Source organism: Xiphophorus maculatus, chromosome 10 (genome assembly GCF_002775205.1).
Source record: "Xiphophorus maculatus strain JP 163 A chromosome 10, X_maculatus-5.0-male, whole genome shotgun sequence".
Lineage (NCBI taxonomy): Eukaryota > Metazoa > Chordata > Actinopteri > Cyprinodontiformes > Poeciliidae > Xiphophorus > Xiphophorus maculatus.
Genome location: NC_036452.1, coordinates 25,101,980 through 25,246,158, shown reverse-complemented (window position 1 = coordinate 25,246,158; position 144,179 = coordinate 25,101,980). Strand labels below are relative to the sequence as shown.

The following is a 144,179-nucleotide window of genomic DNA, read 5'->3' as shown; positions in this document are numbered from 1 at the left end:
CCACAAGGGGGGCCCAGACGAAAATCTTTGGGAACCACTGTTCTAAGGTAACATATGCAGTGACTGGAATGGATGAACCTCTCAGGGTTTTTCAGAGGAAACATGATCATGATCAGAGGAAAACATTCAAACCTCTCTTCTTGGCTGCTCCTCCTCCCTGTCCCTCTGCATCATCACGTTGGCGCTTACAGCTCTCCTTGTTCTCCTCCCCTGCTCTCTGATTCTCTCTGGTCCTCCTCCCACAGGTACAGGTGGCCGGTCTCTGAAAGACAGCAACATTGTCTCAGACGTTAGGAAACAGGAGCATCAGAGGCATCAAGTCTGACAGAAAATAGTCAGAGGAGGTTGTAGCACAGTGTTTATGTCTTGTGTGGCATTCCTCAGGTCTTCCTGGAGTTTACTGATGATGTCCTCTCTCTGCTCACAGATTTCTGACAGTTCTAAGAACCTTTGCTGCTGCTGCTCCAGACTCTGGTGAAAGCCAACACAGTTCTACCACTTAAATAAGAACAGAGACCACTGTTATCTTGTTAAAACTAACAGAGGGAGTAGAATCTCCTGCATGGGGTCAAACTGTAAGCAGAGTAACAACGTGCAGTTTAACTCTTCTCTGCACCTGGTGAACTCACCTGAAGCTTAACCCATACTTCTATGTGTGTGAGTGTGTGTCTGAGGGACAGGGGGATAAAATCAAAGCAGAAAGAGGAAACTGACAGAATGGTTGGAATGGTACCACATGTGCATAGGTGAATCCTGGATGAATGGAGGGATGGTGAGTCCTGATCAGCAGCACAACTGATATGGAAAAATGGAGGTGAAAAAGGGACACTCGTATTTCTAGAGCTGTTTTAACCCTCTGATGCATAAGTGAGTCATTTTTGACCCAGTGAGGTCATCTTTTTGCAATATCTTTGTAATGAAAAGTTTTCTTCACTTCATATTCCAGGTATTCCTCAAAAAATATGTTATACTGATATGCAATTCAAATTTTTAACTTACCTTTTATACATTTTAAGAAATAGCATGTTTTATATTACTACCCCTTTCTTCCGTGAGTGAGTCAAAAATGACCCGCATTCATTTCCTGTGGAATTAAATGGGAATCTTTGTTTCTTACCAACTGTGACTATCAGGAAAACATTTTTTGTGAACCATACACACCAAGTCCAAAGTGTCACTCCTGAGTAATAATATTTTACACAGCAAGAACTCTTACATATAAGTATTATCTTTATTTTTTACCTCACAAATGTGTGTGTGCATGTCAATCATGAGTACTGTGATAGTGTTATTGTCACAAATTAACATATTAGCCTACTTCAAAGTTAGCCAACACTAGTTATCTAACCCAGTGGTCCCCAACCACTGGGCCGCGGACCAGTAACGATCCGCGGACCAATTGGTACCAGGCCGCGCAAGAAATAATGAACTACTTCCGGATCTTTTATTTTAAAAATCCTAAACCGGATTTTACCGGTTACGTCTTGCATGTCAAAATTGAGCCAACTTGCAGCAGAATGAGTAACAAAACAACATCGGTGTACTGCGCGCCCCCCTCCCGAACAACAGCATCAGACTTGATACCCCTCACCCCGTCCGCAGCAAAATTGCGAAGGGCTGACTGGTCCGCACGACTAAAAAGGTTGAGGACCGCTGATCTAACCCACTAGCTAACATTACCGCCTATACTTTATTGTGCATGTGTATTATTTGTGTGTGTGAGTGTCTCTGGGTGTGTCTCTGTATGTGTCTGACACCCTGGATAGGAAAACCGAGAGAGAGAATGTGTTGAATGACATGTAAAACTTGTTTATCAATGTGTTCAAGGTTCTTTCTTTTATCATCTCAATAAATAAAATAAAAATTCATAGCTATATAAATAAATGCATAAATGTAAATGAGCCGGAAAAGAATAGAGTGCCTTCTCCGGGGCGGGGAGAATGTCTTGCCACCAGTGGAGGAGTTCTAAGTATCTCAGGATCTTGTTCACGAATGAGGGAAAAATGGAGAGGGGAAATTGACAGACGGATTGGTGCAGCGTCTGCAGTGAAGCGGGTGCTGTACTGGTCTGTCGTGGTGAAGAGAGAGCTGAGTCAAAAAGCAAAGCTCTTGATTTACCGGTCGATCTACATTCCCACCCTCATCTATGATCATGAGCTATGGGTCATGACCGAAAGAACGAAGTCACATATACAAGTGGCCAAAATTAGTTTTCTCCGTAGGGTGTCTGGACTCTCCCTTAGAGATAGGGTAAGAAGCTCAGATATACAGGAGGGACTCAGCAGAGCCGCTTCTCCTTCACGTCGAGAGGAGCCAGTTGAGGTGGCTTGGGCATCTGGTTAGGATGCCACCTGGACGCCTCCGTGGTGAGGTGTTCCAGGCACGTCCCACCAGGGGAAGACCCAGACATGCTGGAGGGACTATGTTTCCCAGGTGGCCTGGAAACGCCTTGAGATTCCCCCGGAGGACCAGGAACAAGTGGCTGGGGAGAGCGAAGTCTGGGTCTCCTTACTTAGGCTGCTGACCCCGATGATTTTAGATTTTCTTACTGACAGCCCCAGTATGTCCTGGCCTAGCGTATTGACAGTTGCAGGAAGTAGAAAAAGTAATGAGCACTTTAGGAGTTATTTTGCAATCAGCTGCAGAAGTTCTACAGAGAACACTTATTTTTTTAAAAAACTCAGAGACGACACTGCTGTCAATACGCATTTCATTCCACATGATCTCTACACCAGAGTTCACAAAGTCAATCTCTGTCTCAACACTTACCTTCATGGCTTCCTGCAACTGCTCATGAGACTGCAGTTTCTCTAACCGCAGCGCCTCCAACTCTGCAGGCATAAAGCAGCACAAAAAATAAAATCATGAGGAATTTATCCAAGACAGTCTGTCGTGTAAATGTAAAACAGTCCAGTTCTAAATTAATGGTTCAGTTCTCATGTCTTTTTGTTTCCTTCCAGTATGTTAACGCGGTATAGATCAACAGTTTTCCAGTTCTGGTAGCTAGCCTTTTTCAGAAAAATGCAATAAAATGCTCCCCACAGAGGAGCTGGAATTTCTTTTAGATGCGTTTAAATCTGATGTGCACATTTGCATGGATCTGTATTGTCTGCGGAGTATGTGTGTACCTGCAGCGTGTGTCTGTTCAGACAGACAATGTTGGACGCTCTGAGCATCGTCTCTGATCTTCTTCAGGTCTTCAGTCATGGAGCTTATGATTACCCCCAAATCCGCTGCCTCCTGACAACCAATCAGAAGAAAAACTGGTCAACACCGAGGCTCCATGTTACCTGCTCCACATCAGACTAAACTCTGCTACCCCCCGACACAAACTGTAATGATACATAAGTTTAGGAATTAAAATCCCTAAGGAAGGTTAAAGCTGCAGTATGTAATTTTATAAGAATGTTTTTTACATATTTGTTAAGACTGTCACCATGTAGTTTGTGAGAGAATGTTATGAGACAAATAATCCGTCAAAAAATAATAAATAAAAACCTAGCTTTTCCACCTTCTTTTAGCACTCCCATTAATAACTGTAGAAATACAGAGTCAATCAGAAACAACCAATCAGATTAGGGCTGTCAATCATGCTTAAGTACGCACTGGACACAGCCTCCACATCGCTCTCTGCTACCCTACAAAGTCAGCTTTCTATCACCTGAAGAACATTTCCAGAATTAAAGGAATAACATGCCAGCAAAATGTAGAAAAACTCATCCATGTGCTTATCTTTATTCTGTTGCATTTATTACTGCAACAGTGGAGGTCTGCCTAAAACAAATTGTAATAATAATTCAATCGGAAAGCTGCAGCTGATCCAGAACACTGCTGTTGGCTACCTCACTAAAACCAGGAAGACTGGCTCAGTTCTAAAGTCCTTACATTGAGAGAATAGACTTTACTGTTAGTTTATAAATCACTGAAAGGCTTAAAACCACAATACATTACAGATCTGCTGTTGTTGTATCAACCTTCCAGACCTCTCAAGTCTTCTGGTTCAGGTTCTACTCTGCATCCCCGAACCAGAACCAAAAATGGAGAAGCAGCATTCAGCTTATATGCACCACAAATCTGGAACAAACTTCCAGAAAACTGCAAAACAGCTAAAACACTGAGTTCCTTTAAAACTAGACCAGTGTTTCTCAAACGTTTTCAGGCTGAGGACCACTCAACCATTTAACAAAACCTCACAGACCACCTAACCTGAAATTGCCCCCACGATAAAACATCTTAATTATATGATGCAACCTGAAATGAAAATATTAGTCTCTTAACTCACGTATTGTTGTTTTCTTTGTTCATCCTAATAAGAGTAGTGCTGTTTGGCAAATGTGACTGGCCACGGCAAAGCCATGAACTACTTGATCTACTTGGACATTTTGAGTTATTTACACATTGTGAAAGTGTGGAGTAAGCTTTCCAATGATGTCAAACACATAGAAATAAAAAAATAATTTGTTCTTTACTAGCAAGTGTTATGTGCATTAATAACATTTAGGACTATTTGTGACTTAGAAGCACAATTAAAGAACAATAAACTTGAGTTGCTTTTACAGAAACAAAAAAGCGGCAGATATCTGTCTAATCATCAGTAATAGAATTGCGCTACATAAATCCTGAGTAATCCAATGGCAACAGCTAATTCAGCAGCGCTTCGCTTTCACAGACGGTGGGACTATGTCTAACTTTTTTTGTCACTTAGAAAAGAAGCTCAAAGAAAGATAAGCTCTGGGGATGTGATGTTAGGGTTAGCTAGATGTACAGAGACACATATGTTGCATTTGTGATGAAAAAAGCTGTCACTCACTACGCTGAATTATTGTGCAGAGGTGTTGACTGACGTGTTGCATGTATGGGACAACGCTGTGGCCAATGTCTGCAATTATAGTGATGTGAGATTCATGAACGATCCGAATTTTCTGGACGGCATTTTACTAAGAAGTTAGGACTGGAGCCTCACTGAGAGCCGTTCTTTGTTCCTGTAATGCTCTCCGTACACTGCACTAGCTATTATTATTTAATTTAATTATATACGTTGATATTTATTTAATTAGGGAATAAATAAAACACAAGAACAGAAAAGCAAGCAGAGAACGCTCATTGGTCTTAGATGGTTTTTGTCACCTGTCATGTGGCAGACATTACAGCACTGTATGCTGCCTGGCTTCACGCAGCGGGACAGAGGGTGAGAACAGTCACGGTGCGCGCCTTGTGCTTGGTTAATTCTTGCTTGCTCCTTGGTCAGTGTTCATAGTTGGGCGTTGTTTACAGGGCATTGCGTTACTTGCTATGTATGTAGACAGTGGTAGTTTCAGACATGAGCGATATGGGCAACCGCCCAGGGGGTTATCTTTTTAGGGATGGCACGAGACCTCCGTGGATTGTAACACAGAGATGGAAGCAAAGCAGAACAAAGAGTTTGAATTGATAATAATATTGGTTACATTTATTTCAGCTCTAAGTATTTAATATCTAGATGTTTTTATGAGAATGTGAATCTTTCAGATCAATTTGAGAAGCAATTTTGACCATATTTCACATTTTATCGTGTCATGTAGCCTGGTCTTTGTCTTGACTCTGTCTCAACTTCCCTCGGTCTTGGTCTCGGACCCTAAAGGTCTTGGTCTTGTCTCGGACTCGATACACTCTGGTCTTTGTCTCGGGTTAGGTTGTCTTGACTACAACACAAGGTTTAAGTATTGTCTGCAATGTCTTCCACTAACACAATTACCAAGCAATAGTTTACATTTCCTGTCAACTTAACATCTTTTAATATAAAACCCAGGCACCCTGCCTTGGTGAGCCTGGGAAACCCAGAACTTTAGTTTTGTTTTCTGTTCAGCTGGAGAAAGTTATTGTATAATCCAGTGGTCCCCAACCTTTTTATTACCACAGACCGGTCAAGACTTGGCAATTTTGCTGCAGCCCGAATGGGTGGGTGGGGGCAGGAGGAACCGTCATCTAATGCTTCTGCAAGTTGGTGTTCCCGCTAAAGCCTTTTTTTTTGGCCCCGATTTTCCCTTTACGACAATCTTACAACATCCTGCAGTGTGTGGTGTGTTATTGGTGGTATGCTGAATTTGCCCAGTCTAAAATCGGGCATATTCAACGTCGTCTTGGCCCGATTATCGCAGCCTGTGGGGTTTTCCCTGACTGGGAGCGAGAAAGACAGCCAGTTGAATGCGACAAGCAGCCAATCAGAAAGCGCCGTGAGGTAAGCACCGAGGGGAATCCCAAACATGGCGCAACTGAGAGTCCGGTGGACATCCGAGGTGATATGTGGAAATGTGTACTATATGTAAAGGTAATTTTTATATATATTTATTATATGTGGTTATGTTTATTCAGTTAAAAATGTTAACTACGGGGCGTGTAGCGGTTAGCGCGACCCGTATTTGGAGGCCTTGAGTCCTCGACGAGGCCGTCGCGGGTTCGACTCCCGGACCCGACGACATTTGCCGCATGTCTTCCCCTCTCTCCTTCCCCGTTTCCTGTCAGCCTACTATCACATAAGGGACACTAGAGCCCACAAAAGACCCCCTGGAGGGGTAAAAAAAAAAAGTTAACTACGAAAAAACATAACTCACCTCCAAATCATAGTGCAGCAAATAGAGCGGCTGATCCCGCTGTCTTTTATCAAACGCCTTTTCTTTCTGTTACGTCTTTTATCATTTAAAATGAGTCCACAAACTATCACTACTGCTTCTATATGGTCATCCGTGTTTGTTTATTCTAAATTCACGTATGTTGGTGGTTTTACGGAATTTTCTTCTGGAACCGGGATGTTCCTGAGTGGAATCGGTTCTTGTGTGGTGTGTTGCTCCTGCCGTGTGGCTGGACACACGAACCGATCGAACCTGTTGTACTTTTATCTGCTCGTGTCGTGTGTGGTCACAGAAGTTTGGAAAAATCGGCCGACAATTCTTAAATCGTGCCGTGAGAACCAGACTTAAGACTCACAAGCTCCACTCCTATTATCTCGTCTCGACCACTGCCCTAACGCTCTGACTCTGGTTGCTATGGTAACGTTTACATATCCCTTCAAAATAATATATACATGCGCCACAAAAACGAACATTTTACTTTCGTGAAAATTTTAACTCACGATAACGACTAATAAGTGTGATGAGAGACAATGACACCCGAAGTGTTGCTTATGCACAGGGTGCCTGGTAAGCAGTTTGAAGCTTAATTCCCTCAATAGCGAGCCGGTCACCTTAACATGCAAACAGGGCTTGGAATGTGGGAATAACCTACCGGGATAAATCCATTCTCCTCTCTTCTCTGGGCCAAAGACATCCAATCTGTTTCTTACTCATTTTGTTGCTTGTGGGCTCAATGTTGGCACGCAACACGTAACCGATAGAATCCGGTTAAAAGATTTTCAAAATAAAATATCCTCCAGACTCATATAATACATAAAATGGAAATATTTCATTATCTCTTGTGCGGCGGTAAAAATTGGTCCAAGAACGGTACCGGTCCACGGCCCGGGGTTTAGGGACCACTGGTATATTCACACTTAGCAAGATTTCTGGGAGAAACCCTGTCAGATACAAGTTAAAAGCTATGATCCATCAGTAGGATGATCACAGAGTTTCTTTATTTCCTGTGAGATTTTTAATTGTGTCTTATCGTTTCACTTGTAACAGGTTTTTCCTTTCATGGTCAGAGTTTCTTACTGAATATAAACATAGCTTCTACAAACGACTCTTGTTGTGCTTTAGTCCTCAGGGAGAAAAATCTGAATCTGTAGGCGAGTCCTCAAAGGAAACTGGCAGTCTGTCAGTAAAAGCCTGATCAGAGGATCTTGGCTATTAATTCTAAGAGGAATTCATCAGAGCACAACATTTAAACACTCCTGACAGACACGCTAGTGTAATTAACCTCCAGCTGATTGAACCTGCAGAGGCTAAAGGTGTTTTTAATCATAACTTCAAATATGCTCTTCTTCTGCAGTCATTTGTTCTCTGATAAAATTTTCACCTGCTGAAAGTAAACCTCAACCCAATGAAATCCTGCAGAATGCAATGCAGTTCGTCAGTTTTCTCACCATGCAGCCATCATTGCTGGATGTGGTCAGGTCGACTGTTTTACTGACGAGATTTTTTAGGATCTCCACCCTCTTCTCAGCACGCTCCTCCAAGATCTCCCTCTCCTTCTCCAGACGCTCGCTGCCAAAGAGAAGAGCTACATTATAACAGGACCTCACCAGCAGCAGCAGGCGATCAGAGGTAGCCTCACCTGTAGTCTTTCTCCATCTTGTTGAACAGCTCCATGAACTCAGAGCTGACTTCTTCTCTGATTTGAGCCTCCAGAACCAAACGAAGTGCAGCCTCCTGATCAAACAGAGACACACAAACACAAGTTTGTATTTCTAACAATATTTAGTCCATCCTTTTGTGCCAAACCATAAAATGCAGCCCAAACCTCAACCATTACCCAAAACTGAACAAGCAGCAGCTGAAGGAAACTCACCTTCACCACTTCCTTCTCCATAGTCTGGTCCCCATCCTCCTCCCCTCCAGCCTCCAGCACTGTTCCCTCCGTCACACTCTCTTCCTCCCACTCCTCACTGTCTTCAGCCTCCAGGACATCTTCCAGGCTTGTCTCCCAGGCAACAAGCGAGCTCCTCCTGCCCTGGTTCAGCATGTTTCTGCGCTGGTCGGCTTCATCGATGATGAGAGACAACTCCATCGCTGACTTGTGGCAGGCACTGTTGTCCAGGGCAAGGGGCTGGGAGGTAACCATCACCACCTGGACAAGTGAGGGGAAGTGCTGCTCAGACAATGCACGTGTCTTAAACGTGTGGAGATTGTGGGATTACCACTTAAAGAAATTCAAGTTATGTCAAAAACATGGCAGGATATAGTCGATCTAAACCACATAAAAAGATATAAAAATATATAAAGCTAATTATTCTGATGAAGAGTCATTCCTCGAAACATTACCTTAGTGCCACAACATGGTATTGTTATGCTATGTCTTGCATTTTTATTATTACTAGCTGTAGTATTATTATAAAGAATCCTAATAAGGTCATATGACAAGTTGCAGATGACGGCAACTTGTTTATATTGTATGAAGAGGGTGTGCAGTAGTGGGAGTGGCACCTTCTGAGCCAGGGCGGAGAACTTGAGGACGTTGAGCGTCTCGTCAAAACAGGAGGAGTTCTGGTTTATGTTGACCACCATGGACACGCGGCCAGAAACACAGAAAAAGAACTGCAGGAAGTGGGTGAGTTTAGACTCCCTGAAGGGAATGTGATGCTGGAACCTGCATGGAAACATCAGACTGAAGCTGCTGTGCTGCAGTGCAGTGACATCAGAACAGCATAAAATACTGGGATCGTACTTGGCGTTCTGGTTGAGCTTCATGGCGTTGATGCACTTCCCCAGCGTCAGCAGGGAGCTGTTGATGTTTCCCGCCTCTTTTAGGCGTGCTCCGGTGTTGTGGGTGCGAGAACAGCGTTCCGAGCCAGCCAGGTCGCAAAGAGCCAGCCTGAACAGAGAACACAAGTCAAACCGGGAACAATACCTCTGGAACGGAGCGAAGGGAGGACGACTCACTCGCTGATGCCGAGGACTCTAGGAACTCCAACATCATCAATCCGGAGGATCCTGATGGAGAAGATGCTGTGGCTGCAGAAACAATAAACGCTCCAGGTTAGCATTCACATCTATGCATGCTGCAGTAAACACTGGAGTCACGCTGACCTTCTGCTAGACAGATGGTTCAGTCTGGTAGAAGATAGACTCTGGTTCCTCTTCCCGATCTTCATTACTTTGTTCGCCTCTTCTGAGTTGTTCACCTGGATCCAACGCAGGTCTGTACAGAAAGCAGCGGTCAGCACTAGGAACACTGACCAAACGACAGCTTCAAAAACAAAAGGATGATGTGCAGGGGTGTGAGAGGTGATCAATAAAAGCTTGTCTGTAATCTTTATTCCTGACTGAAAGCAGGAGTAAAGAGAAAAACTGAAAGATTTAACCAGAATTGTGAGGTTTGAAGCTCCCTAGAAAGTCAGCATGTTTGCCTGCAACCAACTTCCAACTCAGAACTCCTGCAGTCAAACTATTCAGCATGCTGAGGGGATTATAAGGATTCTTCTCCCCTTTCACGATTTGTATTAAACATTTAAACAGATCATAGCTAAGGTTCCAAAGCATATATTCACTAGTTAAATAGTCCATCAGATTAATCCATCTGTGTTGATAAATTATAGATTAAAAACATCAGCAGCTGGATCATCAGATTCTAGGTTTATCTGGAATCATTAATACCTTTTATGAAGGCGTTCCCTTTAATGTCCTGGGACAGACGTAGCACCGTTCTCTTGTGTTGTCCACTGGGAACCTGAACGTCACACACAATGACATCGTCAATTATGTTCTAACCACAAAAAAAAGAAAAGAAAAAAGACTGGAGGAGACTGGTGACCCAAACTGGTTGAGCAGACATGAATTACAATAAATTAGAGCACAATAACAAACATAATTAGCAGTAAATGTACATGTTTGTTTAATTTGTAAGCATTATTTTTTTTATCTCTACTAACACTTGGAATATAAAATGCTTTTTCCCCCCAATTGTATCCAGATCCTAAGCCAAACTTTGGGAGGACATCACAGTCTGGAAGTTCAAATTGCCTCAGTCTGGTCTCCACACATGTTAAAACAGCATGAAAAAATGTGAAACATTTAAACCAACTCAAGAACCCCAGACAGAAACTTATTCATTTACAGATCTAGGGCCTCACAAACTCTAGAAGATATTTAATTCCAATTATACTGTTGAAAATTGCAATGATGGTATCAATTAGAACACATTTTCCACATGTGGACATTAGGAGCAGTTGAGTCAGTCAATCTGGCCAAATAGTATGAATAGTAGTGAATTTTCTGCCATAATCCAAGAACACAAATTTCAGTTTGAAAACAGGATTTCATGTCTTTTGTTCTCAAAACTTGTAATAATTTTGCTTACATTTTCGTTTTGAAAGCAAAATGAAGTAGAAAACTTTATTTTACAAGTTTTCTTCTCAAAACTTGTAACATTTGTACTCAAAACTTCTTCTCGCGCTCACGCTTAGTCTCTGCTCGGGCTCTATGCTTGCTTACGAAACATGGAACTGCCTTTTTGGCACAGTCACCTAGAAACCTCTCTGAAAATAGAATGGAAGTGTTGTGCTGGTTGCATTCGTTTCCTTCTAGCAGGTGTGCCTGTGTGTCTACTATTGATTGCAGCAGAAGCCTCAGCACTGCCGAATATTTTTGTTCATATCAATGGACTATTGACGTGAGATCTCGGGGATAACGTTTCACAAATAAGATGAACATATTACCGTTTATATTTTGTGAACAGAATATTACTATGCTACGTCTATGTCCACTAGCAAAATGCCAGCTAATATTAGCTATAGTAGGTGTAATACCGGAGTTCAGCACCCGCTATGAAGGCTAACTGAGATTTTGTAATTCTTTCACTCTGTGTAAAGTAAGATAGCTCCCATTTTTGTTTTGAAGGTTTCATAAAGACAATGATGTGAGGAAGAAGTGAGAAATGTCTTAAAGGAGAAACGAACTCATTGCATAGCACGGATGAATCTCAGATGCTGAATCTCTCTTAAGCTACAACTCCTCAGCTGGAAAACATGAATAAAACCTATATAGACATTATGTATATGCACATGTGAATATAAATATGTGTAATTTAGTACATATTATTCAGTATTAATAATTGTTTAATCATCTTTGTTTCTCTATGATTGTATTATTTTGTATTTATATAAATATGTATTGATATTACTAAATAATATATTTAAAAAAATATGACTGGTTGTGTGCTTTGTAAAATGCTCATCATACACCAATATCAAAACATTCTATTCCAAATCTATTCTGTTTTCTCCACTAAGAATAGTTAAATATGCTGAACCATGTATTAATCCAATTCAAAAATACGTAAAAAAATTAATTTTGTTGTAAATGTAGCTATAATAGCTGTTTGAATAAGGTTTAGAGCAAAGAAATCTTGAAAATCTGTTTAGCATTGATTAAATGCGCTGATACGTCATTGCACCTGTCAAACAAAAAACATGAAATCCTGCTTTCAGACGAACTTGTGTGCTCTTGGATTATGGCTGAAAAATTCCCCCATAAAATAGAATACTATAATATGCAAGACATAAATATATCACATTTGAAACATAACATCTACTTAAATATTGCATCCAAGCCATTTCTTGAGATTACATTTCACACAGAGATAATGCAACAGATGCAAAAGTTAGGAAGGAAACTGGAAGGCAGAGCAGCAATCTAATCACACTGAAAGCCTCAACATGACTTTAATGAGATGCTGAATTTGTTGTTTTCATTTGGAAAAGTTTAGTCATTTTCTCAACTTCTTCTTTCTCAGCTTCTTTGTGTACTTTACAGTGACCTATGAGCTTAACACCAGTTTGCTACCTGTTCCAGTAGATCGTGGATGTTCTCATTGTAGATTTCACAGAATGAGACCCAAACAGAGAAGCGAACAGTTGATGGAATGTCCAGACAGAAGGAGTCTGCCTCAGCAACGCTGCTCATGCTGCCATCGTTGCTGATGGAGGAGCCTGGACACAAAAACACAAACAGGTTACACTCTGCTGGCTCTGAAACAGATGTGACTTCGCTTCCACAAGATGAGGTAATAGATACATTTAAAAAAAAACTGCAGAGTCTCTCTGGTTACTGTAGCTGTTTCATGGCACCGGAAGAAACCTTTAAGGCATTTTGGATCTTGTAGAATAATCCAAAATATGTTTCAAACACTGACCTTCAAGTGAAGATGATTTCCCAGTCGTCAGACTCTTGTTGCTCTGTAGACAAAAAGACATGAGCACATCTTGCTCAAACCTACTGCTTAGTCTGAGTCATGATAACAGAACTCATGTCCAACCTCTTTCAGCAGCCTCAGCAGGTTTTTCTTGGTGCTGATCTCTGCTGCCTGCTGTTCAGGGGTAAGTCTGCTGAAGTCTCTGCACCGCTGAGGCTTCAGATCACTGCGGCTGTACTGATGACCCTTTATGCTGTTAAAGATGACTGATAGAGACCTGGGAAGCAGCCCGGAGTTGTGGTCTGGCCCTAAGAGACAGACACATGATCAGAGGGTGAGACTAGGAGTGCACCGATTGCAGTTTTCTGTCCGATTGCATATTACCAATCTTTTAAAAAGATTAATCTGCTGATTCCGATTTTGGCCGATACCAACTTTTTTTGTCTAAAATGTTGCTCAGTATACCAAGAAAGTTGTTGAGTTGGCAACAGTGGGGTCACTATTGTTAATTGTAAACGTGCAGACATAACTTGGAGGGCTGGTCTGTAAGTCAAACCTTTCTCACCGGAAAGCAAAAGAGGGCAGTGGTTGATAGTTACACATTTGTCAAGGTAGATAAGATTAGTGGACAAGATCAGCTTCATATGTAAAAATCAGCTGATCACTGATGTCCCTAAATTAAGGAAATCGGCACCGATAAATCGGCTGGCCTATAAATTGGTGCACCCCTACGTGAGACACACACCGATGGAAAGTCTGGCCAGCTTAATCTATTGCTCACCGAGGAAGGTGAAGGTTTTTCCAGCATTGGTGACTCCATAAGTGAACACCAGACAGTTTCCTCCCTGCAGAGCATCCTGGACCAAACCACGAACTGAACCTTCAAACACAGTCCTCTGACTGGCGTCGGGGTCAAACACCTAAACAAGACAACATTAAGAATACAAAACACCTCCTGACTCCACTGCATAGGGACATCACAGGTACCTGTGTGAAGGTGAACCTCTGAGCCGTCTGAGGGAGAGACTTGTCGCCCTGCCGATTCGGCTGACAGAACCTGGGAGCCCTGATAACCACAGAGTTGGGACCCTCAATGGTGACACATGCCTAGAGCAGAAAACACAGCTGCTGAAGTCAAGCTTAGGCACAGAACTCAGGTTATCACTAGGCAAAGACACCGACTGCTTTATATCAGAGCCGGATGGGACAGTAAAATGCAGCTCATCAGCAAATTATTTCATTTATTATAAAATTTGTTATCTTGAGAAAATAGTTCAAAATCAATTCATCACTTTTAAATAAGCCTGGTGGTGCTAAATCAGACAGTGGTTTTCTGTGGTTACCTGGGACTCTCCGCTGTCGCTTTCAGCTGGAGTAAAAGGCCGAACTCTAAGGTACACTTGCAGGTTCTCCGTCTATGAATGAACGTTTTCAACCAGGACAAATGTGATTTTCATCAATCTTCATCATTATCATTAGCGTCCTCTTCATCACCACAAAAAGCCTGGTGGACATACCTGTGGTTCCACAGCCTCCAATTCACCCAGCAGGTTTCTTTTGATGTCCTCTAGCTTCACTGGTCCGACTTTCTTCGGTATCCCAGTAAAACATGACGCCATCATCTTTGCGAACAATCACTCCTCGGTCCTAAGAGGGGGGAATTCCGTTCACATAAACACTAAGAAAACAAAATCTGGAAACGAAACACGCGACAGGGTAACACCCGATAGCTGAAGATTTAAACCATCTGATGCAGATCCAGAGTTGTATCAGCTGGGAGGTCAATTGTAGACATTTAAAATCGGACGAAATTTCACCGGAGTTCTGTTCAGGTTTTAAATTATCCGTAAACAGAAGGCCAGAAAAACATCCCAGAGATTACCAGATGTTTCAACCAGCTCATAATATTAATAATAAGAAATACCAAAAGAAAAATAAACCTGAAAAAAACGTTACGGCCCGTTCTTTGTTGTTAGCAATACCCAACCTGTTATTAACAGCTGCGCGGTCAACGTTTAAACTGCAACAAACGGACCAATCCCCAAAAGAGACGTCACTCAACTCCTGAGCGCCATTAGTTTGAAATCTCGCGAGATTTTACGTCATATTTCTCTTGAAAAACGGATCTTTCATCGGATAGATTTTTTTTGACATATTTCAGAACAGAACATAATAAAATTACTGTGGTATCCTCAGTGATAGATAAATAAATAAAATAACAAGGCATATAAATATCTGTAAATTCAATTCAATTAAAAATGCCCTACTTTATTAATCTCAAAGAGAAATTAAATATTATTGTAGCTCATTAATTCAATTTTAGAGAGTTATTAAAGATGGTATGTTGGCTGTTGGTAGCGGTCTGCATTACAGTAAATCTGAAAAAGCCTCTGACTGAAGATACTCGACAACTGCACAGTCATCCGAGTATTTCTGTAAATGACAGAAATCTGGACTTGTGTTGGAAGTCTGAAGTGTACAGAATGAAAAGGAATAGTGAGAGTACAGTGCTCTGTGGTGCTCGTTTGTTGCTGACCACCTGGTTAGACATGCAGTCCTTCAGTCTCACAAACTGTGGTCCGATTGTTGAGGTTTCCACCTGTGTCTTTTGGACTTGCTGACAAAGCAAATCAGGCTGAATTGTGTTACTGCATTGAAGAAATCAAATAACATGATCCTCACACAGTGCTGCCTGTTTTGTCCAGTTGAGAATGGATTTGTTGAAGCACGTGTATGATGGCATCATCAACTCCAACTCCATGGAGTTAGTTTATCTACCCTAAACAAACTACCCTGAATAAGCACACAGCCATGAATACGCTTGTCTGCTTATTCATTGGCCAACAGGAGTCTCTCCATGACCTTCATGGTGTGAGATGTCAGGGCATCAGGTCTATAGTCGTTGATGATTGATGACAGGCGTGAGCCCTGCACTACGTATGATTGGAAAAGAGGTTAGAACTACACTTCCTATGTTGAAGAACAAGCTGCAAGCTGCTCCGGTGGACAAAGAACTGGTGCAGAAAAAGGACAATCAGACAAAGTCAGCGTATCGGTTCTTCTATGATCGCCATCATTCTGCACAATCACTTCCCACACTACAACCAGGACAGAACGTCAGGATAAAACTGGATGGTGAAAAAGGTTGGAAAACCCCGACTAAGATTATTGCCAAATGCAAGGAGCATAGTGGAAACAGAGAATGGAGCTGTGCTACGACAGAATCGGAGACACCTGCAAGCCGTCCCACAGTCCGCTGATCGACCAAATCAGCTACAGTGACCTGATTCCCCACTGGAACCGACCAGTAGCTTTCCACCTGAGGACAGTTCCGACTCCATGGCCAGGAGCCCCGTTCAGAAGCAGCTGTACCCAGAGGTGGAGTGTCCAACTTCACTTGAAGGTTCACAGATTACATCCAGGGGAAGAGTAATCAGAATTCCTCTGAGATATAGAGGAACTTAGTGACTCAAAGTCCTCTACTTCACATGTTAGGTCAAGTGTTTGGGTGTGAAACCTGTAGAGTTCAGTATTAAGTTTGTTCTACTTTAAGTTTACAAGGACAAGGCAAAACATTATTGCATATTACAATTTTGTTTTATTCATATATAAGGGTAATTTAGTATGGTAAAAAAAGGGGAGGAGAGAAAATGTAAATTGGAATTTGAAGGTGCACTGGAACTCTAAGACTAAAGATTCACATGCTATAGATGTTGGAGTTACCAGCAGTCTACTAAAAATAAATAAAACTTTTAAGTTGTTTTGTAGGATTGATAGGAACAGCAACTGTTGAGGGCAGAATAATCCCTACGTTGCTGCGGACTGAGGGCAGTCTACCCCAATGTCCTAGTGTTCAGATATGCTATTTTCTAACTCGTTAAGTATTTCTGCAAAGTACCCGTGTAAGGTTAAGCATGCGTGTTTCGCTGCTGAAAGGGGGAGATATAGTTATATGTCACAATGAGGCTTCCGTAGCCCGAGGGGCAGACTGATGAGCATGCGCTGTACATCCAGTAGTTAGTAGTAACACAGAGTAATAAAGCTGAGTTCTGCAAGCTGCATAACAGGTCTATGTGGAGTTCTTCATAAAAGATAGCCGTTCACAACTGCCATGTTTTCTCTCCTTGTTCAATGCTTACACCTTTAGTTGTTCCAAAAAATGCCCATAATAGTACACTTAGTACATAGAATAGAATAGAATAGAATAGAATAGAATAGAATAGAATAGAATAGTGTTGTTGCGCACCCCCCCACCCCTCCTTTCTCTACTCTCTCACTCTCGTACTTCCTCTTCTGAGAGGGGAGATGTGCTACCAGCTCTCCTTCTATCGGGTTAATTGAGTTTCCTAAATCTGCTGGGATTTATCCTGTCCAGAACTGAAGTAAACTCTGTTTAAGCTGGTTTCGAGAAACAATTCGCCTGGTTTCTGACGGCCTACATCCAGGTGTCCCACCCTTCTTCCCCCTGTGAATTAGCCAGACTGAGCAGCCTACAGCCAACTAGTTTCACAGAGCACACCTGTTAACAGTCGCTCGTTCTCTATTTTACAACGTGCTCTTGTTATTGAACCAGGTAGGTTTTAGTGACTCGGGCGAGTCCCAAGGATGATGTTTTACATATGGGCTACCAGCAACCTAAAAACATTTTCCACTTTTTCCTCTCCAGACTCAAACATCACAGCTATTTTACAACCATCAAAGAACTTTAAGGTGACTCATTAACTGAATGTCCACAACATCTTTTAGATTTTCTTTATGCTAAATATTTTATTAGTAAGGCAGTTTTGCAAGGGTCAGTACAGCTTAATTCAGTAGCAGAAATAATCAAATAAGTAAAATCAATCATCTAGTCTATCTTTCCCTACTGCTGACACTGAGAACTAAATAAGGGAACCTTTGAGAGAGACGGACGGAGTTTGGCGTTTCGAACCCCACACATGGCCTGATGATAAAGAAGGTGTTGCAGCAGGAGGAGGAAGTTGATCGGCGAAGGCAGGGATCTCTGTAGGTCTGATGAGCTTCTTCTCCGCATGGATGGTGAGGTCACACAGAACTTGGTGCTGGCAGGAAAAAAGGCACCAGTTCTTCTTCTTTGTCTTTGCCTTCATCTTTGTCTTTGGCGTCTGAACCCAGCCGATGAGAGAAGTGCGATTTGAAGCCACAGGTTGTGGGCCTGACGGGTTGGTCCCCATGCGCAGGACAGTCTTCGGCTCTGTGGCCCCGGCTCTTCTTCAGCTGCAGAGTTCTTTGTCCATCTCGATCTTGGCTCGAAGCTGCCTGGAGGATCCAACGAAAGGTTCCTCTTTTGCACCCACCTTTTATATCCACCCTTTCGGTGCGTTTGCATTGGCTAGCACTGTTGCTGTGCTTGTTTCATTGGCTGACGGCTTGGACAGATGATCTCATATCCATCACTGTCTTAAGAGACATCATGTCATGATGTCTGTGCTAATGTCTCAGGGTTGCTCAACCTCCTGTGTCCATTGCCTGCACGACCTTTTCTCTGAAACGTTTACGTTGTTCAATCTGTTTCTAAATAAGGCGTTGATCATCTCTGCTCTCCTGTTAGTTCCCCTTTCTCCCTTAACCTTTCACCTTTCACCTACCATCTACCTCCAACATATCAGTGATGTTTAATTGCAGTTACACCTTTTTACACCATGTCAAGTTCAATGTCAAGATCACATTTATTTTCTTTAGCTTCTCTGATTTAGCATTCATTTATGATTTTATAACCATAACTTATTAATTACTCTTACTATAATCTTAATGTGAGTTATTACAGATGTTTTTCTGAAAAGAAACCAAGAATAATCCATGATTCTAATTATTTGATACCAAAGTTACAGTTACTTGTTTTTCTTGTAAGTGTTCTCACAAATGTAACTGTAAGTATTATTACAAGTAAACCAATATTAATATAAGTATTTTACTTTGAATCTTATCAAATTACTCAAAATGTTTAGATTTCATTCTTTAAAACTTTCATGCTTTGAAATAAGGAATAGTCTCAACTATTTTTATAAATCTGCAGGCTGGAAACTTACTTCCTCTTTTTCCAGGAAACCTGCTCTTCCTGTTTCATGACTCTCTCTGACTGACTGATTTCTTATGATTAGATAGAAAAAAGTAGAATTAAAGCAAAGTTTGCATGAGACAAAAACAACACACACAACCAGATTTATTTTATTGACATTTAAGTCTACTGTTGGGCCTTGACGTCACTTGGGTGATTCATTTTAAAGATAACTTTATTTATTATTACTGTTAAACTAAAATCTCCAGCATAGGGAAGTGGTATGAGCTCGGATTTTCTTGACAATAGAAGTACTTTATTCATCCCAGCAGGGAAATTACTTCGCAGTTACAGCATAGAGACAAGACATAATAACAACTACCACTGAGTAGTAGTTGTAGATAAAATAAAATAAAAAATAAAAATACTTCAAATTGTGATTTTCTACAATTTAATTACACTTAAAATACATTCAGCACAAAATTAGTGGTTCCAAAATAAAGTTAAATAATACTTGAAGTATACGAGAAGGACCTCGCTGCAAACAGAAAGGGGCGGGGACGGACCACTGTCAGTCTCATACCTTATTTGGAAATGGGACCATTGCACTCCGGAAGTCAAGGGGGCGCTATTTCCTATATTATCCGCGGTTTTCCGTTTTTATTTTCTTTTGAAATCTGTGATACAGACTCACCACAGCTTTTACACTGATTTTAAACGTTTTTTTTTTTTCTTTTTGTTGCCTTATAAACACAAACTTCAGGGTATTTTGTTTGAATTTTAATTAACATAATTGTAAATTTTAAGCAGAAAGAATTTTTTGAACAATTTTTCATTATAAATATTTGAAAAGTGAGGCATTCTGATATTCCAAAATAAAACTCAGCCAATTGCTTTTTTTTCGTGATCTGTTAACATGTAATAAATGCACTGCGAAAACACAAACTCTGACCAAGTATTTTTGGTCTAGTTTTTTTAGAACATGAAGTAAGACAAAACTAACTTACAAGTAACTTTTCAGCAAGATATGAGCTTTTTAAAGTAAATAATTCCTTAATATTAATTTTAAAAAACTACTAGTTCCACTGACGGATCATACTTTTAACAACATATTTTTCCCATAAGTGAAATAATCTGCCAGTCGAACTAATACTTTTTAAAAATCAATGCTAAGGAATTATTAACTTAAAACAATCTTCTCTGTTGTGTGTAAAAGTTACTTGTAACAGACAAAATACACATAAAAAGTAAAAGCAAAGTGCAGTACTAACTGGTGTATCAAACCAGAAGGACATCAAAATTACTGGCAAAATAAAACACATTCAGATTTGCTCAATAAAAAAAGTTATTCAGAACTTGATTTAAATAACTGTAAATGTCCACATCTCAAATGAGTAAATCAAAAAGCTAATTTATTTCAATCATATTAAAAGTTGGTCCCCATATGGATTCCTTGCACACAATGTTATACATCTACAGCATTTATTTCTAATTATTTCACACCTGGGCTCCAACGCATGCTCCGATGAAGGAGGCTCTGCTGCAGGTGCACCCTCCACAGCTCATGGTGTCTCTGACGGCTGTCTCAAACTGTTTGGCTGTCAGGACTCCATGCAGCGCTGCCTGGAATGCATCTGGCAAACCTGCAGTGAGTATTGCACCTGTTACCTGTCTGGTCTGAGTCAAGTTGAAGTTTAGTGAAGTTGGTGGAAGTTTGTTAAACACACCTCGTGTTGGGAAACACAGCGAGGATCAACTCCTGTGGAGGCTTTGACAAATTCTCCTGCACTTCATGAATTTTAGGGTGTGGCTAGGGAGAGCTAGTTGGACAGTTGGAGTTTAGCCACACAGTTTTTTGACCTCTCTCTTTAGACCAGTGTTTTTCAACCTTTTTTGAGCCAAGGTACATTGTTTTCATTGAAAAAATCACGAGCCACACCACCAACCAAAAATGTAAACAAAGTATATAGACAATAGTCTATACCCTCCTATATTAAATATATAGTCATTCTTATCAAAGTGTCTTGAATAGGAATCAAATAAACACAAAAATGCATTATTTTAAATCATATTTTATATTGCACTTAACATGTCCACTTCAAAAGTACACCTGAACAGTGGCACAACAATGTGGTCTTAAATTTAAAGAGGTTGTAAAAAACTTTGGTTTTTTACAAACTAATTCTGTCCACAAGCATTCTGTTAGCTGGAATACAGAAAATAATTCTTATTCTTATATATGATCTCTTGTTCTGGCCTCTATTTCATAAGACATTTCCAGTGACACTTGCAGAGACTGAAGATGCATAAGTTGACTGAGTGTGGGCACAAAACACATATTCGAAAGACTATGCAGCATCAAAGGAAGAGAAGGGAAGTCTGGAGCCATGTGGTGCAGAATGATGCTACCAGATGACTTTTCAGGTGGGCACTGATAAGACATTTGTTAGAATAATTTTATTATCATTGTTACATTGGTAGTGTTACTAGGGTCATCTATTGCTTAAGTGTGAACATGTGTGTGAGACAGAGATGACTTCCTTTTAAGCCTTAAAACATGTTCTTTGAAGATGGTCTTCTGAGAGTTTCCTTAGTCGTAAACCTGTGTTTGTTTATATTCTGGGCCCCCCTACTTAGAGATTCCTTAGTCGTGAAACTGCTTTTGTTTGCATTAGTTCCTGGGGGCTCCTAATCTTATCAGCACCAGCCCCCTTTCTTTTGTTTTGTGTTAATAAAAGGCAAGTTCTACTGCAGTTTCAGAACACATGGTGAGCTGTTCAGAGGAACAGTTCGCTGTGTCTTCTCCTTTTGCAAAAGCTTGGTTGAAAACTCAAACGTTGTCTGTGGTTCTTTCTTTGTATTTTAGGTACACAAAAATACCTATCAACATTGGTGAGCCCTGTGGCACAGGCCCAAATTTGGATGGAACCAGCTCCAAATTTGAAAGACCAAGAGCCATAAGTGGTTGGGACTGCAGCTGGCGTAGTTTTTCTCCTGATGCCAGAATGTCGGGATCTGGAAGTGGTCCTACAAACATCAGTGACAGAATAATAATAATAATAATAGGTTTTGACAAAGGAAACATAGGTACAAAAAATAAACCAAAAGTTATACCTGTGTAAGCTCTGTAAAGTGTGGAGGGCAGATATCTTTTTCCCATAGTATTGGGTTTCCTCACCACCACGTCGCTGACAGGTTCAGGATGTATCCCCTTACAAGAAATACACAGAAAGATATGTCAATCTAAAGAATAATAAAGGGATGGCTGAGCAATTTGTTAGGACATAATGGGACTGATTTGGTACCGTTTAGATCAGGGGTGTCAAACTCCAGTCCTCAATGGCCGGTGTCCTGCAACTTTTAGATGTGCCTCTGCTGCACCACACCTGAACAGAATAATTAGGTCATTAGCAAGGCTCTGGAGAACTGATCTACACATGGAGGAGGTAATTAAGCCATTTCATTTCCAGCGTTTTGTACCTGTGGCACATCTAAAAACTGCAGGACAGCGGCCCTTGAGAACTGGAGTTTGACACCTGTAGTTTAGATTTTTACCCAACTTGCAAATAAAACTAATTGACAGCAGTTGAGCCTGTATTTTTTTTCCGCTGCCTACAAAAAAGACATTTTCCAAACAAATTATAAAAGAAATTATATTTGACACAATATTGAGATTACAACTAATTTTATATGGCACTTATAAAATACAAGTGGGAAAGGAACCTAAATGGCTGCACGACTCAATCAAAGGAGGAATAAATTGTGTACATAACTATATCACTATTATTTTAAGATCATATATATGACAGTATATGTAATTTAGTGTATGTGGTATATTTAGTATATGGTAGGATATCACAAACCATAGGATAATGTGTTCCACTCTTTTTTTCTTACCTGTGTTCTTAGTCTGTGCCATCTTTGTAAATCACTTGTGCAGGAGGAACAGTTGGCAGCTGGAGTTGGGAGTAGTGTGCAGGCTGGTAAAAAAGTGCAACTACATGATTGCAAAAACCTTTACCAGCTGCACAGCTACAGGAATGTAACAAGGTAGCCTTTCGCGGTTGGATTTTACAGTGAGGATGAAGCTTTGAGGCAGAGTCAGGTGGAAAACAGCAGTGGTTTACTCTTCACACAGAATCAACAACAATTCACAGGTGAAACTGCAGTCTTAACTAGTCCATCTGTGACGGACCAAACCACCTTTAATTCACAGGGGAATCTCAATTCATTAATATCCACTTATTTAATTAAAATACCTTTTACTAAATACAAACATTTCCATTTACTTTTTATAAATATTTTATGTTTTATCATTACACCATATGAAACACCACAAAACCCATAAACAATTCCCCCCCACACTTTTCAATGGCCTCTCCCGGAGACTATATATGGTGTCTGGACCCCCGGGCAGTATTTGTCCAAACACCCTGGAGAGGACACAGAAAAGACAGGTGAGTCACTCTACATTAGCATTCCACATCTAACAGATTATGCACAAACATTTGCTGAGTTTTACCTACCAGTAGCTCATTGCTCTGAGTAACAATTATCCTCCCTTCACAGGCAACCACCTCACTCGTCAATGAGGAGCAGTTGTGCAAAGCCCAGAACAAAAGGCTACATGCTAATCTCTAAAAATACTCAATAAATACAATTGAAACTTCTTGTGTGCAAATTGTTATTGATGTGCAAATCTATGCTTAAAGTGCAGTGCTAAATAAAGTGCTTGTTAATAAAGTGCAAAAAGTACTTTAAAAATGCTATACAGTGATTTCAGTAAAATAGTCCCAGTAATGAAGATATCTTCATTACAAGGAATAATCCAATAATTCAGCCTTTTCTTTTCCAACACCCAGTGATAACTAAAATAGACAAGTGTTTTAGCAACACATATATACATCAATACATATAGCATGTTTAGCTTTAAACAAGTAATAGATTCTAGTTTGAAGGTAAGTTTCAACAACAGCAGACAAAAAACAAAGACTAATGTTGCAACTGAAAGAGAAACAGAAAACAAATAGTAACTACTGAACAGGAAGATGTTAGAATGGACCTTAACAAGCTGCGCCCACAACCGACCCACGTGACCTCAAGGCTCACAAAGCCTCGCAGCGCTTTGTTTCTATGTAAACATGACTCGATTAGTGCATAATTTCTACCGGATTTTCACAATATATCAACTACTACAGTGGTTCTCAAACTTTTTTCAGTGATGTACCCCCTTAAAAATATATTTTTAGTCAAGTACCCCCTGACACGGGCAAAACATTTTTGGAATTAAAAAGAGGTACAGTGCTGTAAAATCACTGTCTGATTTATTAAAGCCAAACAACTTATATCAGTGAACCTGACAAATACATCCATATTGCAAACATTGCATGGTTAAACAAAAAAGAAAAACAGAAGACGGTGACCACCAGGAAGGTATAAAACCAGTCAAACCGTTTTATTTTAAAGGATATTGAAACTAAATACTGAATATAAAATTCAGTGCATGAACACACATTTATATTTTATCGAACTTTTTACAAAATAATTTTTCCCAAGACTTATGAGGAGCCTACTGATTTTTTAAAGATATTATGAAAAGCTTCACGTACCCCCTGCAGTACCTCCACGTACCCCCAGGGGTACGCGTACCCCCATTTGAGAACCACTGAACTACTACAATGGACAGAGGAACTAACAAGTTCATGTCATCATCTGGGAGGAGGTTACTGGTTTCTCAGTCACAAGCTGGTTGCAAACCTGAGGCCAGCAGATGTCAGTCAGTTATGGAAGATCTGAAATTTGGTTTGATGACCTCAATATGAGAAGCTACAGACTGATAGGAGGAACCAAAGAGCTCTGTAAAGGTAAAGGCAAATCTTCTGAAGTTGGGATATAATTAATTTAATTTCACATAATTACCACGGTAGAAGCAGTTAAAATTTTATGAAATATATTTGTTCTATTTGATGTTTGTGTGGCCTATGTGGATCTGGTGGCTTCTCTTAGTGTAGCAATGAATGACAAGGAGCTCAAGCTGGCATCAGTTTTCTTCAATTCTCCATCTGCATTTCACACAATGGGCATCGAGGTAAAGTCAGTCTCTGGCATAAAACAGGCTCCTCCGGTGATCTTCATGGCTCTGAGGATTACCGATAATACAGTAACCACAATAAAATAATTGAAAATTACAGTGATCGCATAGTGGATTTTGTTTACATTAAAGGAACAACCAGTGAGTGTCCTTTTCAAAAAAAGTAAAGCAATTAATTAAAATGCTCTAAAAAATAAAATGCTGACATTCTATTTATTGGGTGCCATTTTTATATTTTAGTCTATATAAACTTGCATCTTGGAACAATGCAAAAACATAAATGAACCATATTTTTATATAAAACTGTAAATATAAAACTCTGCCTTATATTAACCATCTGCTACAAGATATTTAGTAAAACATACCTGCATTTCACACAATGGGCATTGAGGTAAAGTCAGTCTCTGGCATTAAACAGGCTCCTGCAAGGAGGAGCCATAATGTTACCGTGTGGGAAATTCCCGCCACACTTTCTCATGAACTAATTGTAGCAGGATGAAGTCTGCCCCAAGATTGAGGACACCTGGCACCTAAATTAGCTCAGTGGGTTTGAGTATAAAGGCAGACTCTCACCTGTTTCTTCATGTCTGCATTTGGTCACACTTCAGTGGGAAGGTTGCTTGGTTACCTTGTAGTGGTCACAACTCAAAAGTCTGAAGTCAGTAAGTAATGTTTCTCCTTCTGTACAAGACCGTGATTTTAGTTGGTTAATTCAAATTGTTTAAATTTAGAAGCTGCCTGAAGTCTCTTGTTGATATTGGGATGCGGGTGTAATTTACCCTCCCCAGTTCATCTTGGCAACGTAAAACAGAACGTACTGGCAAGCGGATCCTCCTGCTGTTGGGCCGGAAGGACTCTGGTTGAGGTGGAGTCATCCAGCTCTGACATAGCGGCTGCAGCTCGCTGGAAGCCCTGTTGCTTTGTTTTTGCATTATCCTATTGTTCTGTGTGGCCTCCGGCTTTGCTGCATTTAACGGCTGTGGTTTTTTAGATTACTTGATTAAAACATTGATTTTAATGACTGGATACATCGGAGGTTAGAGGTAACCTCATTTTAGCACCCCATGTCTAAATTGTAGTGTCTTTCTTTCTTTTTTGTATTTGCTTTGTTTAACCCTCCCTTTTGTCTCCAGGCTGAGAGCTGAAGGCGGTGGGGGGGCTTCCAGAGGAACTGGACCTGTGTGCTGTGCGAGTGACCGGTGTTGGGATTTTTTCACGATCGAGTGTCTGTTCATAAGAGCTTGGGGTGATTTATTTTGACTTATTAATCTGTTTTAGGAACCAGTTCCCACATTTGGACTGCCCCCCCCCCTGCTGGTAGGCCCCAGTACTGTGCACTTCCCTTCCTATTGTGGTTCTTTGAATTTTACTGTTTTTTTTTTAAATGGAACAACAAAATGAATTTTGTGGTGGAATGAAGTCTCGTTCTCATTGGTTACGTACCTTACCTATTTCCTTGGGCGCAATTCCCAAGGTGGTGCTGTGACACCCTCTGGTTACCCTGCTTTGAAGGGCAGTGTAACAGCTTCATACCCTCGTGCTGCCACATAAACATTTCTAAAACACAACAAAAACGATATAATAGCAGAACTAGCGTAACCTGGATTAAACATATTTCAATAATATGCAAAAACTATAAGCATATTTTATAGAATGCATAAATATTTCTTTATCACAGAGCAGAGACAAGTTACCTCGTCGGTGATCCTCATGGCTCTGAGGATTACCCATAAGACTCCACTCTTTCTAGGGTGAATGCAATACACAGTTTTACCAGCAGACAATGCATTTTAGCAGGATTTAACCTGAACCATTTTAACTATGTTACATTTGTTGTTAATGACGTATACTCAAAAACGAACGAGGTAATTATTCCAACCTTTAGAAACAACAGCGGCTGTAATGCGCCACAGCAAAGGTAAAATAACCCGAACAGGTCAACTCAAAACCACTCGTACCTTTTTACTCTCTCTTTGTAGTTTAAGCACACCTGTTACCATGGCAACCGCCTGCGCCCCGCAAGACGAGCAAAGATTACGTTAAAAACATAACATTCAGTCCGTTACGATATGGATATCAAGTTTCCAGGCTTGATATTTATTTCTCGATTATTAATCAGCTCTTCCCTGAACACAGCGATGGTTGATTGACTAGCTGTACTTGGTGCTAGAGTGGCTAACACGAGTAACAGTTTAGTCCAAAGGCTTTTCTGCTCAAATAAAATCTTTAGTGTATGTCAGATACAGTACACATTGCATATTGATCTGTTTAGCTAATGTAAGACTGTGTAGCAGACGGGCTTCAAGGTGTAGGCTGCATCAGTACTGCCATTATGGTGTATTTGTTTGTGAGACGGCCAAGCACGTGACCATGTAGAATGGGCATCAGCCAATGAAAAGCGGCCCCTCTGGTAAGGTCCATAAGCTCTGAGTCCAGAAGTCGTATGTTAAAGTTCTTCAGCTGTCAAATATGAACAGGAACTTGAACTGACGAACAAGAGTCAACCGGCTTTCTGACTGTCTCAAACCTGCAGCTTGTGTGGTTTTTTCTTCATAGATCTGAAGCATCTAGCTCTGACAACTACAGGCATGCAGAAGTAAAGCATAGTTTCAACATCAAGCGTCATCTAGTATCTCATAACTAAGTACTAGCATGATATTTTTCACAAACTGTACTGGCAAATGCATTTCAGAATGTCAAAATATAATTGAAAAGTTTAAACTACGTCTGTCTCCAATATTCCACGTAATTTAGCAATCTAGGTTAGGCTTCATTACGATGTTTGTGTAGTTCATATCTTGTAGCTAGCGGTTAGCTCGCTAAGCTACGTCTTTTCTTACCTTGATAGCTGTGGATATATTCTTCGTGAAAGAACTTGTTTCCTTTCACACATTTGTTGGTGGGCGAATTCGCCGCTGCGTTTTAATCCGCATCAGCAAAAGAAAGTGCTGGCAAATTAAGTAAGGCTGGTGAAAAGGAGGAGGAGAGTTTTTCAGAGTACTTGAATTACAGTCACCAAAACAGGAAGTGCCGCAGCCCTTTCAGATGCAGCTTCCGGTTGTCGTGATAAAGGTCTATTCTCTTGTTTTAACGTGCAATGCTATGTACCTGCTGCCATCTAGTGATAAGGAAATTACATGATTACGCCGCTGGTGACTACTACAGCACAGACACTACACTGATGTTTCAGGACTTCACTTGAACATAAACAAATGTGAACTTCTACCGGTTAAAGATTGTGATTTAGATTCTGTTTGTAATATTCCTGTCAAAGAAAGTCACTTATTTAGGCATAATTATCTCTAGGAATAATTTGGAAAGGTGTTCATCAAATTTTGCTCCCTTAGTTGATGAAACCAAAAAACTCCTTAATTTATGGCTTCAAAGAGATCTGATCCTTAGGGGAGGAGTATTGTTATCTAAAGTGGAGGGAATATCACGGCTCACTTAGTCTGCACTCTCCTTGCATTTAGACAACCAAACTATAAAATCTATTGACCAAATGTTATTCAATTTCTTATGGAAAAATCATTACTTAAGAAAATCAGTGGTAATGAATTGTTATGAAAAGGAGGGTTGAATTTTCTAGATTTCACAACTCTAAATAATACATTCAAAATAAATAGGTTACAGTCGTACCTAAAAAATCCATCCTCCATCTGGAATACTTTCCCAAATTACATTTTCTCCAGTGTAGGGGGTCTTAAATTCCTCTTCCTCTGTAATTATAATGTAGAGAAATTACCAGTAAAACTTTCTGCATTTTACAAACAAGCACTTCTTTCATGGGCACTTATATACAAACATAATTTTTTTTCCCCATAAATTATTCATCTGGAATAATCAATACTTCTTCACAAAAATAGCTCTTTATTTTATCCTAAAAGGTTCGACATTAAAATACTTCTGGTGAGTCAGCTATTTAACAAAAATGGATGTTTGCTCAGTTACAACGAGTTCAAACCTCGTTGTAACTTCTAAAGAGTATGATAGTTTGATGCTGTAAATAATGAAATATGTGAACTCTTTAGAAATAATGTTATTGATGAATATAAGGCCTTGTTAAATATAACTGACACCACTGTTGGTAAAGCGTGTTTTTCTTCTACTTGTAAGAATAACAGAACTATTTTTGCCCTGTTTCAACAAGATACTATTTCTGTACCTTCATCTGTTTTCCATTAGAAGAATTTTGTCCCTGATTCACTATGGAAAAATCATCAGAAACTTTTCATAAACAACAAAATGAAAGATGTCTCTTTTAAACTGTTACATCGAATTTATCCTACTAATCAATACATGATGAAATATATTAAAACAATAGACCCCAACTGTAAGTTCTGCAAAGAGCATCCAGAAACAATTAGTCATTTATTCTGGAATTGTCATATCACAAGAAAATTTTGGAAAGAGTGTAGTAGCTTTATAAATTGTAATATTGATACTAAATGTTCCCTGAGGTATGAGCATATTAGTTTTTCGCTTTCATCGTAGGAATACTAATGCAGACAAAAGACTGGCAATCAATCTAATATTGCAAATATTCAAGCAAATATTTGACAAATTTCATATTCACAAATGTAAATTTTCATCATCTTCACCTTTTTTTGTAGTTTTGATTAAGGAAATCTATAGTCGTAGTAGTAATAGTATTTATCTACTATTTCCAAGAGTATGAACAAAAAAGCTGTAAACACATGTGAATGTTGTAGATCTCTGAATATTTTTAATTTGTCATGTCTGTAATATCTTCTATTATTTTTGTTTTTCATACCAATGTATTTACTATTGAAAGCTACACCCCTGGCATACTTTATAATATATTGTGTTTATTTCTTTGTAATTGTAAACAAAGATGATCATTAATAATAATAATAACGTCTGCCAGTGGTCTGTCCCCGCCACTTTCTGTTTGCTGCAGCGAGGTGTACTTGGATGGATATGTTTTATTGATTCCAAGAAAATGTGTGGTTTCTGAACCTCCTTTCGCTTTTTCTGGAAACGAAACACCGGCGGAGAAGACTGACGTCATCACCTAAGGACAGCAATTGAAGGAGGATGTAGTGGATTTTGGTGGATTAAAGCAACGACCAGCTCAGTGTTAATCCCCAGACTGGATTAAAGCAACCATCGAAACCGTCTGCAACGTTGATAATCGAAGCAGGGTCAAGAAATTTCAAGGAAACGAGAAGTACGGGCTGAAAACAGTAACCGGGCCGAGAGAAGCTGAGTGCTGTCTCCCTGGTGACCGTGAGGGGGTATGTTAATCATCAACAAGAAATCTTGATTGACTGAAACCGACATATTGACTTTGATTCTGAACGGAACCTGTTTAAAAGCAGCTGATTTGTGGATAATTGGTGGCTAGTTATTCAGAACCACAATGATGCATTATTTTAAAAACACGTATATCAAGTGTAGCGTAAAATGAACGAATGAGTAAAAAATTTGTGGCTTTCCTGGTGAACAGTAAGGAAGGAAGGGGTTGCTAATAAGATAGATTTAACACTGTTGCAACTTGTTCCGTTGCTTTCTGTGGCTGTCGTGCTATAATATATACAGTGAGTGGAAGTTGTCTTGTCAAAATATAAGCATCAAATCAAATAGAGGTCTTGTGCGAAATTCTGTTCCCCTGTGAAAATGTGTTTCCCCTGTGTCGGGAGCGCAGAGCCGACCATTTTCACGGCGCTTCTCATCGATTTCTCGGTAAAACAACTCATGTCAAGGTTGTAACGTTCAGTTTAATCGGCAGCTAACAAAATTGAAAGATAAATAAATAAACGAGGTCTTATGTGGAGGTCTTCTTACACCGTTTTGGGTTGTTTTTCGCCAAGAGAATCGGTCTTTTTCCAACTTTTGTCACTTATACCTGACAAATAAGTCAGTCACAAAACACGGGTTCCCAACACATTGGGTATTTATGATTTGTCATTGCTGATATAATAGGATAGAAGCTAGCTGATAGTTACAGGGCACAAAAAATTAAGATTTACTGAAAAGATGTCTGGAAACGCAGGTTGTAATGTAAAATATTACTGGATTAAGGAAATTTCTAGTATACTACAAGCTATCAAAGCTAACAAACTTTGAGAATTTGAAAACTGTTGCTCTTTATATCCCAAACGTTTAGGGGTGAGGCGGGTGATGGAAGGGGATGAATATTTCAGCTTCCTGAAATAATTTGTTCCCCATCCATAACATGGGAACAAATTACTTTACCAGCAAGTCTGTGTTTATTCCTCTCATCATCAACAAAATATCCTGTATATTTGGTAAAATTTGCTCTTTATTTGCCAAAGTTATGATGGGGGAACCATATATTTTTGCTGCCTGAAATAATCCGTTCGTGCTCCATAACAATGGAAATAATTAATTTACCTGCAAGTCTTTAACTGTGCGTAATCTTCTCTTCACGAACAACAAATCCTTTAAATATGGTAACATTTGCTCATTATTTGAAAAAGTTATGAGATGGGTAATCAAATATTTTAGCCATCTGAAATAAACTGTTCCCCCTCTATAAACATGGGAGCTAATTATGTTTTCACAAACTCTTAACTGTGTTTATTCCTCATTACGAACAATAAATCCTGTATATATGGTAACATTTGCTCTTTATTTGCCAAAGTTATGTGAGGAACCAATTATGTCAGCTGCCTGAAATAATCTGTTCCCCCTCCATAGAGCTTTGAACAGGGGAAAAGTTTATTTCAGACAGCTAATATTTGGTTCCCCCCCTCATAACTTTGGCAAATATTGAGCAAATGTTTTCAAACTTACAGGATTTATTGTTGATAATGGGATGAATAAACAGTTAAAGACTTGCTGGTAAATTAATTTGTTACCATGTTATATAGGGGGGACTACTGCAGAGAATTAGGGCTACTGGGGGAAAAAATATTTGACATTTTTCTCAAAAAACCTAAGAATTTTTTTCTTCAGTGGCACAGAAAAAAATGTTAGAAATCAGAGGAAAAAATCTGAATTCTGGCTGATGAGCGCCAGCAAGCAACCAGCTTCAGAACCATAGATGAGAGTTGTGGCAGACAGCTATCATTCTGGAGAAAGATGTCTGATTTAAGTGACTTTTTATGTGCCAGAGGGGTCCCTGAAGCTTCCACTAATGGAAGAATAAAAGGTGAGTAAATCAAATGAGATCGTTGTCTAAAAACGAACAGTTACAGCTAGTTGTTAGCATGTTTAATAGCTTATGCGGTTATAGGGATAAGCGTGATTCACAATGTTAAATCACACAGATGATTAGAAGATGTAATAGCTGTTGATTGCTGGAATTGTCCCATAAGGATTTGGTGTGTTTATTTTATTGTTCTTCTGTTTGAATGTTTCACAATGAAATTAAGGTTAGCTGTATATGTCAGCCACCTTCTAAATAAGATGTCTGCCGTGTTAAACTGTTGAGAAAGCGAGATATTTGCTACCTGTTGCTCGTTGTTATCTCGTCTCCCCAGATCCATTAATGTAGTGTGTAAAAGTGAAAGCACAAAGACAGCAGTCATTGTTCAACTTCACAATCAACCAGAATTTTATTCAAACTATCAAGTGCATAAAATCACATCAACATCTTATCATAATCATCAAAAACCAAAGCCACAAAGAAGAAATTAATTACCTTAGGAAAATGCAAGAATACGAAGACGCCTTCGGAGACCACTGTGTGCGGCAGTTAAGGCAGTTCCACCCCAATGATCTGACTAGCTGTTTTAGCTCAATTATTTTTATATCAAGGTGTGTTTCTATTGTCTGATGCGTTCTAACGTATCAGACAATAGAGACCATGAGTTTAGAGGTGGTCTCACACAGCCCGTAATAGCGTGAGTCTGTTTTTACAGCAGAGACCATGCAGGTGTTACCAAGGCCAAGGGATGAATTCATCGCTGTCTAAGCTATCCTCCCTGCGGACTTTCCCAGGGTACAAACAATAGATGTGTTAATTTCATACAGAAACATTTTACTCAAGAAAGCGGGACCAAAGTTTATCAGCTATCTGTGTTTTTCATCCCTTCAAACTGCCTCAAACTGGTTCCTGAAACGCAAAGAGCTTTCCTGACCTCTCCTCTGACCCAGGGCATCAAACAGCAGATTTTGATTATAAAAATTACCACACGTTTCATATAATATCTTCAAACTCTTATAAAACAGACATGAGCAGTTTCAATACCAAAACATCTGTTGCACTCTGTTGCAACTTCCTTAGTTATAATAAACTAAAACAATTTCCAGATGAATATATGACTTCTGCACTCTTACGAATGTGATCTAATATAAAAACTACTGATTAGACTAATTTTAATCAAATCGTGATCATTATATCTAAGAAAAATGTTCTACTGAGTAAGTTATGTATTGATTAAACCATGAGTCTAAAACTAACCTAAACTGAGGCCTACTCAAAACAATCATGATCCATCTAGTATTTCAACATCCGCTAAAGTTAAACATCATTAAAACTAGCATAATTAAACTAATATTTCCAACAGTAACTTTTAGTTCAGCGGAGAACAGAAACTATAAGTACGTATAAAGTGACATAAATGTTTATATACATATGTTTAAAAGGAAAATGTATGACTTGCATACAGCCACCGATCTGAACTACACTATTAGTAGTACATTTATTATTCGGGTATGGAAATGGTAGGCTTCAAACTTATTAATGTGATGTTTAACTTTTGTATTAAAAAATGCTGTTTTGTGAGCAATCCCTGCTTGAACTTTGGCCTTTGGGTGATCAAATGCTAAACCAATGGAAACGCAGAATGATGTTGCTGATGTTCCAGATGTTAATATTTCCTTGTGTGGTTTTATGCGCAATTCATTTTACCTTAAAAAGACTGTATATTTATGAATTTGTGAATTTTGAACTTACATAAACAATCCAGTCCTTCCTCTTTTTCAGTAAAATAGAGGATTGTACATTTAGCTCCCTTGTTTTATTATTGCAATTCTCCCCAAACCAGTACATTGCTTTAAGGAGTGATCTAAGGGTACAATCTTAAAGGTAACTTTAACATTGATTTGCAGTGTAAATAATTGTCCTTATTTGTTTGTGTGCAGCTTGACTGTGATGTTGTAGCAACGCTGGAAAATTATGGAGACAGAATTGCCATCTTCAACTTCTGCCAAAGCAAAAACCTGTTCAAGAAAGAAAAAAGACCTTCTGCTAAAAACTGTTCCTTTCTTAAAGTGAAAGAAGCTACAAAATTTCAAATTTGGGTGACATTATTAGGCTTTACTTCAGATTGTCTTTAAGCAACAAAGAAATCCTTCATATTTTAGCACACAGTCATCATACTATATTAAGCAGTGTTGTATAAAGTACTGAAATCTCAGAGTCAAGTAAAAGTATAAGTACCTCTCCAAAATATGACTTTGGTAAAAGTCCAAGTCACTGACTGAAATGTTACTTGAGTTAAAGTCTTAAAGTATCTGAAACTTCTTGTACTTAAGTATGGAAATTACTGTAAAAATGGATGTACTCAAGTAATGTAATGAAAAGTACAAGTAAAAAGTAAAACAAGGCAAATGCAGTTTGAATGACATTTTTTATATTTTGGTAAACTTGTCAAATACACTTAAAATAATGTACCCAACCAAGTGCAGGCAAAATTAAACCTGCTAATATCCTGCAGGCATCATTTAGTTAAGAAAATTAGGTGCTTTACCTATAGCACAAGGTTAACTTAACCTGCTTTACAACTGAACCAGCTTCTTAGTATACCCTCCAGGACAGAAAATACTAAGTTTTTGTAAGCCTTAAGTTTTCCCTTCAAGTAAGGTCAGTGCTGAAAATGAGAAAAATAAATAGTACAGAAAATGCGGCCAACATGAAGAAAAAGATCTGTTACGATTACTCTACTTCACAAATCAGTGAATCAGTCAATGCTACAGTCAGTAGGTGGTGCACACAACTGGTCATTATGCAAAAGAAAAAAAGAATTGGGAGGGAAATGCAGCTTATTGGCATCTGTAAACCTGGTTTTGAACTTGCATGCCTTTCCTATATTCGTTAAATTTAGTCTAAATTGCTATCGCTATGGCTTCTGTCCCCCTTGAACAGAGGAGTCTAGGTAGCCTGCTACAGTCAACATTAGGCCTAAGCTAAATACACCACGTGTGGAACTGAAACAATGCCAAACAAAGTTCATTTATGGTCAAGATTTCACAATACAGTAGTGCCTAGTGACCAAGCTATAGTTACTGAAACAGGAGGATTATAACCATTTCATAAGACCTTACCTCGATGTGTTTCTTCAAGTTGGACGGGGAGTTTTTGTAAGATAGAATTTCCACATCTTCGGGCAGGAATAACATAAACTGCATGCGGTACGACGAATCTTTAACACCCACGAAAGAGTGTATTGTGTTTAAATAAGGCCATGGGCTCTCATCACCAGCTGGTGGTTCCCCTGGAGCCGTGTCCGACGTAGTTGCAGTCGTTGTGGTCTCCGTCTCCTCCTCCATGTGGCTGCTGCTGATTGCGAGACTTGCTTTGTGTTTAATGGGAGAAGTGAAACAGGTGTATCCTATTGGAGGTGATGAACAAGCCCAGGCAAGTAGGCTACCGACTTTGTTCGGTAGCCTGCTTGCTACTTGCTAATCAGTAGGTGGGGTCAAAACACTTGCGTTTCTCTCTCTCGCTTTTTTGTAACGAGTAACTAAACCACACATTGAAAATGTATTGGAGTAAAAGTACGCAATTAAGTTCGGAAATATAGTGAAGTAAAAGTGAAAGTCATCAAAAATTTTTATACTCGAGGAAAGTATGAAGTATTCCAAAATATACTTAAGTAAAGTAGTGAAGTATTTTTACTTCGTTACTATACAACACTGACATTAAGTAATCGAACTCTAAAAAGAATTTGCAGAAGACTTGGACTGTTTACAATCTAAACAGTCCAAGTCTTCTGCAAAATTAGTCTGGTCCTTCAAGGTCCGACTGATAACTTCTAAAGTTTCTTTTAATCAGTCAAGGTCAGACTGATTCTTTCTTCTAAGGTTTAGAAGAAAGAAGGTTTAGTCTGACCTTGAAGGGTGTTGGTAACTCTTAAGTAAGCAAAAATAAGAAAAGTGTGTTCTAATTTAACTTCTGACAGTGACAAAACCATCTGTACATATCTTTTTATTCAGTGCATGTAAATATCAAGTTTCAACTGTATAAACTGACTAGCTCTACATTGTATGCCACCTCTTTTCTTAGCATTCATTGCTGGTAGCATTGGCTCCAGTGTTTTTAAGCCTTGCATGTCTCAGCAAACTACTTATAAATAAGCAAGTCCTGCCTTCAAGAACAACTATCCTGCAGTTTTGAGGTGTTCTTCAACACATCTAAATCAAATGAATGGCTCACCATTAGGCCTCAACAAAGCTGCATGACATGCTGATGAGGGGGTGCAGTCTTTTGAGTCAGGTGTGCTGGAGATGGGATCCATCATAAGTTGAAGGAAAGTATCTGGAGGACTGGACTTGGAAACCCTAACTTAAGCCAACATTTCAAGGTTTAAACTACAAAGCATTTCTGTAAACATCACTGTAAAGATTTTAAACTGTTGTGTATTTTGGGGAGTTTTTAGTGTTATAACAATAAAGAGAAGCTATAATTATTTATCCATGTGATGATCCATCACCTTTTGTATATCAACTTTGTAGTTGATATTCTACTTGTGTCATTACACTACAGATAATATCCTATACAAAGCCCTTACTCTGACATGACTTCTGTAACCAAAGCACATATTAAACATAATTTGACTTGTTGAATACCTGCACCTATGAGACAGAATAGTGCCCGAAATAGATGCACAGATATCATTCCATCAGTGAGAGACCATTTGCAATTCTGAAATTGTATCTTTAACTATTCTAAATGGCATGCTTAAAAGACAAGTACATGTCATTCTGCCATCTTACTGAGCTCATGTGTGCCAGTCTCTGGAATTCTGATTCCACCCTTTTCATATTTTTACAGTTAATTCTTTATTTTTTTTGTTATATGTCATGCTGTAAAGTGAAATATACTGTTTGATCAAATTACCTGATGACATTCTTGAATTTGGTTTATGAAAGCCACATGTAAATATTTCATTTATAGCAAAATGCATAAATTAATAATAATAAACAGCCTTGTGTTATACATCAGTAACTTAGTATAAAATATATCGAACACTGTTGTTATTGTGGTATCAAAAAATAACATGTCACCTCAGATCCAGATATAGAACAAGTCCTTATTGTTGATAAAATACATGTACACAAATACATAACTTGTTGATAACAAGGACATTTGTACACGTGTTTGATCAATACTTCATTTTAAACTGAAGTATTGACAATTTTTGACAATTATTGACATTTTAAACTGAAGAACATGACAATTTTGCTTGAGGTTGATCAAAATACCTCAGCTCTTGTACTGCATTGTTTAGTTTCTATTTATAACATTAGGAACAAGAAAATTTCTTCAAAAGCATACTGAAATAATTACACACTTAATTGATAGATGAACAGTACATATGCTTAGATTCAATGACATTTATGAAATTAAAGAAAATGTTGATAAATGTTTCAATTGTACTTATGTATTCAACAGCAAATACTAAAGACTAATACCTCAACCTTCCTTAACAGATGTATAGTGTAAAAAAAACATTTTCAGACATCAAAAATTCTAAATGAACTGATCCATCTTCACCATTTGCAAGTTTGTACAACATTGTACAAGATTCTCAATATACATTTTTTATGTTTTACCAACAGAAATGGCTAGCTTCCATCAATTGTTTTTTTTAAACAGGAATAATTTATCTCAGTTCAAAATCAATATCTTTGTCTCTTTGCAGTTCTGCTCTGCTTGAACATTTCAAAAGTAGTGCATTAGTAGTGCTGTCTGCTGTTAGCAGAGTACTTAAACGTGTGTCCCACTGGTCTCTTGCGAACTTTCTGTCATATCTTGAAATTCCGCAAATATACTTTTTGTTACAATAAGATCAGATCCAGTGCAAAATAACATAAATTTCTGAAGTTATCGTCATCCAGCTCTTTGTTGCCATGGAGGCACACAGAAGTGCAGCGGCTTCTCGAGCTCTCCAGATAAAGCCCTATTTTAACACGTGAGGCGGCTTTGGGAAAGAGTTCTACGACAACTTTAAGGCTGAAGTACAGCTCGGCCGAACTGATGACGACTGGAGACAGGTCGGCTGTTACTATGAGGATGAAATCCGCACTTGGGAGACAGCGGGTCCTCAGGACAAACGCTCTGGCGCAGCAGGGTGCAAGGAGCAACGGTAAAATGGACACATTGTGCCCAGAAACAAAAGAGGGGGAAGAAGGCGGGCGCGTTGGCCAAGCTGAAGACTATGAAGCCATCTATTCCAACACTGTTTCTGGCCAATGTTCGCTTTCTGGATAAAAAAGTGGATTTGTTACATCTGAGGCTGAGAGCTTCCGCAGAGATGAAGAACTGTGTCGTTCTTTGCCTAACGAAAACCTGGCCTAACAGCAACATGCCAGACTCAGCCTTCCAGATCAACGGTCTTATGCTGTTCCAATCGGACCGCGACCAACAGTCAGGAAAAACACAGGGAGGAGGACTTTGTGTATACGTGAACGAAGGTTGATGCCCCCCAATCTTGGAAAAGTACAGAATGGTTCCCCCCCTTCAAAGAAATTATGAAACAAACCTTTGTGTTTAAACAATATCAATATAAAAAGGCAATCGAAACTAAGAATGAAGTAAATCTGTCATTACTCCAAGAAAGAAATAAGGATGAATTTTTAGGTTCAGTCCAAAGTGTAGGAGGAGCAACAGCAGCGCTGAGCGGTACAGGCTCCGTCAGAGCCGCTAAAGTGAGGAGCTAACTGTTAGTTGTGGCTATGCAGCACAACTAACAACCCTCCAGTAAGTAAATACTTAAAGCAAAAGACATGTAACACCTTTTATTTATTTTCACTGCTCAATGGGAAGAAACACATTCACAATGAAAATCAGACTGCAGTTCGTTATTTTATTACTTTGGCTGAATCATGATAAAGCCAAAATTCTGACTTTTTCCTCTGAATTCTGGCTTTCTGTGCAAAAAAAGTTGCACAGAAAAAAAATCTCAGAATTCCCTGAATTCTGAGATTTTTTTCATTACTTTGGCTGAATCAAAAAAAAAAGATCCCTGAATTCTGAGATTTTTTTTTCTGTACCACTGAAAAAATAATTCTGATGTTTTCTGAGAAGAAAAGTCAGATTATTTTTTTTCAGTGACCCTAATCCTCTTCCGTAGGGAGCATATTATTTCAGGCAGCTAAAAGATTTGGTTCCCCTCTCATAACTTTGGCAAATATTGAGCAAATGTTTTCAAATTTACAGGATTTCCTGTTGATGAGGAGAGGAATAAGCATGATTGCTGGTAATTTAATTAACTCCCATGTTATAGAGGCACAGGGAAGAACAGATTATTTCAGGTGGCTAAAGTATTTGGTTCCCCCTCATAACTTTAGCAAATAAAGAGCAAATATTACCAAATATACAGGATTTATTGTTCATGATGAGAGTAATAAACACAGTTAAAGACTAGCTGGTAAATTAATTTGTTACCATGTTATGGAGGGGGAACAGATTATTTCAGGTGACTAAATATTTGGTTGCCCACTCATAACTTTGGCAAATAGAGAGCAAATGTTTTCAAAATCTCAATGATTGTTATGTGTGACAGTAAGATTGAGCCACCAAATATTAACAACTAGAAATTTCTTTTATGCATTACTCTGTCATATTATATATTAGAACAGTATTTTCCAGAAAGCCTACACTCTATTTTTTTAAGGAAGTCTTAATTTTTTGTGCCCTGCTATCAGCTAGCTTCCGTCCTCTTATATCAGCAATAAAAAATGATAAATACACACAATGTGTTGGAAACCCGTGTTTGGTGACTGACTTTTATTTGTCAGGCTTACGTGACAAAAGTTGGAAAAAGACCGATTCTCTTGGTGATTAAAAAACAACACAAAACGGTGTATGATGTCCACACAAGACCTAGTTTATTTATCTATTTTACAATTTTTTTTCAGCTGCTGATTAAACTGAAAGTTCCAACCGTGACATGGTTATATAAGTTGTTTTACAGAGAAATCGATCAGAAGCACCGTGAAAATAGTCTGCTCAACCTCCCTGGCTGCAGTGCACTGACACAGGAGAAACAGATTTTCACAGGGGAACAGAATTTCCCACAAGACCTGAAGTCAACCACATAATACAAATAAAACAAGGTAAAGGCAATACGCACCCAAAAGGTGATTCAACAAATAAGGAGCTTAATTTGGGGTTATTTACATCAAGCATCCAGTTACTTCTGCTTTTATGCCACTGATTTTTGATATGAACCACCTCATGGTTTTTGGTTACCTCTGAGATTGCTTTTCAGAAAACGTTTTCTTGAATAGTTGTGTGTGAGTCTTGAATGTTGAAGGGTTATAAACTAATTCATCTGGATATAGTTACTCTACACACTGCCACTTACTGGCTTCCTATTATTTGCTCACAAGAAAAAAATGATAAACTATCCCCGTGTGCCTCATATCCCACAAACAGTAAAGTCAATTCAACTATTAATAGTTGCCCTGTTGAGAGATTTTCCCACCTGAGCTGTGGGTTTCTGCAGCTCCATCAGGGTCTCTTGGCTTCTTCTCTTGTTAAGGCACAAACCTGTGATGCCTTCAGAAAAGAGCTGGATTTATTATAAAATTGAATGACTTTCTGGTGAATTCTGTTTGATGTTGACATCACTTGTAAAGACAACTGGCTGCACAAGATTTTATTTAGAGCGTCAGAATTAATTATAATTGCTAATTATAATTAATTAATATATTTTAACGCATTTTCGGATTTTTGTTTGGAAAAAGCTTTGAACACTATTCATTTTCCTTTCATTTCACTGTTATGTATTTAATTTTGTTGGTCTGCCACATCAAATCCTAGTAAAATACATCAAGGTTTATGATTAGAGCAGGACAAAATGGGGAAACTTGAAGGAAGGTAGATACTTCTGCAAGGCTTGGCATGTCTTGACTTGAACAACAGAGATTTAACCCACCAACAGTTTGATCCTGAAGTTTTCATCTCTCACCCTGATAAGATCTCCTCTGATCCTTATGGGACCCTTTCTGATCCTGATGGATGAAATCCATTTCCATCATGTTGGGATCCTGTGTCCTCTCTGAATTTGACTGGATCTGCTTTGATCCTGATCTGCTCCTTTCTCGTTCAGATGTGACTCTGATCTACTTTCTGTATTCCTGCAGATCTCACCTGCTCAGCTCTGCAAATTCTCTCATCTCCTGTCCTGTGGTTATGTCTTCTGTGGATTCCAGTGGGGATGGGGGGAAGTGGCTGGATGCCCACTACGACCCAGTGGCTGGTCTCTACACCTTCTCGTCCTGCATAGACCTGGCAGATCTTAGCGGGGACAGGGAGAGCCGACTCGTGGTCGGGGACCTGGGCACCGGCTCATCAGGCATGAAGCTTAAGGTCTACCGTGGCACGGCACTCATAAGTGAAAATAGCCTGCTGGACCTACCTGCTGGCCTGGTCGCCTTTTTCATGGACCTGCATGAGCCCCGTATCCCCGCCGTGGCTGTGGCCTCTGGACCATGCATCTATGTCTACAAAAACCTGCGGCCATACTTCAAGTTCACACTTCCGAGCCTGGACATCAACCCACTGGAGCAGGTGGTTGTGGCCTCTGTTACATCCACAGGGAGAGTCAGAATCACAGAGAAGCTGGGTCACAGCATACTAAGGAACATAAGAATGCAATGGTTTATTTTTAATTTCTATATAATAATTAATTTTAATTACCATTTCTGCTGAGTTTATCTTTCGAGATGGGTATTCAGTGCTTTTGACAGGGGTGCCATATACTGTAGGGGGGAAAGGTTAGGACAATTCCAAGGGCCTCTGACCGACAAGGGGCCCTCCACAAATTTTTTGATGTTCATAGAAAAAAAAATTTGGGGCCCTGTCAATTATAAAATCAATCATAGTGTGTTTTCTAAAATTGTTACAAGACCACTACCACTACACATTCATATTTTATCTGAACTCCCTGACCCATGGATCTGCTTAGCGCACTTGACGGTGACGATGTTCAGCAGCAGTCAGTAGAAGACAAGAACGACTGTGGCAGTTACTATGCTGCTAAGGAAAATTATAAAATAATACAGGTTTTCAAAAAAATTGAGAGATATAGAGAGAAAAAGATAAAAGTACCAATTTGTAACCCAGTTTTTCTCCAAGAAAGGTGAGTAGACTGTGGGATTATTATTTAGCATAGTTAGCTTAGCTACAGACTATTGATTGCCTTCATTTCACTAGCATTCAATGGATGAAGGATATAAATTGCCAACATATTCATATATTTAACTTGCCCCTGTACCTTTAACCACTCTTAACAATTTTAATGATGTAAATCACAATCTCTTGTGGCTACTCAGCCTCCCTCCCCTGGCCCTTTGCTATGCTGGACCTAGCGATAAGTTTCGCAACGATAAGTTGTTTCCCCACCACTAGCACATTTAGCAGTGAGTGAATGAGGTTGATTGACATCTCTAAAACCCTTCTCCTGGTTTTGATTGGTTGTTTTTGGCCAGAACATTGCATTACTTTAGCCAGTAATAGTAGTTCAGGGAGGAGAGGGAGGAGATTGATTTTTTTTCACACATTATCTGCCTCATAACAAACTATCACGACATGGTGCCAGCTTTAACAAATATGGAGAAAACATATTTTCTTATTAAAGTTATGTACTGCAGCTTGAATAAAATGCAACTATATAGCATTTTATGAGAAGTTTGGATTGCTTCATGTGTATTTTGCACGTTGCCTATGACTGTTGCACATGGGAAGAAACATTTCAGTTATCTAAAATTGATAGAAAAAATTTAAGCAACCTACTTGCATACTGTATGCAGACTGTTTCATGTAAAATTCACTAGCAGTGAATACTGTGCTAGTATCAGTATTGAACCAAAGAAAGCAAGGCAGTTGCAAGCCTTGAAAAATTGTGACTCTTTTGACGGGCCACATAGGGGCAATTAAATTTTTTGTCATGTGGCCCAAGATTCTTGGTGGCTCCCCTGGATAGAAAGAGAAAATACAAGAGTGTCAATTTGTAGCCCAGTTTTTCTCCAAGAGAGGTGGGTAGACTGTGTGAGATTATCAACCGTTTAGTATAGTTAGCTTAGCTACAAACTACTGTTTGCCTTCATTTCATTTAATGAATGAAGGAACAAATCTAACAACATATTCATATATTTAACTTGCCTCTTTTATCACACTTAACAACAGATGAGTCAGTCAGCAGCAGCTCTAACCCCTGATACCAGTATAATTCCTCGCCTCTCTCCCAGTGAAAAAGGTGAGCAATACTGTGTCCAATGACAAGCAAGTTAGGATCATTCCAGGGAATCTATGTGGATTTTTCCTGTCTTTCTGCTCTTTTTACAGTTAAACAACAAAAACAATGTATTTATTGCTCACAGAAATTCAAACAATCTTTATAGCAGTGTGCTAATGAGGTAGTGTATGAGGTAGATTGACAGTGCTAAGAGCCATCGTCAGAACGATGAATTTCTTTAGACAGCAGTAGCAGCTCAGGGATGAGGTTGAGGAGATTGATCTTTTCATCTGTTTCACAGCAAACTGTCATGACATGGCGACAACTTTAACAAATGTGGAAAAAACATATTTTTATTAAAGTTATATTCTGCTGCTTGAACAAACTACAACAACATAGGATTTTTGAGAAGTCTGGATTGCTTCATGTATATTTTATATGTTGCCTGTGGCTGTTGCTGGTGGGGAGAGACATTTTAATAAGCTAAAACTAATAATAAAAAACAATTAATCAACCTATTTGCATACAGTATGCAGACTTTTGCATTTAAAGTTCACTAGCAGTAAATATTGTGCTAGTATCAGTATTGGACCAAAGAAAGCAAGGCTGTTGCAAGCCTTTAAAATTGTGACGCTTTGGATCGGTTAGATAGACTCAAGAAATTGTAACAGCAGTTGCGAAGGGAGGGCCCAATTAAATTTTTTGTCATGGGGCCCAAGTTTACTAGCAGCGCCCCTGACTTTTTATGTAGCAATAAGTTTAAATGTTCACAATCATCACACTGTAAATTGACCTTATTGAGTATGTGACCAACTGCTGTGCTCTGATTGGTCAGGATGTGTGGCAGCAGGCGAGGGAGGGTCAAATCGACCCTGTGATGCTGAAGGAGATGCTGGAAAGTATCAGGAAGAAGGCAGACGTCCCGCTATCCGTGCGATCGCTCAGGTTCCTGTCTCTGGAGTCTGATGAGGTGGATGAGTTTGTTCAGCTGTACAAACAGCAGCCAATCAGGCGGCAGGTAATGTTACTGTTATCATCATAACAGTAATGATAGGCCAAATTTGTAAACATTGCTGCTCCTCTTACCAGTTTGACCAGTATCTGCTTCCTCAAAACTGGACGAGGACTACATCAGCAGTAGAACAGGTGCAGGAGAACCAGTGTCTCTGGCACTTACGCTGTGACTCATTGATTCTTATATTAAATTATTCTTGATGTATCATCTGTAATTCTCCCACTCAATGTTTCTTAGCCAGTGATGTTTTTATGTTTAAATGAAAAGCAGGAGATTCACACATTTCTGTATTTCTGTAATTCACACATGTAATTCAGTATGGGATTCCATACAGTCCTGAAAGAACTCCAATTCTTCTATTACAGTTTTAACAACCTATACGGTCCACATGTGAGTTTAACTCATATTGGTTCCTTTTAATGTGAACCCAGAACTGTTTGACCTCTGACCAGAGTGTTCACTGATTGTGTTCTTTCAGACGGTCATCACCTGCATTGGAACTCTGAAGAAGAGCACAGCCGACGAGGACGGGATTAGCTGTTTGGTGATTGGTACAGAGAACAGCGACGTCTTCATCCTTGACCCTGAAGCTTTCACCATTCTCTGCAAGGTACACTCTAGTTAGCTGGTTTAAACTGGTCTGTACTGGTTCTAAACTGGCTTGACATGACTCAAAATTAGTCTGACCTAGTTTTTAATTGGTCTGAGAACATTTAGATGCTTCTAAACTTGGTTGAGCTAATTCTAATTAGAAAAGTGTGGCGCACAAAAAAAAAAAGTTTGGACCTATGTATGTTTCTCTGCTGGCCTGGGAACGCCTTGTGATTCCCCAGAAGCAGCTGGCCCAAGTGGCTGGGGAGAGGGAAGTTTGGACCTCCTTTCCTAGGCTGCCACCGTCGAGACCTGACCCCGCATAAGGTTTTACCAGTATAAGTATTTATAATAATTATGTAATTTATTTAAAAGGTGTTTTCAGGGCGCATAAGGTCACCTCACTAAAATGAAAAATAATAAATTTTAAAGAAAAAATTCCAAATAGAAAAAGAAGAAAATAGAGATCCAAGTGAAAATGCTTGTTTGAACAACGGAACGTTCAGCCGAGATTTAAAGAAAGATAGAGTGTCAGAGAGTCCTTTGCAGTGAGTGGGGAATGTGGAAGCTTTTTTAAAATAGAGGAATCATGTGCATAAGTTGCACATTTAAAGAATGGAGATGCTTTCTGTCCAAAAAGGTGCATTCACAAAGCAGGCATGGCTCGACTGAAGGATGACTGACCTGTCAGCAGTTCCAGCTGCACCAGTGAAGCATGGCTTCTTCTTCAAGTTTTGCTCATAGCTCCAGGATGATCAGTCTGCGCAATCTAAATGCTAATAAATCATCATCAACACATCCCAGCAGATCAATATGGTTTCTGAACAAACGCTTGCTCCGAATCCTCCGAGAGCGATGTTCTCCATCAGAGCCAAAACGCTCCACAATTACACGGCACACCTTTGTGCAGCTACTTATATATGTGTGATTATCTACACACCTCAATCACCTTAAACATAATCAAACTTGCCTTGTTTTGAGCCGATGAAACCCTGCTTTCTTATTTAGTGAGAATGAAATTAGCTTACAGATAACATGCATTTCATGTGCTTCGGGGTACAGACCAATGTATTACATCTGGCAAAAACTGAGAAAATTTACTATTTACATTTGAGTGAGGTTTTCAAATCCTTTTACTTTTATTTTATTTATTTTGTGTTTGTGAGAGTGTGTGAGAGAAAAAAAAAACATTAGGTTTGATGCTTCTTGGTTAAGGAGATAGATTTCAGTGTATTTAGGTGAATTTTGGCGCTTTGTAGTTTATTGTCCACAAAGAGGATTTGCGTGGCTGCCACACATTTTCAAGGCAGGTAAAAAGTTTGCGTATTTACACCACGTTCATTTTTATACATGCCTACTTGTGCATAAAATATGGCACTGCATATTTTTCATGCATACGCACACTTCACACATAAGGTCCCTGAACTGGACTGACTTGACCTGAATTGATCTGATAATTTTTGACATTATGCTATTCCAATTTCTTTATGACTTTTAGGTAGCTCAGTCTGAGCTGTGGAGTACGAATCAATACTTCTCCCCTTTACATTTAAATAAAAACAATATGCCAATGACACATAAACCTTCTCTCACTGACCGCCTCTTGAGACAGCACTGAAACCTAACCTTTTCTCCAAACATCTCTCTGTGATTGAAGATGTCTCTTCCCACTGTTCCCACCATAATGGACGTCACAGGTCAGTTTGATGTGGAATTCCGCATCACAGTTGCATGTCGCAATGGCAGCATCTACATCCTGCGCAGGTAAGAAAAAGCTGACCAAACTCACTTGTTCTAGAACTCGTCTAACACATTGGAGCCTAAACTCATACAGTTGTTTTCCCTGCTGCTGATCAGGGAATCAGAGAAACCAAAGTACTGCATCGAGTTGTCGTCTCATCCTGTTGGGCTGGTGAGAGTTGGGAAGAACATGGTTGTAGGATGCACTGATGAGAGTCTACAGGGTTTCACACAGAAGGTAGACTTTGAACCAACTGTTATCTGATCACAGGAAATATTGTAAATGATTAAATCAGTCAGCTGCTAAGATCCTAATTTGAGTGATCCTCCTCGATTATTTGTTTCTGTTAGTGCAGAAATTCTATCACAGTAACAGTCTGGTTGTCTGCGGTTGTTTTTTCAGGGTAAGAAGTTGTGGAAGATCATCTTGCCGGCTCCTGTCACTACAATGGCTGCCATGGACCTCCCCACCAGGGGCCTTCAGGCTGTCCTGGTGGGCCTGGCAAACTGTCAGGTCCATCTGTACAGGGATAAGAACCTGCTTAGTACCATCAAGACCCCCGATACAGTCACCAGCATCTGCTTTGGTCGGTACGGTCGTGAGGATGGGACCCTTATAATGACCACAAAGGGAGGTGGCCTCATGGTTAAGATCCTGAAAAGGACGGCGGTGTTTGATGACATGGACAGCACTCCTGGCCCGCCATTGGCTCAGAGTGTCCGCCTCAATGTCCCTAAGAAAACCAAGCTGTATGTGGACCAGACACTGCGGGAACGGGAGAATGGCCTGGCAATGCACCGAGCCTTCCACATGGACCTGAGCCGCACGAGAGTGGCTGCTGCCAGAGCCTATGTCAAAGCTCTGGAGTCCAGCCTGACTCCTATGTCCTCCAGCCTCTCAAAGCCCCTGAAGATGAACGCCGTGGTTCAGGGCCTGGGCCCATCCTTTAAACTGACCCTTAATATCCAGAATACAGCGTCCTGTCGGCCCATCATGAATCTGGCCATCAACTTCCTTTACGACGACAACCTGTATCGGATCAGGAACCCATACATGAAGATCCCACTGCTGGTGCCAGGACTTATTTACCCTGTTGAGACCTTTGTGGAGTGTACCAGTGACAAGGGAATCTCTGACATCATCAAGGTGTTTGTGTTGCACGAAGAGAAGAGCTCTCCTCTGCTGACGGCTCACATCAACATGCCGGTCAGTGAGGGTCTGGTGCTCAGCTAAAGCCCAACCTTCCTGTTGGAAGGTGCAGAATGTGGAGAGGAACCCTTCAGTTCAAGAACTGGTTAACAGTGATAGCTTTGAGGAGTTAGTCCAGCCCAGAGTTAGTGAATGTCTCCGCTGGTTAGATCACTGGTTTCCAGCAGTAAGCAATGATCTATGAGCTGTAAACCAAACAATATGAATCAAACGCCTCCAGACTGGTGGTAGCATTAATATTGAAATATTATTATGCTAAGAGAAAACTCCACGTTCCAACCTGATGAAGTGTCCTTCAAAACTGTTGGAACAATATCTGCCTAGAGGGAGCAGGCCTGAATGGTTTTAACACTAACAGATGACTAACAGCACTATCATATTGTACAGGACAGTGGTTCTTCATCCATTTACTGATTCAAACACAGATCAAACCCAAAGTAAAAAGTGTCTGTAAATAAAATGATTACATGTTTTCTCCTTAGATATGCTGTACTAAATTGTAGCTGTGTCAGAATAAAAATAAAAGTAAAACTTGTGCACAGTAACATCCTTTCTGTAGCTGGTTTTCAGTTGTTCTCACCCCCTAGCTCCTGCGTAACCCTCAGCCGGTTTTCACTCCCCACACTGAATGAGGCAGATTCCTCCGTGAGTCTCCTCCAATTCTGCAGTAATAATCGGATCTTCTTAATGGACTTGATGTATTCTATTGCAGGTATCAGTTATCCTCTGATTCTGCTTCAGCAACCTCTTCATGCAAAATATATGTTGGATATTTTGCAAATCCTATGGTTTGTATTTAAATTTTGATAAAATGTTTAGTTTAGATAATTTATTTTATTCAAAACCATTAGCAAAAATCTGAGTCAGACTTTAAGAGAGCATGAATGCTACTTTGTCTCCCATCGACTAGAGTTGCCACCTTTCAGAAATTAACATAAGGGACGCTCAACATGGCGCGTGTTGCTCTACTCTCATGGGGAGGGATGGCCGCTGCAGTGATAGATAATATTTTATGGCAGTGTTTCTTGTTTTTAAAAAGTGATCCATAGAGCAACCATTCATACATAGAGTACTAGAAAATTGTACTCCCACCAGAGTAGCATACCTTAAAGACGTTTAATTAAGCAAGTGTAAAATGTATTTGGTAAACTACTCAAGTACTGAGTAACTGATCATAACACCTAATTTAATGATCAAAATGTATCCTCAGACAGGGCTCCAAAAGTATTAAAGTTATGTGAAAATTCTGGTACTGTAAAGACCATTACTAAACTATTTATACAAATAAGGAGTTGGGTTTGGAGGCTGGTCCTAGACCAAATTTACCATGGGAGCCAGTGTAGTGAGTGTTTTTTCATGGGGACACTTAAAAAAAGAATGAAACAAAAAAAAACAGAGCAATATTTCATCATTTGATATAATACGTAACCCAAAGAGCCATGCGTGTCTCCAGAGATACAGGTTGCAGATCTTCATCTAGCAGATGGAAAGTGTGATCCTATCTCAATACAGCAGCTAAAGGTGCAGCACTATAAATTTTAATTCATTGTTAAAGTAAAATTGTGAAGGTTAAAAAATTGTATATAATTGTGAAGGTTTGGGTATTAACAAAAGACATTTATTTTGCATAATTTCTTCTGTACCCTTGTTGGCCCTGTCTAGAACCGCCCCTGGTCAGCAGGTCTATGTCTGACATTAATAATACATTAAATGACCACTGAACACTGAATTAATAAAAGATGTCAACATTTCTTAATAAAAAAAAATAGAAATCCCTAACAAACCTTTTTAAAGTAGGAAATATTTATGTATTTACGGTTAATCTCTTAGTATGATTTGTTCTTTAAATGGCCACCTGTATTATTTTTTTCTGATACAACTATACATTAAATAAGCAAATCATTGATTATTTAATAATCAAACCATAACAGTCTACTAAAACCACAATAAAACACTTAATCGTGGCTAAAGGACCAAATGTATCAGGTTTGAATACACCTTAAGTTGCAAGATAATACAGTAGACATAGTATTTATTGCTCATGGACTAGTATTATACTTACATGAAGAATTAATAAAAATTTAGATGTTATACAAAGGAACTTTTAGAACTTCTAAACACTTTAAGTTGGACAGCAGATACAACACTGACAAATGTTTCAGTCTGCTTAGATTTTAGTAAATCTGTAATTTTTCATTTGCTTTAAGATACAAGACAGTGTGATTTGTTTGATACAATTTCAGTTAATTTTCAGAATAAAAAGGGAAGGATCAAGACTAAATTTTTGTGGCTGGAAGTTACTTGTCAGACAGCTTTTGTAAAAAGGAGCCACAACGAGAAATACTGAAGGCATAAAAAAATCTATTAAGTGTAATTAAGATAAATAGCAGAAACAAACAAACAAAAAAATAAACAGATGAAACAGAAGATTGAAAGGGAGAAGCTCTAAAATGCAAAGGACAGTTAAAAATCTAAGGAGGAGAAATAGATAAAGATGGAAAGATGTCATATCAAAACTGAGATCTGGACCTACAGGGTTAAATAGCTCCTTGAAGAATAAGCATGATGCTACCAGCCGGGCATGTTTTTCTGGATCTGTTACTTATCAGCATTAAGAACACATAGACCTACAAATATTTATTCTGGAGCAGGACTTTGAGTGAATTGAGGCTGAAGAATTCAGGTTTGCCTTGTTTAAATTTTTGAAGAAATGGGGATCATTATAATTTGAGGTTAAAAAGCCGTTCTGATACAAGATCAAAATGTAATATTTAATAATACACGAAACCCCATCAATGTGAATTTGGGTTACAAGGTCGTTGAACTGTAAACTGTGCTGTGGCGTCATGTGACGTGTTTCAGCCAATCGCAGCTGCAGAGCAAGGAAGTGTGGCGCAGTTCAAAGTTCGTCTTTCCAATTACTGGTGGCAGAAAGCAGATGAGTAGTCACCATTAATATTTAAGGCTCAATTTTTAGCTACTTCTTTTTATATCAATGGTTTCTAATTTCCCTGACGTGTGGACGCTGTTGTCAGATGCTCGCCGCCGGTACGGTGAGCTGTTCGCGGAAGAACCTCCCCAAGCGGCGGCATGTGCTCCGGGCAGAGTCAATCTGATCGGGGAGCACACTGACTATAACCAGGGATTTGTTCTTCCAATGGTAAAACTGCGATTGTTGTCCTTCTTTATTGGTTGGATATGTTTACGTCAATGATACAACTTCAGACCCGGTAAATGCCTTAAATCTAACTTTTTGTGTTGAAACAGGCGCTTCCCTTTGTGACCGTGGTGGTTGGAGGTCCAACCTCTGGCCAGGAAGTTACCGTGGTAACCACAGCGGTGGACACTGATGAACCCCGGAGAGTTGACTTCACCTTGACAGGCGATGGATGCTCTCTGTCGCCAGGGTTACCTCGCTGGGCAAACTATGTGAAGGGTGTCATACAGCACTACAGGGGTAAACATACGATCTGGTGAAAATGGACGTAGAATACTGTTTCACTTCCTGTATTTTATTAAATTACACGTAATATTAACATGCTGTTAAAAAAAGTTATACAGCCTGTTTAGCACTTCTTTCAACATACATTTTTTTCTGAATAAAACCGTAGGTCTGATGTTGAAGTTAGAAAATTTGTTTTTATTGGGGCCTGCCCATAGCAATGCATAGGGATGTAATCCCTATGCATTGCATGGCAGGCACCTATTGTTCTACACCTCAAAATAACTGCCGCTTCCTACTACCGTTAATGCGGCTCGTACCGCTGCATGCCCCCTCACAATATATATATCAAAACGTGAGGCTCAATCCCGTGAGGGGAGCTATTACTTTTGTTGGCATTTCGAGTAACTGTGGCGACATAATTAACAAAAAACGAGCCAAATTTAACTCAAAACAAAAGTCTAACTGACACAAAACAGTGTCAGTTAGACTCAAAATAGACATAGAATTTAGTCTGCCTCTCTGAACTGCTCTTTAGAACTACAATGACTGAAGGTTAGAACTACAACATGGCGGACACTGAGTGCCTACAAAAGAGGTCTGAGCTGAATGTCAGAACTACAACATGGTGGAACTGTCAGTTACTACAGAGGAGGACTGAGCTGGCCTTTAGAACTACTTGTGTTTTGGGCATTATATAACTGATTTTACCCAACCATTGTTACACATGATATTAGTTTAGCTCTTTGAAATGAAGCATACTGAAAATTTCAAAATAAAAGCCTTGAATATTTTTACATCAGATAATTGCTCTTTTTGGCTTTATGTGACTTTTTTTATCCAAAGCACTGTTACACATGGGATTAGTGTGGCAATTTAAAATTAAGCTTAATAAAAATTTCAAAATAAAAGCCTTGAATATTTTTACATCATTTAGTTGCTCTTTTTGGCTTTATGTGACTTTTTCATCCAAAGCACTGTTACACATGATATTAGTTTGGCCCTTTGAAATGAAGCATACTGAAAATTTCAAAATAAAAGCCTTGAATATTTTTACATCAGATAATTGCTCTTTTTGGCTTTATGTGACTTTTTTATCCAAAGCACTGTTACACATGGGATTAGTGTGGCAATTTAAAATTAAGCTTAACAAAAATTTCAAAATAAAAGCCTTGACAATTTTTACATCAGATAATTGCTCTTTTGAGCATTATATAACTGATTTAACCCAGCAATTGTTACACATGGGATTAGTTTGGCACTTTGAAATGAAGCTTAACAAAAATTTCAAAATAAAAGCCTTGAGAAGTTTTACATTAGGTAATTGCTCTTTTGAGCAATAAATAACTGATTTAACCCAATGACTATTAGACATGGGATTAGTTTGGACCTTTGAGATTAAGCTTAACAAAAATTTCAAAATAAAAGCCTCATCATGCCCCTGAGGTTAGTGCACCGCCGCAGGCGGTGCAATAATATTATTCTGCATTATCTTTTTCTCTCAGGTTAGGGAACTGCCTTGCGCAGCAAGGCAGTTCATTAGCATTAGCATTTTAGCTTAAATAAGCTATTAGCTATTTATTTGACTTATTAGCCATGTTTTTTCTACTTCTTGGAGTAAGTCCATTATAGAGAACATCCTAGTGATATCCCACATGCTAGTGACAGCAATCATGCTAACATTAGCATTTTTGCTAATTTTAGCTGATACACTTACTTTATCATACTGAATGGTGCAAGTGAATGTTAGTCAACAGTCTTGTCAATCTCCTCATACTATTGCAGCTTTCTCTAGCATTGATGCTAATTTCTAGCATCAGAACGCTGGGTCCAAACCGACGGGCACACTGTGGCAGGCCCTGGTTAAATTTCTTCAGGAATTTTCTAGTTCTTTTTGTTATTGTCCTCATAATAGCGGTATAAAACCATCCTCGCCTTAAAACAGAGATGGTTCGGCAGCAGAAAAAACTTTTGACTTTAATTTTATCAGGCTGTCCTAGTGCTGGACTAAATGCCGGGTTGGCTACAGGCAGCCTGAATCGGTCCCATCGCTGTGGGTTATAATCAGATATCATGATATAAAGAAACGGTACAGCATCTGTTACCGCAATACACCTCAAAGCTCCGGTACTGCCTGGGGTTCACACCACTGCTGACGGGATCTGGGCTGGAGGTGAGCGATTGTGAATAAAAGTTACTGCAGAACCTCAACTGCTAAAGGAAGATTTGGCCCATTGCATTTGGTGCTCACAAAAAATCATTTTCACTAATATATTAGTGAAATTACTGTACCAACAATTTGGCATGTTTCGCTTTATGCAGTGGTCCACAGTTAAATCAATCAAGATATCTCAAAACCAGGGGCGGCCTGACCTATGGAGATACCAGGGGATTCCCTTGTGGGCCGCTCCATTAGTGGGTTGGTGGCCGGTGGACTGTCCACACAGCTCCAGCGTGCAGCTCTATGCCAAAGTGCACAGCACGCAGCACCATCTTGTTTTATGTCGCCACAATGACTCAAGCCGCGTCATTTCAAATGCCTTATGTACCTAGCTTCTTTCCCTCAAAGGTCTTAGCATGGCCCTTCTCTTCAGAACTCGTCAGGGTTTTCTGTGGGTCTGGACACTGAGCCGGTGAAATCAACTTATCCCTGCTGTAAGCAATGTGGTCAAATTGTTGTGTCCCCAATATGGTAAAAGAAAAAAAAGTCGGAAAATGCAAAGTAAAAAGAGGAGTAGTCGCAACAGGCTGCATATCGGCACATATGCTCTATAAAATCTTGATCTTTTGACTGAGGAAGCTTGACCGTCATCTTGAACTTCTTCCATTTTCTTATACCCGCACCAACAGTTACTGCCTTCTCACCAAGTTGCATGCCTATTGTCCTGTAGACCATCCCAGCCTTGTGCAGGTCTACTGTTATACCCCTGATGTCCTTACACAACTTTCTGGTCTTGGCCATTGTAGAGAGGTTGGAGTTTGTTTGAGTGTGTTACCAGATGTCTTTTATATAACAAATTTAATCAGGTGCAGTTAATACAGGTAATGAGTGGAGAACAGGATGGCTTATTAAAGAATAATAGGCCTGTGAGAGCCAGAATATAGTTAGTAGTGTATCAAATACTTATGTTCAGCAATAAAATGCAAATTAATTTCTTAAAAATCATACAAAGTGATTTCCTGATCAAATGTCTTCAAATAGAATCTGCATTATGTGGGATTTTTTCATGAAGACAGTAATATTAACTCAAGCAGGGACAGATTTACATCCGATCTTTCAGGATGTCATAACTGTTATCTTGTCTAGCACCACAGCTGAAATATGCACTACCTTTGGGTTTTATTTGCTGCAGCTCCTGGTCTCCCAAATTTCAGAGCAGTGGTAGTTAGCAGTGTCCCGCTGGGTGGAGGACTGTCTAGCTCTGCCTCTCTGGAGGTGGCCTTCTACACCTTCCTGCAGCAGCTCAAACCAGGTGAGTCCAAGTATAGCTCCAGCCAATTTACAGCCCAATCTTAGATATTCAGCACAAAACTTTACTAAGACACACTTCCAATGGCTTATACGTTGGTGCAAGTGCACACTATGTTGATAATGAAACTGTAATACAAAATGCAAGCGACTGAACATCATTTGTCATTCTATGAGTAATTATGTATGTTAGATTCTGGCAGTTCTGGTGAGACTAACATACATATTTTGCTTTGGAGCATGTGGAATGGTCAAGGAACTTAAATCACAATCGTAAATTTAGCCTTAAATATGTTCATACTCTCAATACGAGTAAATGTCTTATGTGTCAATCACAATATTTTCATACCATCAACAATTCCCTGACATCCTTCTGCCTGGATAGATGTCAGAGAATTGTTGATGACTTAAGTTAGTTTGTAGAATATATTTCAATTAGTTGGTTTTCTGGCACAGACCTGGAATTTTTTTGTAGTTAAAATTTTATTGATTTTCTGGATACAATCACACAAACCTCCCCCTCTTTCATCCCCAGGGCACAAACAAACATTTCATGTTACAGTCTTCTCAGATAGCAAGCATTGACCATAATTCAATGTTGAATTATGGTCAAAAGGTTGATTTTTAGTTAAGGTAAAAATTGTCATCCAGTTCTAGCCAATTATTGAAAAGATATCACTGAATCAATGTTGTTTTGTGGTCGAATTCTAATGATTGAAATGACAACATCTGATCCAGTGTTTTTTCACCCTGGTCCTCAAGGCAAACTAACTTGCAGGTTTTAGATGTTCCTCTGCTTAAACACATCCCATTCAGATGATTGCAATTCAGTAAAACCCTGTTAATCAGTCATCAATTGAAATTATGTGTACTGAAGCAGGGGAATGCCTAAAACATGCCAGGCAGTGTGCCTTGAGGACCAGTGTTGAAAAACACTGAATCAATTTATGCTGTTTGTCACATCCCTTCCCCTCTTTCCACTCCCTTAAATAAAATGCAATATTAATGCCATGTTGTCATTTTTTAAGTTTGTGTACACACATTTTTGAAAATATGGTAATGTAAGATAACTTTGAACAACATAATACCCATCGTCTGCCAACAAAATTGTGAAGAAACTTTTAATGGTATGTTATGATGTAACATAAAAACAAAAATGATTAATGAACAAAAAATATACATGAATCAATATTGATTCATTAACTTTGATTTAATATAAAATCAACACAAATGTCCATGTAGATCAGGGTTGGGTAATCCTGGTCCTCGAGTGCCGGTGTCCTGCAACTCTTAGATATCTCCCTGGTCCAACACATTTGAATCCAACAACTGAATCACCTCCTAAGTGCAGTCAAGTTCTCCAAAGTCCTGCTAATGACCTCATTATTTGACTCAGGTGTGTTGAAGTAGAGACACATCTAAAAGTTGCAGGAGACCGGCCCTCGAGGCCTGGAGTTGCTCACCCCTGATGTAGATCCACATTCAGATGATAATTAAATCAACATTGATTCATTGTCAGTAGTGATGGGTAAATGAGGCGTCATGAAGCGTTTTGACCCATAGCAAAACTGTATTGCTATGGGTCTGGCAACATAGTTGACAGACTGATTTGATGTAGTCTATACAATAAGATTTAAGTAATTGTATTTTATTGTATATTATATATTGTATTATGTCATATCTTCAGTTAAATTAAAAATATATTTGATATTCTTTGATACAGTTAATAAATAATGTGAACATGTACCAAGTGACGAAAATTTAAGTGAATGTGTTTGGAATGAGGATGCTTGTGGACTGATTTTTTTCCCCCCACAAATTTTCATTTAAAAAAATACGTTTTTCCAACATTTTGAAATTTAGTCTGTTGCGCTTTTTTAAGTGAACGAAGTTTTGACACAACTTCTCCTGCTGTAGAAAAAAATTAAGTAAACAATACATTTATATGAAATAATTTATGAAAAGCAACTGAATAATTTGTAGAATGGCTGTATACCTGAGTTTTCCTAGGTGTATCTGGGACTTCATTCTGATGCCTGGCCCTATAATGCCTCAGCATTGAGGAGGTGGATTTATTTAAATAAGACAGCTCTGTCAAACATATGCAACACTTAACCTGCAGAACATAACACGACAGTAAACTAAGAGTCAATTTTAGCTGAATTTGGATTCAGATAGATCAAGTAGAAACTGAAAAGAACCGGATGAAACAACAACGAAGTGATAACCAATGCCTTATTTTCTGATGTAAGATCAAAATGGTCCCAAACTACGAAACCTTTCGTTTGCCTTGAAGCTGCACCACAGTTAACGCTACCTGAGTGAAGTTGGCCCCCCCACCTTCTTCAAATCAGACAAAATTGGTGTCAAACGTTTGTGCTGGTTTGTGCAGCAAAAATTTTCGTTTGTGCCGTTATCATTTTAAAGATATAAAGAAATGTTTTTAGAGGTCATCAAAGGTCAACCAGCCCCCCCACCTTCTTCAAATCAGACGAAATGGGTGTCAATTAACTCAGCTACGTTTGTGCTGGTTTGTGCAGCAAAGATTTTCGTTTGTGCTGCTTCGGTTTTGAAGATATTAAGGAAAAGGTAAAGGTCAACCAGCCCCCCCACTTTTATTAAATCAGACAAAATTGGTGTCAAACGTTTGTGCTACGTTTGTGCTGGTTTGTGCAGGAAAAATTTTTGTTTGTGCTGCTATCATTTTAAAGATATAAAGAAATGTTTTTAGAGGTCATCAAAGGTCAACCAGCCCCCCCACCTTCTTCAAATCAGACGAAATGGGTGTCAATTAACTCGGCTACGTTTGTGCTGGTTTGTGCAGCAAAGATTTTCATTTGTGCTCCTATCATTCTAAAGATATAAAGAAATATGTTCTCCAGGGGTATTTAAAATATATATATATATATTAAATATTTTATGTTTTTGTATAGCAAAAATTGTAATTTGTACTGCTATCATTTTGTAAGTTGCTAACAAATATGAATACTTTAATTTTAACCTGGAAGAAATTCAATTCAAACTTGGTCTTATTTCGAATGAACAGGTTTCTACAATGCCTCCCAAAACAATCTTGGTGACCTGTATCTTAGCTTCTGATCACTAGAGGGTGCTATTAGACAAACTGTACTTTTTAAATACAAAAAATAAGAAAATAACCAAACATGTGCTTGGCATGTACTCAGCCCTTTTGAGGTCAATGTTATGATCGACAGCAACACTTCTCTTTGCTACACAAACGTAGCCGAGTTGATTGCCCCCCATTTCGTCTCATTTGAAGACGGTCGGGGGGCTGGTTGACCTCTGATGACCCCTAGAACTCTTTTTTAAATATCTTTAAAATGATAGCTGCACAAATGAAAATCTTTGCTGCACAAACCAGCACAAACGTAGCACAAACGTTTGACACCAATTTTGTCTGATTTAATAAAAGTGGGGGGGCTGGTTGACCTTTTGACCTTTACCTTTTCCTTAATATCTTCAAAACCGAAGCAGCACAAACATAAATCTTTGCTGCACAAACCAGCACAAACGTAGCTGAGTTAATTGACACCCATTTCGTCTGATTTGAAGAAGGTGGGGGGGCTGGTTGACCTTTGATAACCTCTAAAAACATTTCTTTATATCTTTAAAATGATAACGGCACAAACGAAAATTTTTGCTGCACAAACGTAGCACAAACGTTTGACACCAATTTTGTCTGATTTGAAGAAGGTGGGGGGGCCAACTTCACTCAGGTGTTGAACCTGTACCGTAAAAGATCAAGAATTCTTTTGGCAAATGCATCTCGTTGACAGATTCGCTTCCTTATAAACACAGATTGGCGCGCCAATGTCATTTCGAAACAGTTCTTGTATCGGTCACGTGACTTACTGAAAGCGATACGCGCACCGACACAGGGTTTGTCTAAGTTCTTGACGCATGCGCCGACGCATCGGTGTTGCCGGACCCATCACTGATTGTCAGTTATGGTTTAAACCCTAACATTGATTCAACATGTAATTGACCAACCACTTTCAATATCATTTCAATATCAATGTGGATTCAATGCTTCTACCTAACGTTGTTTCAACATTAGGCAGAAACATACACTGCTCAAAAAAATAAAGGGAACACTTAAACAACACAATATAACTCCAAGTAAATCAAACTTCTGTGAAATCAAACTGTCCACTTAGGAAGCAACACTGATTGACAATCAATTTTACCTGCTGTTGTGTAAATGGAATAGACAACAGGTGGAAATTATTGGCAATTAGCAAGACACACTCAATAAAGGAGTGGTTCTGCAGTTGGGACCACAGACCACTTCTCAGTTCCTATGCTCTCTGGCTGATGTTTTGGTCAGTTTTGAATGTTGGTGGTGCTTTCACACTCGTGGTAGCATGAGACGGACTCCACAAACCACACAAGTGGCTCAGGTAGTGCAGCTCATCCAGGATGGCACATCAATGCGAGCTGTGGCAAGAAGGTTTGCTGTGTCTGTCAGCGTAGTGTCCAGAGGCTGGAGGCGCTACCAGGAGACAGGCCAGTACATCAGGAGATGTGGAGGAGGCCGTAGGAGAGCAACAACCCAGCAGCAGGACCGCTACCTCCGCCTTTGTACAAGAAGGAACAGGAGGAGCACTGCCAGAGCCCTGCAAAATGACCTCCAGCAGGCCACAAATGTGCATGTGTCTGCACAAACGGTTAGAAACCGACTCCATGAGGATGGTATGAGGGCCCGACGTCCACAGATGGGGGTTGTGCTCACAGCCCAACACCGTGCAGGACGCTTGGCATTTGCCAGAGAACACCAGGATTGGCAAATTCGCCACTGGCGCCTTGTGCTCTTCACAGATGAAAGCAGGTTCACACTGAGCACATGTGACAGACGTGACAGAGTCTGGAGACACCGTGGAGAGCGGTCTGCTGCCTGCAACATCCTTCAGCATGACCGGTTTGGCAGTGGGTCAGTAATGGTGTGGGGTGGCATTTCTTTGGAGGGCCGCACAGCCCTCCATGTGCTCACCAGAGGTAGCCTCACTGCCATTAGATACCGAGATGAGATCCTCAGACCCCTTGTGAGCTAGTGCTCACAAGGGGCACTAGCTCACAATGCTATGCTATGCTAGTGCGGTTGGCCCTGGGTTCCTCCTAATGCAGGACAATGCTAGACCTCATGTGGCTGGAGTGTGTCAGCAGTTCCTGCAAGATGAAGGCATTGAAGCTATGGACCGGCCAGCCCGTTCCCCAGACCTGAATCCGATTGAGCACATCTGGGACATCATGTCTCGCTCCATCCACCAACCACAGACTGTCCAGGAGTTGCACCACAGACTGTCCAGGAGTTGGCGGATGCTTAATCCAGGTCTGGGAGGAGATCCCTCAGGAGACCGTCCACCACCTCATCAGGAGCATGCCCAGGCGTTGTAGGGAGGTCATACAGGCACGTGGAGGCCACACACAATACTGAGCCTCATTTTGACTTGTTTTAAGGACATTACATTAAAGTTGGATCAGCGTGTAGTGTTATTTCACTTTAATTTTGTGTGTGGCTCCAAATCCAGGCTTCCATTGGTTAATAAATTTGATTTCCATTGATAATTTTTGTGTGATTTTGTTGTCAGCACATTCAACTTTGTACAGAACAAAGTATTCAATGAGAATATTTCTTTCATTCAGATCTAGGATGTGTTATTTGAGTGTTCCCTTTATTTTTTTGAGCAGTGTATTTCTGCCTAAAGAAATATGGCACAAATATGTTTCTGGTATATATTTTTTTTTTGGTATGTGTTTCCCTGTTCTTTCCTGCTCTCCCACAGATGATGGAGAGAAACTGGAAAAAGTGCTGGCATGTCAGCAGGCTGAGCACACCCATGCTGGTGTACCATGTGGTATTATGGACCAATTTGTGTCTGTTTTTGCCAGGGAGGGACAGGCTTTACTCATTGACTGCAGGTAAAGGGAAACATCCAGGTGGAGGACATCAATCATTCTTCAATTTCATTATCTCTATGAAACAGAAAACAAATCTTTGTCATAAGTCATATTTGTTTTTGTTCTGAATCAGGTCTCTAGAAGCCACCTCAGTCCCTCTGGCAGATCCAGGCTTGGTCATCCTCATTACCAACTCTAACGTAAAGCACTCACTGACTGGCAGTGAGTACCCAACAAGACGCAGACATTGTGAACAGGCTGCCTCTGTACTGGGAAAAGACAGTCTGAGAGATGTTACAATAAAAGAACTAGAAGGTATGGAGTGGTTCGGTATGTAAGTGCCTGTTAGTTTAAAAAAAAAATCTAAAACCATTTGCAGTCACATGCTTCAGATTTGTAATGTCTTACTCAATTTTTATATGCAAGAAAATATTACTTTGTATATTTTTATGGTTTGGATTTTTCCCAGTGAGGTATTTATTTCACAATAAAGGTCAACTGTGGAATTTTAATTGAAAGTTGCTAACAACTTTAGTGACACGCAAACTCAAAATTTAAGGCCGAGACAGATTACTTTTGAAGAATATAATTGTAAGGTTTTATTGATAGCTGTCCATTGCACTAAATTGCAGTTGAAATCAAACATTTAGTGTATCATAAAAACATAACTTATTTTTCCCTCATTTCCATGTTGTAAATGTCAAACTGAGATAATTTTTATCCTTTCTTGTCAAGTTTACATTCTCTAATAATTGTGGACAAACCAATGATATTTTCTTTGCATGGAGGCTGATTGGAGATGCACCTATGAATGTATTTTAAGAGTGAGAAAGCTCAGATGTTTTTTTATGACAACTTTCTACAGGTCCTCATATATTGAGGACCTATAGGCAATTATACAACAGCAGGAAGATTAAATCTCCAAAGTTTGTACAACAAATCTGCTATGACACTGCTGTCATAGCAGTGTGGCAGAATTGCTTTTTGATTACTAATACACTTCAGCTGGTGCCATAACTTTCCATGTCTGTTTTTCCTGGGTGGAATGCTTTTTCCTTGTGCCATTCCATATTAGTAAAGTTTTTGATTTACATTTGTGGACTGGATAGTAATAATTGCATGTCATTAGCAACTTTAGAAATACATGTACTTAGATAAACTGGTGATTTGTTCAATATATACAGTATTCCACCTACTGTGTAATTTTGCATAAACGGCATTTTCTCAACAAAATGTTAAGTCATATTCCAATAGATCTATATTGTGAGCATTTTCTTTCTTTGTCCTGGGAAATGGTGAAAGTCTTTAATAGTGACTGGAGCACAGCAGGTCCTAAAGCTAGTCAGTTAATGAATCATCTGGGTTAATCACTTGAATCTTCATACTGAATCAGCAATGAAGAGCTAGGGTGAAATGGAAAGTTAGATGACTTTCTCAATACATGGCAGGCTTAGATCATTCTCTTGATTTGGTCTCTTACTCAAGTCAAGGATTCACCAGAAATACTGCTGACTCACTCACTGTGAGGTGGATGATAAATCAGATACAGAAACCATGAGTCATCAGGAACAGAAGTGGAAAAAAGAATGTTTGTTTTACTACAAACAATGGGGAAAGGGGACTCATCTGATTTTTTACAACCTACAAGCACACAAACTTGTTTTCATTACCTAATTTAACCCTTCTCTTTAAAATAGTTATTTATTTTTACTCATGGTTCTCTGAAGACCAATCATTTAGTCAAATTCCTTTCATATTTCCACCACCCCCCCACATTTCAGAGGCCAAGGACAAGCTGGATGATGTAACTTATCGAAGAGCTCGTCATGTTATTGAGGAAATACAGAGGACTGTCCAAGCTGCTGAAGCCCTAAAGAAAGGGTCCTACAAGGAATTTGGCCAGCTCATGGTGGAAAGTCACAATTCCCTGAGGTAAAGGTAAATATGATTGTGAACAGAAATCACGATGCGCTCAGTAATATGATCTGCTTGTCAGGGACCTGTATGAGGTGAGCTGCAAAGAACTGGATGAACTGGTTTCTGCCGCCATGGAGGTAGAGGGGGTCTTCGGCAGTAGAATGACTGGTGGAGGGTTCGGGGGATGCACCGTGACTTTGCTACAGGCACATGCCATTGACATGGCCATACTACACATCCAGGTAAAAACAAGACCCTTTCAGATGAAGTTATTTCAGTATAAGCTGCAGGGAGTTTCACTTGTTGGTCTGTGACTGGTTCTCTTTTTATGTATAACTGTTTGCTCTTAGGTGCAAACAACAAGTAGATGTTAACTTTGAATGGATGTTAATCTTTTACAAAGTTAGATTATCTTTTTTCTAGTCTTAAATTTTTAAAGCCAAACAAACATGAAATAGTGGATTTTTTTTAAGGTCATATCTGTATCAGCCATTATGGAATAAAGAACTTCCAGGATATCTTCTTCACAAGACTGAAATCAAATGTTTTCAGTTAGGCTTTCTTCAGATCTACTGCAATACAGCTTCAAAGGAAGTTGTTGGTGGTACACCACACAGACAGTTGTTCTACCTTCACTCTGTATGTGGCCCCACTGCCATGGTATCATCACCAAACTTTATGATGGTATTGTTTGGGTAGGTTGGGTGATATTGAATGGGATGATGAAAACAATTCTTTCAGAGCGGGTCTCAAGTCCCTAACAGACTACTTGACAAAGTTCTTTGAAGAAAATATTGAACTAAGGAAACCATGTTGGACTTCCAAGCACGCAGAACTTTGATTTTCTGGAATTCCAGACTGTCCACTCAAAGATTCCCTGTAGTCGTAGCTCCTAATCATGACCAAGTTATCGATAGATCGATAGATATTGGTAGATAGATAGATATTTCTGATGTTCATATTTGTTACCCTTGTGAAAAAGGTCTTGACCTCAATGGGTTTTCAAAGGATTAATAATAATTAGAAAGAACAGCGAATAAAGGGCTAAGACAAATAGGTTGTTCCATGATTATTCCCGTAACTGTCACAACTTTTTTCAATTGACTTTTGACTCCTGTTTATGATCTTACTGTGCATTTTTTCTTACAATAGGAAAAATACAGTGGAACTCCAACTTTCTACGTTACAACTCCGTCAGAAGGATCAAGGGCTCTCAGTCTGATTTGACCTCACTTCTTATTTCTGCTGTTTGAGAATCTACATTTTCTGCACACACTAAAAGGCATCTGGAATCATCCCAGTAACATGAAAACAATCTACCATGAAAACTTTTTACCACAATGATGCATTGCTTTGTCATATGCTAGATAAAAATTGCACAGTTTTTAGTTTATGACATGTAAAGGTACCAAGTAATTGTACTTTTATACTTCAAAATAAATCATACTTTTAGATACAGTGATTTTCTTTGATTTTTTTTTTAAATAAAATGTTTATCTAAACTGTTCAAGATGTTATCAAATGTAGGTGTGTTGTTGTGTGCACCCTCATTATCTTCAATACCCCTGAATAAGATGGATGTTGCGGAAAATGCTCTCCAAAATATGGTTATATTTCACAAGAAAGACATTTCTAAACTGAAGGCCAAGCTAGCGGACAATAGGAGGCTATACAAGCCATCGATTCCCACTGTAATCATGGGGAATGTGAACTCGCTGCCGAACAAGATCGATGAGCTGTCTGCACTGAACAACCAGCGGATCTACAGAGAGAGCAGCTTGTTCATCTTTACAGAGACATGGCTAAACCACCTCGTGCTGGATGCTAACGTGGACCTGCCAGGATTCACCGCTGTGAGGGCTGATAGGGACACGAAAGCGAGTGGTAAAAGAAAAGGTGGGGGACTCATCATGTATGTGAACAACCGATGGTGTAACCCAGGACATATCACTGTAAAGACTGTTTGGTGTTGCTGGGACCTCGAGCTATTAGCCGTTAGCCTGCGGCCATACTACCTGCCGAGGGAGTTTAGTCACGTGATCTCCATCTGCATTTACATCCCACCGAGAGCGGACTCTACCACTGCATGTGAAAAAATCCACTCTGTCACAGCAAGGCTACAGACACAACATCCTGACGCTTTTATTATAATTTCTGGGGACTTCAATCATGTGACTTTGGCCACTTTCCACCAAGCTGTTGACTATCACACTAGGAATAACAGGACAATCGACCTCCTGTATGCCAATGTGAGGGATGCATACAGAGCAACACCCCTGCCCCCACTAGGGAAGTAAGATCACAACCTTGTTCACTTACAGCCACTGTACACCCCCCTGGTCCAAAAGCAGCCTATAACATCCCGCTCCATCAGGAGGTGGTCCCCTGAGATGGAGAGTGCTCTGAGAGACTGTTATAACACCACGGACTGGGATGCACTGTTCAGCCCGCATAGCAAGGACATAGAGGGGCTGACACACTGCCTGACGGACTATCTGAACTTCTGTGCAGATGTGGTATCCCCTGCCAAGACTGTCCGCTGTTACCCTAATAACAAGCCATGGGTAACGCGGGAAGTCAAAACTGTCCTCAATAAGAAGAAGGCTGCCTTCAGGAGAGGAGACAGGGAGGCCATGAAGGCAGCACAGCAGGAGGTGAAACAGTGTGTGAGGGAAGCAAAAGACAGTTACAGGAGAAAGGTGGAGCAGAAGCTGAGAGAGAACAACATGAAGGAGGTCTGGGAAGGTGTGAGGACCATCACTGGCCTCAACACAAAGACCAGAGTCGTTGGGGGAACAATGGAGAGGGCAAACGAACTGAACAACAGGTTCAACCAGTCCATGGTCCCCCAACCCCCTCTCTCACTGCAGCCACCCCTGCTCCTTACCACACACCTCCCCCCAGACAACACTACACTGACAACCCCCCCACACACCTCAGCACAACCCCCGCCCCACTTCACCACAGACCAGGTCAGAGAACAGCTGAGGAAGCTCAAGCCCAGGAAAGCAGCAGGGCCGGACCAGGTGTGTCCAAGGCTGCTGAAGACCTGCGCTACTGAACTGGGAGAGCCACTACAGCGGATCTTCAACCTCAGCCTGCAGCTAAGGGAAGTGCCCACCCTCTGGAAGACATCCTGCATCGTCCCAGTGCCCAAGAAGAACAGGCCCAGCGAGCTGAATGACTTTCGGCCCGTGGCACTTACTTCACACCTGATGAAGACGTTGGAGCGGCTTTTCCTCGGCCTCCTCAGACCCCAGGTGGAACATGCCCAGGATCTCCTGCAATTTGCCTACCAGTCAGATGTTGGTGTGGAGGATGCCATCCTCTACCTGCTGCACCGGGCCCACTCCTACCTGGATAAGGGCAGCGGCACGGTGAGGATCCTTTTTTGGACTTCTCCAGTGCCTTTAATACAATCCAGCCCCTTCTGCTCCAGGATAAACTAAACAGCATGGGAGTAGACCCGCACCTGGTCACCTGGATCCATAGTTACCTCACCAACAGGCCGCAGTATGTCAGGCTGAAGGACACCGTGTCTGACACTGTGGTCAGCAACACAGGAGCCCCCCAGGGCACTGTGCTGGCCCCTCTTATCTTCACCCTGTACTCCTCTGACTTCCACTACAACTCGGAGCTGTGTCACATACAGAAGTATGCTGATGACACAGTCATAGTCGGATGTATCAGGGACGACAGAGAGGAGGAGTATCGCTGTCTGGTGAGGGACTTTGCTCTCTGGTGCCACACAAACCACCTGGAACTCAACACCGCTAAGACGAAGGAGCTGGTTATAGACTTTGGGAGGTCCAGACCAAAGCCGAGACCAGTCGCATTAGAGGGAACTGAGGTTGAGGTCGTGGACTCCTACAAATACCTCGAGCTGTGGCTGGACAGTAAACTGGATTGGTCAAAACACACTAGCCACCTGTATGGGAAAGTGCAGAGCAGGATGTACTTCCAGAGGAGACTGCGGTCCTTTAACATCTGCAGCAAACTGCTCTGGATGTTCTACCAGTCTGTGATTGCCAGTGTCCTCTTCTACACCGTGGTGTGCTGGGGAGGCAGCATATCCAAGAAGGACACGTCCAGACTGGACAAACTGACCAGGCGTGCCGGCTCTGTGGTCGGCATGAAGCTGGACTCTCTGGTGACGGTGGCAGAGGTGAGGACACTGAACAAACTGCTGGACATCATGAACGATAGCAGCCACCCTCTACACGCCGTCATCAGCAGCCAGAGGAGCCTGTTCAGTGACAGATTGCTGCTTCCCAAGTGCCGGACCAATAGATTTAAGAACTCTTTTGTCCCCCATGCCTTCAGACTGTACAATTCCTCATTGGGGGGGGGGGGGGGGTGACACAGGACAGAGGGTGGAAGGAGTAGTGACCCCTTGTATTTTTCTCCATACTTATCAGGTCAAACCACATAGTGCAATACGATATCACTGGTCAATTTATCCGCCAAATTCTTATATTTTTTTGTGTTGTATTTATATTTACTTATATTTTTATATTCTATATTCTTATTCCTTGTTTCTTGCATAATTTAAGGTTTTTCTTGCATAATTTAAGGTTTTTCTTGCATAATTTAAGGTTTTGGTTACTCACATTTGGTGTGTACCTTAGTATTTAATTTGTATTTTGTATTCTTTTGCACTTTTGCTTACTGTGTGTTATCTTTGTTTTTTGCCTGGGAGCTGCTGGTAACTTCAATTTCCTGAGGGAGTCTTCCCAAAGGATCAATAAAGTACAAGTCTAAGTCTAAGTCTAGTCTTTTACAACCAAATAATGGTTGCACATGTTGCAACAGTTACTTGGTTGCAACAAGCTACAGTATGTGGCTTTTATATATATAAAAAACATGTTCTTTACATATTTATAAAACTATCTCTTTTTTGTGACAGTATGAGAGAGATAATGTGAAAAAAATTGAGCTTTTCTGTCTTCTGCAGAAAAGGGGGTCACAACAAAATGGCGGGTTGAGCAGCTGTGTTTAAGACAAACTACGGCTGTGCCATGGACATCTCCACTCAAAATAAAAGAGAATGGGACAACTTTGCACCCTCAGCGTCAAGCAAGAGAAAAGCGATTCAGGTTGGTTGAAGAGGAAGAAGCGGAGGAATACAGAGCTAAAACAGTCTCATAATTCACAAATGCACAGGACAAGATCCACAAATGCACAAGTCGAGATACATGCTTTTATCCAATGCCTTTTCTTTTTGCTACATCTTTTATCACTTAAAATAAGCTCACAAACTATTGCTATTGCTTCTACGTTGTCAGCCCTGTTTGTTTACTCTATATACACGTGTGATAAAGTAGGTTTTTACTGTATTTTCTGGAATCTGAAGGTTGGTCAGAGAAATCATTTTGTGTGAAGTGTGTTGCTCTTGCCGTGTGGCTCAACACCATATATCCCACGATCGAACATGAATTTTTGCCTGGTGAGTAAAAGTAAAAAACGCACTGGCTTTTAAAAATACTTAAGTAGTAAAAGTACTTGCTGAATGCATTACCTAATCGCTAATACAATATCAGTAAGTGTACCTATCGTATTTAATTTTAATACATCAGTAATGTGCCATTTTAATGAACACTGCCACAGATAAAGCATGTTGTTATTGTGTTTACTCTCTGTAACATAGTTTAGATTTAGATATGTGATTCTATGCATCATAATTTCAGGGATGGAAACATCTTGTCTCCTGTCCTAACATAGCATGAACTTCACTTTGAAAGAAATCCAACAGGAAGGGAATGGAAAGAAGGTGGGTGGGGGAGGACATGCAACAAAGGAGCCATGTAGCAGTGTTGTAGTCAAGACCACCTAACCTGAGACCAAGTCAAGACAAAAAGTATGTTTTTCAACATATTTCTTTTGCCATTTCTTGAATCAAATGATGTTAATATTTACTGTGAAAACATGTAAATATGCTCCCCGCACTACATGACACAATAAAATGAAGTGTACCTATCAAAATTGCTTCTCAAATTGATCTGAAAGATTCACATTCCCATAAAAACGCCTAGATATTAAATACTTAGAGCTGAAATTAATTTAACCAGTATCATTATCAATTCAAACTCTTCTTCATTCTGCTTTGCTTCCATCTCTGTGCCACAATCCGCAGAAGTCTCCTGCCACTCCTAATAAGATAACTCCCTGGGCAGTTGCCCTTGTCAGAAACCACCACTGTCTGCACCATTAAACATAGCAATTAAGACAATGCTATAATGGTAAACAAAGCTCAACTATGAACACAGTCCAAGGCGCAAGAAGTAACCCATGACTGTTCTCACCCTTGCTCCCGCTGCAATGTCTGCCACCATCACAGGTGACGAAAACAATCAAATAGCAATGAGCATGCTCTTGTTGGGTTCTGCAGGGGAGTGGTTTCTCTACATTTACAGGGTGGCAGGCTGACGGGATCCAGCTGGTGCTCATCATCACCAATCAGCAAAGGCCATAGGAGCGGCTTCCCTGAGGCAGACGCCAGATGGTTTTGCTTCAACAGTAGTACACTTTAGCTCTCTGTGCTGCATTTATTGTGTTTAACTTGTTTCTAATTCCTCTCCCATCTATTCCCTCCTCATAGTACCAACTCTGACCACTCTCTGGTGCTCACACTAACCTGAATTACCTGATCCTCACGGCTTCGCTATGCCTTGCCCCTGGATACCTCCATGACCACCAGCCAGCTGCTGCCTGTCCACCCTCAGTCTCCTGCTGGAACTCCTCCACCTGGAAACCTCACACTGTACCAACTGCTGGAAAACCCATGTACCCACCTCTGCTCATCCTAACCCTGAGACCATAAGCCATCACCAGGTTACACCATCATTCCCTTCAGTTGCTTCCCTGTTTAACCACTCACCTTTTCTCAGTTCCTCCTCTGGCCTGGTTCCTCCCTGCTGCTCCAGATCAACGCCCCTCCATTCTCTCTCCATTGCACTTAACTATTCAATAAATCTGTTAAACTGTGTTTGGTGTCTGTAGTTGTTGCTTGCCTTCGGGTCCTGGTAACCTCTCATCATTACAGAACCATCTGGCCAATCGGACTCTGCAGCACAACTATGGACCGCGCTGTCCAAACAGGGTGTCCTTCTGGGCAGGCATGATGCCACAATTAATGTCGTGTTGCATCAGCAGAATTCCATACTTCAGTATTTAGATCAAATGGCTAATCAAATCCAGACTTTACAGGACAGGTGTCCTCCAGCTAACCCCGCTACTGCTCCAGCTCCCGTTCCAACCCGGAGCGGGGAGTATACTCCCCCCTCCTCAACTTCAGCTGCTTCTGAGCCACCTCTGTCCCGTGACGTCATCACGCCCACTCCTGAACATTACTCAGATGAGCTAGAGAAAAGCAGGGGTTTCCCGCTTCAATGTGCGTTAGCCTTTTGCCGCTCCCCACGCTCATTTCTCGATGAGGCCAGCAAGATTTCTTTTATTGTTGGGTTACTAAGAGATCGAGCACTAAGATGGGCCGAGACCGTAGTTGGTGAAGAGAACCTCATATATTATTCCTAGGAGGAATTTATTGAGCTCTTCACACAAACATTTTGTCCCAAGCTTGGTGAAGAAGCTGCCTCAAAAAGAATCTGGAATTTAAGACAAGGGAATAGATCAGTGGCTGATTTTGCCATTGATTTTCGCACCCTTGAAACAGAATCAAGTTGGAATGAACCAGCTCTTAAAGGAGGTTTCCAACATGCCCTGAAGGACAAATTGAAAGATGAACAGGCATGCTGAGATGAACCTGACTCTCTAGATGAACTAATTAAGCTAGATAACAGAATTAGAGATGGATCCCCACCCTCAAATTCCCGGCCTTCTCTGCCTCCCATTAGGAGGGGTTCTCCCAGCCCTGACTCGCCCAGTCCCCCAATCCAGAACCCACCAGAACCCATGCAGTTAAGCTGAGCCCGGCTAAGTCCAGAGGAACGGCAGCGCCATATATCCTCAGGTTGTTGTCTTTACTGCGTCTCCCCTCAACATTTCATCTCCTCCTGTCCGGTTCGCCCAAAAGCCTGCCAGTAGGTCTGGGGGTCCTGGCGGGCAGATCTAAAGAGAATGATTACCTCCGGCTAAGTCTTCCTGCTGTTCTCACTATCCAGCATGATTCCTACCCCTTCCAAAGCCTTTGTAGACTCAGGTTCTGAGCAAAATCTCATACACCCTGATCTAGTTGCGCAATATCAAATTCAGGCATTACTTTCCCCCCTGCAGGTGGCTGCCTTGGACGGTAGACCTAAGGCCAACATAACCCACCAAACTGACCCAGTTTCTCTCCACATCTCTGTCAATCACCAAGAGCTCATTCAATGCTTCGTGTTTCCCACTAAGGGTGCCCCTCTGGTTCTTGGGTTCCCCTGGCTGTGCAAACACAACCCCCACTTTAACTGGGCCGATGCTTGCATTGACTCATGAACCCCTTTTTGTCTCAACCAATGCCTGCAATCTGCTAAGCCATCTCTGCCTTCAGAGCCGCCCCAACCCATTGGTGAACCCGATCTAACTAATGTTCCTAAAGAATACCATGACCTCCACTGGGTATTCAGTAAAGATCTCGCCCAATCTCTCCCTCCTCGTTGCCCCTATGACTGCTGTGTAGACCTTCTTCCTGGAGCCCCACTTCCTTCCAGCCGTTTGTTTAATATCTCTAAGCAAGAGAGGCAAACTATGGAACAGTATATAAATGACTCACGTAAAGCAGGTCTCATTCGTACCTCTTCTTCCCCCCTTGGTGCAGAACTCTTCTTAGTGTCTAAAAAAGATAATACTCTCCAGCCATGTATCGATTATAGAGGGAATTCTAGCGGAATTCTATTACTGACATAGACAGACATCTTCTCACGCTCAGAGAAAACCATGGACCTTACCAGAGGGGCCGCATTTCATTGGATGATGTCCATTCTACGTGGTCACCTGCGTGGCCGTCTCACAAACACACGCTTCCCGTTAGCTAAGTACAGCGTAATGGCAGAACTGATACAACTTCTACACCTTGAAGCCTTTCTGCTACACAGTCTTACGTTAGCTAAACAGATATCAATATGCAATGTGTACTGTATCTGACATACACTAAAGATTTTATTTTAGCAAAAAAGGCTTTGGACTAAACTGTTACTCGTGTTAGCCACTCTAGCATCAAGTACAGCTAGTCAATCAACCATCGCTGTGTTCAGGGAAGCGCTGATTAATAATCGAGAAATAAATATCAAGCCTGGAAACCTGTTACGGCGACGATCTGGAGTCAGGTTAAGACCCCGATGAGGATGACGAGCATGCAGTTGAGCTTCCCTGAGACGGTTTCTGACAGTTTGTGCAGAAATTCTTTGGTTATGCAAACCAATTGTTTCAGCAGCTGTCTGAGTGGCTGGTCTCAGACGATCTTGGAGGTGAACCTGCAGGATGTGGAGGTCCTGGGCTGGTGTGGTTACATGTGGTCTGCGGTTGTGAGGCCGGTTGGATGTACTGCCATATTCTCTGAAACGCCTTTGGAGACGGCTTAAGGTGGAGAAATGAACATTCAATGCACGAGCAACAGATCTGGTTGACATTCCTGCTGTCAGCATGCCAATTGCACGCTCCCTCAATGCTCGCAACATCTGTGGCATTTTGCTGTGAGACAAAACTGCGCATTTCAGAGTGGCCTTTTATTGTGGGCAGTATAAGGTACACCTGTGCACTAATCATGATGTCAGATCAGCATCTTGATGTGGCACACCTGTGAGGTGGGATGGATTATCTCAGCAAAGCAGAAATGCTCACTATCAAACATTTAGACAGATTTGTGGACAACATTTGAAAGAAATGGTAATATTGTTTATCTGGAATGAATTTTAGATCTTTGAGTCCATCTCATGAAAAATGCGAGCAAAAACAAAAGTGTTGCGTTTATATTTTTGTTGAGTGTATATTTCATAAAATTTTAACAAACAAATGGCTTCTACCGTGATAATTATGTGAAATGAAATTAATTATATCCCAATTTCAGAAGATTTGCCTTTACTTTTACAGAGCTCTTTGGTTCCTTCTATCAGTCTGTAGCTTCTCATATTGAGGTCATCAAACCAAATTTCAGATCTACCATAACTGACTGACACCTGCTGACCTCAGGTTTGCAACTAGCTTGTGACTGAGAAACCAGTAACCTCCTCCCAGATGATGATATGAACTTGTTAGTTCCTCTGTCCATTGTAGTAGTTGATATATTGTGAAAATCCGGTAGAAATGATGCACTAATCGAGTCATGTTTACATAGAAACAACGCGCTGCGAGGCTTTGTTTGTGAGACTTTCGGTCGCGTGGGTCGGTTGTGGGCGGAGCTTGGTAAGGTCCATTGCGAATGTCTTGGAGCTCTGCGTGCGAGTAAAACGGGGAGGCGATGGGTGACAACACGAACAGAAATATAGTGAAGTAGAAAGTACAGATACTTACTGTAAACTGTAGTGGAGTAAAAGTAGTAAGTATCCATGATTATTTCTTAAGTACAGATACACGAAAAATTGTACTTCAGAACAGTAATGAAGTACTTGTACTTCGTTACTTCCCACCACTGGTTTTACCTTAGTATATGTGGAAAACAATTAGTTTTATGTTCATTTATTTTGTTTTGCTATTACTGTTTAATAACAAACCAGTAATAACAAAAGCTCACACACTTTAAATTCTTTGTAAATTTATTTGTAAGACTCTGGCCAGGGAGTCTGCCAGGGTGCAGACACTGGGCGCATTCCTTTACAGTATGCCTGCGGATGACTCGGGCAGTAATGACACATAATTAGGGTGGAGGAAGTTTTTATTTTGAACGGAGGCCCAGCCGAGGGCCAGAACAGTCAAAATAAATAAAGTTTATTAAAACATTTGCTGCCAACCTCTTAATCGACCACATCGACCTGTGTGGTCGATTACTAATTTATCATTGAGGACATAAGAAATTAGCGTACAGCCTGTAATGTATCATGTAAATTAGTGCACCGCCTATAATTTATCAAGTCCTCCAGATTAATTTGCTTTATGCATCATTTCTGTCAGTGTTCGTATTTTGGCACTTGTCTTTGATGGGGGTTTATCTCTCCTCTGAAAAAGGGTGAAATTGTGTGCAAACCACACCTATAAGCCTCACTAATATCCTCGCCGGCTGAAAAATGGAGCGTACCCACTGTAATTTACGTATTTCCGCCTACCTGTGGAGCTGTTTCCGGCTGACAGCGAAGCTCCACCACTTAAACTCTTTCTGTGGAGCCAAGTACACCTCGCTGCAGCAAACAGAATGGGGCGGGTCCTTCTCTGTGGGGCTGGATCGTAAGGCGGAAACAGGATATGCCAAGTGAACGTTGGCCTGAGGTGTGTTTATGTGAGTTTTAGGGCCGATTTTGAAAAAGTTAAATTTAGCCTGGCAGGATAGAGCGGTGGAGACAAAGTATTCAACTCCTGTCTTAGTTTGACAACAGTTGGACTTCTCCCGGTGAGTATACTTTTCCTTGGGTTGTGGGGAGTCTTACGCTGCTTCCTGGCAAGATAAGGTCGTGGTGTGGCTGTAAAAGCAGAGAACTCAGGTGTGATAGGAGGAGGACATGGCTGCTGTTCGTTCAGGTGTTAAAGTTTGTGGAACTAAAGTTGGGTTCCTGCTAAGGCCGGACTTGGCTCCCTCCTCAGCGGTATGCTGGCTAAAGTTCCAGCAGCAACAACTTTCACCTGCTTAATCTATCTCCGTCACATAGAAAGAAGTAGTAAAACTAAAGTTAATGTTTTCAGACTCATAATTAGCTAGAAGTAGTGTCTTTGTGGACAGAAGATAAAATCTACTTCTCGGTTGTGGGTTATTAGACCATTTGTTTTGGTGGGGTTTAATCCATTCCAGCTGTCAAAACGGTCATTTATCGCAGGAAGACTGAGCGCTTTCTGAACAACTTTTGAATTCCAGCGGAGAAACCAACACAATGGTAAAAGTTTGTCCACTTTGACCTGCAGAGGAAAGCGGGAGCTTTTACCGGCTGAATAAGAGTTCCTACAATTGTTGCATAATGACGGAACCGTCTAACCCCTGTAAGGTGTGTCTTGGCTCATCAGCAGGTGTGTTATTACCACTGCCATGTAGTTCCATACAGGTTAGGGAGGAGCCGAGGACTAGAAAGCTTTATTGGGTCACCATTCCAGAGAACTCCACGTTAGGCTTCTCATATAGGGTTGGTAGAGGATGAGAAGCTAAGTAGCTCTTACAGGTCTTAACTCTTGTGTGCTTTTTATTTTGGTTTTATTCTATTTGCTGTCTTATTGGTAAAATTGTAAAACACTTTGGTCAATTTTTTAATGAGCTATGTAATGTGTCAATACTAAAGCAGTTTAGTATTGAGAATTTGCTGAAATGATAGCAGGATCCACTGGCCGCCTTAGGGGTTTGTCCTTCCATTTTCACCTGCTGCAGGTGAACAAAGAACCTTTGTCAGTAGACTGAGTGCTGTTTCAGCTTCATTGTAAGGGTCATCTGAAATTACCTTACAGAACAAAATAATGACAACTACCAGTAGGCCTGTCGCGATAAACGATGATAATCAATTAATCCTACGATAAATTAAAGCTATCGACGTCATTTTAATTATCGGCATTATCGTCTCTTCTGACCTTTTTCTCTTTCAGCTAATGCGACTGAATGAAAAAGGGCTCAACTCCGGTGCTCTCCACTGACTCCTCCCTTCCTCATTTCCTTAGTGTAAAGCCCAGCGCTGCGCACACTACACGATCTTAGAGCTGTCAGCCGATTGTCGGCCCATTTTCAAAACCTGACAGACCACACATTACCCGACAGAAATCGGGTAATGTTTTCTGTCGGTTCGATCGGGTTCGGTCCTGCCGTGTGGTGTCCAACAATGGGCACAAAATAATGGCTACAAGTCCAGTTAACTAATTTTAAAACCAGGCATTAATCAATGCTTTACTACAATCTACCTGCAATGCATGTGGCTAGTGTCAGCGTAAAGTCCTGACTGAATGAAAATCATTATAACCTATTTACGTCAGTTAACGAGGAACAGCTGAAAAGTTATGGGGTTTATCAACTGCGGTAGCAATTTCGCTCCGACTCCTCCCCTTGTCATTTCTATATTCTTTGCATGTTGAATAAACATTAATGTTGTTTCCACATATCATCTCCAATGTCCGCTGGACTTCGGGTTGCGCCGTGTCAGCTGTTTGGGATTCCTCTCTGTAATTTCCCCTCATAAAGAACGGAGGAGAATCCACGCTTTCTGATTGGCTACCTGTCACATTCAACAGGCTGAGTTAAGCTCCCAGTCGGGGAAAACCCCTGATTTAGATCGGAGCGGCAACGATGATCTACCATAACACACCACACAATCTTAGAAAGACCAACGTGCTAAGATTGTCATAAGGGGAAAAATAGGAACAAAAAATCGTGTAGTGTGAACTACACACTACACGGGCACATCAAGTAGTCAGATGTGCCCGTCTTTTCCATTTAAATCTAATTATTACTGAAGGGCAACATAATATACAGACTTCATAATCTGCACTCTTTTGGTTGAATGCAGTATTTATTTCCACTTTGGCTTTATGTTGTTTAGTTTTTTTTCCAGTACATTTTTTGTTAATGGAGACTGAGAATCCATTTTATTTTTGTTTTTGGTTGTTTTGTTTATTTTGTTTATCAGTTTCAGTGTTTAGTGTTCTTTTGAAAATAAAGTGTATCTATCTTTGGCAGGAAATTGCATGCATTATTACTACGTCATTTCCATTGAATCAGTGTAAACATTTCTTCAAACAATATTATCATTTATTGCAATAATTTTTGAGACAATCTTTCAGCAAAATTTGTTATCGTCTATATACTGCCTACATACTGCAGCTTTAACTTCACTTAGGAGAGGACAGGCCAGGAGGGACGTGGGTTAGAGCTGCTGCTATCTGACTCATCTGTTAAGAGTGGTAAAAGGTACAGGTGCAAGTTAAATATATGAATATGTTGGAAATGTTTTTCCTTTGTTCATTGAATGCTAGTGAAACGGAGGCAAACAATAGTCTGTCGCTAAGCTAACTACAATGCCACAGCGAATGCGGGCTGTAATCAAAGCTAAAGGCGGTCCAACAAAATATTAGAGAGTGTGACCATTTTTTGGTGGTGACTTTTTTTTTGGCCAGGCAGTGTATATTAAGATGTGTTATCGCAGTGGCAATTTCAGGTTAGGTGGTCTGTGAGTGTTTCTTAAACGGCTTAAGTGGTCCTCAGCCTGAAAAAGTTTGAGAAACACTGCTCTAAGATGCATTTCTATGTACAAGATTAATAAGTATGGCGTTCGGTGAACCCTCGCTATAACACGGTTCACCGTTCACGGCCTTGCTGCTTCGCGGAGTTTTTTGTGCAGTTTTATTTTTCTTCACAGTGCATTGTGTTCTGCGTCCTAATTGACTAAACAGTCTCCGCGCTTCTTCTCTACCTGTGTACCAATCACGTTACGGCATTTAAATATACGCAATACAGCTTGGCAAATTTTGGCAAATATTTTTGCCCAGAAGAAAAAAGCGACAACAACTACCGATAACTATGTTCTTCTCTCAAAAAAACACACCTGCACTACAGGCTTCAGGAGAAATATGCCACTAGAGAGCGGAGTGAGGCCTCAGCGTCACAGTCAGAGGAACAGTGAAATACGCAAGTCACAATTTGTCCTACTGTACTTCGTATTGATGACTAAAATTATTATTTTACTGTAGTTATTTGTAAGAACGCGTTCCATTTGTTAAAAAAAATGCTTAGGCCTGAAAACAGTTTTTGTTCTTTGGTTTCAATGTAGAGTATTTAATTATGCTGTATAATAAAGGGAACTACTTCACGGATTTCGCCTTTCACAGGTTCTTTTGGAACCTAACCCCCGTGAAAAACGAGGGTTCACTGTATATGCCTCTAAACAATCATTTAATGCCCATATTAACCATGTACTACAGAGCTGCTACATCTCTATGAAGAGACTGTAGTAGCTCTCTAAAAATTTAAATATTGTGTAAAAGAGCAATATTGTCATTTTCTAGAGATTCATTATAACAGAAAGTAGAATATTTTGAGCTAATTTTGCAATTTTAATATATGTGGCTTAGAGCTAAAGAAAACCCAAAATAATAAAAAAAACAACCCAATGTTGTGTTTTGCAGCAAGCATCAGCATTGTCTGCTGACTGAGGGCTTCCCTAACAAGCTGTTTGTATGTTAAACCTATAAGTAAACTGCGGAATCTGACAAATTAATCTACTGATATATTTAGGACATTTGTTTTATGTAGTGAGTGAGATTACTATCTGAAGTGTGGTGTTTTTGCTTGTTCTGCTGACATCTTGAATGTCCAGAGTAAAATATGACAAACCCAAGTTCAGTAACAATCGTCTTGTTTTTAGCAGTTGCCTCAGTCTGCTATCCAGTTTAAGGATGAGATCAGTATCGAGTCTGATAATGATGTCAGATCAGCCCATCTCTAGGAGGTTTGGAATGTGTTGACAGACTTAAGCAAAGAGAGGGTGGGGCCTCTATTGTACACATCCTTTTATGCATCCATCCATGAATCATAGCTAATTATACAGGTTCTGGTGCCCATCTCTAGGGGTCATTGGACGAGAGGCAGAGTGCACTTTATGTAGATTAAGCAAATCTACATACCTGTATAATCATAGCTAATTATACAGGTTCTGGTGCCCATCTCTAGGGGTCATTGGACGAGAGGCAGAGTGCACTTTATGTAGATTGCCAGTCCATCACAAGGCAACATAGAGACAATTCAAACATACAAGGATGCCATCATACCAAAGCACAGTTTACCAGGGCTCAATTATTCTAGTAGTCATGTTTGTGAACAGTGGGAGGAACCCATAGAGAACCCTTGTATCCACAGGGAGAACATGCAGGAAGAACTCAGGCTGGGACTTAAATGGGGACCTTCCTGTCTCATTTCAGCAGTTCAACCATGCTCTTATGTCTTAGTGATGAAATAGATACTGGTTTCAATGATTAGCTTTCATGGAAAAATGTAGAATTAATATTAGTGGGCATACTTTTAATTACACCGTTATTAATTTTTCACTCAATATTTCCAACAATACTTGCATTTTATATTGTAATTAAGTCATCACTATGATGGTTGCAAAAGTTTGTACATCATTAGGCAAATCCACATTTCATTTTACTGCACCCAATGATTGGAACACTTTGCAATAATAATATCAAAGGTAACACTAACTTCAACATAAGCCTTTATCAACTCAGTTAAAACTACAGTATTACTTTTAAAAACGTAATTGTAAATATATTACAGTACATTTAGTCAGTATGGATATGGTTGTTTCCTTATATTTGACTATGTGAAGTGTTGGCTGTGTGTGGAAGGGGTTAAGTCAGACTAAATGTTTAAGTATAACTTTATGATGCTGGTTTGTTTTTGGATAGAATATCTGAGCAACCCAAGTACTGAAGGCCTGCTTCACTGAAAGTGAGCTTGTTCACTCAGGTTGCAGTCTTAGCACGATATATCAGGAGGGTCTTATTTTTAAAAAACTGAAATGCATTCCATCATCTGACAAAGTCTTTTTGGTTACTGTTCCACATAAGCAGAATATACTCAAATCATCCTATCATGAATAAAGATCACAAATGCCTTTTGAACATTCAACTATTTTTAGGCGGTCATTTTATGTTATGGGTTGAGTGGGGCCAGGGATGGAAAGACAGAGATGTATGTAATGTTTATTTCAAAAAGCCTTTTGGGATTTTTCAGAACAGTTCGAAATTAGTCAGACATGAATGTAATTGCATGGATGCTGATGGGTTTATCAGAGACCTGGTTGAGAATTCTACCTTGGAATATTTTTTAAATCTGGCTAAGTTGGAATAGTGATGATGTTTCTTGTGCGTAATATGTATGAGCCTAACTAATATTCATCTGCAGGTATGTCGCATCTGGTTATGCTTTTCTAGGTTCTTTATATAAATTTCTGTCTTTGTTGCTAGCTGTTTTGCTGAATGCCTCTTTAGCATTTTTATGCTCTACTTAGGACCTGAGAGGTGCTTTCCTCCTCTTAGGACTGTGCTTATCTACCTCTGTAAACAAAGAAACTTTCTATCTTAAAAAATGTTAGTCTTTTGTAAACTGATATTCATATTTTAAATCAGACATTTGCTGGCTACTCTCAAAAAGTTAAATTCATTTTAATTGACACTTAAGATAAGGGCTTTAGAGAAACTGGACTAGCTATTACAACAGCCAGTCCAGTCTTGGAGTAGAGGAATTACTTATTTCCTGATCTGGACTTTCTTGGACTGGAATTTTCCAAGAAAGTATTTTAAATGCTTAAACACTGTTGTTAACTGCTTCTCTACTGGACCTGGTCTATACTGGAGTCGGTGTTCTGACTATCAGTGCTACCTCGTCAGATTTCCCTACCGTAACATGGATAGATGGCCAAGTCTGTCAGTGCTACGCATCCAAAACTGCTACAGCCATGTTTACACACCGAAAACTATAGCAGGTTGTGTTAATGTTAAATACATTGAATAACATTATTTGAGTGACGGGACTGCAGTGGAAGCTTAGGAACAATTTATATACACAGCCAAACCACAAGAATATCACTTCCTTCATCTGAATATCCTACCCGTTTAAAACGAAAAGCTATGGATTGTGCACTAGTCCTTTTATTAGAATATCTTACGTTTTTAAAAATATGTTAGTGTGAGGTGTTTGTAAGAATGAAACAGTGTCAGACAGGAGAAACATGTTGTTGAAATTAAATTAAACACAGACAGCTACAAATACTGATCAGGTAATTTTTTGTGTGTGCATTAATAACTTGTATGACAGATTTGATCAAATGCAGCGCAGTCACAAGGTGTCCACCGATAATATACACTAATATTACACCGCTATTACACAGCTTCAATCTCAAATAACATCGCTACCAATGTGCTCTATTTAGCACGGTTTAATAAAAAGAGTCTTATTAAACTAAAATATTTTAAAGTATAGGGACAGGGTTATAAAACCAGGTATGAATAAAATAAATTAAATAAAGCTTACCTTAATCTTCAACAAAATATAACAGATGAAACAGAACTTCCACAGGTGGAATGTATTGATAAGAAATTGCTGAGTAGGTAGTATGTGATGTAGCATCAATGTGCACATGCGCATTACCACACGGTAGGACAGATTCATGGGTAGCATAGAACACCGGTCTAAACTGGACCATGCGTTTATCTTCACTCAGATTTGCTTTTGCTGCCGATCGTCCAGCTCACGTTCAGCTCCAAATCTTCCTTCCGTGGTATTAATGAAAAACCAACAAATAAACTGAGGGAAAAAAAACTTATTTAAAATGTGCCTATTGATGTGGATTGTTTTTTTTTCAGTCACATCGATTACGCCAACAGTATCTTCACAGGTCTGTCTAACAAATCAGACAGCTGCAGCTGATCCAGACACTGCTGCTAGTTCTGACTAAAACTAGGAAGATAGAGCACATCACACCAGTTCTAAAGTCCTTCCACTGGCTCCCTGTAGCTCACAGAATAGACTTTAAAATACTGCTGTTAATTTACAAATCACTGAACAGCTTAGCGCCACAGTACGCTAAGATCTGGTAGTGTTGTATCAACTTTCCAGACCTCTCAGGTCTTCTGGTTCAGGTCTGCTCTGCATCCCCAGAAGCAGAACCAAAAGAGGAGAAGCAGCATTCAGCTTCTATGCACAACGAATCTGGAACAAACTTCCAGAAAACTGCGAAGTTGCTGAAACACAGAGTGCCTTTAAATCTACGTAGTCTAAAACCCCACCTGTTTGGAGTTGCCTTTGAAGCATAATCGATTTAAGAATTTAACGATGGCACTTGACTTAATGTAATGTTTCAGTTGTTCATTCTATGTTAAATGATTTTGTATCTTTATGATGTAAAGCACTTTGAAATGCCTTGTTGCTGAAATGTGCTATACAAACAAAATTTTATTGATTATTCTGGTCTACACTAGAGCTGGTTTATGAGCCACATTATCAGATGTGATGAGACATTAAAACGTCTAGTGCACGTCTCAAGTTTTGTCTGATCCTCCATCTGTTGTATTGAGTTTACAGAAAGATTTATGGTGGAGGAAGGCAGTTTTCCAACATGACATCATTTGTGCAAGCTAATGTCTTTAGGATCATTACAATCATGTGATATGCTGATGAAGATGTGTGGTATGCTGCAGGGTAGTAAACACAGCGTTTACAGCAGCATATCTAACACTAGTTAGTTATAAATGGAGTTTCTGGGTTCACATGGCAGCATGTCTGCGTGTGCAGCACATTGACCTTCTGAAGTTTGACTCAACAGAATATATGGCAGAAAGGGAAGCTCAAACGAGCTCATGTTCTCCAGAACAAGCTTTTGTTTTTACCGGGTTTGTCTTAAAATAAAGAAATCAAAGTGGAACTAACTCAGGAATGTTAACATTTTCTTTTTTTTTAAATTTTATCTTTATTGATTCTCAAGAAAGTATCATTTACATGAACTTAAGCCTCTACATCACAAGACTAACGTCAACATTTGAAATCAGGTGGGCAAGTCGACCATTGCATTATAACAGTCAAAACAAAAATGCAACTTCCCTTCCCTGAGAAAGATTATAAAGCAGGGAGTAAAGAGAGTGTGAAAGAAGAAACCAAAAAAAAATTAAGTTAGAAATGTAAAAAGCAAACCACAAAAAAAAACATCAATGAAAAACATAGAATAAAATGATTATGAAGTATGGCTGTCATAGGAGAGTGGATTGTCGAGGAGATTTAGTCAAGTTTAGTCTCTAAAAATGAAATCAGATCTTTTAAGTTTTACCTAGTCTACCCAAATCTACCACCACTGACAGAATTGTTCAGCCTTGTGATTGAGAGAGGCTGTTATTTTTTCCATTTTATACATGTTAAATGTTATGTCGATCCAGTCGTCTAAAGTTGGCGAGGGAACACCAAGTCCAACGTTCACATCCATCAAAGGGGTCTTCAGGCTGCGCTTTGTCTGGTCCCTCACCTAGGACCTGTCTGCCTTGGGTGACCCTACCTGGGGCATAAAGCCCCAGACAGCATAGCTCCTAGGATCATTGGGACACTCAAACCCCTTCACCACGATAAGGTGGCAGCCCAAGGAGACACTGATACGTGAACTAGAAACGTATTTGTACAGGTTTTCATGTCAAACCCAAGATGATGTCATTTATGGATGAAACGATTAATTTGGTTAATCATGATGTATCGATTATTAGAATAATCTACTAACTTAGTAATAGTATTTTGGTATACAGACTCAAAGAAAGACCATCTGCTGAAAGAGCATATTCAGAGAACTAAGCCAAAGCTTTACATAAATATAGATTGCATTTAAGATAAAAAAAAAAAAACCTTCTTTGTCTGTAAATCTATTCTACCCAGAACTCAAGTGACCGTTTTAGCTTCACATACATGTACACACGTGTAAACATCTTTATTTTTTTCCATTTCATTCCTCATAGAGTTCATCTTTGGTGCTGCGGGCTCCAGGCTGCTGCTGAGGCACCATGAAAAGGTTCAGGCGACATGGAACTGAGTCCCAGCGGGATCGCCTCAAACAGGAGCTCTTCCAGTTCACCAAGGCAAGTTCATTCTTTTCACCACTGACCTCATTATCAATGGTGGAGGTGAAGGTCATATCATCATTTTTTTCCGAGGGTTAATTTGCATGTGTTGATGAGTTGAAATGACAAGTAAATGTTCAAAGATCAGATGATTTGATAGCTTCCAGATGTGGAAAGTCTTAATTCAGTTCCTTAATGCATCAGCTCATTAAGTTTGCATGTGTGAGAATATTCCAGACATTATTAATGTCTAATCCCTTACTAACAGTAAGTGACTTTACAATGCACCGAAAGTGTAACCTTCACTTTCACTGTTTTATGAGAATATTGTTTTATAATCTCATAAAACACCATTTTCTATGAAAAAATGGTCACAAGAATCGATCTACCAAATAATTCCTGATTTTAGTCACATCTTACCTCATAGCACACAATCCTTTAGGAAGGCTAATGTAACAAAACTAAAACCCTCCAAATAACATGTGCAACCTTTCAATACAGTACCAGACATGCACTACAGGGCCATGGGGTCACTGGGCAGACAAACTAAACTCCCATTAATCTTTTTATTCTATATATTTATATTGATACATTTTATTATTACTTATTTATTTTATTATTATTGGAGCCTTGCAACAAAATTTCATTTAATATGTACACTTAAATGTACATTTGAATAACAATAAAGTCTGTCTGTCTGTTTGCTGTCCTGTGCAGACTGTGGAACATGGATTCCCCCACCAGCCCAGCGCTCTGGGATACAGTTCCTCTCTTCAGCTCATGGCCATTGGAACTCGCTCTGGAGCCATCAAGCTGTATCCCTCTCAGAAACTCTGATGCTTCTTTAATGGGAAGGACATTGTGCTAAGACTGAACCGTGTGTTGCAGCTCCGCTCACTGGCACTCATTTATCAATATGCAGTGCAAACTTGCACACTAAAAGGAATAAAGGACAAGTTACAGGAGCACAAGCTGGCTTAGTGGTAGAACGAGTTAGCCATATATAGAAGCTACAGACCGCAATGCAGTTGTTCCCGGTGTGATTTCTGGCCCAGCTGCATTTTCTGCATGTCTTCCCCTTTTCTCTCTGCCCTTCTGCTTGTTCACATACTAGTAAAGAAAGACTACTTGAGCCATAGAATCTTAAAGCAAAAGTTAGAAATGTCTGATTTATCAAATCAAGCGTACACTGGCCAGTAACTGCTTACAGACCAACAGTTGCAGTAAATATAAGGTCAGATCTGTATTTACTTATTGCCGCAGTGGCTTTGCCCACACAATCTACAACATGAATGAACAAAAAATGATAAAAATAGAGATTTCTATGAGACATCAAACTGACAGTGCGACATGATTATTGGATATTAAAATACAAATAAAAGCTAAAACCGTAACTTGCAGTAGATCTGCAACTTGTACATTTTATATCTTATTTTATACACTGCCTGGCCAAAAAAAAAGTCGCCATCAAAAAATGGTCACACTCTCTAATATTTTGTTGGACCGCCTTCAGCTTTGATTACAGCCCGCATTCGCTGTGGCATTGTTTCAATAAGCTTCTGCAGTGTCACAAGATTTATTTCCATCCAGTGTTGCATTAATCTTTCACCAAGATCTTGTATTGATGATGGGAGAGTCTGACCACTGCGCAAAGCCTTCTCCAGCACATCCCAAAGATTCTCAATGGGGTTAAGGTCTGGACTCTGTGGTGGCCAATCCATATGTGAAAAAGATGTCTCATGCTCCCTGAACCACTCTTTCACAATGTGAGACCCATGAATCCTGGCATTGTCATCTTGGAATATGCCCGTTCCATTTGGGAAGACAAAATCCATTGATGGAATAACCTGGTCATTCAGTATATTCAGGTAGTCAGCTGACCTCATTCTTTGGGCACACAATGTTGCTGAACCTAGACCTGACCAACTGCAGCAACCCCAGATCATAGCACTGCCCCCACAGGCTTGTACAGTAGGCACTAGGCATGATGGGTGCATCACTTCACCTGCCTCTCTTCTTACCCTGATGCGCCCATCACTCTGGAACAGGGTAAATCTGGACTCATCAGACCACATGACCCTCTTCCATTCCTCCAGAGTCCAATCTTTATGCTCCCTAGCAAACTGAAGCCTTTTTTTCTGGTTAGCCTTACTGATTAGAGGTTTTCTTACGGCTACACAGCTGTTCAAATCCCAACCCCTTGAGTTCCCTTCGCATTGTGCGTGTGGAAATGCTTTTTCGTTCACAATTAAACATACTCCTGAGTTCTGCTGTTGTTTTTCTTCGATTTGATTTGACCAAACGTTTAAGTAATCGCCGATCACGATCATTCAGGATTTTTTTCCGACCACATTTCTTCCTGGAAGACGATGGTTCCCCACCATCCTTCCAGTTTTTAATGATGCGTTGGACAGTTCTTAACCCAATTCTAGTAGTTTCTGCAATCTCCTTAGATGTTTTCTCTGCTTGATGCATACCAATGATTTGACCCTTCTTAAACAGACTAACGTCTTTTCCACGACCACAGGATGTGTCTTTTGCCATGGTTGTTTAAGAAATGAGGAGTTACTCATTGCATCAGCTGGGCTTAAATAACTTGTTGCCAGCTGAAAGATAATTGCCTTTGAAGTACTTATCCAATAGGAGGCTTGTACCTATTTGCTTAGTTAAATCCAGTTGGTGACTTTTTTTTTGGCCAGGCAGTGTATGTCCTACCAAGAAAAAAAAAGATTTCATTAGAAATGCAGGTAGGACCCCATCCAGCATGTGGACAGTTTGAGATCCCTCAGACAGATCAGTGCATCACATTATAGGACATCAAATAACTCCAACATTGATCCAGAACGAAGTCCAAAGAATCATTTCAGGCACTTCCTTTGACAATTTTTTCAGCTGATCCAAGATCACTCATCTGCCTGAGTAACTCCATGCAGTAACTTGTGTGCAAAATGTGCACTTCTCAGATATTCTGTCGAAAAGATATGCTGACAAAGAAACCAGCTTGAAGAGCACTTCCTTTAAGCTTCCTTGTTTACAAAAGGTAGGCTTAGTCACAGCTTCCTAAAAATATTTCCTGTATTAGATTTTCTTACCTTTTGTAATCGGTCAAAAGTAACTCCAAATTAATGCATTTCTAAGTCTTTGACTGCTCAGCGTAATCCACCTTTGGGAAGAAACTGAGAGTAGAGTTTTCTCCATTGGACCGAGCCTCTGATTGCTCAGACGATCTACTAGGGGGTAGAGTTCAGTCCCCTTCACACACAACAAAGGGGATTATTTCACCAAATGTTATTTATTAATAAAAATATTTAGACTTTTATTGTTCCATGAACCAGAACCATGAATGAAACGTATTGAGTGCACTTCCTGTAAATTCAGACTGTCCTTAACTGGAGCGCAGGTACGGCGCTCCTGGCGTGGAGTTTATGGGTCTCCATGATGAAAATGCTGCCGTCACACAGGTGTTCTTCATGCCTCATCAGGTACAGTAAGGAAAAATAACAGGCAGAGCTTATAGCAGACACACACTACCTCCAACCTTTGTTGTGTTCGTACAGGTGGAGCTGGTGACTTTGCTGGATGACAACAGTCTGCACATGTGGACTTTACGAAGCCACAAAGGACTTTCAGAGCTGCTTGAGATAGGCCGTTTCCTGCTGACCGGACCACCTGGGTACACAGACATACTGACACAAACCAGCTTTTCACTCTGACTCCATCCCATGCTGAGCTGCTCAGGTGGTTCTCACCTGGCTGGAGCAGCAAACAACGTTGCTCCCTTTCAGAGGGATGGAGCTGAAGGCTGTCCTTCTTGTAATTTTCTTGTTTGTGTATGTGCCAGGGCCCCCCCCAGTGTGACCAGAGTGACTTCAGTGCTGACTCACTCCTCAGGGGAGCTGCTATTGTTGGGAACAGAAGGTGGACATGTGTTCATTGTTGAAGTCCCAGGATTCAGAGAGTTGGAAGAGATGAACATCAGCCTTGACCAAATCACCAGCTGGTGAGGAATCTCTCATTTATGTCCTCTTGAGCAACTAAAGTCCCTTATACTCTGCAGGGCCGGACACTGGGCCAGCCATGCTTCAATCCCAACTTTAGTGTTTTTTGCATTAGCACTTCCAACCCGGTCCCACGTGGCTTGATGGAACCCTTAGAGCTGTGCTTCCAATCAGGGCTGAAGTCAGCTGTTTATTGGTGCATTGGTTGCAGGGGCGAGACTGTAAAGAGTCATTATCCAGATTTTTTAGAGGTCTGTTTAGACTTTCTCAATGTCTGCTACTTTCACAGATCGGGTCAATTACTTCCTTTCATGATCCAGTTTTACCCGTTAGTTTTTAAATAATGTTATGACATATTTAATAGCATTTATTTTAATTTGGTTAAATAATATTAAACAAGCTTAACGAAGAATCCACATTGACTCATCACATATCAAGCAGATAAATACATGCAACTTTTTCTCATCAGTTGGAAAAAATACATACACTGACTTTTGTCCCAATAACTGCTTATAAATACCATATTTTCCGGACTATAGAGCACACCTGACTATAAGCCGCACCCACAAAGTTTAAAAACAACCCCCAGAAACGTACATATATAAGCCGCACCAGGCCATTGCTGGGTTTCAGACACGTGACCCAGATGACACGTGAAATTCAGATGGAGCGCTGGAAGTGGATTTCTCCGGTTCAAAACAAAGCAAAATTGATCACAACAGTATGCTAATGCCCTAAATGGGCTGGAACAGACGAGGCATGTCGAAAAAATACAGTATATTTAGGATATGATCCGTATTATCTCGGTAAAAAAAACCTTCTCTTATAATGTTGAGGATTTACCCACATCGAGGCGATCCACATAACTACTGCAGACCTCATATTATACGAGCCAGAAGAAAGTTTTCAAAAGCCTGGAGAATATAATCACTTAGTTTCAAGTTGGGTCAAGCCTTTAAGATCAAAAGAAGCATTAAATGGCTGCCAACTTGTTTCTGCCTGGTCAGTAATGAGTTGTGCTATTTTAAGTAATTAGTCTATGATAACTATGCTATCGCTAACAACAAACTGACCCCATATTATTTCTATGAGCTTGGATCTGCCAGTAAATAATTTATTTAGCTTCTGTAAACCCAAATTCATGCTGGAGTTGTAGGTCAACGATTCGCTCCGATCTACAGAAACCCCCATGTCTGTGTCTGGACACAAATATACTTTGTGGCCAGACACGCATGTGGGGGAATAGTCACAGCTCACTGTGACTGTATGGCTGGGTAGGTTTTATTTAATTTATTTAGCTTTCTTTTTTCTTTTAAGTATGAAAGTCTCACTAAATAAGCATTATCTTTTCTGTCCGTGACTCGGCATTGAGCTAACTGCTAACAACATTAGCACTCTGAGGACAACCACGGTAGGGTGTCCATCCATCCATCCATCCATTTTCTAACACCCTTGTCCCCTAGTGGGGTCAGGAGGGTTGGTGCCTATCTCCAGCTAACGTTCCCGGCAAGAGGCGGGGTACACCCTGGACAGGTCGCCAGTCTGTCGCAACGGTAGGGCATAAAAATAACATAGCTTACCTTACATATGAATGCTTGGCTTTCTAAGTAACTGTCAAATAAAATATTTGAAAATACAATTTAAACAATGGATCATAGCCTGTTAGAAAGTGGCGCTGCAAATTCTAACGTTGCTAGTTTCCGCACCTAATGTTTTTAGCTGTAGATTGTTGATCCACTTTTCTCCTCCTTTTTTGGTAAGCATTTTAAAATTAACTCCCTTGTGACCAACTACCTTCGAAACACAAAAGTAACGTTTATCTTTCTCTCTATTAGAATGGTTGGAACAACCATATAGGACACAGACTTTAGACATTTTCATGCTGGATCAACAGAAATAAATGGGCTGCATTTACTTCCGGCCCTCCATCTGCATTGGGTGACATCTGTGCTACATCATCTGAAACCCAGCAATAGCCGCTGGTATCTCCGCCGCTCTCAGTTTTCCACAAGGAAATCCTTAATAAATCTGCTATTAACGCTGAACCATGGATTCGTTCACGCCGAGCTTACGTGTAGCGGCTTACCTGTACTGCCAGATCGATAGCCTACAACTTAAAAGCGGCATCATATGAACTTCTTCGTGTTGTTTCCATGATGAGGGGATATGAATTGAAAACATTTCTCCGTCGTGCCTGCTGCTAGCATGTGCTTGTTCTAGGACTGAAATGATTCCTCGAATGATTCGAGTACTTCAATTATTAAAATTCCTCGAGGAAAATTTACCTGCCTCAAAGCTTCGTTAATTTATGTTTTATTATTTAGCGCACTGTGTTTCGGCCGGAACATTATTTGCGTTGCGCGGAGGTCTGACTTCTGCCTCTGAGTTGTTGACAAAAACTAAGTGTTAGCGGCATAACAACCAACTTTCAAGTTTGGCCCGTGGGGATTTTATTGATTGATGATAATGCCCGGGGTTTCATCGTTTTTGGGGGACCAAAAAGCATCCTTAAAATGACTGGCGTGATGCCTGTCATTTTAAGGCAGCCTTTCTCCTGCGAGAGCTGCTGGTTGGAAACGAACGGTGGGAAGAGCGCTGAAGGAGTATTTATACAGGTGAGGAGATGGACTGAAAACGGCGGGCTGCTGAGTAGTTGATGGTTACAGTGTAAGTGTAGCTTTACGGACGAAACGCACAATAAATTTCAAATCCTCCCGGTCTCAACAAACGGGTGGCGGAAATCATATTTTCGGTACATGGCTCGTAGATGAGTTTCTGAGTGTGACAAACGAAGGTGCCGTAAATATCTCGTATTGCTCCCCCCCGCTCTTACTTTCGTCCCCTGCCCCTCCTCGCCTCCATTAGGTGTGTTCGTTCGTCTGTCCCCTGTTCTATTTCCTCCCCTCCTCCACCATCTTATGTTCGTTCGCCTGTCCCCCACCCCAACCTCAATAGATGAATAGAGAATTCATTTATTAAACTGACTGAAGATGAATACATAAACTAAAAACTGGAGCATAGACATTTTTTATAAGAGTATTTTTGAGCCTGCCTCTATATTATTTGAATAGAATTTCAGATCTTTGTATAACTTTTCTTAATGTTAACTTAGAAAGTGAGCTATTATTGTTACAGGTTAGTTTTCTAAACTACAAAAAAGTAACTGTTAGAGATGCTCAAAATGAAAAATTGGACTGATATTGATATCCGATAGTAACACCGGTGTTATTCCAAATTTATCAATATTTCATTTTATAAATTTTTTTATCTGATTAAGAATAATTGATAGATTACTCGATTACTAAAGTATTCATTTACAACAGCCCTAGCTTGTTCTAAATGAAAATCACCACTTCTTTGATTTCCAATTTTGACTTCCTATGATTCACTTTCTGCTAAAGAGCCCCGTGGTGGATGAAGATATATCCACAGAAAAGCTGCACTGTGCTATAAGCCGCATGGTTCAAAGCATGGGGAAAAAGTAGCGGCTTATAGTCCGAAAAATACAGTAATAAAATCAAATGATTCCATGTGGTTTATGAGCTCTGCATCTTTGGTGGCCTGAACATATATAACCTCACAACTTCCTGGTCTGCATTACTTATTTGTAATAAAATGTCTTGGGGTTTTGATGTTGATCTGGAGGATAATTCTGTGCTCTGTACTACACTGGACAGTTGTATTACAAGTTCCACTACAGCAAAAATTAAAATTTTTAAGATCAGAAGTTGGCAAGTCTCTGAACAAGGGGATTCCCACAAGACACAACTGTGCCAGATGCACTAAACAATTTTTTTTTTATTGTTGTAGATAAAATATAAAAATGAGTTCATTCTTTTCTTCAACTTCCTGGCTAACAAGCGCTTAGAAGGAGCTGGACAGGACAATGAAGAATGAAAGTGTTCTGCGCTCCTTGAGGAGACGGCTTCAGCAGGAATTTTATTGATATGACAGTCCCTGCCCACCTTCCAGGCGGCTCTCTGCTCAATGCAAAAACAACCAGGGCCATCTGAAGGGGATCATACCAAGCCCTGCAGTGCAAAATACCTTTAGAAGTTGATCTGAGTTATAGATCCGAGAGCCTCGAAATGGGATGATGAAAAGTATAAGCATTTAGGCTTGAAGAGTTTTTCCCTATGTTTTAAAATTCTTTCATTGAAGTCTTTTTATACATCATGTGGTTGCTCATCTCATATCTGAGTGTGAACACAACTAAAATGGTGAAGCAGAGCTTGTGTTTTTCATTCTGAATCCTGTGAGGTTAGAAAACCTACTGGAATGTGACTAAAACACAGAATCTCCATGACATCATCAAGTAAAACTCAGCTAACCTGAAGAAAACAAAGCTTGCTTCCTGCTCTCACCTGCCTCTGTCGGCTCTGTTGACTGTTGACTTGTTACTCCAGTGTACCAGATGACTACGTTGGTCGCAGGAATCTGGAACATGTTGAGGCCCTGCAGGAGAACCCCATCAACTCCAATCAGGTTGCTATCGGCTACGGACGGGGTCTGATGGTCATCTGGGATTTGAATCACCGCTGTGCCATCCGCCACATCCCGGCTACTCAGGTAAGTGGCAAGAGTGGGAGTGTAATAGCCCAGCTGCCAGCCCATCTACCAGCCCAGCTGCCCTAAGCCTCTGAATGTGATCACCTGTAGCAGCTGGAGAGCATGTGGTGGACGGAGAATGGAAGCTGCATTCTGAGCTCGCACAGCGATGGAAGCTATTGCTGCTGGACATTGAGGACTGGGGATAAAAAGGAGGAAGAGGAGAAATCCAATATTCCATATGGTGAGGAAGAAAACCTTTCCCCCCCCCCCCCCCCCCCTATTTGAACTTCCTGCCACATTTGTAATGTTTGGGGCTGATCATTTATTTTCTTGTTCCAGGACATTTTCCTTGCAAGGCCATCAATAAAATAGTTCAGCTTCCGACTGCAGGAGGGTGAGTTCATTACACTTAGCAGAGTTATTTAGTTGGACAGTGTCCTCAGTGAATTTGTGCAAATGTTGAACCTCCTCCGCTGGATATGTTACACATTAACCAGTGGGCAAACTGAGCTGAACTGGAACTTGTTTGTGTAGGCCTCCGTTCCTGCTGTTCAGTGGTGGCATGCCGCGGGCCAGCTACGGGGACAGACACTGCATCACCGTGATCTACAGTAAAACACAAGTGGCCTTCGACTTTACCTCCAGGATCATCGATTTCTTTGTCATCAGAGATGGCCCCCACCACACAGGCAGGCTTGAAAACCTCAGGACTTCCTCCTCGATTGCCTAATAAACCATTTAGCATTGTCCTGGTGTTTTAGTACAAAGCAGGAAAATAACCTTTTTGAATAATAATAATAGGTTCATGTGAAAGGAATTCAAAGAAACTATCTTTAGCGACTGCTCTAATTTAAAATGCTAGAACTCAGTCATTATGCATAGAGACAGACAGAGTGATAGTTTTAGGTAGTGTACTGTCTAGAAACTAGTGAACACAGTCACAGATTCTCCAAAGTGCCACTGGGATTACTTACTGTGCCCACATGTGTCCAGTTACTGCATTTCAAAAGCACAGCTTTTGAAATACAGAATAACAATTATTGTTCAGAAAGGGCTTAAAGTGAACATATTTAAATCCATTTAAATCCTTCCTTTTCACATGTAAATTATTTGCTTATGATCTATATAATCTTGAACTGCAATGTGGTCTGAATTCCTGATGATTGTAGCTCCATAGACGACTCGTTTTCTTTTTCTGCGGTCTTTTTAAATGTGAATGAGACATTTCATGGCCCCCTTTAGGTCACAGAGCATTCCACTTCAACCCGTTCAGCCATTTTTGTAGTTTTTGATACAATTATCTACTGGCAGCGAAATTTTTTATTCCAAAGTTTATTAAAGATGTCAACAACAGAAGACTTGTCCATCCAACCTTACATGTTGGAGCCAGTGTCTGACCCAGAGCAGGAGAATGAAGACAAGCCTGCAGAACCACACATTCAAATGAAAGCATCGCCATGGCATTATTACTGTACTTAGACCCTCTGCATCCATACCAGATACTTGCTATATAGAGTGTAGATTAACTATAGTGTCCATGCAAATTGGATACCTATTAAAATATTGATGCTACCACAATATGAATGAAGTAAACAAAGTTTCGACAAAATTAACAAGTTGGCAAACGAGACCATCAAGAATGTCACTGGTTGCATTGGGTCATGTGTTTAATGAGACAAAAATTTAAAAAACATACCCAAATAATTATATTCAAATCATGCAGTACAGTTATATCAAAAAGCCAGCTAAAAGAAGAAGATGGTACAACGCTACTGTCAATCTAATGGCCAGAACACACAAAATTCATGTCTAAAATAAGCTTTGCTGTTATTTCCGCATTATTAGCAGCGTACTTTTGCTGTGAACCTCATTTACATATAGAGAAGGATCTTACTCCTCAATCAGACAAAGTCTTTTGGAAAGTACCTCTTTACTGCCAGAGGTTGCTGAAGCACTCCTCCTCAAGTGCTCCATGCAGATTTTCCCCATTGATGTGGGAACATTCCTGAGAAAAATTTAAATGAAGCAGGCACTTTGAAGAGGCTCTGATGCCGAGGGATGATGTAAGGAATCATGTGTGTTAATACACTCTAGAACCGAATATTTTTGACTTATCTGCTTCTAACTTAGGCATTTGGACTACAAAATCAATGCAAGGAAAAAATGATTCACAAAACTGATTAGCAGAAAATCAGGACCTTGCTTACCAGTTCCACATCAAATGTGGTGGAACTACATTTGCAGAACAGGCAATTGATTCTTGTATAGATTAAATTGCCTGTTCTAGACAAGAAAAGGCAATTGAGAAAAATGAAGACTGAAAAATATAACCCAAAAAGAATACAAAGATATCTATGCAGGACCGGGACAAATTAAATACAAATTTTTGCATTCCTAGATGCTCAAAGTAAACAAAAAATGTATTTAAGGGCTAAAAAAGTGGATTTTGCATGACATGTCTCCTTTAAAATGACCCTGTACTGTAGAAGGCTAGTTTGATCAAAACTGAAGCATAGACAAACAGCAGGTAAAAACAGATCAATCTTCTTTTCTGAACCATGTGAATCATGTGGTGAAACAAAGACCAGTGGCAATGATCTGTATTCAAATGTCTTCAGTTTGATTAAAACATGATTATTTTTCTCATACTCCCTTTATCCGAGAGCCTCAGCTTGGTGTGATTCTGAGAATCTCTGCGTGTCTCTGCAGGAGAGCCCAGCGCGCTGGTGGTACTGGTGGAGGAGGAGCTGGTTGTCATCGACCTGCAGACAGAAGGCTGGCCTGTTATTCAGACACCTTACCTGGTTCCGCTCCACAGTTCAGCCATCACCTGCTCCTACCATGTGTCTGCCATTCCCCTTAAACTATGGGAAAGGATTATTGCTGCTGGAGTGGTCCAGAATACTCAGTACTCAAAAAAGGTTCCCATGTTGGCAGGAAGTTATTTTTATTCCTTCATGAATTTAAACTGTTTAACCTGTTTAATTATTGTGTCAAAGCCTGTTTCATCCAAGATTTCTTTTCAATAATCTAGACTTTCCTGTTAAGCAACAGATCTCCATTCACTGATGGAAAAACTGACATTGCATGATATACTCTACTGTCATATTTTTCCTGCTTTAACATGATGGACTTCCCTGTTTTCCTGTTAGCTTTGGCCGATAACAGGAGGTCAGAACCTGGCCCCAGATCCTCCACAGAGGGACCTGTTGCTCACTGGGTCAGTTCATTTCTTGTTTTCACATGTTCCACAAGTCCACCTTAAAATACAGCACATGTTAACAATACATTCTTTATTGGTTCACGCAGACATGAGGATGGAACTGTGCGGTTTTGGGATGCATCAGGAGTTTGCCTGTATCCTCTGTACAAGCTGTCCACAGCGGCAGTGTTCAATGCAGATGCTGACCTTAATGACAACATGAGCCAAAGTGCTGAAGGAGAGTGGCCACCCTTCCGAAAGGTTGTGTGTTCTGCAATCTACATTTAGCTTCTTTAGAATGAGAAGGAGCAGATACCCAGTGGAAGGTTTTTTTCTACTCTGCTGGCTGGGGTACTAATATGGAAATTTTCCATTGAAAGACTTGTATGTTCTGATCGAACAGTTTTTTTTACATTCTATTCACGGTGCAGCAGTTGGTAGCAGCAAGAAGGTCCTGGGTTCAAGTCCCAAACTGGGGTCTTTCTGCATGGAGCTTGCATGTTCTCTCTGTGCATGCGTAGGTTCTTTCTGGGTGCTCTGGCTCCCCCCCACCATCCAAAAGCATGACTGCTTGGTTTCTTGGTCTCTCTTAATTCTCTTTAGTTTTGTGTGTGTGCACGCATGCGCATAGTTCTGTGTTGCCTTGTGATGGATTGGCGAACTGTCCAGGGCGTACATCTCCCCCTCCCTTTTGGGTAATGGCTAAGCATCCTGGTTGTGTCATTTCTTTACAGGTTGGCTGCTTCGACCCATACAGTGATGACCCAAGGCTTGGAATCCAGAAGATCCATCTATGCAAATATAGTGGCTACCTTACTGTTGCTGGCACTGCAGGACAGGTGATGACACACATAACATTGTTAGAATTTATTAAACACCTTGGCAGACCCCCAAGTTTAAAGATACTGTTGGAACAGCAGTAGTTGAAAAATATTAATGATATTTCTCTTGACAGTGGACAAAAGTGAAAGACAGTTTGTATAAAGTCTCAAAACAAAACCTTAAAGTGGCATGAATATGGCATTTATTAAGAACATCATAGACTTGATTTCTGAGCCATTTACATATACATGCAATCTGTCATTTATAAAAGACCTTATGAAAATTGCTAAAATAATGCCACTCTTTATAAAGGTGGAAATGAAATGAAGGCTGTAATTATAGACCAATATAATGCCCCTTTTCCACCGGCTCTACTTCAGCGTCTCGGCTCTACTTCGGAGTGAACGCATTTCTACAGGCCCGGTGTTCTGACTATCAGTGCTTCCTCGTCAGATTTTCCTGCCGTAGCACGGGATAGAGAGCTATGTCTATCTGTCAGTGTTACGCATCCAAAACTGCTACCATCATGTTTGCAAATCGAAAACCATAGCGGTTTGTGTTAATGTTAAATACATTGGATAACATTATTTGAGTGATTTGAGTGACGGGACTGAAGTGGAAGCAAATGAGTTATTCTTAGCATAGCATTGGAACAATTTATATACATGACGAAACCACAAGAAAATCATTTCATCTGTATATCCTACATGCTTAAAATGAAAAGCTATAGATGTATGTAGGCCTGTCACGATAGCAAATTTTGCTGAGCGATTAATTGTCTCAAAAATTATTGCGATAAATGATAATATTGTTTGAAGACCTTTTTACACTGATTTAATGGAAATGATGTAATAATGCATGCGATTTCCTGCCAAAGATAGATAGACTTTATTTTCAAAAGAACACTTAACACTTGAGCTGATAAACAAAATAAACAAAACAACCAAAAACAAAATTAAAATGGGTTCTCAGTCTCCATTAACTAAAAACTCACTTGGGAAAAAAAAACTAAACAGCATAAAGCCAAAGTGGAAATAAATACTGCATTCAACCAAAAGAGTGCAGATTATGAAGTCTGTATACTATGTTGCCCTTCAGTAATAATTAGATTTAAATAGAGAAGATGGGCACATCCCACTACCTGATGCAATAGTTCACACTACACGATTTTTTGCTCCTATTTTTCCCCTTACAACAATCTTAAAACGTTGGTCTTTCTAAGATTGTGTGGTGTGTTATGGTAGATCGTTGCCGCCGATCTTAATCAGGGGTTTTCCCCGACTTGGATTGTTAGCAGCCTGTTGAATGTGACAGGCAGCCAATCAGAAAGCGCGGATTCTCCTCCCTGTTTTCTGATGGGAAATTACTTCAGGGAATCCCAAACAGCTGACACGGGGCAACCCAAGATGATATGTGGAAACAACATTAATGTTTATTTAACATGCAAAGAATATAGAAATGACAAGGGGGGGAGTTGGAGCGAAACTGCTACCGCAGTTGATAAACCCGATAACTTTTCAGCTGTTCTTCGTTAACGTGACATAACTAGGTTATAATGATTTTCATTCGGTCAGGACTTTACGCTGACACTAGCAACATGCATTGCAGGTAGATTGTAGTAAAGCATTGATTAATGCCTGGTTTTAAAATTAGTTAACTGAACTTGTAGCCATTATTTTGTGCCCATTGTTGGACACCACACGGCAGGAACAAACCCGATCGAACCGCTATACCTAGGATTTCTGTCGGCTAATGTGTGGTCTGTCAGGTTTTGAAAATGGGCCGACAATCGGCTGGCAGCTCTAAGATCGTGTAGTGTGCGCTGGGCATTCTGACCAGATGCCCGAGCCACCTCAACTGGCTCCTCTCGATGTGAAGGAGCAGCAGCTCTACTCTGAGTCCCTCCCGGATGACTGAGCTTCTCACCCTATCTCTAAGGGAGAGCCCAGCCACCCTACGGAGAAAACCCATTTCAGCCGCTTGTATCCGCGATCTCGTTCTTTTGGTCATGACCCGAAGCTCATAACCATAGATGAGGGTGGGAACGTAGATCGAGCGGTAAATCGAGAGCTTTGCTTTTTGGCTCAGCTCTCCCTTCACCACGACGGACCGGTACAGCGTCCGCTTGACAGCAGACGCTGCGCCAATCCGCCTGTCGATCTCCCGCTCCCTTCTTCCCCCATTCGTGAACAAGATCCCGAGATACTTGAACTCCTCCACTTGGGGCAGGACACCCCCCCTGACCCGGAGAAGGCACTTACCCACTCTACTTCTAACTATGCTCCTTAGTCGCATCTTTTCTGGCCTGCTACTGTCTCTGGTGGTGTTGGGGTGGTAACACAACTAATATAATTACATTACTAAATCAGAATACCACAACGTCTTTATTATTTACTATTAATTTTGGCATTACTGGCATCATAAAAGATAAATTATCTTATAAAACACCATATTTTTTCATTTTCTTAAGGATATAGAGCTAATTAAATGACATAATATACTTTTATACATTATGAATAATATCTATATATCTCCATCAATTATAGGAGGAACAAAAGAAATAAAGAGACATGAAAAACAACATTTGCAATGTATACACAAGAAAGAGACAGTAGCAGGTCAGAAAAGATGTGACTAAGGAGCAGATTTAGAAGTACACCAAAAGCTACAGAATTTGTTAAAAACTGTGAGTTGCACTGAAGTAAATAAAAGAAAGAAGTTCAAATATATGCTGAGAGTGAAACTCCTTCCTAAAGATGAAAATATATCACAGATTTCAAAAGAAATTAAAAATGGGAGACCACGGATAATATAAGAAATTGCGCCCCCTTCACTTCCGGAGTGCAATGGTCCCATTTCCAAATAAGGTATGAGACTGACAGTGGTCCATCCCCACCCCTTTCAGTTTGCTGCAGCAAGGTCCTGCTCCTGTTTTGCTGCAGCAAGGTGTACTTGTGTAAATTGGAGCAACGCACCTACCACTGTGGCGGGTTGATAATTTGAATAGAAAAAAAAGCTGCATTCAGTTGAACTTCTGTCCAGGGTAGGAGTGGCTGACTGGACTACAGACTGAAGCACATACTGTATATGGGATGGACGTAGGCTGTCATAATTTAACAAAAGAAAAGATATCAAAAATAATTTTTATCGACCGCAACAGCCCATTGGTTGATTTCAGTGACGGACATTGGGCTTATCCAATGAAATCCCTCAGTCTTCCTTGGCCCGCCCTTCTCCACCGAGGTTATAAATAGCACCATTTTAGCTAACTGGAGTCCGAGAAAAGTGAGCGGATACAAGACGAGGCGGGTCAGAAAAACTACGACAAAAAAAGCTAAAAAGCACGAAATCCCATTTAGAGAAATGTGTCAAACTAACCGATATGTTAATTACCACACAGTAACGTCACAGGGGTATGGACCTTACCAAGTTCCGCCCACAATCGACCCACGTGACCGCAAGTCTCACAAACAAAGCCTCGCAGCTCGTTGTTTCTATGTAAACATGACTCGATTAGTGCATCATTTCTACCGGATTTTCACAATATATCAGCTACTACAATGGACAGAGGAACTAACAAGTTCATGTCATCATCTGGGAGGAGGTTACTGGTTTCTCAGTCACAAGCTGGTTGCAAACCTGAGGTCAGCAGGTGTCAGTCAGTTATGGTAGATCTGAAATTTGGTTTGATGACCTCAATATGAGAAGCTACAGACTGATAGGAGGAACCAAAGAGCTCTGTAAAGGTAAAGGCAAATCTTCTGAAGTTGGGATATAATTAATTTCATTTCACATAATTATCGCGGTAGAAGCCATTTGTTTGTTAAAATTTTATGAAATATATTTTTTCTATTTGATGTTTGTTGTGAATGGCGTATACTCACAAACGAACGAGGTAATTAGTCCAAGTTTAGAAACTACAGCGGCTGTAATGCGCCACATTTTGTTGTTGTTGTTGTTTTTTAAACCCCTCCAGGGGGTCCCTTAGACTGACAGGAAACGTGGAAGGAGAGGGGGGAAGACATGCGACAAATGTCGTCGGGTCCTGGAGTAGAACCCGCAACGGCCGCGTCGAGGACTCAAGGCCTCCAAATGCCGGTCGCGCTAACCGCTACGCCACCACGGCACGGCCTCTCTCTCTGTAATTTAAGCACACCTGTTACCGTGGCAATCGCCTGCGCCCCACAAGACGAGCAAAGATTGCGTTAAAAACATAACATTCAGTCCGTTACGGTATCAAGTTTCCAGGCTTGATATTTATTTCTCGATTATTAATCAGCCGGTACCGGTCAGCGGACCAATTGGTACCGGGCCCGCGCAAGAAATAATTAACTACTTCCGGATCTTTTATTATGAATATCCTAAACCGGATTTTACCGGTTACGTCTTGCGTGTCAAAATTGAGCCAACCTGCAGCAGAATGAGTAACAAAACAACATCGGAGTACTGTGAACCCTCGCTGTTTCGCGGTCTCGCTGCTTCACGGATTTGCATCGGGCATTGTGTTCTGCATTCTGATTGGCTAAACAGTCTCTCCGCTTCTTCTCTACCTGTGTGTCAACAACGTTGCAGTTTATATGTACATGTACGTAAAACAGCTCGCCATACTTAACATAATCGATGGTGGCATGTCGGTTTATATGAATCTTTTTGCCCAGAAGAAAAAAGAGCGACAACAGCTACCGATAACTATGTTCTTCCCTCGAAAAAACACACCTGGCTTTAGAAGAAAAAAAAAAAACGCTACAGAGCGCAGTCAGGATGCAGCGGCTCAGTCAGAAGAGCAGTGAAATACACGCGAGTCACTATTTGTGCTACTGTACTTTGTTTTTTCATAATTTTTTATTTTCTCCCTTTCTAATCCAATAACTCAGGTCGCGGTGGGGCGGCGCTAATCTCTGCAATTATTATTTTACATTACAGTAGTTATTTGTAAAAAAAAAAAAAAAAAAAAGTTTATACAGTACTTTTTATTTGTTAAACAAATGTTTGGGCCTGTAAAGAGTTTTTGTTCTTTGGTTTCAATGTATTATGGAATATTTCATTGGATAATAATTGTAAAAAAAATAAAGGTTACTACTTCGCGGATTTCGCCTATAGCGGGTTCTTTTTGGAACGTAACACCACGAAAAACGAGGGGGTTATCCCCCCAGCGGACTTGATACTTACGACACCCCCCCCCCCCCCCCCCAGCAAAATTGTGAAGGGCTGAACAGTCCGCGCGACTAAAAAGGTTGGGGACCACTGGTTTAGACCAAAGCCTTGTCTGCTAAAATAAAATCTTTAGTTTATGTCAGATACTGTACACATTGCATATTGATCTGTTTAGCTAATGTAAGACTGTATAGCAGACAGGCTTCAAGGTGTAGAAGTTATATCAGTACTGCCATTATGCTGTACTTAGCTAACGGAAAGGGTGTGTTTGTGAGACGGCCACGCACGTGACCACGTAGAATGGGCATCAGCCAATGAAAAGCGGCCCCTCTGGTAAGGTCCATTGCTAACCATAAAGGCGGGGAGGGAGAGAAGCTAACATGAGGGGGGAAGAGGGGATATAAAATACAGAGGGTAAAATACAGTAGTTTCCTGGAAAAAACGGGAGACTTGACGGGTATGGGGATAACACAAGAATGATGATGGCCCGTGGAATTAAATTAAATTAGAAAACATGATAAGTAAGGAACAACAAATATAGTTAGAACTGTTTTCAGTAGTTAGAAAACAGCTTTGATGCCATTTAAAAATGTTTAAAAATGACAAGACACAACTTCAGGGGCAACTGTGGCTGTATGAGTAGTCGTCTTGCAATAATGTATGGAGTGAGTATAAAAAAAGAGACTTTGTTCTTTGAGAGCACAACAGCATTTGTTTATCTTTTGTTTGTGTCAACTCTTCTCCGTGGAGATCTGCCATCTCAGTGCTGGTAGCTGCTTCCTCCTGAAGGAGATCCAGTTGTTGTTCTGATGTTTCTCATCATCGTTCACCATTGTGTCAGCCATGTTCCTCTTCTTCTGTTCCCTGGGAAAAGTAATCAGATGTTTTAGCTTATAGCACATAAATGTAGATAAATAACACAGAGTTACTAGTGTGGAAGTTACATACACAGAAGGAATTATTTAAAACAAACATGTTACTCTATATACTCTATAAGTATGCAAACACTTTTTTTTTTACCGTCCAGACATACACAGTTATAAATAACTGGAATAGTTGTGTAAATTAAAGACAAAACATAATTACTAGTAAGTTTTAGACCTATGCAGACATACAGCCATGGATAAAATACCACTCTTGTTTTCTTCAGGTTTATTGTTAGTTTTAATGTCTTGTACAATTAATAGTTCATAACCTTTTAATTTGCAAACTGATATCTAGCCATTTTACAATAATAGAATATCATATAACATGTTTTATTATCTCACAACGGGACAAACTCCGGTGCAACAACAGCAAAATGAGAAACCATCGAAGCACTTAGATTGACGCAAAGATAAAACATAAAAAAACAAATGAAGGGCTACATGCTGTATAATATTGACAGTTATTTACAACTCAGGAATGTGCTGAGTAGCTTCAAAAAAATGCACCTCACTTGGCTGGATAGCAGCTGCGGCGTTAGCTGCCTCTGAGTGGGTGGGCACCGTAGGGCTGCGTCGGGTTCCAAAGCGGCTAACGAGGGTTTCCATTCCCTCTGTTACGTTGACAAACATGACTTATTCCTAACTGTTCCCTCGAGCTGCCACTGAATATTAAAATCCGATGCAAAGAAAAGCCGGCATCTTTGTTCACCACTTGCTTGTAACTTCCATCACTTCCGTGTTGCAGTTTGAAATGTTGCACCGTTCCTTTTTCTTCTCTCTTTGCTGCTGCGTCTGACCATGCCCTCGGCCAATCAGAAAAAATAAAGTTTTACGTCGACTACTTTAGTAGTGTTCAAGTAGAAGCAGAGTTGAGATAGCTCTGGATTCTGCTGGGTAGGAAAAAATGAAGTTCCGTTCAAACACTGTTGAAGCAAGAACTCTTCGAGGCTTTGGTCTCCGTCACCAAGCTTGCGTCACCCACGAAAAGCAGGACCCGCCCGGCTGGCCCTGCTCCGCAGCAGGGACGTTAAAAGCAGGGCCAGCCTCGAAAAAAAGCTGGTGGAAAAGCTTGCAAAGCAAGCAGAATAGAGCCAAGCTGGTGGAAAAGGGGCATAAGTGCTTCTGCAGTTTTTAAAGATTCTACTAAATGAATCAATTTAAGGATTTTATTAGTCAAGCCATTCAAAAGAAAATTAATTTAATTTTTTTTAACCCAGCCCTATCAGATGATAGGTTTGTTTACACTAGCTCCTGTTGGATCTGAGGAGACTGCATATAATCATTAATATCAGCAGACTAGATCTGTGTATGTATTCCTTAGTCAGATAGCAAGCCTATCTTAAAAGCCTGAACTTCCATTGGCTGGCTGACCTGAGCATCTCTCTGTTCCCACATTTAAAAGCAAAGTTTTGTGCTTTCAGCATCCTTTGTCATCCAGTGTTTCTTATTTGCCCTTGTGGTGATGATCTTGGTCACAGAGACATCCTACATGCACTTCAGTATGTATGTAGACACCGATTTGGCATGCTCCTCAACTTTGGTGTGATGGTTTTCAGTTGCAGCTTCTCTGAAAGCATCTCAGTCTGTGCATTCAAAACAGTAATGTAATGCTGACACGAATCCTGCAGGCCACACTCTCACCTACTTCTCAATGGGTTTTTTTCTGATGAGCAATAAAGCTCAGAAAGGTGGTCTGATGAACCAAGGTGGGGGCGCGGTGCTGCCTTGAATCCTGCCTTAATTTTTATGTATTCTCTATCCTATGTATTTGAGCCTCAAGTTGCAAAGTCTACTTGCTGATGGAAATGAGGGAGAACTGTCTTCATATTGGCCCGATTGAAGTCTCCAGCAACAATGACAACACCCTCTTGATGAATAGTTTTCAAGTGGAACAGTAGAGAACGCAGAGAGCCTCCTTAATGTTGGCACTAGGAGGAATATGAATAGCAGTGATGATGAATTTAGTGCCAAACTACTAAATTCAATAGTGTTTGGCTAATGAAATACTAATGTTTTAGTGTTTCATTAGCCAACTAGTTGTTCGTCTAGTTTGAACCACTCAAACTAGGTGGGTTTCTTAGTTTCCACATGTTCTTTTCTATTTTTTTTAATCCTCCATGTTTCTGTGTGTCTGACTTTCTGTGGTTGTAGATTCTGATGCTGGAGCTGAATGATGAGGCAGCAGAGCAGACAGTGGAGGCTAAAGTTGTGGATTTGTTGCAGGGACAAGAAGGATTCCGCTGGAAGGTAGGATGAGTCCTGAAACAGACTGACCATTTACCTATTGAAATGGCCTAAAAGGTTAAATTTATTCAAATGTTTCACCCAACAGTTTTTTTACTCATCATTTAATGACGCCTGGTTGTAACACTGCAGCTTTTAGTAATGAAGTACTATAATAAGTATGGTAAAGACAGTTACAAAGTTTTACCGTCGAAAGAAGCAATCCTAGTTGACCTAAAACGGGATAAGTTTATTTTGATTTAACGCCAGTGTAAAAAAAAAAAAAGCATGTCTCTTTATATGGTGTATGTAAACCACTGGTTTCAACTGTAAATCTGTCAATACCTATAAGAGCAGTAAACAAATTCTTTAGACTTAGACTTAGACTGACTTTATTGTCATTTTGCATGCACAGGGTGTATACAGAACGAAATTACGTTGCATATGGCTCAGGACAATGTTTTGAGGTTCCAATGTTGTGAGGTTACTCCAGATAAAATAAAATATGAATATAAATATGAATATAAAATATAAAGTGCAGGATTGACAGTAACATGGAAGTTATTTAGCTATGTATATGTGCAAGGTATGAAGTGGAGACCAGTTTTTGAGTGCAGTCCAGTTAAGAGTTCAGCAGTCTGATGGCAAGTGGGAAAAAACTGTTTCGGACAATTGGACAATTAATTTTTTTACATAACTGCAGCTGTAGGAGATATCTTTTTTAAATAAATATTTCATCCTATTTGATGACTGAATGAAAGAACGAGGCATTTAGTTCAATGTTTGTCATTTATTGAACTTTCAGAAACTAAAGTGGCTACAGAGAGCCCTATCAAAGAAAAAATAACGCAGTGAAAAACCAGTGAACAACTCAAAACCACTTGTATTCCTTTCTCTTGCTCTGTTGGCTTTACACCACACACACAGACCTGTTCCCATGGCAACCTATTAACAACAAATCCACTAGAATTTCGAGCAGAGATTATGTTGAAGCATACACCGTGTTCCAAATTATTATGCAAGTGATATTTTCTCAGATTTTCTTAAATGGTCATTGCAAATGATTGTCAGTATAATTTTCAAGTCAGGAACTATTACAGTATAAATTTAATTTTATTGAACAAAGCTCCCCATGAGAACAGTATTTTTTTGCAAAAATAAAAAAAACTCAAAATGCACTGTTTCAAATTTTTATGCACAGCAGATTTTCTAAACTTTATTTTTTTTTTTTTAAATCTTTTATTTGGAAAGGCAAGTTACAATTACATTGTACAATTCAACTTCCAACACAGTGGAAGTATAAGAAGGAATAGCATAAGCCAATCCAGTTTTTTTTTTTTTACAGTAACCAAACAACCATAACACAAGAGTGAGAGGGGGATAAAAGAGGGTCAGATCTGATTTTTCTTATGTTAGGAGAAAAAAAAGAAAACACAATCAAGAGCATAATTTTGCCATAATCCTAAACCAGGGTACAATACACTGCACAACAGTATTTGCATGTGATTGACATATTTAGTCCACAGGAATTACTGATTTTACATAGTTTGTCCATTTAGACCAGATCCTGAAGAACGATTTCCTTTGACCTTGAACAGAAAAAGATAACTTCTCCAAAATGTAAATGTCCTGTACAATATTGACCCAGTCCACAACTGTAGGTGCTTCAGGCTTTAACCATTTTCTAGTGATTGACTTTTTGCTCGCTGCCAAAAGCATTAACAGCAGTTTTTTGTCATCCAGATTCCAGTTATCAAATGAAATGTTTCCTAAATGTAGGGATTCACATTTACATGGGATTCTTTCAGTAAAGATGTTATTTAGGTGTGAACACAATTGCTCCCAAAAAACTTTAATCACAGGACAACCCCAGAAGATGTGATGATGATTTGCCCCGTTTGTTCCACAGAGTCTCCAGCATGTGTCTCCGCTGCCCCGATGTTTTTTCTGAACTGGAGTTACAAAATATCGAACAGTGTTTTTCCAGCAGAACTGTCTCCATGTATTGGAACTCGAGGTCATCCAGTGTAATTTGTTAATCTGTTCCCAGACTTCAGTTGAGATAGATAAGTTTCCTTCTTTTACCCACTTGTTTCTTATGTAGTTTGTGTCACCTTGTTTAGAGGATAGAATACCATTGTACAGCAAGGAAACAAGTTTCTTGCATGAACCTGACTTCAACAAAGACAAAAACACCTTAAAAAGTCTAGGTTTGGCTGTTTCTCAATTGTCACGTATATTTTGATTAAAATAAGCCCTAACCTGTAGATATCTAAAGAAATCGTCCCTCTCCAGATCTCTGAAGCTCCTCAAAACTCTGAAACACCCCCTTCTGGGTAAATAAGAACCACTTACTATAAATGTATAGTAAGTGGTTGATCCTTTTAGATTTTCTAAACATTTTATGGATTATAAAGAACTGCAAACGGTCATTATTTGAGTGTTCAGCATTAAGTGGTCACATACTAAAATCAAAAGCTATTTCAATCAAAAAACATCTTGACAGACCAAGTTACATGTTAACTTGGTCCAGCCCTTTTTGATATCACCTGCACAATTCCTGCATCTATTGAACTTGTGAGTTTGTGGAAAGTTTCTGCTTGAATTTCTTTGCAGGATGTCAGAATACCTTCCCAGAACTGCTGTTTTGATATGAACTGCATTCCATCCTCTGATTTTCTGCTTGAGGAAACTCCAAAGGTTCTCAATATGGTTGAGGTCAGAGGAGGATGGTGACCACACATGAGTTTCTCCCCTTTTATGCCCATAGCAGCCAATGACACAGTGGTATTCCTTGCAGCATGAGATGGTGCATTATCATGCATGAAGATGATTTTACTACGGAAGGTACGGCTCTTCTTTTTGAACCATCAAAGAAAGTGATCCGTCAGAAAGTTCATATACTTTGCTGAGGTCATTTTCACACCTTCAGGGACTCTGAAGGGACTCTGCCGACCAGCTCTCTCTCTCTCTCCCCATGATTTCGGCCCAAACAATGACTCCACCACCTCCTTGCTGACGTCACAGCCGTGTTGGAACGTGGTGGCCATCCACCACCAATTCACTACTGCGTCCATCTGGACCATCCAGGGTTGCACAGCAGTCATCAGTGAACAAGTCTGTTTGAAAATTAATCTTCATGTACGGCTGGGCCCACTGAGACCGTTTCTGCCTTGTGAGCTCTGGTTAGGGGTGGCCGAATAGTAGGTTCATGCACCACAAGCCTCTGGAGGATCCTCCACCTTGAGGTTCTAGAGGCATCAGCAGCTTCAAATAACTGTTTGCTGCTTTGTAAGGGCATTTTAACAGCTGCTCTCTTAATCCGATGAATTTGTCTAACAGAAACCTTCCTTATTCTGCCTTTATCTGTACAAACCCATCTTTGTTTTGAATCAGCCACAAATCTCTTCACAGTACGATAACACTTCAGTTGTTAAATATCTAATGTTTTCATACCTTGTCATACGGCACTACACTATCTGATGATTTTAGTCAGCAGAGAGATCCTTTCTGTTTCCCATATTGCTTGAAACTTGTGGCCTGCTTAATAATGTGGAACATCCTTCTTAAGTAGATTTTCTTTAATTGAGCTTACCAGACAAACTAATCAATCCAGCTCTCTGAAATTAATTATAGTGATTCAAAGAGCCCTGACATCTATAAATTTAATGGCACTACAAAAAATTTAATCTTTATGACACTTAAATCCAATTTGCATAATAATTTGGAACACAGTGTAAAAGGAAAGCATACATTTTTCCCCACAAAGAAAATAAAATAAAACAACAAACACAACATTCAGTCTGTTACAGTATTATGTTTTCAGGCTTGATGTTTGATGTTTATTTTGTGAGGTAGTTCTTTATTTGGAGGGGTGTGTACAAGACTGACATGACACTATCATAAATATAACACCTGTGAACATGAATATTCATGATGTCTTTAAGGCTGCGTTAACAGCCTTAAAAACTGTGAATGCACAGTTCATATTCTTTTCGAATGCGACCCAGGCCACTTGCATATCCGATACATATCCGATTGAAATGATTCAAACCTAACGTTCAGGTCAAATTCATCCCAACTGAATGTGACTGATACTCAACAACTCTCATTATTCTGCGCCCTGATGCGTGCAAGCAGGAAGAATAACAATAATCATGACAGACTATAATGAGGATTAAGTTGTTAATATGCTGCTCCGGCTGGACAACAATTTCAATTAAAGCCACAAGCGGCGTCAGGTGGCCCTCGCAGCTCAGCGCTGCTCCGGCCTATTGGCGACCGCAAGGGTTCCAGCACCGTCGCCTGCTGTAAGAACACTCTTACAGGTCGCATATGTGTGGCAGTGTGAACGACCCCGGCAAAAAAATCCGATTTGACAAAAAATCGGAATTGGGGCACTTCAGGCCGTATTCTCAGCAAATAATGACACTTTTAAAGCAAAGTTGACATTGTTAAAAATGTCTAACAACTTGACATTAACAAAGACAAACACTCTTTGATAACTTGACATTAAACAAGAATAATCATGTCACAAATGTCATAATGTGACCAGCAGGGAGGAGGATCTTTTTAAAAGTTCTGTAGAAGATGCACCGGAAAACAGACTGAATATTACACAATATTTTATTTAACAATTTCCTTAAAACATTTCTCTTTTTAAAAACATTGCTTCAGGCCTACTACTCGGTCCCTGGAAAGAAAAGGTGTAAGTGATTTAAGGACAATTTCAGTTATTACAAAAAAACAAAAACATGCAATGGAAAAGAAAACAAATGAGTAAATCAAACCAAAAAACCAAACAAATTAGTAATTTCAATAATGCACAACAAAGACAAAATGTGAAAGAAAATCACTTCAAGCTTTCCCTTATTACCTGGTTCTGTAGTAGCTGGTTGATGTGTGACTTGACAGCCTCGTACTCTGAGGGAGGAATGCGTCTGTACCTCTGCTGGACCGGAACCTCATCCAACAGGGGAATGTCATGGGAAACCAGATTAGTGCACCCCAAGTCACCTTCATGAGCTGAAAAGACAGAGCTGTACTTCTGTAAAAGGGACTAAATCTAGCGTTGTTCAGTTTCTGTCAGTGCAGACAAATCAACAGATTCAATCATGCTCTGCTCTGGCCCAGAAGCAACCTGAGAAGAAACTGTAGCACAGGGCCTTATTTCTGTCACATCAGGGGGCAGGCTGACCACTTCAGTTTGACTCAATACACCAAGGTGAGTTCGGGGATAAGAGTAAAACATCAGTAGTTCCAAAATTTAGGACAGGAACATAACAGGAACGTGCACGGCCTGAATGAGACATGGAGAAGCCTGCTGGTAAGTCAGACTCTGGAGGCTCAAACAATAAAACCTAACCAGCAAGTTGCAACCTGCAACTACAAATTTGTAGTTGCAGGTTGCAACTACAAATTTCATAACCCCACCAGTTATCCTTACTGCTCGAGGGCCCTGGACCTTAACAGCACCCGTTAACTGTGCTGGGGACTTAGTTGCTGCTTGGTGACACTGCTGCAAGGCCTCCGCAACTGGACCAGGAGACTGTTACTGAAGGTAAGTCAAAGAAAGAACCACCATGTGCCCCAAAACGTTCTTGGTAGATACAACGAATTATGTTCCTTCCCAAAATGTCAGGAGCAGAAGAACCAGCATTAGTGGGATCCTTCACCACCAGAATCCCACAATGCGGAAGCAATTTGTCACAAAGATTAACATCCAACTCTAAATAGCCAATGTTTGGAATGAAAAGACCTTTGGCTGCCCGGAACTGCAACCAGTGACATGACTGAAGGCGATCATGCCCCAATGATGTAAAATGTTCCTGAAAACAGCTCTCAGTGATGGTCGACACCATGAAACCTGTATCTGCTAAACAAGTAACAGAGACACCACCCATGACGACATCAATGACTGGGCAAGAGGCCAACTATTTTGACATGGCTGCTGTTTGCGAGCCTGCTATTCCCTGACCTGAGTTGTGGCTCAGCAGCTCAGTGGGTGTTAGTTTTCCGCTTGGTTAACATTTGCTGGCCTTGCCACAGAGTTAACCCTGGCACGAACCCGCTCACCATCACATTCTATGGCAAAGTGACCCGGCTGTTGGCAGACCACTGAACCCGGACGAGGAAGCTGCACCTGTGGTAAAAAAGTTTGCAGAGACGTAATACACTGGGTTAGTTGATTAATCTGTTCTTGTAGCTGTTTTAGAAGTTCCCTTAATTCACTAAACTCAGAGCGGGCAGCAGTAGGTGGAGTTAGCCGAGAGCTGCCATACACCCTGTACTGCAGCCCATATGTGGATGGGAGAGAATGACTACGCTCCGTACCGCCACCTGGTAACCCCTGCCTCTCCACGCACATCCAGCAAGGTGGCAGTGGGATGACCCTGAACATACTGCTTAAGTTCAACAGATGTTCCACAAACTGATCACGCAGTAGAATATCAGCATTCAGCCCATCAACCCATCAGGAGCACTCTGCTTCACTGGCTCCATAAGGGCCATCAAAGCTAAGGAAAACTGCAACAGTGTTTCCTCCTCTTGCTGCTTCCTAGAAAAGAATACATGCTGAAGAGTTATATATGAGTCAGTGCAACCATACAACTCCCTCAAAATAGCCAAGATCTTAGCTGGGTCATTCTTCTTTGCACTGGTGCGATACTTTATTTCCTCCCTTGCTTCCCCATCTAGATGATCAAAAAGGAAGAAAGCCTAACAAATATTTTGTCTGCCGCTGACAAATGGTGGGCCCGAATACATGATTGGGCCTCTTCATTCCACTCACTGATCCCAATGCCAAGCCTACCACCAAACATGGGACATTGCCGGTCCCCGGGCACAACCACTAACCGTTCAGCAACTACAGCTCCAGCAGGCAAGACACCACCAGTCACAGTCGGGGAAGCAGCGGCACCCGGCGAACCCCCAGCTGTCACATTCTGCTGACCTACTCCATCCACCGGCCGCCGTGCCACCTCCTCCATACCTGCAGGGGAAGACTACCAAAAGGATACTTAAAAAAAAAAAAACACCAGTGAAAATAAATTCTGAACCCACAGGTAGGTCTTCCTTTGGATAGCTACTGCTGTCTTATCTTACAATACCATAAATAAACACACACACAAAAAAAACAGTTAAGACCCTAAACACTAAAAAAGACAAGTCTGTGTTCAATGGTGCATCCTGCCAACAACGCCAAATGCAGGGGGGAGGATCTTTTTAAAAGTTCTGTACAAGATGCACTGGAACACAAACTGAATAGTACACAATATTTTATTAAACAATCTCCTTAAGGCGTGCCGTGGTGGCGTAGGGGTTAGCGCAACCCATATTTGGAGGCCTTGAGTCCTCGACGCGGCCGTCGCGGGTTCGACTCCCGGACCCGACGATATTTGCCGCATGTCTTCCCCCCCTCTCCTTCCCCGTTTCCTGTCAGCCTACTGTCATATAAGGGACACTATAGCTCAAAAAAGACCCCCTGGAGGGGTTAACCCCGCCCCCCCAAAAAAAACAATCTCCTTAAAACATTTCTCTTTTTAAAAACATGGCTTCAGGCCTACTTCGGTCTCTGGAAAGAAAAGGTGTAGGGTGAGGTAAGGACAATTTCAGTTATTACAAAAAAAAACAAACAAACAAAAAACATGCAATGCAAAAGAAAACAAATTAGTAAATCAAACCAAAAAAGCAAACAAATGAGTAATTTCAATAATGTACAACAAAGACAAAATGTAAAAAAAACAAAACACTTCAAGCAATGGAACAAATTGTTGCTGTCCGGTTTCAGAGTCCTTTCAATAGGGCCAGAGAAGTCATGCCCTGTCCACTAGCCTGTCCAAGCAGCAACAGGTTTAGTTGAGGGCAGCCCAAACGACCATCGGCAAGACAAGACAGCAGAGCGTCCAAAGCGCTGCAGCTCCAAAAGAATCATCCGCCTAAAACAGAAAACTCATTAACTGTGGATTCAGGTAAAGTAAATTTAAACAGCAGGTAGCTTACCCAGGAGCAGAAACAGCCTACCTAGGGAGGGAGCGGATCAGCAGGTGAGGACTAGATGGAAGCCGCACGCCGCAACAACCTCCAGCTGCAGCCGCTAACGCCAGCAGAGCAACGCTGCAGAAATGCACGGCAGGTATAACACCCAAAACCCAACCACAATCCCAGCCACAGATGGTACAAGTCGCACTAATGATCTCAGATGAGCCGATCAAGCACAAAGGCCACTCAGGCAGCCGACATGTAGCAGGAGAAACAAAGACACGCACACCTTGCAGCGGCCTGCTCCACTATACAGCCATCTGTCCCCCCCACCAATCAGTGGTGCACTTCTGGCTGCACCTGGTGCACAGGGTGGGGAGGGTGGAACACCATCCCACCACAATAAGTATTATCAAAATGACAATAGTTATGCATCTCTATAATTACATTACCTTGCCATTTGTTGTTAGTCTTGACTGTGACTGTCATGAGACAATTTTGTCATTAATATTTCCCCGTACCTCAAATAAAGTAGCAAGTATCACCAGTTATAAATGTCATTAAGTGTTATTACAGTAACAAATGCTGTAATAACTGAGTCATTAATGTTCTATTTACCTAAAGTAAAGTGGAATGCATTGGATTAGTTATAACCACCAGTTTAGTTTTAGAATAAACAGTTTAAGAAATAACAAGTAATACTTTGTTTTATTCCACAGGGTTTAGCTTCCGATTCAGCTTATTGTAACTCTGAAATATTGTATCCTTTCACTTGAGAAAAAGTTGTTTCAACAGTCCTAACTCTAAGTGTACTTGTACATTATTGGGAGGAGTTCTCTACTTTTTTTTGTCAATGTCAATGTCAAATTTATTTATATAGCACTTTAAAAACAGGTTTAAAACTGCACCAAAGTGCTGTTCAAAAACCATAATAAAATAAGTTGATGAAAAGAAAAAGAGAAATATTACAAGAAAAGAAAAATAAATCTCTATATATTTTTGGATCGTGTCAGCCATCTCCTTTTTCGTAGCCTTTCTGTAGCGCTCTGCAAACTGGGATATCTCCTCATTGTCTATGTTTCCTGGAAGCACCTCTTTGAAGGTGTCCTGAAATGTGATCATGGCTGGTCCTCGTTAGCATCCTCCACATCTGGTAGCATGTCCTCATTAGCGGCTTTTGTAATTTAGCTAAAATGAGTCTTCATGTGGCTAAAGTTGGCAAAGCAAAGAACACAAGCACCATATCATATCAGCCAAGTGTGTTTTATTGTTTCTCAATAGAACACACAAAGGGCAAATTTGTTTGATATAGTACCTCAAAAGTTGCCAGATTTAAGATTTAATGCGCTATGTTTACAGCATGACAGCTAAAACCAATGGTACTCATCATAGGCAAGCTTTTTACTTTATTTATTTTTTTGCCCTCCAGCTGAAAACTGGGGCATGGGTTCTTGCGTGTAAAATATTTGACAATTCTGGGCCTTTTTCAGATTGTCCTCTTCCATTTTTCTCTGATACCAGTCAGAGGGATGCTGTGCAACTGCAATCACTGTTCCCTGTGAAACACATGACTGTTCGACAATATGCACATTAACATGAAATAAAGCACTGAGTCTGAAATTTTGCTTAAACAATTTTATTTATTAGAATGCCTTAAAGAAGTTGTTGTATGACTCACTGGCTGCTTCACAATGCCTTAAAACCAAAGGCATGTTGCTATGGAGAGAAAATTCTCAAAATATCTGTGGATTTGTAAATTGTGTAAGCCTGTTTGTGTATTGCTTTGGATATTTTTTGTGTAAAACATGATTTGTAAGTCACAAAAAACATTGCATGACTTTGGTAACTGACATGTTTTTTCCAATGCCCACACCAATATCAAGAAATTATCAATACAAAATACATTTACACACACAATTGTGTTACAACTATTGAGTACTGAGATATTCAATTTTCCATGGAAAAATATCTTTGCCATGTTGCATACTTGTGCCGTTCAGAGGATATAGACATTAGACTCCAAGCAAAACTCTGATGACCGCGCTTTCCACCAACATTTAAATGCACCATTTACAAATGAATCTTCGAGGCTCTTGGAAGCGTGAAATGATTCTCAAAAATCCTTGTGCACTTGCAAAATGATCTGTGTTTACAAGTTGTTTTTTTCTAAGGTAGGTGATTTATGCACATTAATTTAACCATTTGTATTTGTAAGATTTTTTTTGAATGTGTAATTACCATATTTGTGAGGTTGAAGGTAAAAAAATCTTTAAAATTTTATTGTTTAATTTCTAATTGTGGGGGTGTGTGTGTGTGTGTGTAAATTTTTTATTGATTTCTTAATATGGGTGTGTGCATTTGAAAGCACATTTAAAAGTTGTTGAAGTTGCACACAAATGTTTCTTTGTAGTTTACAGTTTGTTTTACATGCATAAAAACCCACCATTACACACAAATGTGCTTACACAGTTTACAAATCTAGTATCATATAGGAAGGAAATACTCAAAATAGCTGTGTCTATATCTGATAGCGGTTTTATTGCCTCTTTTCTTCTAGGGCCATACCCAACTGGATGTTCGTGAGGAGCCTGTGCTTTTCCCGCCAGGGTTCCAGCCTTTCACTGTGGTCCAGTGTCAGCCTCCTGCTGTAGTAACAGCCCTCAATCTACACTCGGAGTGGAAGCTGGTAGCCTTTGGAACCAGCCACGGCTTTGGCGTGTATGATTACCTACAGAAGAACACTGTTCTTGTCAAGTAAGTACAGAAGAAGAAGAATGGGTGATTTGTATTTGTTTACAATATATTGAGTGTAGCATTTATGCTCTCCATTTGTTGTTTTTAAACACTGATTAATACCTGGCTCTGTACCTACAATCTAACCCTTTTAAATGGATTGAAGATGCAACTTTCTGCAGGAATTCAAGATTCAAATCAAAAAGGCTTAATGATGTTACTCACTGCTGTTGTCCTGCATGAAGCTAGCGCAATCAGGCCTAGCATATGTCATTTACTCAGAATGCATTGCAGCATAAACATGGCAATGTCTGTGTGACAATATTTTATTTAAATTCAAAAACCAAACAGCTTACAGTATTTTTACTGTATTTTTTTACCATCCATTCATCTTCTTATGCTTATCTAGGGTCGGGTGGCGGGAGCAGGGGCGCTGCCAGGAATCTTGACAAAAAATTTAATTGGACCCCCCCTGTGCAGCTGTTACAATTTCTTGAGTCTATGTGGCCCATCATCACAATTTTTAAAGGCTTGCAACGGCCTTGCTTTCTTTGGTTCAATACTGATACTAGCACAATTTTCACTGCTAGTGAATTTTACATGAAACAGTATGTAAGTAGGTTGGTTTAATTTTTTTCTATCAGATTTAGATTACTGAAATGTTTTTCCACATGTGCAACATTCATGGGTAACGTGCAAAATATACATGAAGCAATGCAGATTTCTCATAAAATTCTTTGTAGGTGCATTTTAATCAAGCTGCAGTATATCACTAATAAAAAAATATGTTTGTTACAAGACAGATAATCTGAAAAAAGTCAATCTCTTCCACCTCCTCCCTGAACTACTATTATTGGCTAAATGTGTATCTGCGTATGGTATAACAGCAGCACTACGGCTCAAAGGAAAGCTCTCCAAAGGGTTGTGAATACAGCCCAAAAAATCATTGGCTGCCCTCTCCCCTCACTGGAGGACCTGCACAGTGACCGCTGTCTAAGAAAAGCACAACACATCACAAAGGACACTTCTCACCCCGGACATTCTCTGTTCACACTGCTGCCTTCAGGCAGAAGATACAGAGCAATCAGAACAAGAACCAACCGTCTCAGAGACAGTTTCTACCCGATAGCAATAACAAAACTAAATGCAATCAAAAACAACCATTAATCATCATAAATGATGTATGTGAGAATGTGGCTGTTCTTACTTTTTTTTTTTTTGCCAGTTTGTTGATTCTTGCGTTGTGTGTGAATTGTGAGACAGTTATTTTTTGTTTTTGGGCATGTGCACCGACTGATGGCACCCTTTGAATTTCGTTGTCCTTGTGACAATGACAATAAAGATTTATCTTATCTTATCTATCTTATCTTATCTAAAGTAATGCAATGTTCTGGCCAAAAACAACCAATCAAAACCAGGAGAAGGGTCTTAGTACTGTCAATCAACCTCATTCACCCACTACTAAATGTGCTAATGGTGGAGAAACAGCTTATCGTTGCGAAACTTATCGCTAGCTACAGCATAGCACAGGGCAAGGGGAGGGAGGCTGTGCAGCCACACGCGATTGTGATTTACATCGCTAAAACCTGCCTCTGATTTGTTGTTTCTAGATAGCACTGGGAAAAGGCAAATTAAATACATTTTTCACAGATTATCTCTCATGCTATACTGTCACAACATAATGACAATTTTAACAAATATGTAAAAAAAATATTTTTTATAAAAGTTACATACTGCTAAGCCTGTCACGATAAACGATAAATCAACTAATCGTACGATAAATTAAAACTATCGACGTCATTTTAATTATCTGCATTATCGTCTCTTCCGGCCTTTTTCTCTTTCTGTTAATGACACTGAATGAAGAAAAGGCTCAACTCCAGTGCTCTCCACTGACTCCTCCCTTTCTCATTTCCTTAGTGTAAAGCCCAGCACACACTACACGATCTTAGAGCTGTCGGCCGATTGTCGGCCCATTTTCAAAACTTGACAGACCACACATTAGCCGACAGAAATCCTAGGTATAACTGTTCGATCGGGTTCGGTCCTGCCGTGTGGTGTCCAACAATGGGTACAAAATAGTGGCTACAAGTCCAGTGAACTAATTTTAAAACCAGGCATTAATCAATGCTTTACTACAATCTACCTGCAATGCATGTTGCTAGTGTCAGCGTAAAGTCCTGACCGAATGAAAATCATTATAACCTATTTATGTCAAGTTAACGAAGAACAGCTGAAAAGTTGCCGGGTTTATCAACTGCGGTAGCAATTTCGCTCCAACTCCTCCCCTTGTCATTTCTATATTCTTTGCCTGTTGAATAAACATTAATGTTGTTTCCATGTAACATCTCCAATGTCCGCTGGACTTTGCAATGTCAGCTGTTTGGGATTCCCCTCTGTAATTTCCCCTCAGAAAGCAGGGAGGGAATCCTCTCTTTCTGATTGGCTACCTGTCACATTCAACAGGCTGTGTTAAGCTCCCAGTCGGGGAAAACCCCTGATTAACACACCACACAATCTGTTCTAAGATTGTCATAAGGGGAAAAATAATAGCAAAAAACCTGTAGTGTGAACTATTGCATCAGGTAGTCAGATGTGCCCATCTTTTCTATTTAAATCTAATTATTACTGAAGGGCAACATAGTATACAGACTTCATAATCTGCACTCTTTTGGTTGAATGCAGTATTTATTTACACTTTGGCTTTATGTTGTTTAGTTTTTTTTCAAGTGCGTTTTTTGTTAATGGAGACTGAGAATCCATTTTATTTTTGTTTTTGGTTTTGTTTATTTTGTTTATCAGTTCCAGTGTTCTTTTGAAAATAAAGTGTATCTATCTTTGGCAGGAAATTGCATGCATTATTACTACGTCATTTCCATTGAATCAGTGTAAACATTTCTTCAAACAATATTATCATTTATCTCAATAATTTTTGAGACAATTAATCGTTCAGCAAAATTTGTTATTGTCTACATACTGCCTACATACTGCAGCTTTAACTTCACTTAAGAGAGGACAGGCCAGGAGGGATGTGGGTTAGAGCTGCTGCTATCTGACTCATCTGTTAAGAGTGGTAAAAGGTACAGGTGCAAGTTAAATATATGAATATGTTGGAAATGTTTTTCCTTTGTTCATTGAATGCTAGTGAAACGGAGGCAAACAATAGTCTGTCGCTAAGCTAAGTATAGATAGATAGATAGATAGATAGATCTTTATTGTCATTGTCACAAGAACAACGAAATTTAAAAAGTCCCATCAGTCAATGCATATGCTTAAAAACAAAAAATAACTGTCTCACAATTCACACACAATGTAAGAAATAACAAATAACTGAAAAAAAAACCAAAACAAAAAAACAGCCACATTCTCACATACATCATTCATGATGATTAATGGTTGTTTTTGATTGCATTTAGTTTTGTTATTGCTGTTGGGTAAAAACTGTCTCTGAGATGGTTGGTTCTTGGTCTAATTGCTCTGTATCTTCTGCCTGAAGGCAGCAGTGTGAACAGAGAATGTCCGGGGTGAGAAGTGTCCTTTGTGATGTGTTGTGCTTTTCGTAGACAGCGGTCACTGTGCAAGTCCTCCAGTGAGGGGAGAGGGCAGCCAATGATTTTCTGGGCTGTATTCACAACCCTTTGGAGAGCTTTCCTTTGAGCCGTAGTGCTGCTGTTATACCATATGCAGATACAGTAAGTCAGTATGCTCTCTTTGGAACACTTGTAGAAGGACACCAGCAGCTTCTCCTTGATGTTGTTCCTCCTGAGAACCCTCAGGAAGTACAGTCTTTGCTGGGCCTTTTTTATCAGCTCGAAGGTGTTCATGTTCCATGTGAGGCCCTGCTCAATGTGGACCCCCAGGAAACGGAAATCAGCTACCCTCTCCACACATTTTCCCCCAATGGTTAGTGGTGTAATGTCTGTTTTATTCCTCCTGTAATCTATTATGAGTTCTTTTGTCTTTGAGTTGTTGAGGAGCAGATTGTTCTCCCTGCACCACACTAACAGCTGCTCCACCTCAGCCCTGTAGGCGGACTCGTCGCCTCCTGAGATGACCCCCACCACTGTGGTGTCATCAGCAAACTTGATGATGGTGTTGCTGTGGTGGGCAGAGGTGCAGTCGTATGTGTACAGACAATAGAGCAGGGGGCTCAGCACACAGCCCTGTGGAGAGCCAGTACTAAGGGCAGTGGATGTATGTTTTCCCACCCTAACTCTCTACTGTCGGTTGGTCAGGAAGCTCAAAATCCACATGCAGGTGGAGTGAGGGATACCCAGGTCCCCCAATTTGTCCACCAGTCTGTGAGGGAGGATGATATTAAAAGCAGAGCTGTAGTCTACAAAGAGCATCCGCACATAGTTCCCCTGCTGCTCCAGATGTGACAGAGCAGCATGGAGGGCAGTGATCACAGCGTCCTCTGTGGATCTGTTGGCTCTGTAGGCGAACTGGTGGTGGTCAAAGCCAGGAGGGAGAAGTGCTGTGATGTGACACCGGACCAGTTTTTCAAAACACTTCGTCACCACAGGGGTTAGTGCCACTGGCCGGTAGTCGTTGAGGCAAGAGATGTGAGGTTTCTTGGGTATGTGGACTATGGTGGAAGATTTCAGGCAGGATGGGACTGTAGACAGGACTAGGGACTGGTTCCTGGTGAAGACTCCAGCCAGCTGATCGGCGCAGTCTTTCAGGACACGTCCAGGGACACCATCAGGTCCAGCAGCCTTCCTTGGGTTGACAGCCCGCAGTGTGCGCCTCACCTCGTGCTTCTCTACAACGAGGAGTGTGGTGTTGTGGGTCGCTTGGTGTAGTGTGGCTGCATCTGTTGGCTTCACCTCAAAGCAGGCAAAGAAGAGGTTCAGCTCCTCTGCCAGCGTGGCGTCACCTTCCGCAGCTGCGAGGTTGGTCCTGTAGTTGGTGAGATGCTGGATTCCCTGCCACACTTGCCTGCTGTTGTTGCTGTCAAGGTAGCCCTCTATCCTCCTCCTGTAGTCTAACTATGCTAAATGGTTGATAATCTCACACAGTCTACTCACCTCTCTTGGAGAAAAACTGGGTTACAAATTGGCACTCTTTTCCTCTCTCTATCTCTAATTTTTTGAAAACCTGTATAATTTTATAATTTTCCTTAGCAGCATAGTAACTGCCACAGTCGTTCTTGTCTTCTACTGACTGCTGCTGAACATTGTTACCGTCAAGTGTGCCAAGCAGGACCGAACCATTTCATGCAGATCCAGGGGCCGGGGGGTTCAGTGCAGATATGGATGTGTGCTTTTTGGTCTGGGAGTGGTCTTGTAACATTTGATTTTTACTGCTAAAAACAATTTTAGAAAACAGAATATGATTAATTTTCTAATTGACAGGGCCCCAGACTTTTTAAAATTTCTATGAACAACAACAACAAAAATAAAATTGTGGAGGGCCCCTTGTCGGTCAGGGGCCCTTGGAATTGTCCTAACCTTTCCCCCCCTATATGGTGTCCCTGTGCGGGAGTAGCAGCCTTTGAAGGGAAGCCCAGATTTCCATCCTCCTAGCCACTTGGGCCGTTTCCCCCAGGGGAATCCCAAGGTGTTCCCAGGCCAGCCGAGAAACAGTCTCTCCAGTGAGTCCTGGGTCTCTCCAGTTAGTCCTGGGTCTTTCCCGGGGTCTCCTCCCGGTGGGACGTGCCCGGAGCATCTCATCAGGGAGGGGTCCAGGAGGCATCCTAAGCAGGTGACCAAGCCATCTCAACTGGCTCCTCTTGACGTTAAGGAGCAGCGGCTCTACTATGAGTCCTTCCCAGATGACCGAGCTTCTCACCCTATCTTTAAGGGAGAGCCCAGACACCCTACAGAGAAAACTAATTTCGACCACTTGTATCCATGACCTTGTTCTTTTGGTCATGACCGAAAGAACAAGATGAGTGGAGAAACATAGATCGACCCATATACCAAGAGCTTCACTTTTTAACTCTGCGCTTCCTTCACCACGACAGACCGGTACAGCGCCCGCTTCACTGCATACGCTGCGCAAATCCACCTGTAGATTTTTCCCTCATTTGTGAACAAGATCCCGAGATACTTAAACTCCCCCAGTTGGAGCAGAACAGTCCCCCCTGACCCAGAAAAGCACTATACCATTTTACAACTCAAGACCATGGCCTTTGGAGGTACTGATCCTCACCTTCACACTCAGCTCAGAACACCTCCAGTGACCACTCCTAAGGCCACCAAAACGGATTGCCTCAACATCTTAAGGTGTTGAGGATCTGCGCCTAGAAATTCTGTCCGTGAAAGTAATTAACAGAATTGCTGACAAATGCAGTGTTGACAGAGACCAACTCTCACCAGAATTGAGCCTGACTTACTTCTGGAAATGTGGACCAGATTCTGACACCGGTCAGGCCCGGTACCCCATACTCCCGGAGACCACCCCACTGTGGACTCCCAGGAACTTAAAGGTGTCCACACGCTCCACCACAGTCCCCTTAATGTGGATGTGAGTCAGTGTTCCTCCTGAAGTCCACGATAAGCTCCTTGGTCTTCTCGGTGTTCAGCTGCAGGTTGTTTTTGTCGCACCACTCAGCCAGATGGTCTACCTCCTCCCTGTAAGCGGCCTCGTCATTATCTCTGATGAGGCCGATCACCGTGGTGTCGTCTGCAAACTTGATGATGGCGTTAGAGCCATGGACAGGTCTGCAGTCGTAGGTGAAGAGGGAGTAGATGAAGGGACTCATCACACAGCCTCATGGCACTCCGGTGTTTATGATGATGGTGGATGAGAAGTGGTTGTCCAGCCGGACATGTTGAGGTCGACTGATCAGGAAGTCGAGCAACCAGTTACACATGAGTGGACTGATGCCGAGGTCTGTGAGTTTGGTAATCAGTTGTGATGGGATGACAGTGTTGAATGCTGAACTAAAATCTAAGAACAGCAGTCTGGCGTAAGTGTTCTTACTGTCCAGGTGAGAAAGGACAGAGTGCAGCGCTATAGAGACTGCATCCTCTGTGCTCCTGTTCTGCCTGTATGCAAATTGGTGGGGGTCTAGTGTGGGGGGGAGACAGGATCTGAGGTGTGCTAGGACCAGCCGCTCCAAGCACTTGGTAATGATGGGGGTAAGGGCTACCGGGCGGTAGTCATTGAGTCTGGTTGGGTTGGGATTCTTGGGGATTGGGACGATGGAGACTTGAAGCAGGTCGGTACCACAGCGCGGGCCAGGGACAGGTTGAAGATGTCCGTCAGCACTCCTGCCAGCTCCCCAGAGCACGTTCTGAGGACATGTCCAGGTATGCCATCAGGACCCACAGCCTTGTGGGATTTAATCCTGCTCAGAGCCGCTCCTACGTCAGTGGGGAGGAAAGTCAGTGGCTGTTGGCCTGGTAGCTGCTTTGGTTGCAGTTGTGGTATTCCCTCTCTGAAAACGAGCATAGAAGTTGTTAAGTTCGTTGAGGAAGGAGACATCAGTAGAAGCGGGGGTGGTAATGGGGTTCTTGTAGTCTGTGAGAATCTGAAGGCCTTGCCACATACGTCGGGGGTAGGAGTTAGAAAAATGATCCTCCACCTTCCTTTTGTAGTGGTGTTTGGCCTTCTTGATTCCCTTCTTCAGCTCAGCCCTGGCTGCACTGTAAGTCTGTGCATCCCCTGACCTGAAGGCGATGTTGCGGGCCTTCAGCAGGAGACGAACGTCTCGGTTCATCCAGGATTTCTGGTTGGGGTACATGGTAATGCGTTTGCAGGTGGTGACACGTTCTATGGTGGTGGAACTATGGTTCAGTACAGATGAGGCGTACTGATCCAAGTCTGTATGGTGGAAAATAGTCCAATCTGTATTCCTGAACCGGTCCTGGAGCACAGCGTCTGAGCCCTCTGGCCACACCTTTACTGTCCTCACGGTAGGTTTCACACGTTGGATGAGTGGTAAGTACCGAGGTGTGAGGAACAGGGAGAGATGGTCTGATTGTCTGATGTTGGGGAGGGATGTCAGATTGTAGGTTCCAGCCAGATTGGAGTAGACATGGTCCAGGGTCTTGTCTCCTCTGGTGTGGCAGGAGACATGTTGGTGGAATCTGGGAAGAACTGTCTTCAAGTTGGAGTGATTGAAATCACCCGCAACAATAAAAGCAGCCTCGGGGTATTTGGTTTGGTGTTTGCTAATAGCCGCATAGAGTTCTTTCATGGCTAGCTTGGCATTAGCATCCGGGGGGGTGTACACGGCAGTGAGGATGATCGAGGTGAATTCCCTTGGGAGGTAATAAGGTCTGCATTTGACCATTAAAAACTCCACATTCTGTGAGCAGTGACTCTCGGTAGTAGCAGAGTCTGTGCACCAAGCTTTAATATAAATGCACAAACCTCCGCCTCTGGTCTTGCCGGAGTCATCTGCTGTCCTGTCGGCTCGGTGTGTGTGGCGTCCACTTAGCTGGATAGCATTGTCTGGGCAGCTGTTGTTCAGCCATGTTTCGGTGAAAAACATGACATTTGAGTCCATAATCCGTCTGTCACTCGTGATGGATAGTCGTAACTCGTCTATTTTGTTAGCCAGAGAACGGACATTGGCGAGGAAAATGCTGGGTAAAGGGAGCCGGTGTGTTGTTAGCTTTAGCCTAGCTCGCACCCCTCCACGCTTACCCTGCCTTTGTTTACGTTCTCGTCGCGGCCTGCGTACACTTCCACCCAGCCGGGAGAAGTGAGCAGTCTCTGGTGTTCTGGAGATCTCTGGGATGAGTCGGAGATCGGCGATCATAGAGTCAAAATTGTAGCTCCAAATGTCCAGAAGTTCATGTCTGCTGTAGCGCAGCAACGCTGTGCAATTCGGAAAAAAAAGTCCAGTAATGAATAGATAAAAAACCACTGAAGAGCAGATTCTGGAGAGACGCTGAGCCTCGCGTTGTTCACACGTTGTTCATCTTTTGCCTCAGCCTTTTCATAAGTTAGAAAATAATTTAGATCCATAGTTTGACTCTGTCGACTCAGTACTCCTACAGATTTGAAATGATCAATTGCAGAATCTTAAAGGCATCCTGCCAACCGTCACTATAGTCCGGACTTTTGAGTACTGAGAGGTCAGGCTTGCTGTGGATGACTAAAGGCCTTGAAAATTTGTTTAATTGTAGTTTGTATTAATTGTAGTGTGTAATTGTAGATTGTAGTTTCATATAAAATGTTGGTGTGAAATTGATATTCATCAATCCAAGTAATAACTAAACTATACTAGGTCAGAGGGATGTTGGTAAAACACTTATGACAAACAAAACAACATTAAGACAAACACTTCGACAACATAGAAACAATCTGATAGATAATCTCGCCGGCACTTATTCTACTTCAAGTACAATTAATCCTTATTGTGTTGCACTGTGTGGTTGTGTATCAATGTGTGTGCATGTTGTTCATGGGAGGAGGCGTGCCTATGTGTGTAACATCACGAACGCGCTCACGTCAAAGTGCGAGCGGAAATTCCAATTGCCGGCCGCTCAGAGCTGTTTTTCTTTTTTCAACTCTCTTCCTCAACCCAAGATGGAGAGGGAGGGAAGGGAGTGCATTACTGTCCAAGTTTGTGTATGTGGGTGTGTGTATGTGTAGCCTGTCCCTTACCTTATCCTCTCCTATGCTCTGCTTTGTTTAACCTTTAATGGTAGATCATTTGGACCCACAAACCCGCTATTCGTACAGCAAAGCCAAAGCATGCACATTAGCCATCATTTTGCATGTATCGCACACAAACTCCAAGCAATCACCAGTTTCACTCAGTCAAGCCGTTCACCTCTGATAATAATAAAGCAAAGCTCCTGGTGCTTAAAGCCAAACATGCAATTCTAGCTGTTCATTACATGCGTTCACACTTTATCATACACCTGTCATTCGAACTTCCACTCGTTTTGTCATACTTTGCTCATTCAACTCTTCTTTCACACTCATCCATCCGTCCATATCCTTCACAGAGTCATCGCACATCTCATCGCACACAGGTCAACGTCAATCCAGTAGGCCTACTCACACACACTTTCATACCTCTCTTCCCCAGGTATTTAGAACATAATTTAAAGTGTCATGGCAATCTAGTTAATTCCCTAATTTATCTGTGTACGCTGTCGCTTACATTATCGACACTAGTTATTATTTTTTGCCAGAACAAATAATTTTCACTTCTGCAGGTCATTATTTCTTCAAGTTTCCTTATCTTACTCATTCAGAGATCTCAGAATTTATTGCAGTTAAGGCCGTTTTGTTGTCTTGTGCGTCTCTCCTTTCCTTACGTTTTTACTCGGGGAACTAGTTAATGTAACTTCAATTAGTTACATTAGTTAGTGTATTTATTTATAAAATATGGTTGGCTAGTGATCTAATTCTTTCAGGGAAAAACTACCTTTTGGTCCCCGTCTGCCACGGGCACCATAAATAACAAATTAATTTGGCACCAATGTAATATAATCATGGATCTACTGTGAACCAAATCATAAGGAATGAGTTGATTAATTTAGTTAGTGGCGCTCGCTATATCTGCTCCTTGTAGTATTGCTTGCTTATCGTTGCTAAATATTGCTAAATATGTTATATATTCTTCAATAGATATAGCAGTTAAGTGAGTTTTCTGCAGCTTTTCAACTCTATTTACAGTCAAATATACATTTAAAAGATGTTCAACATAATTCAGTGTCACAGAACCCATGGTTATTTGGATTAAAGTCTGTTTTATTTGAGTTAACTCAAGGTTTAATGCTTTAAACTTCTTCTCCGTATTTGAGCAAAAGGGAGAAAGAAAAAAGAAAAAGCCTCACTGCTCTCGCTGAGGTCCGAGATGGAACAACGGTGGGGCTTGTTGACGTAATAGGAAGTGGGCTGTCTTAGATACTGTGAACTACAACGGGGTGTGTTCTCAATCACGACCGATCCGTGACCAGGTGATGTGGTGAAACAGAAGAGGGTGAGAGAGAGAAAGAAAGGTGGGGCGAGAGAGGGGAGGGTGAGTGAGATAGAGGAGAGAGAGAGAGAGAAGGAGAGCACAGGGTAGAAAGGGTAGGAGGGAAGTTCGTGTGCTCTTTTTTTCACTTTTTCCAAGAACTCTTTTTCTCTTCTCCCTACCAGCTTCTTACTGATTTTTTCTCAGCAAAATATGTATTTTTTAACTAGCTTTAATATACAGCATAAAATTTACAAGTTACAGCAGCGTAGAAACAATTGCAGTCAAATTAAGGACCAATTTTTTAACTCTTTAGCAGAGCATGGCTTTTAATGCTTAATGTTACTTGAAAGCAGTCAGTTATTTAGTAAGCCAAACTTCATATTTTCAGAATTTTTACAGTATATACAGGCATGCCGATTAAAATTCACACAACAGTCAACATACATTCCCATTTATTCAGCCATTCATTTTAGCAACACTCATTCTATTTATATTTCTACCTCCTATTGATTTTATTACACCTCTTTCCTCCCAGGGGATTCTAGTTTATATAACTTTATTGAATATTATATTTATTTATAAAAATATAAAATTTAGTTGGCTACTGATTTAACTAACCATTGTCCAATTTATATGTGCACACATTTAATTCTGTTAGTACTTAATCATTTCAGCCATGGCAACAGAATCACTTTACTCCTCTCCAGAGATATCAGACAAGAAAATTAAAATAAATACTGCAGTCTAACTCACAAAACAATCCTTAAAAAACTCAGTTACTAAAACTTTGAGACTTCTCAGAGCTTGTCTCAGACTCTATAAAAGGCCTTCCAGCGCCCTAACTGGGAGACCTCTGTCTCCTCAGCAGAGAGACGGAACTCAGAGCCATGCCCCGCCTGGCCGGGTTACATGGTCCAATTGACCCTTTTTTTTTTAACCATAGCGCTTTCACAACAACTATATAGAGATCTCAATCTCTGCGCTACTTCTTTTTCTTCCTTTTCAACAACTTAAGAGATCTCAATCTCTGCTTTTTTCTTATACATATATTCTCAGGCCACACCGAAAAATCTGCTATTTCTCTTGCTGGAGAATTCCGTCGCTTTTAGACCAGGGAAGGTTTGAAAATTCTCCTGGATTATTTCATAGAAATCTCAATCTCTCTTCGCAGATTCAGCTGGCTTAATATTAAAATTCATGGCCTCTTGCCATTCTCCTAACCCACAGCCTCTTGCCGTATTTAACAAATCGTGATATGTATTAACTAATCAACTCGCGAAGGCGCTTGCTCAGAAGAGCTTCACCCAGCTCGCTGAAATGTGGTAACGTATAACGCGGAATGGAAATTCCTAGAGTGTTACACATCGCCAAAAGGGCGTAAAGCCAGACTGACAAAGGTGCTTATTTTAAGGGTTGTATATATTTCCGGAATGTAAAAGGTACCTTTGAGCCTTGGTGACTAGACAACCCCCCTTAGCGCTAAGGAATCGCTTGATGATCCAAACAGAGGTTCCTTCCCACTTCTCGAGCTCTGGCCTAGTTCCTTTGCTGGCGAGCAGGGGAATTGTCTGGCGTCAGAACTTTCTTGCACAACAGCTTAAACTAACAACTTTCTTCTCTTTAATGATTGTTATTCCATATCTTCTCCAAATCTGAATTCCTTCCAGACTTCTAGGTCAGATTGACCCAGTCCATTTGACACAATACATTTCTTTTAGGTTAAAACATATCTTAGTGCGAACCAACCAAACAACATAATTTTTAACTATTAATATAATTATATTCCTCTACAAATAAAAATATTAACAATGCTCAAGCTTTATTAGCAACAGTTGACATGCTCACAAACCCTCCTGTAACTGTACCACTGGAACTCCAGTCTAATGCAGCCTGCAATGACTTTTCCAGCTTCTTTTCAGAGAAAATTCTAAAAATCAGAGGCTTAATCTGCACATTCACACTAAATCTAGTACCAATGGTATACCCAAACAAAACAAATACAGGAAAAATGACCCAATTTCAACTACTTAATTATAAAACCCTAGAAGAAATTAAAAGTCAATTAAGCTCAAGTTCCTGCTGTCTGGATGTCCTATCCACACATTTCTTTAAGAAAGTCCTGCCTATCATTGCAAATGATCTGATCCAAATGGTAAACTCATCGCTCTCATCAGGTGTTTTCCCTCAGGCTTTAAAAACAACAGGTATCAAACCACTGATAAAAAAAGAACAATCTGGACAAATCACTACTGCAGAATAATAGGCCGATATCCAACCTCCCATTCATCAGCAAAATTATTGAAAAAGCAGTGTTTCAACAGTTAAATAGCTTCCCAACAATAACCAACTGCTTTGAGGTCTTTCAGTCTGGTTTTCATGCTCACCACAGCACAGAAACTGCCCTTGTAAAAGTGTTCAATGACATACATATAAACACGGACTATGGAAGAACCACAGTGCTCATCGCTGAGTTGGACCTCAGTACAGCTTTTGACACTTTTGACCATGACATATTACTGAAATGATTGGAGAGTTGGGTCGGACTCTGGTCCAGTGCTAAACTGGTTTGAATCTTACATATAGAACAGGGATTTCTTTGTGTCAATAGAAAACTTCTCATCAAAGTGGACAGAAGTCACATGTGGGATGCCCCAAGGTTTAATCCTAAGACCCCTCTTATTCAATATCTACATGCTCCCACTTGCTCAGGTTATAACAGGAAAAAGATTAACTACCATAACTATGTTGATGATGCATAGCTCTACATTACGATGTCACCAGGAGACACAGAACCCATCCAATCACTGAATAAATGCTTAGAACAGATAAATGTGTGGATGTGCCAAAAATTTTCTCCAGCTTAATAGAAAAAAGGAAGAGGACGATCTAGAGTCAATGCACAGCCACATTAAGACGGTTACAAAGTCGGCCTTCTATCAACTGAAGAACATCTCTGGGATTAGAGGACTTATGTCTCACCAAGATCTGCTCTGCATCCCCAGAACCAGAACCAAATCAAGAGAAGCAGCATCCAGCTTCTATGCACCACAAATCTGGAACAAACTTCTAAAAAACTGCAAAACTGCTGAAACACTGAGTGCCTTCAAGTCTACACTAAAAACCCAGCTGTTTAGAGTTGGTTTTGAAACATAATCAATTAAGAATTTAACGATGGCACCTTACTAAATGTAATGTTTTGATTGTTGATTCTATGTTGCATGACTTTGTGTTTTTATGATGTAAAGCACTTTGAAATGCCTTGTTGCTGAAATGTGCTACATAAATAAAATTTGATTGATTGATCCCACGGCTGAGGTTTTGTCTCAGAGACCACCCGAACCGCATGCTGTTTGGACTGCCAGTACCCATCAGCTGCTTCCGGGATCCCATCGGCCAAAAAGGCCTGATAGGGCTCCTTCTTCAGCCTGACAGCATCCCTCACCGAAAATGTCCACCAATGGGTCAAAGGTTGCCAACACAACAGGCACCGACAACCTTGTGGCCACAGCTCCGATAAGCTGCCTCGACAATGGAGGCATGGAACATGGTCCACTCGGACTCAATGTCTCCCACCTCCCCCAGAAAGTGTTCAAAGCTCTCCCGGAGATGGGAGTTAAAGCTCCATCTCATAGGAGACTCAAACATTCCCAGCAGATGCTCACTGACTGGCATCCTCCCCCACCACCGGAGCCAATTCACCACCAGGTCAGCTCCAAGCCTCTCTTCACCCGAGTGTCCAGGACATGTGAGCTGACAAAATGACGACAAAGTCTATCATCGAACTGTGGCCTAGGGTGTCCTGGTGCCAAGTGCACATATGAACTCCCTTATGCTTGAACATGGTGTTTGTTATGGACAGTCCTTGTCGAGCACAGAAGTCCAACAACAGAGCACAACTCGAGTTTAGATTGGGGGAGGCATTCCTCTCTACCATCTCCCTCCAGGTCTAACTGTCATTGCCGTTGGGCGTTGAAGTCTCCCAGCAGAACAAGGGAAGTCCCCAGGAGGGTGTTATGGAAATTTAATTTATCAAAGAATTAGAAGCTGTTTCAATAATAAGAGAAAGATTAATTTTTTCTTTAAGTTTCTTTATTCGAAGGCAAAAGTGTTCGAAGACCCTTCTCACTGAACGCTGTCAGGAGAAGAGCCCTGAACTGCACACATCACATGGTTATAGTCACAGCAAGGCAAACACCCACTCAAAGTCTGATCTTATCTTTATTGCCAGATGGACCACAAGACAACCCTTACCCCCACCTCATGAACTATCCCTCACCTGTGGGAGGGCGTAAAGGGGTCGGGTGCAGTTTGGGATGGGTGGTGACCGAGGGCGGGAACCCTGGCGATCTGATCCTCGGTTGCAGAAGTTGGCTTTTGGGATGTGGTGGGGAAGGAGACTGAGCTATTGTGTAAGGTTGAGAGGTTCCGGCTGGAAGTAGTCGGTCTCACCTTGATGCATGGCTCTGGTTCTGGAACCAGTCTCCTTGAGAGGGGTTGGACATACTTCCCACTCTGGAATTGCCCATGGTGAGAAGTGCCGGGCAGGAGTGGACATACTTGTTTCCTCCCATCTTGGTGCCTGTACATTGGGGTTTATCCCGTTGAATGAGAGGGTAGCCTTTGTCCGCCTATGAATGGGGGGACAGGTTCTGACTGTTGTGCTTATCTGCTGAGCAACAGTTCAGATTACCCACCCTTTTTGGAGTCCTTGGAGAGGTGTTACGGCCCGGCTCGGATGGCCACAACAAAAAGTAGGGAGGACACGGCAAACCCAACGGTTTTTAACCCCTTGCGAGGCATTTATTAAAAAACACAAGGTGTCAGCGCCGCCTCTGAGTCCGGATCTCGTCTGCTTCTGTTGTCAGCCAGCCACACACACCGATTGATGGAACGGCGCTCCTTATATACCATCCAGGTCTGGGAGGCACCTCCCACAATCAAGGACCTAATGGAAAAGCAGCCTGCACTATACAGCACACACATAGGACAGCACCGCAGGGGCGTCACAAGAGGGTACTGGAGAGTGCCCAGGAAATAAAACTTCTGATGCCACAACATCATCTCTGGTTAGAATGAAGAGAAAAGCTAACCACAACATTGATCATCAAAGGGCCAGAAGACAACGCATGGTGGGCAGTTGTGAAGACAATGACAAGGAGAGTTAGCAATTCCAGCTGTGTAGTTTGTTCTATAACTGCATTCTATTCCAACCAGTCTGCTGTTACCAGTCCCTGCAACATTGACTGAAACTTTAACAGTATTTGTAACTATTGTTTCAAATATTACTCAGGTCAGAAGTGTGTATCCGTGGACATCAGGTGTGAAGATAGGATCCCAGGACATAACATCTTACATAATTAAGCGTCAGCATATTTCGAACACAAGAGAGTTTTTTGGTATAATTTTCCTTTTTTGGAGTGGCAACTATTGTACATAGTATAAATGATTTATCTTATGAGTTGGTAAATTTCACAGCTTTAGTAGGGAAGGGATTATCTGGTTTAACTGAGGACTATAAAAGCTAAAGCTTTTTACACTTTAGCCACTCTAAAAGCCCAGCTGTTTAGAGTGGCTTTTGAATTGTATAAATAAAGCATTAATCAGCATTTTGGATTTGTAACGATGGCACTTGACAATTGATTATTGTGTGTTCTATAATTTTGTATTTTTGTGTGCGTTTTTGTGATGTGGGGCACTCTGAACTGCCTAGTTACTGAAATGTGTTCTACAAATAAACTTGATTGGTTAGCAGATAGAGAGGGGTGTGTCATATAATAAATGAAAAATATTGTATTTTTATTCCAGATGTTTCAAATAGCTTGAGCAACATGCATATTGAGTTAGAAAAGTTCTTGAACAGACAGAAAGCAGAAAATTCTGGTTCCTCCTAGAATATGTGGAGTTGGTTTATTTCAGGGGGATAGACAGCATGGTAAAGTAAAATAGGAATGTTTTTTGGAATGATTCTTATGATATTGATGTTGTTATCCTGTTGCATAATTCAACTCTTGTAAGGATTAATGCACAATACATAGTGTTAGAGGCCATTGAACCAGCAAGTAATGATACCATAAGTGTAGTGCAAGAAGAAAGCTTTTATGAAGACTGATTTCTATTTATGATGTATTTACTTAAAACCGTTAGGGGTGCAAATAATGATGTATTATATGGAAATTTTGATTTAATTTGTCTGTATCCAGTTTGCTACTGAAGTGTTTTCTGTTTGATGTTATTTTTATTTGATCTTTGTCATTTTTCTTCTTTTCATATATGAGGTTTATCTTTCCTTTGCTAATACTGGAAATGTCTATGTTTTACAAAAAAACAATTGCCTATCCTGTCTTAAAGTATTTTTTTTCCTTTAACTTTTTGTGACTGAGTATTATGGAACTTTTCGTGGACGCAAGTGAAAAGGGGGGAATGTAATAGAAAATGTCATCATTAGCCTTATTTCATCTTTGATGGAACTGATGATACTTTTTAACCATTTATTTACAGATTAATCTGCTGTGTTTTTATATTTCTGCAAGATGTTTTTCCATTAAAGAAGTTTCCAGGTAGTGTTTAGATGTTTCCACAGCTGTGATAGCAGAAGAGACCTGCCCCATGAGTAACTGACAAATAAGAATTAGAAGTTTCTCCTGCTCTCTTTCCTGCCATAAAATCATCCCCTTCAAGAGGGTAGGAATATAGATTAACCGGTAAAATGAGAGCTTCACCTTTTGAATCAGCTCTCTCTTTACCATGACATATCAATATACAGTGCCCGATTCATTGCATATGCTGCACCAATCTGGTTATTGATCTTCTTAATTTTTCCTTACTCATGAACAAGATTCCAAGATACTTAAGCTTTTACACCTTTTACACCTGGGCCAGGATGTTTTCCCCAACCCAGATAAGGCACTCTACCCTTCTTTGGCTCAAGATCATGGCCTCCAATTTGGAGACCCTGATCCTCATTCGTGCAGCTTGACACTGTTGTGAATTGCTCCAGCAAAACGAATAGATCATGACCTGATGAAGCCAGCAGAATAACATAATTTGCAAAAAGCAGATATGTGATCCCAAGGCCACCAAAAATGGATCCCCTCAACATCTTGACTTCACCTAGAAATTCTGTCCATAAACATTATGAACAGAATCAGTGACAAAGGGCAATCTTGGCAGAGTCCAATTCTCACCAGAATCAAGGTTCAAGGTATTCAGGAGTTCTTCTCCAGAACTCCTGAATAGACCAGGGGACTTTGTATTTTGTATGCAGTCACAATAGAACACACTCCTAATTTTACAACTCTGAAAAATTACTGTTTTCATGTTACAGACAGTGTTGTTGTTATCAATGCATTCCTTTTGTTTAGTGGCTCTCTTGTTCTAATGTCACCTGTTGCGGTTCTCATGATCAGTTTGTTTTGAAGGAAATTTTACCGTTCACGTTTCTGTCGGTTCTTTAAATTACAGGTGCACATTAAATCCCAGTGACCAGCTCGCAATGGAAGGACCTCTGTCCAGAGTAAAGAGCATAAAGAAGTCCCTGCGACAGTCATTTAGAAGAATCAGACGCAGCAGAGTTTCCTTGAGAAAACATCACATCAGCAATACCAACAAGGTAGTATTAACTGGATCAACACTGTTTTGCTTTATCCAACACAGCAGTTTGCTGTTATTTATGCCTGAGATTTCTTTCTAAACAGATTCAGGAGGCAAACGCTCGTCTTGAGGCTGAACTGGCCGAGATGGAGCTGGCTCCTGTCCAGAGGAAGATTGAAGCTCGGTCCTCAGATGACTCCTTCACTGGCCTTGTTCGAATTCTATGCTTCGCTGATACCTTCTTGTCAGATAGTAAGTATTGATCCCAAACAAGCTGTGTTTATGCACAAGTACACTTTTTTGGTGTTGGTTGTTTTGGAGACTGTAGGAAGTACATTTATGACATATGAATCTGGAATTCATGTCTCCAGCCAATTGAAAGCAAGGCCAGACCTTAGAGTTACTGACAAAGAGGAGGGGACTGAGTATGCAATAGCCAGAAATATGACCTTCTTGTTCAGTTGGTTTTAAGACATGGTTTGTCATCATCTTGTAGGTTCACACAACACCCCCTCCTTGTGGGCAGGGACTAACGGTGGAACAGTGTTTGCATACATTCTCTACATCCCTCCTGTGGAGCACAGAGCAGATGAAGCTCTTACTGCACAGCCAGGTGAGTGTTTTTACAGAACTGCAGTGTGTTCTCTTACCTCTGACTGTATAACACTTATCTTGTTTATTCAGCTAAGGAGATCCAGCTGATGCACCGTGCCCCAGTGGTTGGGATTGTGGTGTTGGATGGTCACGGGGCTCCACTGCCTGAACCTTTAGAGACGGCCCATGACCTGGCTCGCTCACCTGACCTGCTTGGCTCACACCATGTGTTGGTCATCTCTGAGGAGCAGTTCAAGGTTAGAGGGGAACACATGATATACAGTTTAGCTTAGCGGGCTTTGTAAAGAGGAGGGAAATGGAAAGCTGTGTAGCTGACAATCCAATGAATGATTCTTGGTTTGGCAAGTCATAATGGGACAGTAAAATCATAATTTTCTGTTTTCATGCTGTGATTTTTACTCGTCTTACATCCATCATATGCTGCTTATATGATTTTGGGTTATGGGTCAGCAGCCTAAGCAGAAAAACCCAGACTTTCCTTCCTCTCTCAAGACACTTGGGCCAGCTCCTCCAGGGGAATCCCATGGTGTTCCCAGGCCAGCCGGAAAACATAGTCCCTCCAGCACATCCTGCCCCAACTGTAGGAGTTGAAGTATCTCAAGATCTTGTTCATGAATGAGGAAAATTGTAGCTGTGGCAGATTGGTGCTGTGTCTATAGTCTATAGTGATGCAGGCAAGGTACTGATCTTTCCTGGTGCAGAGAGCTGAGCCAAAGTATGTGCATTAGATTTTGTAGTAAATATGCTGTTTTGCTCTCTCTCTGGCGCCGTACAAATAAACTTAATTAATAATAAAAATAATAGATTTTATTCACAATGCTCTTTATATCTTATGATCTCAAAGGGCAATTGAATTGAAACTAAGAAATTTTCCTCACCCTATGAGTGTGAGTGCTTTGCGTTAATTTATTTTTTATTGTGAATTAAAATATGTGGGATGAGCATTTTAACAGTGGCAGAATATTTCTCCTCGTGGAGGTGAAGGTTGGTTGCAGAACCAGGGATATGTGGTCAGACTACCGTTAATCAGAAACTGGACTTACCTGTCATTTTCTGTGTTTAACTTGGGCTGCACCACTTTTAGTTGGCACGTAGCTTCTCGATGAGTCCTATGATCCATTTACCAAACTGTTCCAGTCATGCTGAAAATATTCCTTCATACCATCAATGCTCATCTGCTTTTTAATCAACAGTTAACCATTCATTAAGAGGGATGCTTATATCCCTTTTCTTTTACAAATGGATCTTCTCAAATAGAAAACTACAAAAGTTTAAAGTACAGTTTAGTTGTTCAGCTTTGTAAACTTGGTCACTCCATTCCTTTTATTCTTACTGAATCTCAGCTCCAAATAAAAATGTTTTTTGCTTGATGAAAAGTAATTATATTATTTCTAGTGCAAATACTTGATTTGCTTACAACTAGAACTGGATGTATAGCGACTTGTTTTCAACATTTTTGCTGAAAGTTTTGCTGTATTTTTGTGTGTTCAGGTTTTCACTCTGCCAAAGTTGAGCTCTAAGATGAAGCTTAAGCTGACTGCTGTGGATGGATCCAGGGTACGGAGAGTGGGTGTGGCCTGGTTTGGAAGCAGCCGAACGGAAGACTATGGCGAGAGTGGATTGGTTTTTCTGACCAATCAGGGTGATGTGCATGTGTTGTCACTCCCACATATTAAAATGCAGATTAGGTACCCCTGCATCCGACGGGAGGATGTCAGTGGCATCGCCTCCTGTGTTTTCACCAAGCAAGGCCAGGGTAAATATGCTTCTCTCTACTGATTTCTGACCTGAGATGATGTTTCCTTCTTAAATTCTAATATATGCCAAATAATTAATGTGTGTACAAATTCACTTGGTATTTAGTACGTTGTCCAGTGATGAGATTTCATCAATGATTATTATCTAGATGGTATTAAATGGTTGATGATGATGAGTCATCAGCTTTATCAAAGGCACAAATGGGTCATCATTTGAAGATACAATTTTTTGCTGTAGACTAGTAGATACACAACAGAGTAACAGTTTCAGCAGATTTGACCCATCTAAGGATTTCCCCCTCCAAATAATTTGGATATCAATGACCAATGGTTGAGTCTGAAATTGGGTGCCTTTTTGTAAAAATGTTGCATTTAAGCAGTCAATTCCTAAATAAACACACATCTGAAAAGGAAACTTTATTGTCTCCAAAGGACAGCAAACAAAGAATGCAAATAAATTTACAAACACAATAAAAATTACAATAATAACTGTGACATCCATAATACACAAAATACAGCTGTAGACTACTACTGCCTCTATCTGAGTTTATCATCTCAAATTTTGTTATTGAGGTTAACACTAATGGGGACCAACAAATTCTTGTAGATCTCTGTGTTGCATGTTATCACCATGCATTTGTGAGCTGATGGCAGTAACTTGTAATGAGGATGGCTGGGGTCACCAAGGATACATTAAGCCTTCCTCCTTCGTAGTTGGGAAGCTCTGCAAGACCTAAAATGTATGTTATAGTTCTCGGAGAAAAAATGGTATTGCCCAAAAACTGTTGACAGAACAAAGATGTACAAAAGTTAGAATTCTGAAATGTCTGAGAAAACTGCTGTTGGGCCTACTAATCACTAGGAACTTGCCTATTTACAGGCTTTTACCTGATGTCTCCATCTGAGTTTGAACGATTCTCTTTGTCAACTCGCTACCTGGTGGAACCTCGCTGTCTGGTTGAAGCTCCTCTTCCTCCAGTCTTTTCCAACCAACACCAACCAAAGCTTGAAGGAGCCTCATCAGCCCTCAGGTACATGCTCTCTCCCTATTTTCCCTTTTGTTTCTGGATCATTGCTTCAGTGAATATCACATACATATTTGTCTTTTTTCTTCACCTAGATGTACACAAGACACTGAGGATCCAGGTAATTTAATTTCACACACCAATTCTGCATGTGCATTTGGCTTCTCATGACTGTGTGTCTGGGTGTAGTGTAGAGTCAATTGTTGCTGTTGACTAATGTGGTTGTTCAAGAGTTCTTTTTATTTAGTGTCATACACTCATCATGCTTGTGACTGTGCTGATGTGAAGGATCCTCTATTTGTCTGATTGTGTGTTCTAGAAAGCGCAGCTAGACGTGTTATGGAGCATGCGTTGCTGAATGATGAAAGTAAGTCCTTGATATAGTGAAGAGTGTGATGAAACATGGAACTTAAAATTCCTCAACGCAGAATCTGCTTCTCCCTTGCTCACCCTTTTTTCTTTTTCTTTTGGTAAATATTGAAGCATGTGCTTTTCATATTGGCAATAAGAGCAAACCTTTTTCCCAAGAAATTTTTAATTTACTTCCATTATAGTGAGCGGCTTCCCTCTGTGACTAAGCTGTTTTTCCAGGACTAACACAAAGATTTAACTTGTCTAATGTCTATTTCCAGAAGTTCTACAGGAAATCCAAAAGTCTTTAGAGGGTGACCAGACGTAAGTATCTGCCCTGCATCCATCAATGTTATTTTAGAAGCAATTAATAGTCACTTGTATTTTCTTAAGGGATCATTTGTTGTTTACTTTCAATATATGAGTAAATCTATCTAGGCTGTCTAAACAATGTTTGAGAGACTAGTGGCATTGCATCAACTTTTTGCAGTGATATCTGCTGGTGGCACTGGGTGATTCATTGTGGCAAATAGTTTATAATGGATTATTCAAATTATCTGAAAAATTTAACATTGACAGTCAAGAGACTGTTTAAGATTTTTAATTCAAGTAAAGACGAACCAAAACTTTAAACAAAACTTGGAATTTTCCAGTATATGGAAAAGCGAATAATACTCTTCCAGCCAAACATTCTGCTATTATTTTAGCCTCCACAGAACTTTGGTGCACTCAACAATATGCTTATTTTCTTGCAGAGGTCTATATTCAATATTCTATATCCATGGATATAAAAGATATTTCTATATTTACGTCTTCTTCCCATTTATTTTTAATGTAGTCACGCTTGGGGAGTTGTCTTTAACTTTGATATAGTTTTGAGAACTCTTGTGGTTATTTTCTTGTAGCTCTACTTTAAAACGGCAACTTTAATTTAAAAAAAATGCGCACACATTTATTTCACATAAAGTTGTTCTGTTTTCTCTCAGGGTTCTGAGTGCTATCTAGAAACAACAAATCAGAGCTTGGAGGAGTGCTATTAACAGTGATCAAGTTAATATATTACCTGTGAATTACGATGAGCTTCGCGTTGCGCTCCAGAAAATTGTAAACATCGAGACTATATGAACAGAGCGGGATAAACGTGAAAACATCCACGAATGAACGAGTCCGTAAAGTTGTGCAAATAAACGGCATTATAATAATTAATATTAAGATAAGTGTCACAAATCTGTGCAGCAGCCATCTGAATTGTGGAGTGGCAGTGTCAGCGCGCTCTGACACCAAACGCAGGGCCGATTGTGAGTGTGTGTTCTAGAAAGTGCAGCTAGACGCGTTATTAACCTACCCCTCTATCCAGCCTCCTTACAATCTGGAGACTGGGGGGAGGGGTGGGGACTTTAAAATCCTTCTTAGAGTTTTCCAGACAGTAGTGGAACACACAAAAACGCACACAAATTACTAACGTTTTTTTTGTACTGTTGTAACCATTAGAAAATCTCCTCTTCAGTTCAACCTTATAAGTTGAGATACATTGTTGATGTTACCATTATAGAATAGCTTACAATTAAGTATTGGCAAAGTTCAATGTAATTTTCACAGGTGGTGGAGTTGTTGTTAGCAGCTGCTGAAAGTCTCTAAAAAAGTTACTTTTAATGTAACTTAGTTACTTTCCAAATCAAGTAGTCAGTAATCCCTCTCCCCCTTGCTCTCTATGCTACCTGCTATGCTAGCAGGCTCTGCTGTCTTCCTGACATACCTGTCAAGTTTTGGATTTAAAAATTAGGGAAATTTTCCACCACCTGCTATGAGCTGTCTCACCATTCCAATTTAGGTCCAGTATCCCTTACATTTTAAGACAGGTTTACAAGAAATTTAAAATAACTGCCTGTCAACCACTTACAAAGTACTTTGTACACCTAACGGTTAGTTTTGTAACACCTAACTGTGTTACACAACACAGTGCAACACCTAACTGTGGGCCTATCTTTGTTTGGCAGGTGTATTTGGCAGACCATCACTTTTTGGCACAAAACTTGGTTTGTTTCCACTGTCAGCACTAGCCTCGTGAGAACTGCCTTCCCGGGTACTGCAGGTGGTAGTTTTTGTGAGGCTAGTGACTTCATTCAGTTTGGAGATGCACATTAATTCTTATTTGAAATTATTATGTTACAATACTGAAAAACTACCAGAAAATACTAATATGGCAGGAAAGATGGGTAAAATACAGTAATTTTCCGACCAAAACAGGAGGCTTGCAGAGCCTAAATGCTCAGACTAATTAGCATGGCCACTAATGATGGCGAATAAATGGTTTTCTCCACCATTAGCGCATTAGCTACAAGACTTGGTCAGGATTCTCTTGCAAAGCTCTAATCTCAATGGGATTTTCTTAATTAAATAAATTGAATAAAAAATTGAGCAGCACATACACAAGGGTGGCTAACAACACCAAGACAGTTCTACTGGCTCTGATTGGTTGTTTCTAGTTAGCACTGGAAACACAGAAAAAAAGCAGAGGAGCTCCTTTTTTTTCCAGATAATCTGTTTAATTCCATTCTTTCACGGCATGTTGACAGTTTGAACAAATATGTAAAAAGCATATTCTTTTCTAAAAGTTATACACTGCAGCTTTAAAACTCTCACCATTCACTCTGGAAACCACAACTACCTGGGGTTTTATCTGGTTTCAGTGTGTCTCCTAGTGCTTACTTGTTCACTTCTGATTGATTTTATTGTGTCCTGTTGTAGTTCCATATATACTGCTCAAAAAAATAAAGGGAACACTTAAACAACACAATATAACTCCAAGTAAATCAAACTTCTGTGAAATCAAACTGTCCACTTAGGAAGCAACACTGATTGACAGTCAATTTCACCTGCTGTTGTGCAAATGGAACTTTGTACAGAACAAAGTATTCAATGAGAATATTTCTTTCATTCAGATCTAGGATGTGTTATTTGAGTGTTCCCTTTATTTTTTTGAGCAGTGTACATTATTTTATTCTACGCAACAAATGTCTCTTAATTTCTTCTTTCATTTCTTGGCTGTTTAGATGCTCACATTTATTTTCCAGAGTGTTTTGTTCCTTTTAAGTAAATGAATATTGATAAAGACAATAAGATGATGAGGTAAATCAATTATTCCCATTTTGCAATTATCTACTCTATCTTCCATATTTATATATATATATATATATATAAAGATACCGTTGAATAAACGTGAGTGTGGAGGAGACTAGAATGTATTGTCTCTTAAGCGGATAAAGACCCTGCCATACATCAAACATTTGCAGCTCTATTAATTAGCTTTGAGAGTTGGCTCCTCTTCCATCTGCTCCTTGTTCTTGGTTGTCAAGTTTGTAATTTAGGGTGAAATTAAAATCTCTGGCTGAATAAATTTCTTCTTTATCTGCAGATATAAGCTCATACATCGTTTTAAGAAATCCTACCGTGAATAGGAGGTGCAAATATATTAATCAAAGTAACAGCAATTCCAGTTTCCCTTTTAGCAATAACATATTTATCCTCTCCTTTTTTCATGTGATTTTTGTTCTGTTATTTTTTCAAAGAAGACAAGATGAGCATTGATATTTCCTTCTTGGCACACTCCTTGTATGAACTAAAAAATGGGCTTTTATATAAACCCTGCCAGGGGTATGAATAATTTGAGGTGTAATGATTTAAATATAAAGTTTCCAAAATTACCTTAATTCAGTTTAAATGACATTACAAAATGTGGAAAAAGATAAATCACAGAATATTTTTTAAATGTACTTAAGATTAAAAAGAAGTGATTTCTCCTTCATTATTCGGTAAATGTTACTGTACTTAAATACAGAATAGTGTAAGCCTTTCAGTTTTAAAGTTGAAACTCTGTGGTTTGTCTAAAGGGCATTCCCAGAGAATAATGTGAAGAGTGCTGTTGCCTGAGATCAGGTTCTCAGCTGCTCAGGTAAGACTGCTTAATTATTCTCGTATTTTGTGCATTTTGGGTAATTTACTGTTTAAGTTTTGTTTGTGTCTCCTTAGAGAATAAATCCATTAAAATGTATGAAGTGCACTACAGTCACACAGATTCTCTAACCTCCTGCTTGGCACACATAACCACTACTGATTCCTGATCCTTCTAAGAGCCACTTTAAATGGAGGCCAAAAGGCTCACAGTGCTGCAGCTGTTTGAGTGCCATAAGGACGCAGCAGACTGAAGATGAGTCCAGGGCCTCCCTGTGCCTCCTTGGCATGGTGACTCGCTTCCAGCTGGAAACTACATGAAATATTTTCCTTTTCCTGCCTACAATCTGAGTCCATCAAACCAGTTGTGATCAATCCTCATAGATGCAATGGATACCTGGATTGTGGTAAAAGTAAGTTTGAAAAAAAAAAAAATTATTTGAAGTTGTTGTTTTTTTTCTTTTAAACTAAGATGTTTGTGTTTTTTTTGTTAGTTTGCCAGTATTTGTCTGTATGTATATTATAGTGATATACATGAATTAGCTTGATGCCTAAATTTAAAAATATATACTTTAAAAATGTACTCTGCTATATTTTTCACTCAAATTCTTTATACCTTTACACATTTTTAACGTGACACTAGGTAATTTTATATGGACACATTCTCTAATAACGTTCATGCAGTGAACCACTTTTTAATTTACTATTTTTTTGGTTTTACTCGGGTTATAATTTTAATAATGGCCTTTCAAAAGTAGGTCTTTTTTGTCTTATGATTTCTCCCTTTCAGAATTTATGATTTTGTGTAATCATAAGATAAATTTGAATAAAGGGCTGTTCCTAAATTAAACTGTTACTTATTAGGGGATAAAAAGATTTTTGTTTGTTAAAGCCAAAATGGGGATTCACACTACATGCTCAGTCCCACCCTTTCCTGTTAGCTGTAAGGTAATCTGACCACAGGTACTTGTGCACTACAGTTCAGCACACTGTTCTTCTTTTGGGGGGAACTTTGTCTAGGGTTTATTTTTATAAATATTATTATTGTTATTGTTTTGTAGACTGTTTAAGCCAGCAATAATTGATGTGATTTTGGAATGTAATTGTAAGTGATGATAGAAAATTGTTATATACTGTATTATGTATGTGACAACTGTGCCTATTTTAACTGGGATTGGCTGCTATTTAGATCACACTAGAAAATATTTTGGTACTGTGTGTTTGAATGCTTGGTATTTTAGCATCATTTTGCAATATATTTTTGTAGCAAACTGATTCTGAAACCTGATATTTTTCAGTTGTATGAAATTTTACACTGTAGTTTTCTTATACACAATTATATGTTTTTCTTAAGACCTTTTGTCTGGTGTCATGTCTGTGGTACAAAGGTTTATAGCAAATTAGCTTGTTAAACTGCTCATATCTTCAAGCTCCATTTCCTCCATCTTAACCTTGTGTTAAGCTTGTTTGCCAGCACAGTTAAAATCATAATCAACAGAGCAACAATACATTATTCACCATAACAACCACTGATTAAAACAAAAAAAAGTATATTAAGATCAGACGTTTTCTTCCAGCTTTTAAATAATTTGAGCAAGGACAATAGCATGCTAGTGAATAGCTACATTATTGTAAATAAGAACTTACCTGATTAAATTAAGGTTGAATTTAAAATGGACGAAAGTTGAATTTAGACTTTTTTTTCTACTTTATAAAGTTTCTGAGGGCCTCTGTCCAGAGCTGTTACTGTATGAGAATAAACAAAGTGTAAAATTTGAAATGCTGCAGCTTCTGTTTCCTTGGCACACTTTTGCACAAAGACTTATGAGTAGCAATATGAAAGAGCTGCATCAGCCAAATAAACCACCTTACATAAACTTATTGTGTGCTATAGATTACCAGACACAAATCTGGTTCCTGATTTGTCTGGTAATCCATAGCACACAAATTTGTCAAACACTTTGCCACCTTCTTTGCTTTTTGGTTTGGTATTCCAAATGCAAACTTTGTATAATGATCAGTAATAACAAGGATGTCTTTTGTATTACTTTGGTCTGGCTCAAGTGGCATCTAGTCCAGGGACCAGAATTTGAGCTAGCCTCATAGAAAAAAACTCTGTAACATCACTAGTGTTGTAAAGACCCGGGCAACTCCGTACTATACACGAGGAAACTATGATTTAATCAGACACTTAAACGGCTCGGGACTGTGGAGCACAAACAGAAAACTAACTGGAAAGAAAATGTGAAACTTTCATTGGACACCTATAACTGCACCAAGAACAAAGTCATCGGATTTTTCCCTTATGATTTCATGTTTAGTCATTCACAACTTCCAGAAGATGTGGCATTTGGCTTGCAAGTGGAGCATCAGTACTCATTCCAATTTTGACGAGAGATTACAGCCTGGTCTTGAAGAGAGCTTTGAAGTTGCTTCAAGGAACTTTGATGGTGCAAAGTCTGCACCATCAAAGTTAGAGGAAGGAAATAGTTCTTATTCAAAATCTTTGAAAGATTGTGAACAAATGGGAGCAAGACATTTCATGAAATGAGTTGGAGATTTTCCTGCATATAATGTGCATCTAGAAAACAAAGCTGATGGACCTACCCACCCTCCCATCGTTATCTCCTTTTTTCCTTGCTCATTTCTTGAAGTCAAAGATGCCAAACAAAATCATATTGAATTCAGCAGAAAAGGACCCAAATGAAGAGCTGCAAGAAAATAATTTTTGTTTTTCCCAGCTATGGATTTGCCCCAAGATATTCATGTCCCCTAAATAGTCCCTAAAACCTTTTTACAATGTAACATTTTAAGAGATTTCATGCAACACTTCCCAAAAATTTAAAGGAACTTTAATAATTCACACAGGGTTAAGTATGTTATATGTTATGAAAAGATCAGGTGCAATATAGAAACGAACATAATATGTTTTATTGTTGAACAATGGGGAAATTCTGGTGTCAGAGCAGCAAGTTAATGTAAGTGGGGACATGCATAGTGTAAAAAAATAAAAGACTACATAAGGACAAAATAATACTGTGCAGTTCTTAAAAAACAGTCCTCTGTCTTCACTGTCTTAGTCTTTGCATCTTCTCTTTCATCACATATTGTTGGTTTCTCCAGCAGCACCTCTCACCTTTCCTTAAGCATTC

At 40.4% G+C, this 144,179-nt stretch overlaps 4 protein-coding genes across 11 annotated transcripts in view; 3 read left to right on the top strand and 1 right to left on the bottom strand.

Annotated features, from left to right (window-relative positions):
* Positions 1–14,821, bottom strand: part of LOC102221346 (kinesin-like protein KIF20A) — a gene marked incomplete at its 3' end in the record, with an annotated part of 27,417 nt that extends 12,596 nt beyond the window's left edge. The window contains exons 1-18 of the mRNA XM_023341234.1: positions 14,340–14,821; positions 14,166–14,237; positions 13,810–13,929; positions 13,604–13,742; positions 12,946–13,130; positions 12,823–12,865; positions 12,474–12,619; positions 10,287–10,359; positions 9,720–9,831; positions 9,573–9,644; positions 9,358–9,504; positions 9,117–9,279; positions 8,482–8,760; positions 8,248–8,342; positions 8,057–8,177; positions 3,129–3,240; positions 2,770–2,831; positions 133–262 (exon numbers count right to left, since the gene is read on the bottom strand). Of these exons, the coding sequence (XP_023197002.1) occupies positions 133–262; positions 2,770–2,831; positions 3,129–3,240; positions 8,057–8,177; positions 8,248–8,342; positions 8,482–8,760; positions 9,117–9,279; positions 9,358–9,504; positions 9,573–9,644; positions 9,720–9,831; positions 10,287–10,359; positions 12,474–12,619; positions 12,823–12,865; positions 12,946–13,130; positions 13,604–13,742; positions 13,810–13,929; positions 14,166–14,237; positions 14,340–14,444 (2,176 nt within the window). The remainder of the gene's footprint in view (positions 1–132; positions 263–2,769; positions 2,832–3,128; positions 3,241–8,056; positions 8,178–8,247; positions 8,343–8,481; positions 8,761–9,116; positions 9,280–9,357; positions 9,505–9,572; positions 9,645–9,719; positions 9,832–10,286; positions 10,360–12,473; positions 12,620–12,822; positions 12,866–12,945; positions 13,131–13,603; positions 13,743–13,809; positions 13,930–14,165; positions 14,238–14,339) is intronic.
* A 15,097-nt stretch (positions 14,822–29,918) lies between these two features.
* bbs1 (Bardet-Biedl syndrome 1) lies at positions 29,919–48,428 on the top strand. Its single transcript, XM_005811141.2, has 7 exons — positions 29,919–30,187; positions 41,235–41,661; positions 44,163–44,345; positions 44,821–44,952; positions 46,591–46,697; positions 46,791–46,911; positions 47,077–48,428. The coding sequence occupies exons 2-7, from the start codon at positions 41,284–41,286 to the stop codon at positions 47,905–47,907; spliced, it is 1,752 nt and encodes a 583-aa protein (XP_005811198.1). The 5' UTR covers positions 29,919–30,187; positions 41,235–41,283; the 3' UTR covers positions 47,908–48,428.
* Positions 48,429–50,758: 2,330 nt separating this feature from the next.
* On the top strand, positions 50,759–69,615 carry galk1 (galactokinase 1). 8 transcript variants are annotated; one of them, XR_002753389.1, is made up of 9 exons: positions 50,759–51,043; positions 51,151–51,340; positions 54,679–54,798; positions 60,599–60,734; positions 60,847–61,028; positions 62,495–62,645; positions 62,710–62,872; positions 67,585–67,726; positions 68,352–69,615. XR_002753389.1 is itself a non-coding variant. In XM_023340805.1 (8 exons), the coding sequence occupies exons 1-8, from the start codon at positions 50,879–50,881 to the stop codon at positions 67,627–67,629; spliced, it is 1,152 nt and encodes a 383-aa protein (XP_023196573.1). In that variant the 5' UTR covers positions 50,759–50,878; the 3' UTR covers positions 67,630–69,615. The 8 variants fall into 8 exon arrangements, 2 of the variants coding, with proteins under 2 accessions (XP_023196573.1, XP_023196572.1); XR_002753388.1 differs by having other exon boundaries at positions 68,318–69,615; XR_002753385.1 differs by having other exon boundaries at positions 67,984–69,615.
* A 4,284-nt stretch (positions 69,616–73,899) lies between these two features.
* On the top strand, positions 73,900–142,382 carry llgl2 (LLGL2, scribble cell polarity complex component). The gene is made up of 27 exons (XM_023341298.1): positions 73,900–74,106; positions 83,172–83,291; positions 83,991–84,088; positions 86,674–86,755; positions 86,831–86,946; positions 87,115–87,273; positions 91,678–91,840; positions 91,931–92,063; positions 92,162–92,216; positions 92,357–92,511; positions 94,532–94,743; positions 94,975–95,042; positions 95,132–95,285; positions 95,759–95,863; positions 104,078–104,173; positions 114,687–114,883; positions 133,200–133,347; positions 133,433–133,580; positions 133,825–133,941; positions 134,013–134,179; positions 135,435–135,699; positions 136,581–136,731; positions 136,821–136,846; positions 137,045–137,092; positions 137,358–137,400; positions 140,967–141,028; positions 141,106–142,382. The coding sequence occupies exons 2-26, from the start codon at positions 83,217–83,219 to the stop codon at positions 141,004–141,006; spliced, it is 3,021 nt and encodes a 1,006-aa protein (XP_023197066.1). The 5' UTR covers positions 73,900–74,106; positions 83,172–83,216; the 3' UTR covers positions 141,007–141,028; positions 141,106–142,382.
* The last annotated feature ends 1,797 nt before the right edge of the window (positions 142,383–144,179 follow it).

What these genes read in the sequence shown, in the direction of transcription:
- bbs1 (XM_005811141.2), top strand. Translation starts at nt 41,284, where the DNA reads ATGTCTTCTGTGGATTCCAGTGGGGATGGGGGGAAGTGGCTGGATGCC. An exon ending in AGCAGCCAATCAGGCGGCAG is followed by an intron (nt 44,346 to 44,820) that starts GTAATGTTACTG and finishes GTGTTCTTTCAG; the next exon opens with ACGGTCATCACCTGCATTGG. An exon ending in CTTTCACCATTCTCTGCAAG is followed by an intron (nt 44,953 to 46,590) that starts GTACACTCTAGT and finishes CTGTGATTGAAG; the next exon opens with ATGTCTCTTCCCACTGTTCC.
- galk1 (XM_023340804.1), top strand. Translation starts at nt 50,879, where the DNA reads ATGGTTTCTAATTTCCCTGACGTGTGGACGCTGTTGTCAGATGCTCGC. An exon ending in AGGGATTTGTTCTTCCAATG is followed by an intron (nt 51,044 to 51,150) that starts GTAAAACTGCGA and finishes GTGTTGAAACAG; the next exon opens with GCGCTTCCCTTTGTGACCGT. An exon ending in GAAAGTCACAATTCCCTGAG is followed by an intron (nt 62,646 to 62,709) that starts GTAAAGGTAAAT and finishes TCTGCTTGTCAG; the next exon opens with GGACCTGTATGAGGTGAGCT.
- llgl2 (XM_023341298.1), top strand. Translation starts at nt 83,217, where the DNA reads ATGAAAAGGTTCAGGCGACATGGAACTGAGTCCCAGCGGGATCGCCTC. An exon ending in CTGCTGACCGGACCACCTGG is followed by an intron (nt 86,947 to 87,114) that starts GTACACAGACAT and finishes TGTATGTGCCAG; the next exon opens with GGCCCCCCCCAGTGTGACCA. An exon ending in TGCGTTGCTGAATGATGAAA is followed by an intron (nt 137,093 to 137,357) that starts GTAAGTCCTTGA and finishes GTCTATTTCCAG; the next exon opens with AAGTTCTACAGGAAATCCAA.